Source organism: Pseudophryne corroboree, unplaced genomic scaffold (genome assembly GCF_028390025.1).
Source record: "Pseudophryne corroboree isolate aPseCor3 unplaced genomic scaffold, aPseCor3.hap2 scaffold_740, whole genome shotgun sequence".
NCBI lineage: Eukaryota > Metazoa > Chordata > Amphibia > Anura > Myobatrachidae > Pseudophryne > Pseudophryne corroboree.
Window position 1 is genome coordinate 147,712 of NW_026970321.1, and position 144,179 is coordinate 291,890.

At 49.2% G+C, this 144,179-nt stretch overlaps 1 long non-coding RNA gene across 1 annotated transcript; it reads right to left on the bottom strand.

Moving 5' to 3' along the window:
- Positions 1-7,261: 7,261 nt before the first annotated feature.
- On the bottom strand, positions 7,262-111,108 carry LOC135040511 (uncharacterized). The gene is made up of 3 exons (XR_010234406.1): positions 111,032-111,108; positions 63,642-63,907; positions 7,262-7,446 (listed from the first exon to the last, which is right to left on the bottom strand). It is a non-coding gene; the product is annotated as an uncharacterized LOC135040511 (long non-coding RNA).
- Between the last annotated feature and the right edge of the window lie 33,071 nt (positions 111,109-144,179).

Below are 144,179 nucleotides of genomic sequence, written 5' to 3' on the forward strand. Positions count from 1 at the left end.
AAACAATAGCCAAACACTCCTTTTCAATTGTGGCATAACCCACCTCCCGCGGTAGCAGCTTTCTGCTCAAATAGGCCACAGGGTGCTCCTGCCCATATGGCTCCTCCTGGCTCAGTACTACTCCCAGTCCGTGCAGTGGCGCAGTAGTTCGTAAAACACAGTCCTGGTCAAGAATGTGCACCATCAGCACTGGAGCGGGTACCAGAGCCTCCTTCAATGACTGGAATGCCAACTCGCAAGCGGGTGCAAAGTCCACTGACTTGGGAATGTCCTTCCTAGCCATCTCTGTACAGGGGTTCACTACGGGACTAAAGTCAAGGACAACGTGTCCGTAGGGCCTTACAGGTTCTAAGGTCAGTACCTGTCTGGGTGATGTGGGTCGGGGACAGCCTCTGGTGGCCTCTGCTTTGGGCCTACCCCTGTCTCCTCCCACATGGTGCCCCAGGCACTGCACCTCCGTCATTTCTATCTGGCAACTGTCTGCCCTCCAATCCTCCTCTGTCGACCTATGACTCGGGAAACCTGCCCTGTCACCTAGGGCTACTCCTTCCTCCTCGTCCGCTACCTGTGAAACAGTGATGGCGGCCAGACCACCAGCCTCTGGATCCTGTGTGGCATCCACTACAGGGAGGCTGCGTGTCTTCCTCGATCTACGGCACACAGGCAGGGGACCTGCTATGTCCACAGCAACTTGCTGCAAGGGTTCCCCTATGGGCAGAGGCCCAGAGACAACACAACCGCTGGAGTGCCCCGGCTGCCAACGCATGGCACCAGCCTTACAGTTGGTCTGGGCGTCATCCGACATTCCAGACCAGGGTAAGCACTGTGTCAGGCACTTCAGGGTACGGTCTATCTCAGGGTTACTGCCCATAGGGGTTTCGCTGGCAACCGACACCGGTTGCGCAGGAAAGTTCCCTGGGGGGACCAGTTGGACACATTCCCTATCTGGTCTATCCCTTCCCACTTTCCTGTCTACCCTGTACCTTAACCCTTCCCGCCAGGTCAAACTTCTTGCCCCAACCCTGTCAAGGCCGCTGCCAGAGTGGCGCCTCATGCCTTTCGGGGATGGGTCAGAGAGTTAAGCCTCCCTAAACTCCTGCCTGTGGCCCTCAATCTCTCCTAAATTGGGACACTCTACAGGGGGATCTAGGTGGGGACTACTAGTGTCAGTCTGGTAGGGGTCAGTCATGGAAAAGTCAGTGTGGTTTCTCATACTCACCGCCGGAGTTGGCAAACCATTTGGGTCAGGATCATCATTGGGCACCCCCACAGGATCAAACGAGCTGGAACCGACATCCTTTGCGTTGCTAGGGGACGTAGGCATACCAGAGGCAAAAGTCACGCGGGGTCGATGTGCCGATCTAGCCGCTGTAATCTTTCCTCTGGGCTGGTTGATGCTGTGGTTGGCTGTGCTGGCAGTTGTCTAGCAGCTGTAGTCTTTTCCTCTGGGCTGGGCTGTGCTGGAGTAGCTGATGTCAACGGTGGTTGTGGAACTTGACTCCGGGGAATGGCGCCAGGAAACGTGGTGACGATCCCACCACCCAGGTCATTTCCTAGGACCACATCAGTTGGGAGACCATCCATGACGGCAACTTCTCGCAACTCTGGTCCAGCTCCCCAGTCCAGGTAGACTCTTGCCATGGGAACCTCTTTCTCTGTTCCATCTGCCAGGGTGACCTTGGCAGTGCGACCCTGCAATACTGCAGCAGGATCTATAAGATGGGGGCTCACCACAGTGATTGAGGCCCCAAAGTCTCTTAGGCCTTCCCCCTGCAGGGATCCCACGTGGACCGGCTGCAGGTGCCTCCACATATTATGTAGGGGCTGTTTGGCCATGCAGGTGACTCTCTCCGCAGAGTGCACCTGTCTCTCGCCACACTCCATCGGACTGAATGGAGGGGGAACAGTCTCTGTAGGCTCGTCTCCACTCGTCAAACAAGCAAGCCGGGCTCCAGCACTCGGATTTGGGGCACGAGTCTGGGGTGCTTGGGATGCAGGACAGTTCATCCTCAGATGTCCGATTTTCCCACAGCCGTAGCACTTCTTCTCCAGTCGTGGCACCGATGATCTCTGATCAGTTGCAGAGACGCTGCGGTGCGGTTGCTGGCCAAGAGCACCCGGGTTGGAAGATGCTTGCTTTGGGGGGCGATGAGCTGAAGAGGGGTGTCCCCCTGATGGTACAGTCTTTTGGAGCTGGCTGCTGGCGGGGCGCTTCTGCCCCTGTGGCCGAATTGCCACATACTTGTCTGCTAACTGGGCAGCCATCTTTAAGCTGGGTGGCTCCCGCTCTAGCACCCACTCCTTCACTTCTGGGGCGCACCTGCGGTAGAACTGCTCCCTGCAGATCTGGTCGATCAGTGCGTCCCATGTAGTGGCTTCTGAATCCTACACCCACTTCACCACGTATTGCCGCAGCTGGGTGGCGAACTGCTCATGGGTGCTGCTAAGATTCTTGGGCAAGTATCTGAACTTCTTCCTGTAAGACTCTGGAGTGATGAAGAATCACTGGAGGAGGGCCTTCGCGACTTCGTCGTAGTTCCCACAGTCCTCCGTCACCACTCCTCGATAGGCCTCTCCATGCAGAGTGGGCACAAGGTGTCTCACCCACTCCGACTTGGGTAAATCGTGTAGTTTACAAGTCCTTTCAAAAACTTGTAAATGTCCATCAATGTCCCCCCCACTGTCTGCAAACTTGGCAAACTGAATACGTCCCGATCTGTGTACAACAGCTGACAACGGCTCCTGGGGTACCACGGCCTGTGGTGCCCGCTCCGCATGCCACATCCGGATGACAAGCATGCGTTCTTGCTCCGTTGCCCTTTCCCCCAATTCCGATCTGCTAGGGTATCCGGGCTGCCCCCCCTGGAACGTTGGGATCCTGGTCCTGCTAGGGATTGCTGGGAAACATTGCTGCTGTGAGAGAGGGCGGGGCTTGTGGGTCTCACCGATTCCTTAGGAAGGTCCACTGTTGGGCCGTCCTCTGCGATGCTGACGCCGTCAGTGCTTTCCACCTCCGCCCGATGGGACTCCTCCACGCTCATGAGCGCCGCCTTCATGACGCTTCTGGACGCGTTGGAAGGGATATCCACACCCTTCTCCTGGCACACGATCTCCAGATCATCCTTGGACATTCCGCTGAATTCCGCCATCTTGTGCGTTCTCCTGCGCTGCAGTTACTCCTCTCCTGAGTAACTCGGCTTCTCCAATCGGGTGATGAAAAGCCGCCTGGGATTATCCCACCGCTATGCCACCAATTTCTGTGACAGGACGGTTCCGTACGAAAGCACTCGCCGCTTTCGCGTCCCGTTGACTGCGCACAGAATGGAGGGTCAGGTCACACGAGGCCTGACCACATAGGGGATTCCCGCTTACCATCAGTAACCGCCTGTTACTGACTCCACCCACAGCGTTGTGGGCGGGTTTATGGTGCCACCACCAAACTCCTAACCTGCCGTGGCGTTTGGAACCACGGTTCTGCTCTGTATGTGCCGACGCACTGCCTTACCACACCTGTGTGGTGTTGACGAATCCCCACTAGCCACTTGCTAGGCCTCTACCGGTAGCTGGCGGAAGGCGGAACTTGGAGACGTTAGGTGCTTCCCTGGACAGCCGGAGGACGGGGCTATGTTTGGCATAACCCTGTAGGTCACCAGATGAAGCAATCTTCTTGAGGCAGATGAGATGTTTATTTGCTCAATAATAGCCTTAAAAAAGACTCTTCCCTATTGCTAGGGGCAACAGCATACAGCAAGATGTTCCAGCAGAATAAAGATGGTACAACTACAATACCAATCTGGAGGCACGCAGGCCTCCTTTTTATGTCAATTTTCCACACAGTACCACAGGGGGGTAAGCCCTCCCTGTCTTCTCCAACCAATCAGGTTATCGCACAAAATATAAATAAATTACATTTTACAAGGATGTCAGTAAGTGCAAAAAACAATATCCTCCTTCCTGTCACCCAGACAATGTTTGTTATCAGATTAACATTCACTATTGATAAATTTATCACATAGCTTCAAAATACAAATGTTTCTGGTCATTCACATCTTCAGGCAAACCCAGTGTTTGGGATTACAACAGGAAAGGCTATACAACACATCAAACAGTCTTCCTTCCTGTATCTGCCATTCAGGGTTCGTATATCAATTAAATCATTACATGAAACAGGTTTCAAGCCCAGAACTACTTTACATATGGGATAAGGAGATTCCCCGTCAGTAACATCCCTCTCTAAGGAACTTACACATCAAAAGGTTTTGTCATTCACATCTCTCTGCTAGGACAGGGCCAATAGCATGCCACTTCCTACTGACAGGAGATGATTATTCAGACATCTATAGTAAGTGAATTTTTCCTTTAAAATACAGGTGACCACATCTTAAATATAAATACATTTAAACATGCTGTGACAGGACGGTTCCGTACGAAAGCACTCGCCGCTTTCGCGTCCCGTTGACTGCGCACAGAATGGAGGGTCAGGTCACGCAAGACCTAACCACATAGGGGATTCCCGCTTACCGCCAGTAACCGCCTGTTACTGACTCCACCCACTGCGCTGTGGGCGGGTTTATGCTGCCACCACCAAACTCCTAACCTGCCGTGGCGCTTGGAACCACGGTTTTGCTCTGTATGTGCCGACGCACTGCCTTACCACACCTGTGTGGTGTTGACGAATCCCCACTAGCCACTTGCTAGGCCTCTACCGGTAGCTGGCGGAAGGCGGAACTTGGAGACGTTAGGTGCTTCCCTGGACAGCCGGAGGACGGAGCTATGTTTGGCATAACCCTGTAGGTCACAAGATGAAGCAATCTTCTTGAGGAAGATGATGTTTATTTGCTCAATAATAGCCTTTAAAAAGACCCTTCCTTATTGCTAGGGGCAACAGCATACAGCAAGATGTTCCAGCAGAATAAAGATGGTACAATACCATTTCCATGGGGCAACTGCCCTCCTTTTATCCTACTCCAATACACATTACCACAGGGGGTAAGCCCGCCCTGTGGTGTACAACCAATCAATGTTTACCCATGGGCTGTGCATGCCTTGGTCACATGCACAGCTAACATTGTTCCCTATGGACAGTGGGGAGTGGTCGTTCTCCTTTGACTGTCCCATCCTGGAGGATCAGGATACGCCCCGGTGCCGTTCAGTCTAGGCTGTGGGAAGTTTTCCCTCCTAAACTGACTTCTAGAAACCTGCCCGGGACCTAGCCCACTGCCTGCAGCCTGGATTTGGGCTCCAGAACTGGGCAGCCTAGATCCCCGGTCAAGGTTTCCTGGCCACTACGGGTGATCTCCATGGAGCTCCAGAAAAGCACTCAGCTTGTTTCAAAGCTGAGCTTCTCCTCTATCTTCCAAGCCAACTTTCAAGTGTGAGGCTGGAAGGGAAAGGATTCCGTTTTTGGGGAAAAGGTCTGGGAGAATCCATCAGCCTGCACAGCCATGGATTCCCCCCTCCTGGGACACACAACCAAGTAAGTGCATTTTACCTTTAAATACATCACATTTAAAATACACTGTACATTCTCCTCTAAATATACACTGAGCCTGTGCCCTGCACAGGCTCCACATGCCTAGGCACTGCAGTGCCTTACAACACCCTGTATATGTTATTACATTTAAAACAATGTCTTTGTTTTTCTACATACTGTCCCCTAGTCCTGCAGCCTGGCTGCTAGGGCTCTGTCTGTGCTGAAGGTATGGGGCTGGTTTCCCCCATCCTCCAGCCTGCCTGTAACGCCCGCCACTGGGGTCCAGGGAGCTGGCTCTCCCTGTCCCCCCAGTGTGGCACTCACTCAGTGGCCTCGCCGCACAGTGCGGCGCACCCCCCTGATCCGAAGCCCGGCGGCCCGGGACACTTGTCCCGGCCGCCGTGGCTCTGTGTCCTTTCTAGCGCTGAGGTGCCGGGAGCGTAGCTCCCAGACCCCAGCACTCACTGCCTAATCATCCCCCCGCCGCTAGGGAGCCGGCTAGCCCGGTCCCCCATGAGCGGCACACTCTGGTGGCCTCGCCGCGCAGGGGGCCGGCTAGCACGGTCCCCTTTATGCGGCGCTGAGATCCGGTGCCCTCGCCGCAGCGTCCGGCGGGGAGCCGGGCTGCGGCGCACCCCCCCTTTCCGCTCAACAGCCCGGGACGTTCGTCCCGGCTGCCGCGGCTGGCCACCTCCGATGGGCTGAGGCGCCGGGAGCAGAGCTCCCAGCCCCCCAGGAGAGGCAACCACAGAGCGCGCTGCAGCGGGAGCTGAGCTCCCACCCGCAGCGGCTCACCCTTCTCCCCTGGCGCACACACAGCTCAGTGCGCCGGGTCTGTGCTCACCGCTGCCGGGAGCGGAGCTCCCGGACTCCGGCGGCGCACACCCGATGGCTGCAGCGGGAGCTGATCTCCCGGCTGCAGCGGTTCCCCTCTCCCCCGGCGCGCACACTCTGCCCTCACTGCCGCGGTCGCTGGAGAGGTCCGGGACCGCGGCACTTTGTTAAAATACATTTTTAGGCATTTGTACAAACACGGCACCTAGCACCCACAATATTTTAAATATGGCGCCAAGCGCCCATTGTCCCGATAATGGCGCCGGGCACTAGGGGTTAACCCCTTCAGTGCCGCGGCGGCCATTTTCCACGTGGGCTGGGGGCCTCTCCGGCCACACATGCATTCCTGCAATTGTACACAGAGCACTACATATGACATGTTAAGACACATCATTAAACATATTTTTAAACAGTCTGCGCCCAGCGCCGTAAGTACATTTAACAGTGACGCCAGGCGCCTATTGTCCGCAACATGGCGCCGGGCACTAGGGGTTAACCCCTTCAGTGCTGCAGCGCCCATTGTCCACGTGGGCTGGGGGTCTCTCCAGCCACAGACCCACATAATGCATCATTCAAAACAAAGACATGGCCACTAAATATCCTGTACTTATATTCTGTATATAGGCATGACCCTTGTATAATTGCAGCTGTATCTGCATCTGAAATGCCATGTCACAGTGTTTTCTCGTATTTTGTGTGTGACTGTGTGTATTTTGTATGTCAGTCACACAGTCACACACAGAATATAGGCATGCTGCATATCATTGTAATCAGCAGCATCTGCCTGTGCGTCCTATTGCTTTACGTTGTGTCTAAGACGCTCACCGGTAGAGAGTCACCCGGCACTCATATATGTAACGTGACTTATAGCGCACAGATGTACGAGGACAGTCCTGTCTTACAGCTAAGGCTTCTATCAGCAGTGACCTATGTTCAGCGAGTACTCACACTTTGTATAGCAGATGACACAATTTCATGGATCTCAGAGGACACTCGGGAGCTGCTCATTGCAGAGACAGGGAAAGATGATTACTAAGAGTGAGGCAGTGGATCCAAAATATGGCGTCAGGATAACATCAGCCTTGTCAGCCCTTCTCCTTATCGCGCTCTCGCCGTGGGAGACGTTGGCGCATCATACCCTAGGACACCAAAACACAAACAGAACATTGTGTAATGCTTTCATTATTGTAGATCAACACATGCAATAAACACAACAATTATTATTATCCTATAGTTATATGGCGCCACAAGGGATCCACAGCGCCCAGTTACAGAGTACATAAAGAAATAAGCAAAACAGGAAAACAGTGACTTACAGTACAAGACGATATAGGACAAGTGTAGGGTATCATCAGCAGACAACACGGAAATAAGAATCAGGGTGGCAGATAACCGGGGGATTTGGTGCCGTCGAATGGAATATGTAGTAGAAGATGGTTTAAGTAAGAGAAGGAAATGCACATGAGGGAAGAGGGCCCTGCTCATAAGAGCTTACATTCTAAAGGGGAGGGGCCAACAAACAGTGGTGACACAGATGGGTTAGACAGTGAGAGTTGAACAGTAGATGAGGATGAAAGTTGGATGGGTTTGGTGAAGAAGTGGGACTTGAGAGCCCGTTTGAAGTTCTGTAGAGAGGTGGAGAGTCTGAAGGGGAGAGGTAGGGAATTCCAGAGAAAGGGAGCAGCACAGGAGAAATCTTGGAGGTAGGAGTGGGAGGAAGTAATCAGTAGGCAGGAGAGTCAGAGTGCATCAGCAGAGGGAAGAGGACGGGTGGGAGAGTAAAGGGAGATAAGATCAGAGATGTAGATGGGAGAGGAGTGGGTGAGGGCTTTGTAAGTGAATGTGAGAAGCTTGAAATGGATTCTGAAAGGGAAGGGGAGCCAATGAAGGTCTTGTAGGAGAGGAGAGGTGGACGTAGTGCGTTTGGTGAGGAAGATGAGCCAGGCTGCAGCTTTGAGGATAGATTGGAGTGGAGAGAAGTGTATGTCAGGGAGGCCAGTCAGGAGAAGATTACAGTAGTCCAGTCTGGAGATGACCAGTGAGTGGACATCCAAGTAGAGATAGCAGAGAGACAGCTGTAGATAGGAGTGAGGGAGAGGTCCGGGGAGGAAAGGTAAATTTGAGTATTATCAGCATAGAGATGATATTGTAAGTCAGAAGAGCTAATGAGCTCACCTAATGAGGATGTATAGAGAGAGAAAAGGAGAGGACCAAGAACAGAGCCTTGGGGGAAGTGCTAAAGTACGTAACTTAGAGCTGGTCATTATAATTAATCTGCTATGTATGTTGGTTCATTTTGTTCAATAATATTTTTTATATAAAATACATTTTGCTAAATATTTTACATATTTTTTTATTTCCTTTTTTTTACAGTGTTAAAATCATTAGTAATAATCATAACTTTTTCAAAATGAAGAAAATATCCGAATATTCACTTGAATTGCGTGGCAACATTCAAACGCTTTCTGAAGAAGACTATACAAATTGCTAAAAGATTATAAATTCCACGGTCTAGTTAACATCAGTGATCGCGCTGATCCAAAAAAAAAGTGGGTCCCAGGGACCCCTCACTTTCAAAAATTGGGGTCCTACCGGTCCTTTTCTGGGTCCCATCGAAATGAAGGTTCTTATTAATCTTAATCTTGTTTGGACACTACAAAAGTGTTGCAAGGTGGGGGGATGGGGTGACAGTGCTGCTGGGCTGTGTAGCATGCAGGACACCCTGCACCAGACCTGTATCTAGACATTTTGGTGCCCTTAGGCAGAAAGTGAATTGGTGTTCCACCTTAATAGATCGCAAAGTATAGGCAGTGCGCGCCAAAGGCGCGCCGCAAAATTTGAGGGGCGTGGCTTCATGGGGAAGGGGCGTGACCACATAATAGTGCCAATTCACATTACACCACACAGTAGTGCCACTTATACAGATTGCACCAGGTAGAACCTCCTATACACACTGCGCCAGGTAGAGCACGTTATACACACTGCGCCAGGTAGAGCACGTTATACACACTGCGCCAGGTAGAGAACGTTATACACACTGCGCCAGGTAGAGCACGTTATACATATTGCACCAGGTAGAGCACATTATACATATTGCACCAGGTACAGCATGTTATACACTTTGCTCCAGGTACAGCTCGCTATACACTTTGCTCCAAGTAGAGCACATTATACACATTGCACCAGGTAGAGCACTTTATACACATTGCTCCAGGCAGAGCACGTTATACACATTACGCCAGGTAGAGCACTTTATACACATTGCGCCCGTTAGAGCGCATTATTATACACATTGCGCCCAGTAGAGCACGTTATATACATTGCACCAGGTAGAGCACGTTATATACATTGCACCAGGTAGAGCACATATAAACATTGCACCAGGTAGAACACTTAAGACACATTGCACCAGGTAAATCAAATATAAACATTGCACCAGGTAGAGCACGTTATACACAATGCGACCGGTAGAGCACGTTATACACACTGCACCAGGTAGAGCACGTTATACACAATGCGACCGGTAGAGCACGTTATACACAATGCACCAGGTAGAGCACGTTATACACATTGCACCAGGTAGAGCACGTTACACACATTGCAGCAGGCAGAGCACGTTACACACATTGCGCCAGGCAGAGCACGTTACACACATTGCGCCAGGCAGAGCACGTTACACACATTGCGCCAGGTAGAGCACGTTACACACATTGCGCCAGGTAGAGCACGTTACACACATTGCGCCAGGCAGAGCACGTTACACACATTGCGCCAGGTAGAGCACGTTATACACATTGCGCCAGGTAGAGCACGTTACACACATTGCGCCAGGTAGAGCACGTTACACACATTGCGCCAGGCAGAGCACGTTACACACATTGCGCCAGGTAGAGCACGTTACACACATTGCGCCAGGTAGAGCACGTTATACACAATGCACCAGGCAGAGCACGTTACACACATTGCGCCAGGTAGAGCACGTTATACACAATGCACCAGGCAGAGCAAGTTATACACATTGCGCCAGGTAGAGCGCCGAGACACATTGCACCAGGTAGAGCACCGAGACACATTGCATCATACCCCGGGCACACACACAGCAGCTACCCACCACACACCCTGGACGCGCGCACACACACACACACAGCATCTGCCCACCTTATACTCCGGACGCACACACACACAGCATCTGCCCACCTTATACCCCGGACGCACACACAGCATCTGCCCACCTTATACTCCGGACGCACACACAGCATCTGCCCACCTTATACTCCGGACGCACACACAGCATCTGCCCACCTTATACCCCGGACGCACACACAGCATCTGCCCACCTTATACCCCGGGCACACTCACAGCATCTGCCCACCTTATACCCCGGGCACACTCACAGCATCTGCCCACCTTATACCCCGGGCACACACAGCATCTGCCCACCTTATACCCCGGACGCACACACAGCATCTGCCCACCTTATACCCCGGGCACACTCACAGCATCTGCCCACCTTATACCCCGGACACACTCACAGCATCTGCCCACCTTATACCCCGGACGCACACACAGCATCTGCCCACCTTATACCCCGGGCACACACAGCATCTGCCCACCTTATACCCCGGGCACACACAGCATCTGCCCACCTTATACCCCGTGCACACACACAGCATCTGCCCACCTTATACCCCGGGCACACACAGCATCTGCCCACCTTATACCCCGGGCACACACACAGCATCTGCCCACCTTATACCCCGTGCACACACACAGCATCTGCCCACCTCATACCCCGGGCACACTCAGCAGCTGACCACCTCGTATCCGGGGCACACTCAGCAGCTGCCCACCTCATACTCCAGGCACACACACACACACATCTGCCCACCTCATAATCACCCCCCTCTTATACCCCGTGTACACACCCAGTAATTGCCCCCCAACCCCCATACAACCAGGACACACAAGCAGTAATTTAACCTTCTCTCCTTATACCCCAGGCACACACCCAGCAATTGCCCCCCCCTCCCAAACAACTCGGACACACAAGCAGTAACTGACCATCTCCCCTTGTACCCCAGGCACACACACACTAACTGGCCCCCTCCACTTACACACCACAACAGTGCAAGCACCTCCTCGCTGGCAGAGCCCATATGGCAGGCACGGCGAGAGCCGGCAGCCAGAAGTCCGTTTACAGCAGCGCGGAGACCGGGATGGCGGGAGATGTACACCGCACACACACACACACACACACACACACACTGGCCGGCGCTCAGAGCGGCTGTCAGGAGCGGTGGGGAAACTGACCTGGGGAGAGGCGGTGCGCTCAGTCCATGAGCACGGGCGCCGGAGCGGAGGGTTCAGGCAACAGCAAGTCTGTGATGAATCGGCGCCTCCGCGGTGCTCACCTTCTCCCGCCATAGTCACAGGCATCAATCACTGACTTAACAGGAAGTGATTGGCTGCTGCAACAGAGCGCGTCCCCGGGGACTCGCCCATTTCAGAAAAGTGAGTCACCTTCCCTCAAAATCGGGTAAAATACGCGCTATAGCGTGTTTTTGCGATCACTGAACATATACATAAGCTCCTCCATACATACACGTACAAACGTGACTAAAAAACATTCTGGATGACCCAGGTATACATAAAAAAAGGAAGATAAACATATTATTGTAATGAGTAAGCGAAACCAAAGACTCCTGGGAGCTGCAATCAAAGAAGAACTCAAGAAAAATAGACAAACTCCAGTTTCAGCTGATACAGTTACTAGACGTCTGCGTAATGTAGGTCTAAATGGCCGCATAGCGCACAGAAAACCATTCCGGAGGTCTGTGCGTAAAAATGCCTTTGATGGTCCAAAGAACACCGGTATTGGACGCTGGATCAGTGGGAAAAAGTGTTTTAGACTAATAAATCCAAATTGTAACTTTTTGGAACCAGAAGATGTCAGTATGTTGGAGGAATGGTTGGAGAACGTGTGTTGGATAATATGTCATACCGTTACACATGGCGGTGGTCGTGTTATGATTTGAGTGGTGTTGGTGGAGGAAAGGTTGGAGATTTAGTTCAGATAACATCAGCTATGGATAAGATACAATACCACAGTATTTTAGTACATCACACTGTACCGAGTAAAATATTGGAAAGGGGTTAATCATGCAACCAGATAGCAACCCCAAGCACACATCTAATCTGTGTATCAATCATGTGAAAAATAAAGACAAGCAGAAGGTTCTACAAGCTATGACATGGCTAGTGTTCATTCTAGCACCCTGCACCTTTCAAAATCCGTGCAGTTCCTCTATCCTGCCTGGGGTGTCACTCTCTGCTCTGGTGCTTCTCAGCACACACAGGTCTGTATCACAGCACTGAGTAACAGTTCAGAGTGTGCTGAGAAGCACCACAGCAGAGAGCGACACCCCAGGCAGGAAAGAGGAACTGCACGGATTTTGAAAGGTGCAGGGTGCTAGAAAGAACACCACAAGGCCCCTCAGTCACCGGATCTCAGTCCCACTGAGAAACCCTGGGAAGAATTAGACAGAAAAGTTTGTGTAATGGCTTCAACAAAAAGTAAGGACTTATGGGAATGTCTGAACGAGGCCTGGAAGCCATAACTTCTGAAACTTTAGAAAAGTTGATGTCTCGAGTGCCCAAATTATATGAAGCAGTGATACGCGCCAAAGGAGGATACATTGGGGAAAGGCAAATGTAATCTAAAATGTATATTATACTATAAAATAAGTAATTTGGATAATGTTTAGATACAATATCATGTGAAGCATTACTATGAATATATTTCACTATATTTTGTCTTTTAGTAATGTGACCGGACGGTCCCGTACAACAGCCCTCACCGCTTTCGCGTCTCGGCCCCAGTACACAGAATGGATGCTTAGGTCACATCGGATCTGGCCACATAGGGGATTCCCACTTACCGCCAGTAACCGCCTGTTACTGACTCCACCCACTGCGTAGTGGGTGGGTTTACACTGCCACCACCAAACTCCTAACCTGCCATGGCGTTTGGAACCACAGTTCTTCTCTGTATGCGTCGACACGCCGCCTTACCACACCTGTGTAGTGCTGACGAATCCCCACTAGTCATGACGAATCCCCACTAGTCACTTGACTAGGCCTCTGCCGGTAGCGGTCGTCTTGAGGCAGATGATGTTTATTTGCCAACAAATAGTTCTGAAAAGAACTCAGCAATACAGCAAGATGTTACAGCAGAAAGTAGTTGGTAGAATACACTTTTCATGGGGCAGCTGCCCTCCTTTTATCCTACTCCAATACACAATACCACAGGGGGTAAGTCCGCCCTGTGGTTTACAACCAATCAATGTTTACCCATGTGCTGTGCATGCCTTGGTCACATGCACAGCTACCATTGTCTTCTATGGACAGTGGGGAGTGGTCACTCTCCTTTGACTGTCCCATCCTGGAGGATCAGGATACGCCTTTGTGCCGTTCAGTCTAGGTTGGGGGAAGTTTTTCCCGCCTAAACTTACTTCCAGAAACCTGCCCGGGACCTAGCCCACTATCTGCAGCCTGGGTTCGGGCTCCACAGCTGGGCAGCCTAGATCCCCGGTCAGGGTCTCCTGCTCATCAAAGGCAATCTCTGTGGAGCTCCAGAAAAACACTCTGCTTGTTTTAAAGCTGAGCTTTTCCTCTCTCTTCCAATGCCACTTTTAAGTTTGAGGCTAGAAGAGAAAGCATTCAATTTTTGGGGAATCTAACAGCCCGCACAGCCATGGATTCCCCCCTCCTGGGACACACAACCAAGTAAGTGCATTTTACCGGCTGAACCAGTCCCCTGTGTGCGGCGCTGAACTCTGGGCTCGCCGCAGTGTCCGGCGGTGATCCGGGCTGCGGCGCACACCACCCTTCTGAAGCCCGGCAGCTCGGGATGCTCATCCCACCCGATGTGGCTCTGTGCCTCCTTGTAGTGCTGAAGCGCCAGGAGCACAGCTCCCGTCCCCCAGCGGCGGCACACCCTAAGCGCTGCAATGGGGGCTGATCTCCCGGCTGCAGCGGCTCCCCCTTCTCCGTAGCGCTGAGGTGCCAGGAGCGTAGCACAGCACACACACATCGGCTCTCCCTTCTCCCCCAGCAGGCACACACAGGTCAGCATGCCTGGGGGCTGTACTCACTGCCGCAGTTGCCGGAGAGGTCCGGGACCGCGGCGCAACAATAGGTTCTAAAAATAATTTTTTTCATACACGGCGCCCAGCACCCAATACATTTTAAAGGTGGCACCTAGCGCCAGTGCACAGTTTAAAAAGTGGCACCAAGCCTAATGGCGCCGGGTACCAGGGGTTAACCCCTTCAGTGCCACGGCCGCCACTGTCCATGTGGCCACCAGGGGCTGTCCGGCCACAAGAAACAATTATTTTCCATGGGCAACGACTATTGCACACTAGCATACATTATATATATGGGATGTAGTTAAAATGCCACCGGACGGGATCCCGGCAGCCGGAGTACCGACGCCAGAATCCGGACTGGTGGCATAATTCCGTCATCAAAGTCCCAACGGTGCTCGGGTTCCCAGCATCAAAATACCGACATATGCATACATATACATACACGCACAATGTAGACAACAGTGATTGGACATCCCCACACAAGCAATGGTGAGCTGCTGCACAGACATATGTTCATGAAGGTATACAACGGGAAGAGCGGCATGGATCAGATCACTTGCTAATGACATGGCTTGCCAGAAGGAGCTGACCGAGTAACGGGATCATCACAGGCTGCTGGATCGGAGGTATGAGAGTGACAAGGAGGGTTCCTAGATCCACTGTGTCTGGTGTCATTAGTGCGTGACAGAAGAACGGCCATTGCAGGAATGGCCCTCACCCTAGAAGACCCCCAAACTGCAGCCCAGGGACCGGAGAGTGCTGACCAGGGATCGGAGCAGGGTGCGCCCCATGTATATCATTGTACACTCTAGTGCCGCTTTCCACAGGAACACTTGGTAGGGACGCCCGTGCACTTGGGTGTTATGGGCGAGCAGCTGTGAACCTGGAATCACAAAGAAGAACGCAGGCCAGCGCTTACCATGGTGTAATGAGCGCAGAACCTGCACAGGGGAACAATGGCGGTGAGTGTTATGGAGTGACGGATCAGATGGACGTGTTTGGTGATTGCCAGGAGAATGACTGATGCCAGGGTGTGCAGTACAGCGTGGAGGTGGTGGCGTTATGCTGTGCCATGGGGGCACTATGTGTAACTCTGCTCCCTGCATTGTGGCAGTTCTGCGGAAACAACAGATGGTTTTATCAGGATGACAATGCCACCTGTCATGGTTCCCGGGCGACGCTGGAATGGTATACAGAGAGTTCAGTAACCTGGATGAAGTCCAGATCTTTACCCCACTGAGAACATCTGGGATGAACTGAAGAGGCGGGTGTGTTCCAGGGCGACTTGATCTTCAGTGTCACAGTACGTGAGGTGGAATAGCAAATCATAGCGCCTGCTGGCGTCCAGGAACTTGTGAGAGAGTCTGCAGTAATCAGTGCACGTGGTGCACCTACACAGTACTGACGTCATCTCACTGATCTATTGCTGGCAGTGTCCAATCACTTCTGTCCAGTGTATACTGATTATACTCATACTAGATAAATACACAGTATACAGTGTTACACACCATATATATTTATATATCTCTATATATACACACACACACACACATTGTGTATGTGTGTGTATATACAGTATATATTGTAACACTGTAGGGGTGCAAGGTGCCTTTTCCCGGGGAATATGGCAGCCCGCAGCAGCTGAGGAACAACACAAGTCCAGTTTCTGGTACAACTGACCCCGGCCAGTTTTATTGAAACAGAAAATAAAACAAACCCCAAAATAAAAATACCTTGCCTGTCCGGCACTAACTAAACATAAGATGTTCCTAACTGTCACTAAACAAAACACAGAGTTCTTCAGTACATACTGTATAGCTTACTTGCATCAGAAAGCGTGTCTCTCACACACAGATCCTGCAGCCTTCCCAGGCAGTCTGCCCATACTAATCAGGTTAGAAGCACTATATCACTCTTACACAGCTGAAACCCTGATTAGCCCTCTGTGAGGCCAAAGACCCGAACTGGGCCCAATGTCTAGAACTCGCCTTATCTCTCTCTCAGAGCCTTTTCCCAGCTTTTACAGCAAACTGAAAAGGTTCAGACAAAACAAAAAGCATTTTTCCTAGAAGTTAACATTTTCTAAAACATGTAAGACAAGAACCTGGGACAAATATACCTGCCCTCAAACACTATCCCAGTGTTCTTGTCACATATCCCCCTCCCCTGTTTCGACCTAGGGGCCGGAACACTTGTAGCCCCCAAACAGAAGATGCGAGACAATGCATCTGCGTTGGCCAATTGTGTTCCCGGTCTATGTTCGACAGTAAACTTAAAGTCCTGCAACGCTAGAAACCATCTAGTTACACGAGCATTCTTGCCTCTATTTACATACATCCATTTTAAAGGGGCATGGTCTGTCACTAGTCTGAATTGTCTACCCAAGAGGTAATATCTGAAGGGATCTAGTGCCCACTTAATGGCCAAAGCCTCCTTTTCCACAATGGCATACCTTTTTTCATGCTCATTGAGTTTCCTACTCAAATAAATGATAGGGTGTTCGTCCCCATCTCTGGTTTGGGACAGCACAGCACCTATCCCAACCTCTGAGGCATCTGTCTGTACCACAAATTCTTTTGAAAAATCTGGTGTTATCAACACCGGTTGTGAACACAAAGCCACTTTTAATGCTTGGACCACATTTGACTGCTTCCCTTTGGTAAGGTCTGACAACGGCACCGCTGTGGTCGCAAAATTAGGAATAAACCGTCTATAGTACCCAGTAATTCCCAAAAAAGCCCTTACCTGTTTTTTATTCACTGGACGAGGCCAGTTTTGAATAGCATCAACTTTATTCAATTGGGGCCTAATCAGACCTCTGCCTATGGTGAAGCCCAAGTATTTGACCTCCTCCATTGCGAGGCAGCACTTCTTTGGGTTAGCAGTTAACCCTGCCTCTCTGATTGAGTCCAGTACTGCTTGTACTTTAACCAAATGGGACCCCCAGTCTGTACTGTGAATTACCACATCATCCAAATAGGCAGCTGCATATTTTCTATGGGGCCTCAAAATTTTATCCATCGCCCGTTGAAAGGTTGCTGGAGCCCCATGCAACCCAAAGGGTAACATCTTATACTGGTACAGCCCCTCCGGAACCGAAAAGGCTGTTTTTTCTTTGGCGCTATCAGATAAAGGTATTTGCCAGTAACCTTTGGTCAGGTCCAATGTGGTGAGAAACCTGGCTGTTCCCAGCCTTTCTACAAGCTCATCCACAAGGGGCATGGGGTATGCGTCAAACTTGGACACCTCATTTAACTTACGAAAGTCATTACAGAAGCGTATGCTACCGTCGGGCTTCGGGATGAGCACTATGGGACTGGACCACTCACTGTTAGACTCCTCTATGACTCCAAGTTCTAACATGGTTTTAACTTCCTTAGAAATAGCTTCTCGCTGAGCTTCAGGAATCCTATATGGCTTTAAATGAACCCTGACCCCTGGTTCTGTGACAATGTCATGTTTTATTATGGTCGTTCGGCCAGGCAGCTCTGAAAATACCTCCCTATTTTGGATGAGAAATTCTTTAACCTGATTGTTCTGATCAGCTGATAATGTCTCTGACACCTTCACTGCGGGAAGCAACCGGGGTGAAGACACCGAAGGGCAAGGCTCCGCTGACAGAGACAACCTATCTTTCCAGGGTTTGATTAAGTTAACATGGTAGATCTGTTCGGGTTTTCTCTTTCCCGGCTGGTATACTTTGTAATTAACCTCATTCACTTTTTCCCTAATCTCAAATGGACCCTGCCATTTAGCTAGGAATTTGCTTTCCACAGTGGGTACCAAAACAAGAACTCTATCTCCAGGAGCAAATTCCCGTATCTTGGCACTCCGGTTATAGACCCTCTGTTGAGCACTTTGGGCCTGTTCCATGTGCTCTCTGACAACAGGTACCACGGCTGCAATCCTATCCTGCATTTGTGTTACATGCTCAATAACGCTTCTATAAGAAGTGGGCTGTCCTTCCCACGTCTCTTTGGCAATATCCAACAGCCCTCTGGGGTGTCTACCATACAACAAATCAAATGGAGAAAACCCCGTAGAGGACTGAGGGACTTCTCTGATGGCCATTAACAAGTAGGGCAACAAACAATCCCAGTTTTTCCCATCTCTCTCAACAACCTTTTTTAACATACTTTTTAATGTTTTATTAAACCTTTCCACCAACCCGTCAGTTTGGGGATGGTAGATGGACGTCCTGAGGTGAGTGACCTTAAATAACTTGCACAATTCTTTCATGATCCTTGACATAAATGGAGTACCTTGGTCAGTAAAAATTTCTTTTGGTATTCCCACTCTACTAAATACCTGCACCAGCTCCCTAGCTATCGCCTTGGTTGTGATAGTGCGTAAAGGGACAGCCTCAGGATATCGAGTGGCATAGTCCATAATTACCAGGATATACTGATGGCCCCGAGCAGACTTTAACAAGGGCCCCACGAGATCCATGGCTATTCTGTCAAACGGGACCTCTATAATAGGCATGGGAACTAGTGGGCTCCTGAAATGGGGTCTAGGGGCATGATACTGGCATTCAGGACAGGAAGAACAATATTCAGACACTTCTTTATAAACCCCTGGCCAAAAGAACCTTTGTAAAACTCTTTCAGTGGTTTTTTCTGCCCCTAAATGTCCTGCGGTAACGTGACTATGAGCTAAATCTAGTACCGTTCTCCGATAAGGCTGGGGAACTACCAGCTGTTCCACCACATCCTCACCCCTTTTGACAATGTGGTACAAGAGCTCATTACAGATGGCCATGTGGGGATACGTAACCCTGTCACCTGGTACCACAGGTTCCCCATTAACAATCTTAACATTCTCTCTAGCCTTTATCAAGGTAGGATCCTTTAACTGTTCAGACGCAAACAGATCCTTCTTTACCTCCAGGTCAGGCACGCTTTCAGTTCTAACTACTATGTCTCTGGTCCCGGCAAGAGGGTCCTCACTGGACTCCCCATCTGTCACTTCCCCAGCCAAACTAGCAAAAGGCAAAGGGCCAGAAAGTTCCGAAGACCCACGTACATCCATAAAATCACCGGTATTATCAACTGGCTTTTTACTTCTCACATCTGTTGATAACCGTGATTCCCACAGTTTCCAAAAATGAGGAAAATCCCTCCCTATTATGGCCTCATGCACCAAGGTAGGGACCAGTCCCACTTTAACCATTGCTGACCCACAACAAGTTTCTATATTCACCTCAGCAGTGGCATAATGTTGGGTATCCCCATGTATGCAAGTTACCCCAATAGGTATTTGCTGGACCTTTAAGGGGTTCACTAACCCAGCTTTCACGAGGGTAACTAAACTTCCTGAATCTAGCAAGGCCTCTACCCGGTTACCTTCTAAGAACACATCACACATTTGTTTTTCCAGCTCAGGTGAAGGTACCACAGTACAAGCTAACCTAGCAAAGAAAGACATTCTGCGACATTCAAAGGCAGCATCACATTGCATGGGTTCTTGCGTGACTGGGCAATTGGCAATAACATGACCTGGCATACCACACCTAAAACATTTAACCACACGATTATCAACCCATTTGGGCAGCATAGACCGTTCTAGCCCCATTGGCCTGTTTCCAGGGCCAGTGTTTACAGTCTCTCCAGCCTTGCGTTCTCTTAACCGCCCAGCAACGTTTTCCCACGGAACAGTCTTACCAGTCTTTACTGAAGGGCGCTGTCGAGGACCTATGGGTTGCTGGGTGGTCATCAGTAGTTCCTCTGCTGCCAAATACCTCTCTACCATGTCCACTAATTGGTCAGCAGTACCCGGGTTTCCATGGCTCACCCACTTGCGCAGGACCATGGGCAAAGATCTCAAGTAGCGGTCCATGACGACTCTTTCCACCATCTGGGGACCAGTTAATGTCTCTGGCTGCAGCCATTTTTTTGTTAGCTGAATAAGGTCGTGCATCTGGGAGCGCGGAGGCTTCTCCATGGCGTACAGCCAACGGTGCACCCGTTGTGCTCGTACTGACAGCGTGACTCCCAGGCGGGTCAGGATCTCAGTCTTTAGTTTATCATAGTCCCGAGCCTCAGCAGGGCTTAAATCAAAGTAAGCTTTTTGGGGCTCACCTGACAGGAAAGGTGCCAGCAGACTGGCCCACTGTGCTTTCGGCCAGTTCTCACGCTCGGCAGTCCTTTCAAACGTGGTCAGATAGGCCTCCACATCATCAGCCTCTGTCATTTTCTGCAGGAAGTGACTGGCTCGTATAGAACTAGAGCTGGTTGGAGCACTGACGGCCACATCTCCAACCCGAGCTGCAAGTCTCTGCACCACTTCTGTTAAGGCCTCTCTATCCTGACGCTGTTGCCTGTAAAGTTCATCAACAACTGCCTGCTGTTGTCTCTTATTTTCCTCCATTGCCACCTGCTGTAGTCTCCAATTTTCCTCCATTGCCACCTGCTGCTGTCGGTTGGCCTCCTGCTGAGCCGCTGTAGCTTGCAGCAAGGCTTTAAGCAGATCCTCCATGTCAACAGATTTTTCAGGCGGCTTTGCAGCTGCTTTCACCCAGGACATATATCAAACCCTCAGGGGTGAGTCTCAGTAACTTCACACTGGGCTGTATCTGCATAAACCACCGTTTTCTGCAGGCCTCACAAAGCTGCTGCTTTCACTTATGCGCAGAACGGCCTGCTCGCATTCTCCACCAAGTTGTAACACTGTAGGGGTGCAAGGTGCCTTTTCCCGGGGAATATGGCAGCCCGCAGCAGCTGAGGAACAACACAAGTCCAGTTTCTGGTACAACTGACCCCGGCCAGTTTTATTGAAACAGAAAATAAAACAAACCCCAAAATAAAAATACCTTGCCTGTCCGGCACTAACTAAACATAAGATGTTCCTAACTGTCACTAAACAAAACACAGAGTTCTTCAGTACATACTGTATAGCTTACTTGCATCAGAAAGCGTGTCTCTCACACACAGATCCTGCAGCCTTCCCAGGCAGTCTGCCCATACTAATCAGGTTAGAAGCACTATATCACTCTTACACAGCTGAAACCCTGATTAGCCCTCTGTGAGGCCAAAGACCCGAACTGGGCCCAATGTCTAGAACTCGCCTTATCTCTCTCTCAGAGCCTTTTCCCAGCTTTTACAGCAAACTGAAAAGGTTCAGACAAAACAAAAAGCATTTTTCCTAGAAGTTAACATTTTCTAAAACATGTAAGACAAGAACCTGGGACAAATATACCTGCCCTCAAACACTATCCCAGTGTTCTTGTCACAATATATATATATATATATATATATATACACACACACACACACACACACACACACACACACACACACACACACACACACACACTTTATGGACAAAAGTATTCGGACGCCTGGCCATTACACCAGCAGGGACTGTAATGACATTGTATATAAATACATATACTGTAATATGGAGCTGGTCCCCGTTTTGCAGCTATAACAGCTTCCACTCTTCTCGGAGGATTTCCACAAGGTTTTGGCGTGTTTCTGTGGGATTTGGGCCCATTCATCCTGTAGAGCATTTATGAGGTCATGCTCTGATGTTGGACGAGATGACCTGGCTCCGCAATCTCCACTCCAGTTCATCCCAAAGGTGCTCGATGGGGTTGAGGTCAGGGCTCTGTGCGGCCAGTCAGGTTCTTCCACAACATACTCATCAAACCAGGGGCCAAATGTAATAGAGTGAGAGTGGCAGAAAGTGAGAGACTTGGTAGAGGGATTTGCATTTTTTTTTTTTTTTAAAGTGGCAATCATTTACACAGCAAGATCACCCTGGTTTTGCAGAGTAAATTATTGCCACTTTAAAAAAAAAACTGCAAAACCACTTACCAAGTCTCTCTATTACATTTGGCCCCTAGTCTTTATAGTCCCTGCTTTGTGCACTGAGCACAGTCATGTTGGGAGAGAAAAGGATCTTCCCCAAACTGTTACCAGCTGGAAGCCAAGCATTGTCCAAAATGTGTCTGTATGCTGAAGCAGTAAGATTGTCCTTCACTGGAGGTAAGGGGCCCAAACCCTGAGACACAGCCCCATTACCCCATACCATTACCCCTCCTCCACCAAACCTCACAGCTGGCACAACGCAGTCAGGCCGGTGATGTTCTCCCGGCATCTGCAAAACCCAGACTCAAACAGAGAAGCGTGATGCGTCACTCCACAGAACACGTGTCCACTGCTCCACAGTCCAGTGTCAGTGTGCTTTACACCACTCCACAGACCACGTGTCCACTGCTCCACAGTCCAATGTCTGTGTGCTTTACACCACTCCACAGAACACGTGTCCACTGCTCCACAGTCCAGTGTCAGTGTGCTTTACACCACTTCACAGAACACGTGCCTACTGCTCCACAGTCCAGTGTCCGTATGCTTTACACTACTCAACAGAACACGTGCCCACTGCTCCACAGTCCAGTGTCCGTATGCTTTACACTACTCAACAGAACACGTGCCCACTGCTCCACAGTCCAGTGTCTGTGTGCTTTACACCACTCCACAGAACACGTGTCCACTGCTCCACAGTCCAGTGTCGGTGTGCTTTACACCACTCCACAGAACACGTGCCTACTGCTCCACAGTCCAGTGTCAGTATGCTTTACACTACTCAACAGAACACGTGCCTACTGCTCCACAGTCCAGTGTCTGTGTGCTTTACACCACTCCACAGACCACGTGTCCACTGCTCCACAGTCCAGTGTCTGCGTGCTTTACACCACTCCACAGACCACGTGTCCACTGCTCCACAGTCCAGTGTTGGTGTGCTTTACACCTCTCCACAGAACACGTGTCCACTACTCCACAGTCCAGTGTCTGTGTGCTTTACACCACTCCACAGAACACGTGTCCACTGCTCCACAGTCCAGTGTCTGTGTGCTTTACACCACTCCACAGAACACGTGTCCTCTGCTCCACAGTCCAGTGTCTGTGTGCTTTACACCTCTCCACAGACCACGTGTCCACTGCTCCACAGTCCAGTGTCGGCGTGCTTTACACCACTCCACAGAACACGTGTCCACTGCTCCACAGTCCAGTGTCAGTGTGCTTTACACCTCTCCACAGAACACGTGTCCACTGCTCCACAGTCCAGTGTCGGTGTGCTTTACACCTCTCCACAGACCACGTGTCCACTGCTCCACAGTCCAGTGTCTGCGTGCTTTACACCACTCCACAGACCACGTGTCCACTGCTCCACAGTCCAGTGTCGGCGTGCTTTACACCACTCTACAGAACACGTGTCCACTGCTCCACAGTCCAGTGTCGGTGTGTTTTACACCACTCCACAGAACACGTGTCCACTGCTCCACAGTCCAGTGTCTGTGTGCTTTACACCACTCCACAGAACACGTGTCCACTGCTCCACAGTCCAGTGTCTGTGTGCTTTACACCACTCCACAGAACACGTGCCTACTGCTCCACAGTCCAGTGTCGGCGTGCTTTACACCACTCCACAGAACACGTGTCCACTGCTCCACAGTCCAGTGTCAGTGTGCTTTACACCACTCCACAGAACACGTGTCCACTGCTCCAGAGTCCAGTGTCAGTGTGCTTTACACCACTCCACAGAACACGTGTCCACTGCTCCACAGTCCAGTGTCGGTGTGCTTTACACCACTCCACAGAACACGTGTCCACTGCTCCACAGTCCAGTGTCTGTGTGCTTTACACCACTCCACAGAACACGTGTCCACTGCTCCACAGTCCAGTGTCGGTGTGCTTTACACCACTCCACAGAACACGTGCCTACTGCTCCACAGTCCAGTGTCTGTGTGCTTTACACTACTCCACAGAACACGTGTCCACTGCTCCACAGTCCAGTGTCGGCGTGCTTTACACCGCTCCATCCGACGCTTGGCATGGACTTGGTGATGTGAGGCTTGCATGACATTCCTTTAAGCTCCCGCAGCACAGTGTTTGTGGTTACATTAATGCCAGTGGAAGTCCGGAACTCTTCAGCTATGGAATCAGCGGAGCGTTGGCCACTTTTATGCACCATGTGCCTTAGCAGTCGCTGACCCCGCTCTGTGATGTTACGTGGTCTTCCGCTTCGTGGCTGAGTTGCTGCTGTTACTAAACGCTTCCACTGTCTAATAATATCACAGGTGACCGTGGAATATCCAGCAGAGATGAAATATCAGGAACCGTCTTATTGAGGGTGGCGTTCTGTCACTGAGCTCTTCACAATCACCCATTTTATATCACAACTGTGTGCAAATGGAGAGTGTGTGGCTCGGTGCTCGGTTTTATACACCTGTGCAACAGGTCTGACTGAACACCTACAGGAGTGGCCAAAAGCTTTTGTCCATATAGTATTTCATGTAAACACACGGTACTGTGCAAAAGTTTTAGGCAGGTATGGAAAAAATGCTGCAAAAGTAAGAATGTTTTCCGTTCCGTCCTGCACACGTGCGTCCGCTGAATGCGAACGGTTTGCAATGGGTGCAAACGCTTCTGCCTGATTAACAGGCAGAGTCATTCACAAGGTGGGCGGGGACGGACTGTTGCGGCAGTGGCATTGGGAAAACAGGGGCGGGTCGGTGGCAATTTCGGGGTAAAAAATGGTGGGGGCATTTCTAATTCTGCGTGAGCGATGAGATTGCATTTGTTTTATGATCGCATCTCTGGGCCCACCGATTATCATGCAGGGCGGCCTTGCACTGCAATGGGCGGATCCCAGCATACTACAGAAGGGACTGCAGATTCTGCAGTCCATACTGAATAACCCCCCAACTCCATTTGCTGAAATACAGCGCCAAACTTGCAAGGTACCTCCACCATGCATCACTGGTGCCTGCAGACTCTCATTGTACCGCTCTCCAGTCCTCCGGGGAACACACTGCCTCTGTTACACCAGATACTTCACATTGTGACTCATCAGTCCAGAGCGCCTGCCGCCATTTCTCCGCACCCCAATTCTTGTGTTTTCCTGCAGAGTTCAGTCACTTGGCCTTGTTTCCACGTCAAAGGTATGGCCAGTTCTTCCAAGGATAGACAGTGGGCAAAAATCCATAACTTTGACATGGACACATACCAAGCGCCTCAACTATGTGGCAGGCTTTCGAGCCCGTATTATGGTTTTCACAACGGATTGTGAGAAACCCCTGGTTCTCAAGGTCCTGGATGCAAGTACCATGCCGTCAAAGCCAAGTGAGGCAAAATCAGGGTGACGGCAAAGACCCTGTAGCTACAGATATGGACGCAGAGGCAGACATGTTCCGAAGGATTGCGTACCAATGACGGCACAGCCAGTCCGGAGCCGCCAGAAGGATTGGCCATACCAATAATCAAATCATCTGAAGTATCCTTGGTAACATTACCAAAGGGGAAAAGATGTACCCCAACTGGAACACCTAAGGTGCTGTCATGGCAACCACCAGGATGACTGGGGATCCCGGGACCAAGTTGGAAGTTTCCTGATGAGACAGAAGCCAATAGATCTATGTCTGGACACTATTTCCACAAACACTTCCTGGGGTAATTCCCATTCTCCTGGATGCACTCTGTGGCAACTTAAGAAGTCCACCTCCCAGTTGTCCACCCCTGGAATGTAGACTGCTGAAATTTTCTGCCCAATGAACAATGTGAGAAACCTCCCTCATTGCTCGCCAGCTACGTGTGCCATCCTGACTGTTAGGCTGGCATCTGTGGTGACAATGATCCATTACATAACAAATAACCGCCAACCTCTGTTCAGATTTACATCTTGAATCCACCATAGGAGTGACTGACAGGTCTGGCGAGGTAATCTGAACATCAGACTTTACCCATCGATGAAGCAACTGGTTTTGCAGTGGACAGGCATTAAATCTGGAAAAATGGACGCTTCAAAAGAAGCCACCATTTCCCCCAGTAACTGCATAGCTCTGAGGACTGAGATATGAGTCACCTGTAACATACTTTTTATTCTGGATTGAAGATCCTGCGGCAGAAATACTCTGACACTGGGTGTCTTAGAGAAGACTCAAAAATATTATTTTTGGAGAAGGATATAAATTTGATTTGGGAAAATTGATCATCCAGCGAATATCTGGAGCATGTCTATGGTAATCTGAAGATGTTGTTGCAATAGGGTTATTGAAGGAGCCCTTACTAAAAATTCATCTAGATAGGCCAACAGCAGAGAGATCATGTGTGCCATAACCTTTGTGAAAACTCTGGGAGTGGTGGACAAACCGAATAGCAGAGCCTGGAACTGAAAATGTTGGCACCCCACAAACCGCAGAAGATGCTGATGACCCCTCCATATAGGAATATGGAGGTAGGCATCCTTGATATCTATGGAGGCTGGAAATTCCCATTCCTCCATAGAACAAATGACTGTCCTTACTGACTCCATTTTGAATTTTCCAAAATGAAGGTAAGGATTAAAATACTTGAGGTTTAGAATGGGCCGAAACGACCCATCTGGTTTGTCTAAGAAAAGACGAGTAAAACCCCCGCCCTTGCTGCAGTACCGGAACCGGAATAATCACTCATCGGAAAGAGCAGAAATCGCCTGCATGAGAGCCATATTTCTGCAACCATCCACTGGAAGAACCGGACGCTCCAGGTCTAGCATGTTACCCCTGGTTACCGGTCCACTTTGCCAAAGTTCCTTGCTGTATTGCTTCCAAATTTCCCAGAACCTGAGCAATCGAGTTCTCACCAGAACCCCACACCCCCTGAAAACCTCATGCCCCCTGAAATGACCTGAAATCTCCCCCTGCCTTGGGACGGAAAGGAACTATACCTACAGTAGGAGGTCTCGGTATTAATGTTGATACGGAGAACTTCCTTCAAACAGTAATGCTTCTACCGCATGTTCAGGCTCTATGTCTGCCGTCCATGTTTTCAGCCGAAGGGAACTGTGACAGGACGGTCCCGTACGAAAGCACTCGCCGCTTTCGCGTCCCGTTGGCTGCGCACAGAATGGAAGGTCAAGTCACTTGAGGCCTGACCACATAGGGGATTCCCGCTTACCGTCAGTAACCACCTGAACCTGACTCCACCCACTGCGTTGTGGGCGGGATTTTGCTGCCACCACCAAATTCCTAACCTGCCGTGGCGTTTGGAACCACGGTTCTGCTCTGTATGTGCCGACGCACTGCCTTACCACACCTTACCACACCTGTGGTGTTGACGAATCCCCACTAGCGACTTGCTAGGCCTCTAGCTGGCGGAAGGCAGAACTTGGAGACGTTAGGTGCTTCCCTGGACAGCCGGAGGACGGGGTTTGGCATAACCCTGTAGGTCACAAGATGACGCGGTCTTCTTGAGGCAAATGGTATTTATTTACTCAATAGTTCTAAAGAGAACTCTTCCCTATTGCTAGGGGCAACAGCATACAGCAAGATGTTCCAGCAGAATAAGATGGTACAACTACAATACACATTACCACAGGGGGTAAGCCCGCCCTGTGGTGTACAACCAATCAATGTTTACCCATGAGCTGTGCATGCCTTGGTCACATGCACAGCTAACATTGTTCTCTATGGACAGTGGGGAGTGGTCACTCTCCTATGACTGTCCCATCCTGGAGGATCAGGATACGCCCCGGTGCCGTTCAGTCTAGGCTGGGGGAAGTTTTCCCTCCTAAAACTGACTTCCAGAAACCTTTCTGGGACCTAGCCTACTGCCTGCAGCCTGGATTTGGGCTCCAGAGCTGGGCAGCCTAGCTCCCCGGCCCAGGTTTCCAGGCCACTACGGGTGATCTCCATGGAGCTCCGGAAAACCACTCAGCTTGTTTCAAAGCTGAGCTTCTTCTCTCTCTCCCAATGCCCCTTTCAAGTGTGAGGCTGGAAGGGAAAGTATTCCGTTTTTGGGGAAAAGGTCTGGGAGAATCCATCAGCCTGCACAGCCATGGATTCCCCCCTCCTGGGACATACAACCAAGTAAGTGCAATTTACCTTTAAATACATTTCATTTAAAACACACTGTACATTCCCCTTTAAATATACACTGAGCCTGTGTTCTGCACAGGCTCTACATACCCAGGCAATGTATATGTTATTACATTTAAAACAATGTCTTTGTTTTTCTACATACTGTCCCCTAGTCCTGCAGCCTGGCTGCTAGGACTCTGTCTGTGCTGGAGGTATGGGGCTGGCTTCCCCCATCCTCCAGCCTGTCTGCCTGCCACTGGGGTCCAGGGAGCTGGCTCTCCCTGTCCCCCCAGTGGGGCACTCACTTTGTGGCCTCGCCGCACGGAGCGGCGCACCCCCCTGATCCGAAGCCCGGCGGCCCGGGACACTTGTCCCGGCCGCTGTGGCTCTGTCTCTGTTGCAGCACTGAGGTGTCGGGAGCGTAGCTCCCGGACCCCAGCACTTACCAACCTAATCATCCACCCGCCGCTAGGGAGCCGGCTAGCCCGGTCCCCCATGAGCGGCGCACTCTGGTGGCCTCGCCGCGCAGGGGGCCGGCTAGCCCGGTCCCCTTATGCGGCGCTGAGATCTGGTGCCCTCGCCGCAGCGTCCGGCAGGGAGCCGGGCTGCGACGCACCCCCCTTGCCGCCCAGCAGCCCGGGACGTTCGTCCCGGCTGCCGCGGCTGGCCGCCTCCAGTGTGCTGAGGCGCCGGGAGCAGAGCTCCCACCCCCCAGCACAGGCAACCCCCCCCGAGCTCCCAGCCGCAGCGGCTCACCCTTGTCCCCCCGGCGCACACACAGCTCAGTGCGCCGGGGGGCTGTGCTCACCGCTGCCAGGAGCGGAGCTCCCCGGACTCCGGCGGCGCACACCCGATGGCTGCAGCGGGAGCTGATCTCCCGGCTGCAGCGGTTCCCCTCTCCCCCGGAGCGCACAGTCTGCTCAGCGCGCCGGGGGCTGCCCTCACTGCCGTGGTCTCCGGAGAGGTCCGGGACCACAGCACACATTTAAAATTACATTTTTAAGCAGTAATAAACACCTGGCGCCTAGCGCCCTATACATTTTGAATATGGCGCCAAGCGCCCATTGTCCTGTTAATGGCGCCGGGCACTAGGGGTTAACCCCTTCAGTGCCGCGGCAGCCATTTTCCACGTGGCTGGGGCCTCTCCGGCCACAGGAACGTCTGGTGGAAATGTCCAAAACAGAAATATGAGTCTGCATCTGTATAGTGTCTACTACAGCATCACCTATATAGATCAGCGCCTCGGAAATCTGCTCAGTCAAAGAACGTTTCAGACAAGAAGTCATCTGGGCCAGCCAGGAATAGCGTTTATTACCAAGGCGCTGGCCGAAACAGACCACAGCGAGACTCCTGACAAAGTGTATACAGCCTCACTTCTATCCATAGGATCTGTACGTGTTACAGACTGTGTGTGGAATAACTGGATTCCTGTTCAACCCACCAGTGGGAACGTGCACCGTGGGTGCAATTTCCCACAGCCTGGTATCCTGTTCTGAAAAAAAAGGATAACGGGGGCAATTCAGACCTGATCGCAGCAGCAAATTTGTTAGCTGTTGAGCAAAACCATGTGCACTGCAGATGGGGCAGATGTAACATGTGCAGTGCAGGGGGGGCAGATGTAACATGTGCAGAGAGAGTTAGATTTGGGTGGGGTGTGTTCAAAATGAAATGTAAATTGCAGTGTAATAATGAAGCAGCCAGTATTTACCCTGCACAGAAACACTATAACCCACCCAAATCTAACTCTCTCTGCACATGTTACATTTTTTTTACTTTTTCATACTTTACGATCCACGTGGACTACATTTTTGAATAGTAACCTGTGGCGAGCACAGCGGGCACCTTTCACGAAGCATGGCGAGCAAAGCGAGTGATGAGAGGGGACGCGGTGCACTAACTGGCGTTCCCCGTCACTTTACAAAGAAAAACAACACTAAAAAAAGTACAAAAACTCAAGTCGACCTTTTTTCATGTTGCCCCTGTTCATGTCGACCTAAGTGTGGTGGAGCCAATGACTCGTAACCAGCTGTGCGTGCCGCCAGCGTTACTCGGCGTGACGCAGACACTATCAACATAACAAAATTAAACGAAGAACTATTTTACAGGAACAGAATGTGAGGTGAGTGCGTGCTCCACGTCATCACCGCGCACTCAGCCCCGCCAATGGAATCTACCTGTACACACTTATAAGTCCTGTCTAAATCACTATTGCTTTTTCTGCCCACTCACATCCTCTCATTTCTTCTTCAGGGTCTATAGGCTCCACAGGAATACCATGGGGTTTAGGTGATTTGGAACAAAATGGGCACCAAAACAAAGTGTTAAATCTTTTCGATCCCAGAAGCATATGCTAGCTATCACTTTTCCGGGCCCAGGACCGTTGCCGGTCAATGGGGGAAGGTAAGTGGTGGTTCAAGGCCTCCAAAGATGCAGCATAGGAGAGGTAGGTTCTCCCCATTAGCCCCTCCTCCAGCCCAGGGTGTGAGTTTTTGAGAGTTTCCCGCTTTTTCTGGGCTGTAAATACTGCCCTCCTCCACCCCCAGTGAGACACTCAGTGCTAGCTTCAGAGGTCTCAGGAGGTCGGGTCCAGTCTCCGTATATACCTTTCCCTGGGTTATACAGCACTTATCCTGCTGCCCTCCTCCTCCCCCAGTGAGACGCTCAGTGCTAGCTTCAGAGGTCTCAGGAGGTCGGGTCCAGTCTCCGTATATACCTTTCCCTGGGTTATACAGCACTTATCCTGCTGCCCTCCTCCTCCCCCAGTGAGACGCTCAGTGCTGGCTTCAGAGGTCTCAGGAGGTCGGGTCCAGTCTCTGTATATACCTTTCCCTGGGTTATACAGCACTTATCCTGCCGCCCTCCTCCTCCCCCAGTGAGAAACTCTGTGCTAGCTTCAGAGGTCTCAGGAGGTCGGGTCCAGTCTCCGTATATACGTTTCCCTGGGTTATACAGCACTTATCCTGCCATCCTCCTCCTCCCCCAGTGAGACACTCAGTGCTAGCTTCAGAGGTCTCAGGAGGTCGGGTCCAGTCTCCGTATATACCTTTCCCTGGGTTATACAGCACTTATCCTGCCTTCCTCCTCCTCCCCCAGTGAGACACTCAGTGCTAGCTTCAGAGGTCTCAGGAGGTCGGGTCCAGTCTCCGTATATACCTTTCCCTGGGTTATACAGCACTTATCCTGCTGCCCTCCTCCTCCCCCAGTGAGACTCTCAGTGCTGGCTTCAGAGGTCTCAGGAGGTCGGGTCCAGTCTCTGTATATACCTTTCCCTGGGTTATACAGCACTTATCCTGCCATCCTCCTCCTCCCCCAGTGAGACACTCAGTGCTGGCTTCAGAGGTCTCAGGAGGTCGGGTCCAGTCTCCGTATATACCTTTCCCTGGGTTATACAGCACTTATCCTGCTGCCCTCCTCCTCCCCCAGTGAGACACTCAGTGCTAGCTTCAGAGGTCTCAGGAGGTCGGGTCCAGTCTCCGTATATACCTTTCCCTGGGTTATACAGCACTTATCCTGCCATCCTCCTCCTCCCCCAGTGAGACACTCAGTGCTGGCTTCAGAGGTCTCAGGAGGTCGGGTCCAGTCTCCGTATATACCTTTCCCTGGGTTATACAGCACTTATCCTGCCATCCTCCTCCACCAGTGAGACACTCAGTGCTAGCTTCAGAGGTCTCAGGAGGTCGGGTCCAGTCTCCGTATATACCTTTCCCTGGGTTATACAGCACTTATCCTGCCATCCTCCTCCTCCCCCAGTGAGACACTCAGTGCTAGCTTCAGAGGTCTCAGGAGGTCGGGTCCAGTCTCCGTATATACCTTTCCCTGGGTTATACAGCACTTATCCTGCCATCCTCCTCCACCAGTGAGACACTCAGTGCTAGCTTCAGAGGTCTCAGGAGGTCGGGTCCAGTCTCCGTATATACGTTTCCCTGGGTTATACAGCACTTATCCTGCCATCCTCCTCCACCATTGAGACACTCAGTGCTGGCTTCAGAGGTCTCAGGACGTCGGGTCAAGTCTCCGTATATACCTTTCCCTGGGTTATACAGCACTTATCCTGCCATCCTCCTCCCCCAGTGAGACGCTCAGTGCTAGCTTCAGAGGTCTCAGGAGGTCGGGTCCAGTCTCCGCATATACCTTTCCCTGGGTTATACAGCACTTATCCTGCCATCCTCCTCCACCAGTGAGACACTCAGTGCTGGCTTCAGAGGTCTCAGGAGGTCGGGTCCAGTCTCCGTATATACCTTTCCCTGGGTTATACAGCACTTATCCTTCCATCCTCCTCCCCCAGTGAGACGCTCAGTGCTAGCTTCAGAGGTCTCGGGAGGTCGGGTCCAGTCTCCGTATATACCTTTCCCTGGGTTATACAGCACTTATCCTGCCATCCTCCTCCTCCCCCAGTGAGACACTCAGTGCTGGCTTCAGAGGTCTCAGGAGGTCGGGTCCAATCTCCATATATACCTTTCCCTGGGTTATACAGCACTTATCCTGCCATCATCCTCCCCCAGTGAGACACTCAGTGCTATCTTCAGAGGTCTCAGGAGGTCGGGTCCAGTCTCCGCATATACCTTTCCCTGGGTTATACAGCACTTATCCTGCCATCCTCCTCCTCCCCCAGTGAGACACTCAGTGCTGGCTTCAGAGGTCTCAGGAGGTCGGGTCCAGTCTCCGTATATACCTTTCCCTGGGTTATACAGCACTTATCCTGCCATCCTCCTCCTCCCCCAGTGAGACACTCAGTGCTAGCTTCAGAGGTCTCAGGAGGTCGGGTCCAGTCTCCGTATATACCTTTCCCTGGGTTATACAGCACTTATCCTGCCGCCCTCCTTCTCCCCCAGTGAGACTCTCAGTGCTAGCTTCAGAGGTCTCAGGAGGTCGGGTCCAGTCTCCGTATATACCTTTCCCTGGGTTATACAGCACTTATCCTGCCATCCTCCTCCTCCCCCAGTGAGACACTCAGTGCTAGCTTCAGAGGTCTCAGGAGGTCGGGTCCAATCTCCATATATACCTTTCCCTAGGTTATACAGCACTTATCCTGCCATCCCCCTCCTCCCTCAGTGAGACACTCAGTGCTGGCTTCAGAGGTCTCAGGAGGTCGGGTCCAGTCTCTGTATATACCTTTCCCTGGGTTATACAGCACTTATCCTGCCGCCCTCCTCCTCCCACAGTGAGACACTCAGTGCTGGCTTCAGAGGTCTCAATACCTTTCCCTGGGTTATACAGCACTTATCCTGCCATCCTCCTCCTCCCACAGTGAGACACTCAGTGCTAGCTTCAGAGGTCTCAGGAGGTCGGGTCCAGTCTCCATATATACCTTTCCCTGGGTTATACAGCACTTAACCTACCATCATCCTCCTCCCCCAGTGAGACACTCAGTGCTGGCTTCAGAGGTCTCAGGAGGTCGGGTCCAGTCTCCATATATACCTTTCCCTGGGTTATACAGCACTTATCCTGCCATCCTCCTCCCCCAGTGAGACACTCAGTGCTAGCTTCAGAGGTCTCAGGAGGTCGGGTCCAGTCTCTGTATATACCTTTCCCTGGGTTATACAGCACTTATCCTGCCGCCCTCCTCCTCCCCCAGTGAGACTCTCAGTGCTGGCTTCAGAGGTCTCAGGAGGTCGGGTCCAGTCTCCGTATATACCTTTCTCTGGGTTATACATAGAAATGTGCACCGGACATTTTCGGGTTTTGTGTTTTGCTTTTGGATTCGGTTCCGCTGTCGTGTTTTGGATTCGGACGCGTTTTGGCAAAACCTCCCTTAAGAATTTTTGTCGGATTCGGGTGTGTTTTGAATTCGGGTGTTTTTTTTCAAAAAACCCTCAAAAACAGATTACATTTTGGGGGTAATTTTTATCCTATAGTATTATTAACCTCAATAACCACAATTTCCACTCATTTCCAGTCTATTCTGAACACCTCACACTTCACAATATTAGTTTTAGTCCTAAAATTTGCACCGAGGTCGCTGGATGACTAAGCTAAGCCACCCAAGTGGGCGGTACAAACACCTGACCCATCTAGGAGTGGCACTGCAGTTTCAGACAGGATGGCACTTAAAAAATTAGTCTCCAAACAGCACACGATGCAAAGATAAATAATAAAAAAACGAGGTGCAAGATGGAATTGTCCTTGGGCCCTCCCACCCACCCTTATGTTGTATAAACAGGACATGCACACTTTAACAAACCCATTATTTCAGCAACAGGGTCTGCCACACGACTGTGACTGAAATGACTGGTTGGTTTGGGCCCCCACCAAAATAGAAGCAATCAAGCTCTCCTTGCACAAACTGGCTCTACAGAGGCAAGATGTCCACCTCATCATCATCCTCCGATTCCTCACCCCTTTCACCGTGTACATCCCCCTCCTCACAGATTATTAATTTGTCCCCACTGGAATCCACCATCACAGGTCCCTGTGTACTTTCTGGAGGCAATTGCTGGTAAATGTCTCCACGGAGGAATTGATTATAATTCATTTTGATGAACATCATCTTCTACACATTTTCTGGAAGTAACCTCCTACGCCGATCGCTGACAAGGTGACCGGCTGCACTAAACACTCTTTCGGAGTACACACTGGAGGGGGAGCAACTTAGGTAAAATAAAGCCAGTTTGTGCAAGGGCCTCCAAATTGCCTCTTTTTCCTGCCAGTATACATACGTACTGTCTGACATGCCTACTTGGATGCTGTCACTCATATAATCCTCCACCATTCTTTCAATGGTGACAGAATCATATGCAGTGACAGTAGACATGTCAGTAATCGTTGGCAGGTCCTTCAGCCGGACCAGATGTCAGCTATCGCTCCTGACTGCCCTGCATCACCGCCAGCGGGTGGTTTTGGAAATTTAATCATTTTCCTGGCAGCTCCAGTGGCGTGAGAAAAAGAAGGAGGAGCTGTTGGCGGGTCACGTTCCGCTTGACTTGACAATTGTCTCACCAGCAGGTCTTTGAACATCTGCAGACTTGTGTCTGCCGGAAAGTGAGATACAACGTAGGCTTTAAACCTAGGATCGAGCACGGTGGCCAAAATGTAGTGTTCTGATTTCAACAGATTGACCACCCAAGAATCCTGGTTAAGCGAATTAAGGGCTCCATCCACAAGTCCCACATGCCTAGCGGAATCGCTCCGTTTTAGCTCCTCCTTCAATCTCTCCAGCTGCTTCTGCAAAAGCCTGATGAGGGGAATGACTTGACTTAGGCTGGCAGTGTCTGAACTGACTTCACGTGTGGCAAGTTCAAAGGGTTGCAGAACCTTGCACAACGTTGAAATCATTCTCCACTGCGCTTGAGTCAGGTGCATCCCCCTCCTTTGCCTATATCGTAGGCTGATGTATAGGCTTAAATGGCCTTTTCTGCTCCTCCATCCTCTGAAACATATAGAGGGTTGAATTCCACCTCGTTACCACCTCTTGCTTCAACTGATGGCAGGGCAGGTTCAGGAGCGTTTGCTGGTGCTCCAGTCTTCGGCACGCGGTGGCTGAATGCCGGAAATGGCCCGCAATTCTTCGGGCCACCGACAGCATCTCTTGTACACCCCTGTCATTCTTTTAAAAATTCTGCACCACCAAATTCATTGTATGTGCAAAACATGGGACGTGCTGGAATTTGCCGACATGTAATGCACGCACAATATTGGTAGCGTTGTCCGATGTCACAAATCCCCAGGAGAGTCCAATTGGGGTAAGCCATTCTGCGATGATGTTCCTCAGTTTCCGTAAGAGGTTGTCAGCTGTGTGCCTCTTATGGAAAGCGGTGATACAAAGCATAGCCTACCTAGGAACGAGTTGGTGTTTACGAGATGCTGCTACTGGTGCCGCCGCTGCTGTTGTTGCTACGGGAGGCAATACATCTACCCAGTGGGCTGTCACAGTCATATAGTCCTTAGTCTGCCCTGCTCCACTTGTCCACATGTCCGTGGTTAAGTGGACAGTGGGTACAACTGCATTTTTTAGGACACTGGTGACTCTTTTTCTGACGTCTGTGTACATTCTCGGTATCGCCTGCCTAGAGAAGTGGAACCTAGATGGTATTTGGTACCGTGGATACACTACCTCAAGAAATTCTCTAATTGCCTGTGAACTAACGGCGGATACCGGACACACGTCTAACACCAACACAGCTGCCAAGGCCTGAGTTATCCGCTTTGCAACAGGATGACTGCTGTGATATTTCATCTTCCTCGCAAAGGACTGTTGGACAGTCAATTGCTTACTGGAAGTAGTACAAGTGGTCTTCCGACATCCCCTCTGGGATGACGATCGACTCCCAGCAGCAACAACAGCAGCGCCAGCAGCAGTAGGCGTTACACTCAAGGATCCATCGGAGGAATCCCAGTTAGGAGAGGACTCGTCAGACTTGCCAGTGACATGGCCTGCAGGACTATTGGCGTTCCTGTCTAAGGAGGAAATTGACATTGAGGGAGTTGGTGGTGTGGTTTGCAGGAGCTTGGGTACAAGAGGAAGAAGGGATTTAGTGGACGTATAAGGGAGGAAGTTCCTAGGTGGTTAACGTCCTTACGCCTACTTACTACAGCTTGACAAAGGCAACACACGGCTTGACACCAGTTGTCCGCATTTCTGTTGAAATAATTCCACACCGAAGAGGTGATTTTTTTTGTATTTTGACCAGGCATGTCAATGGCCTTATTCATCCCACGGACAACAGGTGTCTCCAAGGGGGCCTGACTTAAACAAACCACCTCTCCATCAGAATCCTCCTGGTCAATTTCCTCCTCAGCACCAGCAACACCCATAGCCTCCTCATGGTGTACTTCAACAGTGACATCTTTAATTTGACTATCAGGAACTGGACTGTGGGTGCTCCGTCCAGCACTTGCAGGGGGCGTGCAAATGGTGGAAGGAGCCACCTCTTCCCGTCCAGTGTTGGGAAGGTCAGGCATCGCAACCGACACAATTGGACTCTCCTTGGGGATTTGTGATTTAGAAGAACGCACAGTTCTTTGCTGTGCTTTTGCCAGCTTAACTCTTTTCATTTTTCTAGCGGGAGGATGAGTGCTTCCATCCTCATGTGAAGCTGACCCACTAGTCATGAGGAACATAGGAGGGGGCCTCAGCCGTTCCTTGCCACTCCGTGTCGTAAATGGCATATTGGCAAGTATACGCTTCTCCTCAGATGCTTTTAATTTAGGTTTTTGGGTCATTTTACTGAACTTTTGTTTTTTGGATTTTACATGCTCTCTACTATGACATTGGGCATCGGCCTTGGCAGACGACGTTGATGGCATTTCATCGTCTCGGCCATGACTAGTGGCAGCAGCTTCAGCACGAGGTGGAAGTGGATCTTGATCTTTCCCTATTTTACCCTCCACATTTTTGTTCTCCATTTTTTAATGTGTGGAATTAAATGCCAGTAATATACCTGGAATTAGACGGCAGTAATGTCTGGAATTAGATACCACTAGATAGATACCAGATACCACTGTGACTGGAATGATGATGACCTATGCACAGTGACAGGACACTACCACAGCACCCTACAGCAGCAAGATGCAGCACAAGACACTGGACTTTTAGTCACCAAAATGCAGCACAAGACAATGAGCAGTGATACTGAGCACTGATGAGTATACTAGAACTGACACTGAGCAGCTAGATGCAGCAATGGACTACTGTACTTAGTATTATATACTGGTCACCACAATGCAGCACTGATACTGAGCACAGATATTGAGCACTGATGAGGATACTAGAACTGACACGGAGCAGCTAGATGCAGCAATGGACTACTGTACTTAGTATTATATACTGGTCACCACAATGCAGCACTGATACTGAGCACATATATTGAGCACTGATGAGGATACTAGAACTGACACGGAGCAGCAAGATGCAGCAATGGACTACTGTACTGTAGTATTATATACTGGTCACCACAATGCAGCACTGATACTGAGCACAGATACTGAGCACTGATGAGGATAATACTAGAACTGACACGGAGCAGCAAGATACAGCAATGGACTGCTGTACTGTACTACTATATACTGGTCACCACAATGCAGCACTGATACTGAGCACAGATATTGAACACTGATGAGGATACTAGAACTGACACGGAGCAGCAAGATACAGCAATGGACTAATGTACTGTACTACTATATACTGGTCACCACAATGCAGCACTGATACTGAGCACAGATATTGAGCAATGATGAGGATACTAGAACTGACACGGAGCAGCAAGATACAGCAATGGACTAATGTACTGTACTACTATATACTGGTCACCACAATGCAGCACTGATACTGAGCACAGATATTGAGCAATGATGAGGATACTAGAACTGACACGGAGCAGCAAGATACAGCAATGGACTACTGTACTGTACTACTATATACTGGTCACCACAATGCAGCACTGATACCGAGAACAGATATTGAGCACTGATGAGGATACTAGAACTGATACGGAGCAGCAAGATACAGCAATGGACTATTGTACTAGTATTATATACTGTTCACCACAATGCAGCACTGATACTGAGCACAGATATTGAGCACTGATGAGGGTACTAGAACTGACACGGAGCAGCAAGATACAGCAATGGACTATTGTACTGTACTACTATATACTGGTCACCACAATGCAGCAATGATACCGAGCATAGATATTGAGCACTGATGAGGATACTAGAACTGACACGGAGCAGCAAGATACAGCAATGGACTATTGTACTAGTATTATATACTGGTCACCACAATGCAGCACTGATACTGAGCACAGATATTGAGCACTGATGAGGATACTAGAGCTGACACGGAGCAGCAAGATGCAGCAATGGACTACTGTACTGTACTACTATATACTGGTCACCACAATGCAGCACTGATACTGAGCACAGATATTGAGCACTGATGAGGATACTAGAGCTGACACGGAGCAGAAAGATACAGCAATGGACTACTGTACTGTACTACTATACACTGGTCACCACAATGCAGCACTGATACTAAGCACAGATATTGAGCACTGATGAGGGTACTAGAACTGACACGGAGCAGCAAGATACAGCTATGGACTATTGTACTGTAGAATTATATACTGGTCACCACAATGCAGCACTGATACCGAGAACAGATATTGAGCACTGATGAGGGTACTAGAGCGGACACGGAGCAGCAAGATACAGCAATGGACTATTGTACTGTAGTATTATATACTGGTCACCACAATGCAGCACTGATACTGAGCACAGATATTGAGCACTGATGAGGATACTAGAACTGACACGGAGCAGCAAAATACAGCAATAGACTACTGTACTGTACTACTATATACTGGTCACCACAATGCAGCACTGATACTGAGCACAGATATTGAGCACTGATGAGGATACTAGAGCTGACACGGAGCAGAAAGATACAGCAATGGACTACTGTACTGTACTACTATACACTGGTCACCACAATGCAGCACTGATACTAAGCACAGATATTGAGCACTGATGAGGGTACTAGAACTGACACGGAGCAGCAAGATACAGCAATGGACTATTGTACTGTAGTATTATATACTGGTCACCACAATGCAGCACTGATACCGAGAACAGATATTGAGCACTGATGAGTATACTAGAACTGACACGGAGCAGCAAGATACAGCAATGGACTATTGTACTGTAGTTTTATATACTGGTCACCACAATGCAGCACTGATACTGAGCACAGATATTGAGCACTGATGAGGATACTAGAACTGACACGGAGCAGCAAGATACAGCAATGGACTATTGTACTGTAGAAGTATTATATAATGGTCACCACAATGCAGCACTGATACTGAGCACAGATATTGAGCACTGATGAGGATACTAGAACTGAAACGGAGCAGCAAGATACAGCAATGGACTATTGTACTGTAGTATTATATACTGGTCACCACAATGCAGCACTGATACTGAGCACAGATATTGAGCACTGATGAGGATACTAGAACTGACACGGAGCAGCAAGATACAGCAATGGACTACTGTACTGTACTACTATATACTGGTCACCACAATGCAGCACTGATACTGAGCACAGATATTGAGCACTGATAATTATACTAGAACTGACACGGAGCAGCAAGATACAGCAATGGACTACTGTACTGTACTACTATATACTGGTCACCACAATGCAGCAATGATACCGAGCACAGATATTGAGCACTGATGAGGATACTAGAACTGACACGGAGCAGCAAGATACAACAATGGACTACTGTACTACTATATACTGGTCACCACAATGCAGCACTGATACTGAGCACAGATATTGAGCACTGATGAAGATACTAGAACTGACACGGAGCAGCAGGATACAGCAATGGACTACTGTACTGTACTACTATATACTGGTCACCACAATGCAGCACTGATACTGAGCACAGATATTGAGCACTGATGAAGATACTAGAACTGACACGGAGCCTCAAGATACAGCAATGGACTATTGTACTAGTATTATATACTGGTTACCACAATGCAGCAATGATACCGAGCACAGATATTGAGCACTGATGAGGATACTAGAGCTGACACAGAGCAGCAAGATACAGCAATGGACTACTGTACTGTACTACTATATACTGGTCACCGCAATGCAGTACTGATACTGAGCACAGATATTGAGCACTGATGAGGATACTAGAACAGACACGGAGCAGCAAGATACAGCAATGGACTACTGTATTGTACTACTAAATACTGGTCACCACAATGCAGTACTGATACTGAGCAAAGATACGGAGCACTGATGAGGATACTAGAACTGACACGGAGCAGCAAGATGCAGCAATGGACTATTGTACTAACTGGTCACCACAATGCAGCACTGATACTGAGCACAGATATTGAGCACTGATGAGGATACTAGAGCTGACACGGAGCAGCAAGATGCAGCAATGGACTACTGTACTGTACTACTATATACTGGTCACCACAATGCAGCACTGATACTGAGCACAGATATTGAGCACTGATAAGGAAACTAGAACTGAAACGGAGCAGCAAGATACAGCAATGGACTATTGTACTGTAGTATTATATACTGGTCACCACAATGCAGCACTGATACTGAGCACAGATATTGAGCACTGATGAGGATACTAGAGCTGACACGGAGCAGCAAGATGCAGCAATGGACTACTGTACTGTACTACTATATACTGGTCACCACAATGCAGCACTGATACTGAGCACAGATATTGAGCACTGATGAGGATACTAGAACTGACACGGAGCAGCAAGATACAGCAATGGACTATTGTACTGTAGTATTATATACTGGTCACCACAATGCAGCACTGATACTGAGCACAGATATTGAGCACTGATGAGGATACTAGAGCTGACACGGAGCAGCAAGATGCAGCAATGGACTACTGTACTGTACTAATATATACTGGTCACCACAATGCAGCACTGATACTGAACACAGATATTGAGCACTGATGAGGATACTAGAACTGACACGGAGCAGCAAGATACAGCAATGGACTATTGTACTGTACTACTATATACTGGTCACCACAATGCAGCACTGATACTGAGCACAGATATTGAGCACTGATGAGGATACTAGAACTGACACGGAGCAGCACGATACAGCAATGGACTACTGTACTGTACTACTATACACTGGTCACCACAATGCAGCACTGATACTGAGCACATATATTGAGCACTGATGAGGATACTAGAACTGACACGGAGCAGCAAGATACAGCAATGGATTATTGTACTGTAGTATTATATATACTGGTCACCACAATGCAGCACTGATACTGAGCACAGATATTGAGCACTGATGAGGATACTAGAACTGACACGGAGCAGCAAGGTACAGCAATGGACTACTGTACTGTACTACTATACACTGGTCACCACAATGCAGCACTGATACTGAGCACAGATATTGAGCACTGATGAGGATACTAGAACTGACACGGAGCAGCAAGACACAGCAATGGATTATTGTACTGTAGTATTGTATACTGGTCACCACAATGCAGCACAGATATTGAGCACTGATGATGATACTAGAACTGACACGGAGCAGCAAGATACAGCAATGGACTACTGTACTGTACTACTATATACTGGTCACCACAATGCAGCACTGATACCGAGCACAGATATTGAGCACTGATGAGGGTACTAGAACTGACACGGAGCAGAAAGATACAGCAATGGACTACTGTACTGTACTACTATATACTGGTCACCACAATGCAGCACTGATACCGAGCACAGATATTGAACACTGATGAGGATACTAGAACTGACACGGAGCAGCAAGATACAGCAATGGACTATTGTACTAGTATTATATACTGGTCACCACAATGCAGCACTGATACTGAGCACAGATATTGAGCACTGATGAGGATACTAGAACTGACACGGAGCAGAAAGATACAGCAATAGACTACTGTACTGTACTACTATATACTGGTCACCACAATGCAGCACTGATACTGAGCACTAATGAGGGTACTAGAACTGACAAGAAGCATCAAGATACAGCAATGGACTACTGTACTGTACTACTATATACTGGTCACCACAATGCAGCACTGATACTGAGCACAGATATTGAGCACTGATGAGGATACTAGAACTGACACGGAGCAGCAAGATACAGCAATGGACTACTGTACTGTACTACTATATACTGGTCACCACAATGCAGCACTGATACTGAGCACAGATATTGAGCACTGATGAGGGTACTAGAACTGACACGGAGCAGCAAGATACAGCAATGGACTACTTTACTGTACTACTATATACTGGTCACCACAATGCAGCACTGATACTGAGCACAGATATTGAGCACTGATGAGGGTACTAGAACTGACACGGAGCAGCAAGATACAACAATGGACTACTGTACTATACTACTATATACTGGTCACCACAATGCGGCACTGATACTGAGCACAGATATTGAGCACTGATGACGATACTAGAGCTGACACGGAACAGCAAGATACAGCAATGGACTACTGTACTGTACTACTATATACTGGTCACCACAATGCAGCAATGATACCGAGCACAGATATTGAGCACTGATGAGGATACTAGAACTGACACGGAGCAGCAAGATACAGCAATGGACTATTGTACTGCAGTACTATATACTGGTCACCACAATGCAGCACTGATACTGAGCACAGATATTGAGCACTGATGAGTATACTAGAACTGACACGGAGCAGCAAGATGCAGCAATGAACTATTGTACTGCAGTATTATATATACTGGTCACCACAATGCAGCACTGATACTGAGCACAGATATTGAGCACTGATGAGGGTACTAGAACTGACACGGAGCAGCAAGATACAGCAATGGACTACTGTACTGTACTACTATATACTGATCACCACAATGCAGCACTGATACCGAGAACAGATATTGAGCACTGATGAGGGTACTAGAACTGACACGGAGCAGCAAGATACAGCAATGGACTATTGTACTGTAGTATTATATACTGGTCACCACAATGCAGCACTGATACTGAGCACATATATTGAGCACTGATGAGGATACTAGAACTGACACGGAGCAGCAAGATACAGCAATGGACTACTGTACTGTACTACTATATACTGGTCACCACAATGCAGCACTAATACTGAGCACAGATAATGAGCACTGTTGAGGATACTAGAACTGACACGGAGCAGCAAGATACAGCAATGGACTACTGTACTGTACTACTAAATACTGGTCACCGCAATGCAACACTGATACTGAGCACAGATATTGAGCACTGATGAGGATACTAGAACTGACACGGAGCAGCAAGATGCAGCAATGGACTATTGTACTAGTATTATATACTGGTCACCACAATGCAGCAATGATACCGAGCACAGATATTGAGCACTGATGAGGATACTAGAGCTGACACGGAGCAGCAAGATACAGCAATGGACTACTGTACTGTACTACTATATACTGGTCACCACAATGCAGCACTGACACTGAGCACAGATATTTAGCTGATATTGGGCTATTCAGGCAGAGAACGTAGCCACGTCCTCTCCGCTCAATCTACAATGCACGAGTGAGAAAATGGCGGCGACGCGCGGCTCTTTATATGGAATCCCATTCTCGCGAGAATCCGACAGCGGGATGATGACGTTTTGCCTCGTTCGGGTTTTGCGAGTAAGGCGGGAAGAACTGAGGCTGCCTCGGACCCGTGTAAACCACGTGAAGTTCGGGGGGTTCGGATCTCGACGAACCAAACCCGCTCATCTCTAGTTATACAGCACTTGTCCTGCCATCCTCCTCCTCCCCCAGCGAGACACTCAGTGTGGGCTTCAGAGGTCTCAGGAGGTCGGGTCCAGTCTCTGTATATACCTTTCCCTGGGTTATACAGCACTTATCCTGCCATCCTTCTTCCCCAGTAAGACACTCAGTGCTGGCTTCAGAGGTCTCAAAAGGTCGGGTCCAGTCTCTGTATATACCTTTCCCTGGGTTATACAGCACTTATCCTGCCATCCTGCTCCTCCCCCAGTGAGATGCTCAGTGCTGGCTTCAGAGGTCTCAGGAGGTCGGGTCCAGTCTCCGTATATACCTTTCCCTGGGTGTGGCCGGAGAGACCAACCAGCCACACGTGCGGCACTGAAGGGGTTAACCCCTAGTGCCCGGCGCCCTTAACAGGACAATGGGCGCTTGGCGCCACTTTAAAACTGTGCACTGGTGCTAAGCGCCATCTTTAAATATAGTGTGGGTGCTAGGCACCGGGTATTTAAGAATATATTTAATACTGTGTTTTCACCAATGTTATATTTAAGGCAATAGGCACAGTTGTAAGATTGCACATTTACATTGCAGCAAATGCCAGCACTTAGAAGGAATGTGTAAGCTGTGTTGGTTTTAAAATGCATTTACGTTTGAGGACAAATGGCTTGGAAGCTTCTCACCTAGGAATTGAGATGCTGATGACCCTGGCACCTGGAAAGGGGTGTATAGACAAGCCATTTCTTTGAGATTGAGATGTGTCTCTGTGTAACGTTATAGACACATGCAGGTGACAGGATTTGTTGCTGTCTTCTCTGAATATTGAGTGAACTGGGTTAGAGAGACAGGAACATGTTAATCAGATTGTGTTTTACAAATGCAAACTAGTGGGTTTCGTGTAACAACAGTTTGATGTAACATTTCTTAGGCTGCATTATGTGTGATGCAGATTATGTTTAATTTACAGTATAAGAACGTTGTCTATGTGTGAGAGGGTGAATGCAATTGAAATGCAAGTTACATTTACATTTGTGAAAGAGACAGGAAGATGGTAATCAGATTGTGTCTGGGAAAGCCACTGGTTTGGTTATATATGAAGAGGAGCAGAACATTGCTTTATCTAATTCTTAACTTTTGAAATGTAACTTGTATTTCTTTATATTTTCTGCGATAACCTGATTGGTTGGAGAAGACAGGGAGGGCTTACCCCCCTGTGGTACTGTGTGTAGAACTGAGATAAAAAGAGGATGCCTGTGAGCCTCCAAGTGGATTGTAACATCTTCTTCTGCTGAAAAGATCTTGATTGTATGCCGTTGCCCCTAGCAATAGGGAGGAGCCTTTTTAAAGGTTATTTGAGCAATAAACACCTTTGCCTCAAGAAGACTGCTTCATCTTGTGACCAACAGGGTTAGGCCAAACCTAGCCCCGTTCTCCGGCTGTCCAGGGAAGCACCTGACGTCTCCAAGCTCCGCCTTCCGCCAGCTACCGGTAGAGGCCTAGCAAGTGGCTAGTGGGGATTCGTCGACACCACACAGGTGTGGTAAAGCAGTGCGTCGGCACATACAGAGCAGAACCGTGGTTCCAAACGCCACGGCAGGTTAGGAGTTTGGTGGTGGCAGCGAGAACCCGCCCACAGCGCAGTGGGTGGAGTCAGTAACAGGCGGTTACTGACGGTAAGCGGGAATCCCCTATGTGGTCAGGCCTCGTGCGGCTTGACCTTCCATTCTGTGCGCAGTCAACGGGACGCGGAAGCTGCGAGTGCTTTCGTACGGTATCGTCCTGTCACAGAAATTGGTGGCAGCGGTGGGATATTCCCAGGCGGCTTTTCATCACCCGATTGGAGAAGCCGAGTTACTCAGGAGAGGAGTAACTGCAGCGCAGGAGAACGCACAAGATGGCGGAATTCAGCGGAATGTCCAAGGATGATCTGGAGATCGTATGCCAGGAGAAGGGTGTGGATATCCCTTTCCATGCGTCCAAGAGCGTCATGCAGGCGGCGCTCAGGAGCTGGGAGGAGTCTCATCGGGCGGAGGTGGAAAGCACTGACGGCGTCAGCATCGCAGTGGACGGCCCAACAGTGGACCTTCGTACGGAACCGGTGAGAACCACAAGCCCCGCCCTCTCTCACAGCAGCAATGTTTCCCAGCAATCCCTAGCAGGGCCAGGATCCCAACGTCCCAGGGGGGGCGGCCCGGATACCCTAGCAGATCGGCTAGCGGAATTGGGGGAAAGGGCAACGGAGCAAGAGCGCTTGATCATCATCCAGATGTGGCGTGATGAGCGGGCACCACAGGCTGTGGTACCCCGGGAGCCGTTGTCAGCTGTTGTACACAGATCAGGACGAGTTCAGTTTGCCAAGTTTGCAGACAGTGATGGGGACATTGATGGACATTTGCAAGTCTTTGAGAGGACTTGTAAACTACACGATCTACCCAAGTCGGAGTGGGTGAGACACCTTGTGCCCACTCTGCATGGAGAGGCCTTGGAGGCCTATCGAGGAGTGGCGACGGAGGACTGTGGGAACTACGACGAAGTCGCGAAGGCCCTCCTCCAGCGATTCTTCATCACTCCAGAGTCTTACAGGAAGAAGTTCAGAGACTTGCCCAAGAATCCTAGCAGCACCCATGAGCAGTTCGCCACCCAGCTGCGGCAGTACGTGGTGAAGTGGGTGAAGGATTCAGAAGCCACTACATGGGACGCACTGATCGACCTGATCTGCAGGGAGCAGTTCTACCGCCGGTGCGCCCAAGAAGTGAAGGAGTGGGTGCTAGATCGGGAGCCACCCAGCTTAAAGATGGCTGCCCAATTAGCCGACAAGTATGTGGCAATTCGGCCACAGGGGCAGAAGCGCCCAGCCAGCAGCCAGCTCCAAAAGACTGTACCACCAAGGGGACCCCCCTCTTCAGCTCATCACCCCCAAAGACAAGCATCTTCCAACCCGGGTGCTCTTGGCCAGCAACCGCACCGCAGCGTCCCTGCAACTGATCAGAGATCATCGGTGCCACGACTGGAGAAGAAGTGCTACGGCTGTGGGAAAATCGGACATCTGAGGATGAACTGTCCTGCATCCCAAGCACCCCAGACTCGTGCCCCAAATCCGAGTGCTGGAGCCCGGATCGCTTGTTTGACGAGAGGAGATGAGCCTACAGAGACTGTTCCCCCTCCAGTCAGTCCGATGGAGTGTGGCGAGAGACAGGTGCACTCTGCGGAGAGAGTCACCTGCATTGCCAAACAGCCCCTACACAACATGTGGAGGCACCTGCAGCCGGTCCACGTGGGACCCCTGCAGGGGGAAGGCCTAAGAGACTCTGGGGCCTCAATCACTGTGGTGAGCCCCCACCTTATAGATCCTGCTGCAGTATTGCAGGGTCGCACTGCCACGATCACCCTGGCAGAAGGAACAGAAAAAGCGGTTCCCATGGCAAGAGTCTACCTGGACTGGGGAGCTGGACCAGAGTTGCGAGAAGTTGCCGTCATGGATGGTCTCCCAACTGATGTGGTCCTAGGAAATGATCTGGGTGGTGGGATCGTCACTATGTTTGTTGGCGCCATTCCCCGGAGTCAAGTTCCAAAACCACCGTTGACATCAGCTACTCCAGCACAGCCCAGCCCAGAGGAAAAGACTACAGCTGCTAGACAACTGCCAGCACAGCCAACCACAGCATCAACCAGCCCAGAGGAAAAGATCACAGCGGCTAGATCAGTACATCGACCCCGCATGCCTTTTGCCTCTGGTATGCCTACGTCCCCTAGCTACGCAGAGGATGTCGGTTCCAGCTCGTGTGATCCTGTGGGGGTGCCCAATGATGCTCCTGACCCAAGTGGTTTGCCAACTCCGGCGGTGAGTATGAGAAACCACTCTGACTTTTCCATGACTGACCCCTACCAGACTGACCCCAGTAGTCCCCACCTAGATCCCCCTGTAGTGTGTCCCAATTTAGGAGAGATTGAGGGCCACAGGCAGGAGTTTAGGGAGGCTCAACTCTCTGACCCATCCCCGAAAGGCATGAGGCGCCACTCTGGCAGCGGCCTTGACAGGGTTGGGGCGGGGAGGTTGACCTGGCGGGAAGGGTTAAGGTACAGGGTAGCCAGGAAAGTGGGAGGGGATAGACCAGATAGGGAATGTGTCCAACTGGTCCCCTCAGGGAACGTTCCTGCGCAACCGGTGTCGGTTGCCAGCGAAACCCCTTTGGACAGTAACCCGGAGACAGACCGTACCCTGAAGTGCCTGACACAGAGCTTACCCTGGTCTGGAATGTCGGATGACGCCCAGACCACATGTAAGGCTGGTGCCATGCGTTGGCAGCCGGGGCACTCCAGCGGTTGTGTTGTCTCTGGGCCTCTGCCCATAGGAGAACCCTTGCAGCAAGTTGCTGTGGACATAGCAGGTCCCCTGCCTGTGCACAGTAGATCGGGGAAGACACGCAGCCTCCCTGTAGTGGATGCCACACAGGATCCAGAGGCTGGTGGTCTGGCCGCCATCACTGTGGCACAGGTAGCGGACGAGGAGGGAAGAGTAGGCCTAGGTGACAGGGTAGGTTTCCCGAGTCATAGGTCGACAGAAGAGGATTGGAGGGCAGGTCTGACAGTTAGGGCAGACAGTTGCCAGATAGGTATGACGGAGGTGCAGTGCCTGGGGCACCATGTGGGAGGAGACAGGGGTAGGCCCAACCCAGAGGGGGTGGAGGCAACCAGAGGCTGTCCCCGACCCACATCCCCCAGACCGGTACTGACCTTAGAACCTGTAAGGCCCTACGGACATGTTGTCATTAACTTTAGTCCTGTAGTGAACCCCTTGACAGAGATGGCTAGGAAGGGCATTCCCAAGTCAGTGGACTTTGCACCCGCTTGCGAGTTGGCATTCCAGTCATTGAAGGAGGCTCGGGTACCCGCTCCAGTGCTGATGGCGCACATTCTTGACCAGGACTGTGCGTTACGAACTACTGCGCCACTGCACGGACTGGGAGCAGTACCGAGCCAGAAAGAGCCATATGGGCAGGAGCACCCTGTGGCCTGTTTGAGCAGAAAACTGCTATGGTGGGAGGTGGGGTATGCCACAATAGGGACACCTTGGGTGGCACTTGTTTGTAACCAGCCCCCCGCCGTGGTGACTTACCACCCACCTGTTAGGTGGCTGCAACCTACCTTGGGGAAATTTGACAGACTTTTGTGGTGGAGCCTTGAACTTGGACTTCAGGTGGACTATTTGAACATTGTGCACCCACGAAGAGAGGCCCACTACACTATGGATGAACTGTCTAGGCCAGAGCCTACACATCCCAGGTAGCGTCCCCTTCACCCCAACGGACTGCGGGACCAGGACCCAAATCGTTGGGACATGGGTCCTGGTTGACCCGCTTGAATGGGGGGGGAGGAGTGTGGCCGGAGAGACCAACCAGCCACACGTGCGGCACTGAAGGGGTTAACCCCTAGCGCCCGGCGCCCTTAACAGGACAATGGGCGCTTGGCGCCACTTTAAAACTGTGCACTGGTGCTAAGCGCCATCTTTAAATATAGTGTGGGTGCTAGGCACCGGGTATTTAAGAATATATTTAATACTGTGTTTTCACCAATGTTATATTTAAGGCAATAGGCACAGTTGTAAGATTGCACATTTACATTGCAGCAAATGCCAGCACTTAGAAGGAATGTGTAAGCTGTGTTGGTTTTAAAATGCATTTACGTTTGAGGACAAATGGCTTGGAAGCTTCTCACCTAGGAATTGAGATGCTGATGACCCTGGCACCTGGAAAGGGGTGTATAGACAAGCCATTTCTTTGAGATTGAGATGTGTCTCTGTGTAACGTTATAGACACATGCAGGTGACAGGATTTGTTGCTGTCTTCTCTGAATATTGAGTGAACTGGGTTAGAGAGACAGGAACATGTTAATCAGATTGTGTTTTACAAATGCAAACTAGTGGGTTTCGTGTAACAACAGTTTGATGTAACATTTCTTAGGCTGCATTATGTGTGATGCAGATTATGTTTAATTTACAGTATAAGAACGTTGTCTATGTGTGAGAGGGTGAATGCAATTGAAATGCAAGTTACATTTACATTTGTGAAAGAGACAGGAAGATGGTAATCAGATTGTGTCTGGGAAAGCCACTGGTTTGGTTATATATGAAGAGGAGCAGAACATTGCTTTATCTAATTCTTAACTTTTGAAATGTAACTTGTATTTCTTTATATTTTCTGCGATAACCTGATTGGTTGGAGAAGACAGGGAGGGCTTACCCCCCTGTGGTACTGTGTGTAGAACTGAGATAAAAAGAGGATGCCTGTGAGCCTCCAAGTGGATTGTAACATCTTCTTCTGCTGAAAAGATCTTGATTGTATGCCGTTGCCCCTAGCAATAGGGAGGAGCCTTTTTAAAGGTTATTTGAGCAATAAACACCTTTGCCTCAAGAAGACTGCTTCATCTTGTGACCAACAGGGTTAGGCCAAACCTAGCCCCGTTCTCCGGCTGTCCAGGGAAGCACCTGACGTCTCCAAGCTCCGCCTTCCGCCAGCTACCGGTAGAGGCCTAGCAAGTGGCTAGTGGGGATTCGTCGACACCACACAGGTGTGGTAAAGCAGTGCGTCGGCACATACAGAGCAGAACCGTGGTTCCAAACGCCACGGCAGGTTAGGAGTTTGGTGGTGGCAGCGAGAACCCGCCCACAGCGCAGTGGGTGGAGTCAGTAACAGGCGGTTACTGACGGTAAGCGGGAATCCCCTATGTGGTCAGGCCTCGTGCGGCTTGACCTTCCATTCTGTGCGCAGTCAACGGGACGCGGAAGCTGCGAGTGCTTTCGTACGGTATCGTCCTGTCACACTGGGTTATACAGCACTTATCCTGCCATCCTCCTCCACCAGTGAGACACTCAGTGCTGGCTTCAGAGGTCTCAGGAGGTCGGGTCCAGTCTCCGTATATACCTTTCCCTGGGTTATACAGCACTTATCCTGCCATCCTCCTCCTCCCCCAGTGAGACACTCAGTGCTAGCTTCAGAGGTCTCAGGAGGTCGGGTCCAGTCTCCGTATATACCTTTCCCTGGGTTATACAGCACTTATCCTGCCATCCTCCACCCCCAGTGAGACGCTCAGTGCTGGCTTCAGAGGTCTCAGGACGTCGGGTCAAGTCTCCGTATATACCTTTCCTTGGGTTATACAGCACTTATTATTTATTTTTATTTTATTAACAGTTTCTTATATAGCGCAGCAAATTCCGTTGCGCTTTACAATTTGAAATAACAATTACAAACTGGGTGATAACAGTCATAGAGGTAGGAAGGCCCTGCTCGCAAGCTTACAATCTATAGGCATATGTACATAAGGAAAGGTGCTATCTATTGCATAGAATGAGAAGACATGTGAGGATATGTGTGGACTGTACAGAGTGGATGTAATTTGATAGCAAGGTTTATGAAAGTTATGTGGGCGGTTCAGGAATTTGATACGCTTGCCTAAAGAGGTGAGTTTTGAGGGAACGCTTGAAGGTTTGGAGACTAGAGGAGAGTCTTATTGTGTGTGGTAGGGCATTCCACAGAGTGGGTGCAGCCCGATGAAAGTCCTGCAGTCGTGAGTGGGAGCGAGTAATGAGTGTGGATGAGAGACGCAGGTCTTGTGAAGAGCGCAGAGGTCGGGTTGGGAGATATTTTGTGATAAGCGAAGTGATGTACGTTGGTGTAGTTTGGTTGATGGCCTTGTGTGTGAGTAAAAGTATTTTATATTGAATGCGGTAGAATACAGGTAACCAATGGAGGGACTGACAGAGTGGATCTGCAGACGATGAACGTCTAGCGAGGAAGATAAGCCTCGCCGCTGCATTCAGAATGGATTGTAGTGGTGAGAGTCTCGTTTTGGGAAGACCAGTTAGGAGACTATTGCAATAATCAATGCGGGAGATAATGAGAGCGTGGATTAGAGTTTTAGCAGTGTCTTGTGTAAGGTATGGTCGTATTTTGGATATGTTTTTTAGATGCATGTAACATGATCTTGAGACAGATTGAATGTGGGGAACAAAGGACAGATCAGAGTCAAGGATGACACCAAGGCAGCGAGCTTGTGGGGTAGGGTAGATAGTCGAGTTTTCAACAGTGATAGAGATATCAGGTTGGTGCCTACTATTGGCCGGTGGAAATATAATTAACTCTGTCTTTGAAATATTAAGTTTGAGGTGGCGAGATGTCATCCAGGATGAGATGGCAGAAAGGCATTCAGTGACACGGTCCAGTACAGATAGGGACAAGTCAGGGGAGGATAGGTAGATTTGAGTATCATCTGCGTACAGATGATACTGAAAACCAAAAGAGCTGATTAGTTTACCAAGAGATGAGGTATAGATAGAGAAAAGCAGAGGACCCAAGACTGAACCTTGCGGTACTCCAACTGAAAGAGGTAGCGAAGAGGAGGTAGATTCAGAGAAGCGAACACTGAAGGAGCGATTAGATAGGTACGAGAGGAACCAAGAAAGGGCTGTGTCTTTAAGACCTAGGGATTGTAGTGTCTGTATGAGAAGAGAGTGGTCTACAGTGTCAAATGCAGCAGATAGATCTAGAAGAATAAGTAGTGAGTAGTGGCCTTTAGACTTCGTAGTGACCAAATCATTAACCACTTTAGTCAGTGCCGTCTCTGTGGAATGTTGGGAACGGAAGCCTGACTGAAGTGGGTCCAACAGAGTGTATGAGTTAAGAAAGTGTGTGAGTCGAGTGTAGGCAAGTCTCTCAAGTAGCTTCGAGAGACAAGGGAGCTGAGAGATAGGGCGGTAGTTTGAGAGAGCATTAGGGTCAGAATTTTGTTTTTTTAAAATGGGAGTAATAACTGCATGCTTGAAGAGTGAAGGAAAAATACCAGTAGAGAGAGAGAGATTACAGATGTTAGTTAAGGTAGGGATGAGCACCAGAGACAGAGCTTTACTTATTTGTGAGGGTAAAGGATCAAGAGGAGAGGTAGTAGAGAAGCAGGATGAGAAGAGTGATGATACTTCATCTTCATTTGTGGGATCAAATGAAGAAAGAGTGCCAGAGGGTTCAGGTAAAGAACGGAGCAGGTCACTGGCTGCCGAAGAGCATACCATTTCATCTCGGATCTTATCAATCTTCTCCTTGAAGTAGGAAGCAAGATCCTGTGCCTTGATAGTGGCTGGTGGGGTAGGTGCGGGAGGATTCAGAAGTGATTTAAATGTATTAAAGAGTCGTTTGGGGTTAGAGGCTTGAGCAGAGATAAGAGTTTGGAAATATGTTTGTTTGGCAATGTCCAGGGCATTTTTATAAGAATGGTAGACTGTCTTATATGTGAGGAAGTCACTTGAAATACGAGATTTACGCCACTGACGTTCAAGTTTTCGTGTGAGTTTTTGTAGTTGTCTTGTTAATTTGGAGTGCCATGGTTGACATCTAGGCCTACGTGGAGTGTGATGGGTAGCTGGAGCCACTTCATCAAGGGCTAGTTCTAGAGTCTTATTAAGGTGTGATACAGCCATCTCAGGAGAGGTGAATGCAGAAATAGGTGAAAGCAGTTGTTGGAGTGAAGTGGAAAGTTCTTGAAGATTAATTGTGCTAATATTTCTGCGAGTTTGAGGAAGATTGGAGAACTTCCGCAACACAGGGTTTGAATTAACAGAGGAAAGCATGCAGGTGATAAGGTTGTGATCTGATAGGGGGAAAGGAGTGTTAGTGAGTTCAGAGATGGAGCATAGTCTGGTGAATATTAGATCAAGGCAGTGGCCCGCCTGATGAGTAGAGGAGTCAGTCCATTGGGAGAGGCCAAGAGAGGAGGTTAGAGAGAGTAGTTTGGAGGCATGCGCAGCAGATTTTGGACAATCAATAGCAATATTGAAATCACCCATGATAATGGTGGAGATGTCAGAGGATAGAAAGTGAGGGAGCCAGGCAGAAAAATCTTCCAAAAATTGTTTTGGATGCCCAGGTGGGCGGTAGATAGCTGCAACACGCAGAGAGAAAGGAGAGTAAACCCTAATGGAATGTACTTCAAATGATGTAAATGTGAGTGATGGAACCTGTGGTAGAACAGTATATGCAAAAGATTGTGAAAGTAAAAGTCCAACTCCTCCTCCTTTATGGTTATCGGGTCTGGAGGTGTGTGTAAAGTGGAGACCACCATGTGCCAGTGCTGCAGGGGAGGCTGTGTCAGATTGTGTGAGCCAGGTTTCTGTTATAGTCAGCAGATTGATGTTGTTAGATATGAAGAGGTCATGGATAGATGTTAATTTGTTACAAACAGAGCGTGCATTCCATAAGGCACATTTTAGTGATCTGGAGGGTGATGGAAGACATGTGATGTTTATGAGGTTAGCTGGATTTCTATGTTGCTGTGAATCAGGTGAATGCGAGTGATGCAAGTGGCTGGGTCCTGGATTTGGTGAAATGTCACCAGCTATCAGAAGCAGAAGAGAGAGATAAATGTGGGTGTCAGAGGTTTGTGAAAGTTTTTTATGGTGAGAGGTTGTAGAGGTTATTGTCAATGAGTATAGGGAAGTAAAAAGCTCATGAGTGCTAATAAGAGGGGAGTGTAGAATTGAGGGGGCAATATGTACAGAGGGCTGAGTTGCTGGGAGACTGAATGATGCAATGGCCTTTATGAATACTCCATGAAGAGCAATGCAGAAAATCAATTTGTGGAACATAGTTAGTTTGAGATGAAACCAGTGTTTTCTAGGCTGAGAGTGTAGGGTTTTACCTGTTCAAGTTAAAAGTGCAGGTGCCTATTTACTGGTGGTGTTCTGCTGTATGTTAACTGTGCATTATAGAGCAAAGTGACAAACAGGTATGTACAATCACATGTAAATCACAATGTATATAGTTGTCTACCAAATTGGTTGCATTTTGTTCTTAGAGGTCATGAGGTTTTTAGTTGATAAAATTTTACATACGCTGAAATACACAGATGATTGGGAATGAAAGGATAGGATGATGTTTTCTGTTTTGTCGGTGGGTTGTTTCCGTCTGTTTTCGTCCTGGTAAGTCCTGGGTCCTGCCATCCTCCTCCCCCAGTGAGACGCTCAGTGCTAGCTTCAGAGGTCTCAGGAGGTCGGGTCCAGTCTCCGCATATACCTTTCCCTGGGTTATACAGCACTTATCCTGCCATCCCCCTCCTCCCCCAGTGAGACACTCAGTGCTAGCTTCAGAGGTCGGGTCCAGTCTCTGTATATACCTTTCCATGGGTTATACAGCACTTATCCTGCCATCCTCCTCCTCCCCCAGTGAGACACTCAGTGTGGGCTTCAGAAGTCTCAGGAGGTCAGGTCCAGTCTCCGTATATACGTTTCCCTGGGTTATACAGCACTTATCCTGCCATCCTCCTCCGCCAGTGAGACACTCAGTGTGGGCTTCAGAGGTCTCAGGAGGTCGGGTCCAGTCTCCGTATATACCTTTCCCTGGGTTATACAGCACTTATCCTGCCATCCTCCTCCTCCCCCAGTGAGACACTCAGTGCTGGCTTCAGAGGTCTCAGGAGGTCGGGTCCAGTCTCTGTATATACCTTTCCCTGGGTTATACAGCACTTATCCTGCCATCCTCCTCCTCCCCCAGTGAGACACTCAGTGCTAGCGTCAGAGGTCTCAGGAGGTCGGGTCCAGTCTCCGCATATACCTTTCCCTGGGTTATACAGCACTTATCCTGCCGCCCTCCTCCTCCCCCAGTGAGACACTCAGTGCTAGCTTCAGAGGTCTCAGGAGGTCGGGTCCAGTCTCCGTATATACCTTTCCCTGGGTTATACAGCACTTATCCTGCCATCCTCCTCCTCCCCCAGTGAGACGCTCAGTGCTAGCTTCAGAGGTCTCAGGAGGTCGGGTCCAGTCTCCGTATATACCTTTCCCTGGGTTATACAGCACTTATCCTGCCATCCTCCTCCTCCCCCAGTGATACACTCAGTGCTGGCTTCAGAGGTCTCAGGAGGTCGGGTCCAGTCTCTGTATATACCTTTCCCTGGGTTATACAGCACTTATCCTGCCGCCCTCCTCCGCCAGTGAGACACTCAGTGTGGGCTTCAGAGGTCTCAGGAGGTCGGGTCCAGTCTCCGTATATACCTTTCCCTGGGTTATACAGCACTTATCCTGCCATCCTCCTCCTCCCCCAGTGAGACACTCAGTGCTAGCTTCAGAGGTCTCAGGAGGACGGGTCCAGTCTCCGTATATACCTTTCCCTGGGTTATACAGCACTTATCGTGCCGCCCTCCTCCTCCCCCAGTGAGACGCTCAGTGCTTGCTTCAGAGGTCTCAGAAGGTCGGGTCCAGTCTCTGTATATACCTTTCCCTGGGTTATACAGCACTTATCCTGCCATCCCCCTCCTCCCCCAGTGAGACACTCAGTGCTAGCTTCAGAGGTCTCAGGAGGTCGGGTCCAGTCTCTGTATATACCTTTCCCTGGGTTATACAGCACTTATCCTGCCATCCTCCTCCCCCAGTGAGACACTCAGTGCTGGCTTCAGAGGTCTCAGGAGGACGGGTCCAGTCTCCGTATATACCTTTCCCTGGGTTATACAGCACTTATCCTGCCATCCTCTGAGGTTGCGTAGTTGAGTCAGTGCCCAGTGTTATACGCATTGTGTGTGACATGTTGCTATCTACTGCTGTTTGCGTTCAGACTCTGCTGTATTTATTATACCTCCTATTCCAAGGTGTTAAGGGTTATGTTGTACCTGGCATTTTACTTGTGATTTGTGAGTGATGTCACATTTCAATATTATTATGCATGTGTGTTTAACTATGTCCAAAGGCAAGGCCTCTAAGGACAAGTTGGAATCTGGTTTCTTGCATGACCCAATCAGTCAAGTTAGACTCCCAGGACTTTGTGCAAGATGGTCTCTGAGGTGTTATGCTGCACTGTCACTCAATGCGGTGACTCTGCCACCTGTCCTAGAACCACCATGGGTGGCTACTTTGTCTCAGGTTATGTCTCAGTTAGTAGAATACTTCCCCATGCCTACTCTGACTCTACAACATGGGTTTCCTCAACAGTCTCAGGAAAATAGAGATTTTCCTCAGAACCAGTTTTCTCAGGCAGATGCTATTACTCATCCAGCCATGGCTACTGCTCAGGTAGCAAAAGCCATTGAGGGCTGGGTAGAACACTGGAAGGCAGTCTCTCTGCGCAGGCTACCCGGGAACAGCTCTTATATATTTCTTTTATCAAAGAGGCAGCCTCATATATTGGGGAAGCAGCCTTGGATACAGGAATATTTACTTCCAAGGTATCAGCAACTTCTATAGCTGCTAGAAGGGTGCTCTGGTTTTCACTCTTGGAAGGCGGACACCAATTCCAAGAAAGCATTGGAATCACTGCCTCTTACAGGAGAGATTTTGTTTGGCTCTGGGCTAGACAAAATGGTAGCCACTGTAGCAGCTTCCAAAACAGCCTTCCTGCCTATGGCTGCGGCTTCTAAGACCAAGGCATCATCCTTTATGTCCTTTCGGCCATAGGGAAAGGCCAAGAGGCAGACTTTTTCCAATCAGTTCAGTTCCTATAACGGTAAGCCAAGAACAAAGCAATCTTTGGCTGCCAGACGTCCGGCTTCAAAACCGGATGACAAACCCTCTGCCTAACGGAACGGGCCTCCTTCTGGGAGGCGACTTCTTCACTTTGCAGAGGCCTGGCGTCAGACTAACACAGACACCTGGGTGCAGGAAGTGGTCTCTCACGGATACGTTCTCACCTTTCAGAGACGTCCTTCGCAGCACTTTTGTTGTACGGCCCCTCCAGCAGATCCTCTCAGGTCATTGGCTCTGCAACAGGCCATTCATGCCCTTCTACAGTCAGGAATTAGAATACCATTTCCATCACTTCAACAACAGACAGAGTTTTACTCCACACTGTTCCTGGTGTGCAAACCAAGTGGCAATTTTCGACCCATACTCAACCTCAAGGCTCTCAACAAGTTTTTCCGAGTGCTCAAGTTTTGCATGGAAACCCTCCGTTCCATTGTCCTGGCACTGGAACCTGGTGATTTTATGGCTTCCCTGGACATTCAGGACATATACATATACAAGCATGTACCTATCAATGCCATCCATCAGCATTACCACAGGTTTGCCATTCTTCATAAGCATTATCAGTTTTGACCACTGCCCTTTGGACTCTGTATGACTCTCAGGTTTTTACGAAGATGATAGCAGTCATGGCTGCACATCTCAGACAACAGGGAATCCAGATTTTCCACTACCTAGATGACCTACTGATTCTGGCTCGGTCTCCGGAGAGTCTGCAACAGCATTTGTGTGACCACTGCCTGTCTGCAGATGGGCAGTTGGATTATCAACTGGAGGAAATCCGCCCTGGCTGCGTCTCAAAGAATATTACATCTGGGAGCCATCCTAGATTATCAGGCTCAGGATTTGTCTGCCGGCAGACCAGATACTCCACTCTCTGTGCAGTTTTCTTCAACGCTGGTGTCCATACACTCAGTCATGCAAGTCCTGGGATCCATGGTCTCCACCTTCAACATAGTGGAATAAGCCCAATTTCACCCCAGACCTCTGCAGCACCTGATTTTGTCATGATCATCTTCTCAGAGCCAAGACAAAGATGATCACACCACAACCACAAACTACCAGGACACGGGTCCAGGACCAGGGATCCCTCAGCTGCCTTTGTAGATGCTCTGACAGTATGGGGGGATTTCAAGCTGGTATACAGTGCATCCAGAAAGTATTCACAGCGCTTCACTTTTTCCACATTTTGTTATGTTACAACCTTATTCCACAATGGAATAAATTAATTTTTTCACTCAAAATTCTACACGTAATACGCCATAATGATAACGTGAAAAAAGTTATTGTGATTTTTGCAAATTTATTAAAAATAAAAAAACTAAGAAATCACATGTACATAAGTATTCACAGCCTTTGCCATTATGCTCAAAATTGAGCTCAGGTGCATCCTGTTTCCACTGATCATCCTTGAGATGTTCCTACAGCTTAACTGGAGTCCACCTGTGGTAAATTCAGTTGACTGGACATGATTTGGAAAGGCACACACCTGTCTATATAAGGTTCCACACTTGACAGTACATGTCTGAGCACAAATCAAGCATGAAGTCAAAGGAATTGTCTGTAGACCTCCGAGACACGATTGTCTCAAGGCACAAATCTGGGGAATGGTACAGAAAAATATCTGCTGCTTTGAAGGTCCCATTGACCACAGTGGCCTCCATCATCCGTAAATGGAAGAAGTTCGGAACCACCAGGAATCTTCCTAGAGCTGGCTGGCCGTCTAAACTGAGCAATCATGGGAGAAGGGCCCTAGTCAGGGAGGTGACCAAGAACCCGATGGTCACTCTGTCATAGCTACAGCATTCCTCTGTGGAGAGAGTAGAAACCTTCCAGAAGGACAACCATCTCTGCAGCAATCCATCCATCAGGCCTGTATGGTAGAGTGGCCAGGTGGAAGCCACTCCTTAGTAAAAAGCACATGGCAGCCCGCCTGGAGTTTGCCAAAATGCACCTGAAGGACTCTCAGACCATGAGAAACAAAATTCTATGGTCTGATGAGACAAAGATTGAACTCTTTGGTGTGAATGCCAGGCGTCATGTTTGGAGGAAAACAGGCACCGCTCACCACCAGGCCAGTACCATCCCTACAGTGAAGCATGGTGGTGGCAGCATCATGCTGTGAGGATGTTTTTCAGCGGCAGGAACTGGGAAACTAGTCAGGAAAGAGGGAAAGATGAATGCAGCAATGTACAGAGACATCCTGGATGAAAACCTGCTCCAGAGCGCTCTTGACCTCAGACTGGGGCGACGGTTCATCTGTCAGCAGGACAACGACCCTAAGCACACAGCCAAGATATCAAAGGAGTGGCTTCAGGACAACTCTGAATGTCCTTGAGTGGCCCAGCCAGAGCCCAGACATGAATCCGATTGAACATCTCTGGAGAGATCTGAAAATGGCTGTGCACCGACGCTTCCCATCCAACCTGATGGAGCTTGAGAGGTGCTGCAAAGAGGAATAGGCGAAACTGCCCAAAGATAAGTGTGCCAAGCTTGTGGCATCAGATTCAAAAATACTTGAGACTGTAATTGCTGCCAAAGGTGCATCAACAAAGTATTGAGCAAAGGCTGTGAATACTTGTGTACATGTGATTTCTTAGTTTTTATTTTTAATAAATTTGCAAAAATCTCAAAACAATCTTTTTTCACATTGTCATTATGGGGTATTGTGTGTAGAATTTTGAGGGGGAAAATTAATTTATTCCATTTTGGAATAAGGCTGTAACATAACAAAATGTGGAAAAAGTGAATCTCTGTGAATAGTTACCGGATGCACTGTACATCTTCCCTCCAGTTTCACTTCTTTCGAGGCTGCCCTGGTTTGCAGACCTGCAGGGTCTGTCAATCAACGCTCCTCTCAGATTGCCTTTAAGGCAGGATCTTTTAACACAGGGTCCGTGTCTACACAAGGACCTGGCTCAGCTGTCTTTGAGAGCGTGGCTCTTGAAACATCCCTTTTAAAATCTAAGGGCTTCTCGATCTTGGTTGTCCAGATAATGCTTAAATCATGCAAGCCTGTCTCAGCAAGGATTTATTACAGGATTTGGCACACTTATTTCCAGTGGTGTTTGCCAAGGAACTACAATCCTACTTTCAGAGTGGCAAGAGTACTTGCTTTCCTTTAAGCAGGATTGGACTTAGGTCTTCGACTAGTGTCCCTCAAGCAGGCCCGGCGCTACCCGCTCAGCGAAGGGATGCAGTGCAGGGAGGCGCTGGGACGGAGAGGCGCTCCCCCTGCTCTGCATCCCTTCCCTGCTGCGCCGTCCTGGCCCCCCTGCTGCTGCTGTGTCTGTCACTGTATGACTGTGACAGTCACTGGCAGCGGAGCCTGCAGCGTGAAAAGCCTCCTCCCTCCCTCCCCTCACCTGTGTGGCAGCGGCTGTGTACGGGACGGAAGGGGGCGGAGCTAAACGGGACGGAAGGAGGCGGAGCTAAATGGGCCAGAAGGGGGCGGGGCTACACGGACCAGGCTGTTGTACCGAGGGAGACTGGCTTAGGTAAGTAGAGGGTGAGAGAGAAGTGTGTGTTTGTATATATGGTGTGTGTGTGTGTGTGTGTATATGGTGTGTGTGTGTGTGTGTGTGTGTGTGTGTGTGCATACGGTGTGTGTGTGTGTGTGCATACGGTGTGTGTGTGTATATGGTGGGTGTGTATGTGTGTGTATATATGTGTGTGTGTGAGGTATGTCTGTGTACGCGCACTTTATGGATGGTAGTACTGGGGGGCATTACATATAATGACGCTATTACTGGGGGGGGGGGCATTACATGTAAGGACGCTTCTACTACTGGGGGGGCATTTTGTGAAACAACGCTACTACTGGAGGGGCCATTACGTATAAGGACGATACTACTACTAGGGGGGAATTACGTATAAGGACGATACTACTACTAGGGGGGAATTACGTATAAGGACGCTTCTACTACTGGGGGTGCACTACATATAAGGACGCTTCTACTACTGGGGGTGCACTACATATAAGGACGCTTCTACTACTGTGGGTGCACTACATATAAGGACGCTTCTACTACTGGGGGTGCACTACATATAAGGACGCTTCTACTACTGGGGGTGCACTACATATAAGGACGCTTCTACTACTGGGGGTGCACTACATATAAGGACGCTTCTACTACTGTGGGTGCACTACATATAAGGACGCTTCTACTACTGGGGGTGCACTACATATAAGGACGCTTCTACTACTGGGGGTGCACTACGTATAAGGACGCTACTACTACTGGGGGTGCACTACGTATAAGGACGCTACTACTACTGGGGGTGCACTACGTATAAGGACGCTACTACTACTGGGGGTGCACTACGTATAAGGACGCTACTACTACTGGGGGTGCACTACGTATAAGGACGCTACTACTACAGGGGGGCATTACGCGGAATGACGCTACTACTACTGGGGGGGGCATTACGTATAAGGACGATACTACTACTAGAGGGGAATTACGTATAAGGACGCTTCTACTACTGGGTGTGCACTACGTATAAGGATGCTACTACTACTGGGGGGGCATTATGTATAAGGATACTACTACTACTGGGGTGCATTACATATGACGCTACTACTACGGGTGGGGCATTATGTATAAGAGGAATAAGATTGTGCTACATTGTGGCGTAATTTTAAATGGGGGTACTATTGTGTGGTCATGCCCCTTACTTGTGAGCCCACACCCCTTTTCCCGGAGCGAATATGGGAGGGCGCAAATTTATAGTTTGCAGGGGGGCGCCGAACACCCTAGCACCGGCCCTGCCCTCAAGGTATAGGTATCTGCCCTGTCCGTGTGGTTCCAGAGAAAAATTGCTTCTCTTTCACATATCAAAACTCTCTTTCAGGGGATTCTTCGTATTCAGCCTCCATTTGTCCCTCCGGTGACTCAGTGGGAATTGTCTTTGGTTCTACAGGCGTGACAAGCAGCTCTGTTTGAACCATTGGACTGACTGTAAATAATCTCTTCCTCCTGGCTATTGTCTCTGCTCGCAGAGTGTCTGATTTAGAGGAACTTTCATGTCACTCTCCTTTTTTGATATTTCATCCAGACAGAGCTGTCCTCAGGACCAGGTCTGGAGGGTGTAGTATGTGTTGCGAGCGGTCGGGCTCCCGGCGACCAGCATACCAGCGCCAGAATCCGGACCACCGGCATACCGACAGCTTGGCGAGCGAAAAGGAGCCCCTTGCGGGTATGCGCAGGCCCTCCAGGGGGGTCGTGGACCCCCAAGAGGGAGAAAAGTTGTCGGTACGCCGGCGCCGGTATGGTGGTCGTCGGGAGCCCGGCGCTGGCAACCTGAAGACCACCCGGTCTGGATACCTTCCTAAGGTGGTCTCCAAATTTCATATTAATGAAGAAATTGTGGTTTCAGCCTTTCAATCTCCAAACCCTTCTACAAGTGATATATTGCTGAATGTGGTGCAAGCACTTCAGATTTATGTGGAGCGAACGAAGTCTATCCGTAAATCTGATGCTCTTTTTGTTTTGTATGGTTTTCACAAAAGATGTTGGCCTGCTAACAAGCAGACCTTGGCTAGATGGCTTCAAATGACTATTGCTCAAGCATATATGGAAGCGGATTTACCTGTTCCTGTGGTGCTCAAGGATCATTCCACTCAGTCTGTGGGGCCTTCATGGGTGCCTAGTCGTGGAGCATCTGCCGAACAGTTGTGCAGAGCAGCCACGTGGTCTTCAGTCCATACTTTCATCCATTTCTATTCATTCAATACCTTTACCTCCCAGGATGCTGTATTTGGGCGACTGGTTCTCCTTCCTGCTCAGGAGTGTCCCCTCTCTTACGGGATACTGCTTTAGGACATCCCCATGGTATTCCTGTTGAGCCTATGAACCCTGAAGAAGAAAATAAGAGTTATCGTAGACTTACCATGGTAAACTCTATTTCTTTGAGTTCCATAGGCTCCACAGAGCTCCCACCCTGACGCACCTGGCTTGTGGGTATTACTATTATTAATCGGTCACTAGTTCTCTTCTAATATGAGTGTGTTTCCTGAGTGTTCCATTCTTCCTTCTCATCTCTCCTACTCCTGTCTTGGGCTTGTTTGCTAAACTGAATGGCCTGGGGCTGGGGAGGGATTATAGGCGAGGGGACCCAGTGCATTCTGGGACCGAAAAGCTTTAACTGTTTGGTGCATGGTTCGTTCCAAAGTACCTCAACCACATGGTATTCCTGTGGAGTCTATGGACATTCGAAGAAATGGAGTTAACCATGGTAAGTCTACCAGAACTCTTATTTTCTTACACAGTCAAAATAATTTCCTACACCCATATTATCTACGCTTCTATTTCACTCCTATTTGCATTTACTGCTGATGAGCTTACTGTTACCAACACTGCACTCATCTGCATTTCTGCAAACCTACTTCAGTTTCTCTTACAGCCTCCACTCCTAGTTCCAGTTTTCCTCCCTTATTTACCTACTCCACACTATGTCCAGGTTTTTTTTTTTTTTACTTCCCCCACCACTCAATGTCTACCTAATCCTGTATCTTGCCCCATTCCCACCTATGTCCTTCTCCTAGTCTCCTACACCTCCTCCTCTCTCCCTCCTGTGTCTCCCCTCCACTTCCCTTCCTCTACTGTTAATCTACTTTCATTCACCTCTGCCCTACCATGGTCCTACTACAACACCCCTCAGCCCAGCTCCCTCCCTTCCCTCCCTGTCATCTCATGACACCTCCATCTACATCACACTGAACTCCTTCCCTGCCCAACACCTGCAGTTTCCCTTCCTAGCTGAAGCACCCGCATCATCACTACTCTCTCATCATCCCTGTCCTCCAAGTTATCCTAACCTCAACGCAACAGCAACTCTGATAATCTCATTCACCCATTCACGTCTCTCCCACAAACTCTCTCCATCTCTCCTGTGCCCCCTGGAATGCCAGATCTGTCTATAACAAAATAGTCCTCACCCATGACATTTTCATCTCAAACTCCCTGAATTTCCCAGCCATTACTGAAACCTGGGTTTCCCCCTCTGACACCACTTCTGCTGCTATTTCTGCTGGGGGCCTCACATTCACACACACCCCAGCCCGGTGGTTGATGTGGTGGTGTTGGGGTCCTTCTACCGTCTGGTTACTCCTACCAATTTATAGCACCAAAACCTTCCCTTACATTTTCTACATTTGAGGACCATGTTATATGCCTCCTCCAACCTGTTCACCTTCGATTAGCTGTCATTTACCACCCCCCTGGCATTCCCACCAAATTTCCTAATCACTTTGCTTTCTGGCTCACAATCACTTACTTCAGACATTCCCTCCATTATCTTAGGTGATTTCAATATCCCAATAGATATCCTCACAGAATCCTCTGCCTCTAAACTCCTTAACCCAGAGATTGTCAACCTTTTACAACTCACGGCACACTAAACAAGATTTAAATATTGCCAAGGCACACTTAAATATAATGGTGATGCATGGTGCAGTTGCGTGTCCTAGGATGTCATGTCGCAGCTTCTCCATAGGTAACGCCTGAGCCACATCTGAGAAAGCCAGAAGAGCCCAACACTGCCCAGGCCCAAAATTAGAACTGGCTCTGCAAACACTAAACCCACCAGTATTGATCGTTTCAGGGCCTCAGTAGCAGCAAAACACCGACAGGCCTGGCTCTGCTTGTATGGCGGCACACCTGGAGACTGCTCAGGGCACACTAGTGTGCCACGGCACAGTGGTTGAAAAACACTGCCTTAACCTTACACCTTCATTGGTCTCTCACAGTGAACCTCCTCACCCTCCCATGTAAATGTGTGCTCACTTGATCTGGTCTTCACCCACCGTTGTATTTGTGACTTCTCCAACTCCCCATTCCCCGTCTCTGACCATCACCTGCTCTCTTTTAACTGATCCCTCTTTGCTTCTCCACCTCTGCCTAAGGGACCCATCATTAAGCAAAACATTAAGGCCATCAGCACCATTTCCTTTTCCACCCTGCTCGACTCACTTCTCTCTCCTATTTTCTTTCTCTTTTGCCCTGAACAAACCACTTTCCTATGCATGCCTCCCTTATTTCTGCTCTGTACTCAGTTACTCCAGCAACCACTATTCATCCTCACAGATCAACACCTCATCCCAGGCATTCCAAAATCATTAGATAGCTGCAAAAATGCTCACAGTGGAGGAAGTCACGCTCTAAGGCAGACTTCCTCCATTTCAAACTCATGTTCTTATCCTACAGTGCTGTCCTTTCTGAATCTAAACAGGCATACTTCAACCCAATCTTCTAATCCCTGATGTCTCCTTGCTACTGTCAACTCCCTCCTCTGCCCACCCCACCTTGACTAGCTTCTTCACTCTCTGTCCTTGACTTTTCCACCTACAGTACTTCACATCCAAAACTGACTCCATACGTCAGGACGTCACTTCCCAACAGGCCCCTTAACAGCCTGTTCCCTCTTTTCCCTGACCACCCATCTCACCAAATTGGACTTCTTTTTTTCCCTGTGACTGGAAATCAATGGCCTTCATAAGATCCACCTCCCTACTTGACCATATCCCCTCCTGACTGTTCCCATCTTGCCCACCTTAAACTCTTCCTCTCATGAAGCATTGCCCCCTCTGCCTTCAAGCATGACCTTGTCTGCTCTACTCTTAAAAACCTACCTTTGATCCACTCTCTCCAACTATCGACCCACCTCTCTCCTCCCTTTTGCCTCCAAACTACTCGAGAAAATTGTATACAACCGCCTTACTGCGCTCATTTTCTCCCACTCCCTGATTGACCCATATTGGTCTGGCTTCCATCCTCTTCATTGAAACTGCCCTCACAAAAGTCTGCATGTGCTGAAGGGGGCCTGACATGCGGGGTGACTAGCCCTGTGCTGGGGGGGGGGGGGGGCTGACATGTGGGGAGGACTAGCCCTGTGCTGAGGGGGGGGGGGGGGGGGCTGACATGTGGGGAGGACTAGAGGACTAGCCCTGTGCTGGGGGGGGGGGGGGGCCTGACATGCGGGGAGGACTAGCCCTGTGCTGGGGGGGGGGGGGCTGACATGCGGGGAGGACTAGCTCTGTGCTGGGGGGGGGGGGGGGCTGACATGTGGGGAGGACTAGCTCTGTGCTGGGGGGGGGGGGGGCTGACATGCGGGGTGACTAGCTCTGTGCTGGGGGGGGGGGGGGGGCTGACATGCGGGGAGGACTAGCCCTGTGCTGGGGGGGGGCTGACATGCGGGGTGACCAGCTCTGTGCTGGGGGGGTGGGGGGGAGGCTGACATGCGGGGTGACTAGTCCTGTGCTGGGGGGGGGGGGGGAGGACTGACATGCGGGGTGACTAGCCCTGTGCTGGGGAGGGGGGAGGACTGACATGCGGGGTGACTAGCCCTGTGCTGGGGAGGGGCTGACATGCGGGGTGACTAGCCCTGTGCTGGGGGGGGGGCTGACATGCGGGGTGACTAGCCCTGTGCTGGGGGGGGCTGACATGAGGGGTGACTAGCTCTGTGCTGGGGGGGGGCTGACATGCGGGGTGACTAGTCCTGTGCTGGGGAGGGGGGAGGACTGACATGTGGGGTGACTAGCCCTGTGCTGGGGGAGGACTGACATGCGGGGTGACTAGCCCTGTGCTGGGGAGGGGGGAGGACTGACATGCGGGGTGACTAGCCCTGTGCTGGGGAGGGGCTGACATGCGGGGTGACTAGCCCTGTGCTGGGGGGGGGGCTGACATGCGGGGTGACTAGCCCTGTGCTGGGGGGGGGCTGACATGAGGGGTGACTAGCTCTGTGCTGGGGGGGGGGCTGACATGCGGGGTGACTAGTCCTGTGCTGGGCGTCCCTCCGCATGTCTGTGTAAATTTAGCACATCTACGATCAGGTCTGAATTAGGCTTCATAGTGGTCATTCCGAGTTGATCGCTCGCTAGCTGATTTTAGCAGCATTGCACACGCTAGGCCGCCGCCCTCTGGGAGTGTATCTTAGCTTAGCAAAATTGCTACTAAATAATTCCTTGCAGTTTCTGAGTAGCTCCAGATCTACTCACAGATTGCGATCACTTCAGTCCGTTTAGTTCCTGGTTTGACGTCACGAACACGCCCTGCATTCGGCCAGCCACTCCCCCATTTGCCCAGCCACTCCTGCGTTTTAGCCTGACACGCCTGCGTTTTTTAGCACACACCCATAAAACGGCCAGTTTCCGCCCAGAAACACCCACTTCCTGTCAATCATACTACGATCACTCGAGCGATGAAAAAACGTCGCTCGAGCTTGTGCAAATCTCCAAAGTTTTGTGTTAAATTACTGAACGCATGCGCGCTGCGTACCATGCGCATTTTCCACCTAATCGCTCCGTTGCGAAAAATGGCAACAAGCGAACAACTCGGAATGACCATCCATGTCATTACAAAACATATCCTAATGGGAAATTGTAAGTGCTGAATTCAGCGGCAGAAGGTGGCCCTAAGCGAAAGAGGGGGCAATGGGAGATGCCAGTTAGTTTCATGGGGTACAGAGTGCTGATGGAACTAATACCATTTGGCAGCGCCAATCTTACAGCTCCTGGCTGGCTGCTCAGGAAGCTGATAGGAGCAACCAGTCAGCAGGAGAGGTGGCATGTATTGCGGAGCGGAGAGGAGATAAGGTCAGAGATGTAACTGGGAGAGGAGTGGGTGGTCTTCAGGTTGCTGACTGTCGGGATCCCGGCGCACAGTATACCAGCGCCGGAATCCCGACAGCCGGCATAACGACAGTTTTTCACCCTTGTGGGGGTCCACGACCCCCCTGGAGGGAGAATAAACAACGTGGCACGCGTAGTGCGCCACCGTGCCAGCAGCGTGGCAAGCGCAGCAAGCCCGCAAGGGGCTCATTTGCGCTCGCCACGCTGTCGGTATGCCGGCAGTCGGGCTTCCGGCGCCGGTATGCTGGTCACCAGGAGCCCAGCCGCCGGCATACCATACCACACCCGGTGAGGGCTTTGAAAGTGAGTGTGAGAAGCTTGAATTGGAGGGTGAAGGGAAGCCAGTGAAGGGCTTGTAGGAGAGGGGAGGTTGGTGTAGTATGTTTGGTGAAGAAGATGAGCCGGGCAGCAGCATTGAGGATAGAATGGAGTGGAGAGAGGTAATTGGCAAGGAGGCCAGTCTGGAGATGACCAGTGAGTGGATGAGGGTCTTGGTGGCTTCCTGGGTGACAAAGGGTCTGATCCTGGAGATATTTCTAAGATGGAAGCTGCAGGACTGTGAAAGGTGATGAATGTGAGGTGTGAAGGAGAGGGAGTAGTCAAGATTACTCCAAGACAGCGCACTTGGGGGCTAGAGGAGATAGTTGTGTCATCAATGGATAATGAGCTTGTGGGAGGGAGGGAAGATGATCAGCTCGGTCTTAGACATGTTGAGTGTAAGAAAGCGCTGGGACATCCAGGAAGAGAGACAGTTGGAGGTACGAGTGAGGAGAGCAGGGGAGAGATCAGGGGAGGAGAGGTAGATTTGAGTATCATCAGCATAGAGATGATATTGGAAGTTAAAAGAACTAATGAGTTTACCTAAAGAGGACGTATAGAGAGAGAAAAGGAGAGGACCAAGAACAGAGCCTTGGGGAACACCTACAGTTAGTGGAAGTGGGGGGGGGGGGGTAGCATCATGAGAGGAGACAGAGAAGGAACGGTCACAGAGGTAGAAGGACAGCCAGGAGAGGGCAGTATCATGCAGGGTATCTGGATAATAGGTTGACAGTTAAAAAGGTCAACACCAAATGGTTAACATCGATCAAAAGGTTCAAATGATCTACATGACAATGACCAAGTTTTTTTCATTCCCTTTTATTTTTTCATAATTTACCATCCACGTGGACTATGATTAGGAATAGTAACCTGTGCAGAGCTCTGTGGTAGAGTAGCGATGCACCTTGGCCGACGCATGGCGACTGAAACATGCTGCAAGGTAAGATCTGACAACAACAAAAACATGAAAATCTCATGTCAAACTTTACAGACGTCGACCATTTCCATGTCGACTTTAGAACCTGACAACGTTTTGACTGTCGACCTATAATATTATAACCATCACGCAGATCAAGGGAGTGAAGCCATTGCAGGAGGAGAGGAAGGTCCACACTGGTAAAAGCAGCAGAGAGACGCGGCCCTTGTATCTGGCAACATGGAGGTCATTGCAGACTTTCGTAATGGCGGTGTCATTGGAGTGGAGAGGACGGAAGCCAGACTGGAATGGGTCCAGCAGTGAGTGGGAGGAAAGGAACGCAGTAAGGCGGTGGTATATAATACGATCAAGAGGCAAAAGGGAGACGAGAGATGGGTCAGTAGTTGAGAGTGTGTGGATCAAGGGTAGGACTTCATAGAATAGGAGAGAGGAGAGTATGCTTGAAGGCAGAGGGGACAGAGGGAGAGAGTGAGGAGGTGGGCAAGATGGAAATAGGCAGAGGGAGAGAGGAAGCAGAGCAGGTCAAGTGGGGAGGTGGGGAAGAGATGAGTCTGTATGCGGAGCACAGTGTGACTAGGACGCACCACGAGACTGCGCTGAGTAATGTGATATATGACACCTGTATACTGTGTGTGACTGAGGCTGTATACGGAGCACAATGTGACTAGGACGCACCAGGAGACTGCGCTGAGTAATGTGACATATGACACCTGTATACTGTGTGTGACTGAGGCTGTATACGGAGCACAATGTGACTAGGACGCACCAGTAGACTGCGCGGAGTAATGTGATATATGACGCCTGTATACTGTGTGTGACTGAGGCTGTATACAGAGCACAATGTGACTAGGACGCACCAGGAGACTGCGCTGAGTAATGTGATATGACACCTGTATATTGTGTGTGACTGAGGCTGTATACGGAGCACAATGTGACTAGGACGCACCAGGAAACTGCGCTGAGTAATGTGATATATAACACCTGTATACTGTGTGTGACTGAGGCTGTATACGGAGCACAATGTGACTAGGACGCACCAGGATACTGTGCTGAGTAATGTGATATATGACACCTATATACTGTGTGTGACTGAGGCTGTATACGGAGCACAATCTGACTAGGACGCACCAGGAGACTGCGCTGAGTTATGTGATATATGACACCTGTATACTGTGTGTGACTGAGGCTGTATACGGAGCACAATGTGACTAGAACGCACCAGGAGACTGCGCTGAGTTATGTAATATATGACACCTGTATACTGTGTGTGACTGAGGCTGTATACGGAGCACAATGTGACTAGGACGCACCAGGAGACTGCGCTGAGTAATGTGATATATGACACCTGTAAACTGTGTGTGACTGAGGCTGTATACGGAGCACAATGTGACTAGTACGCACCAGGAGACTGCGCCGAGTTATGTGATATATGACACCTGTATACTGTGTGTGACTGAGGCTGTATACGGAGCACAATGTGACTAGGACGCACCAGGAGACTGCGCTAAGTAATGTGATATGTGACACCTGTATACTGTGTGTAACTGAGGCTGTATACGGAGCACAATGTGACTAGGATGCACCAGGAGACTGCGCCGAGTTATGTGATATATGACACCTGTATACTGTGTGTGACTGAGGCTGTACACGGAGCACAATGTGACTAGGACACACCAGGAGACTGCGCTGAGTAATGTGATATGTGACACCTGTATACTGTGTGTGACTGAGGCTGTATACAGACCACAATGTGACTAGGACGCACCAGGAGACTGCGCTGAGTAATGTGATATATGACACCTGTATACTGTGTGACTGAGGCTGTATACGGAGCACAATGTGACTAGGACGCACCAGGAGACTGCGCTGAGTAATGTGATATAGGACACCTGTATACTGTGTGTGTGACTGAGGCTGTATACGGAGCACAATGTGACTAGGACGCACCAGGAGACTGCACTGAGTAATGTGATATATGACACCTGTATACTGTGTGTGACTGAGGCTGTATACGGAGCACAATGTGACTAGGACGCACCAGGAGACTACGCCGAGTAATGTGATATATGACACCTGTATACTGTGTGTGACTGAGGCTGTATACGGAGCACAATGTGACTAGGACGCACCAGGAGACTGCGCTGAGTAATGTGATATGTGACACCTGTATACTGTGTGTGACTGAGGCTGTATACGGAGCACAATGTGACTAGGACGCACCAGGAAACTGCGCTGAGTAATGTGATATATAACACCTGTATACTGTGTGTGACTGAGGCTGTATACGGAGCACAATGTGACTAGGACGCACCAGGAGACTGCGCTGAGTAATGTGATATATGACACCTGTATACTGTGCGTGACTGAGGCTGTATACGGAGCACAATGTGACTAGAACGCACCAGGAGACTGCGCTGAGTTATGTGATATATGACACCTGTATACTGTGTGTGACTGAGGCTGTATACGGAGCACAATGTGACTAGGATGCACCAGGAGACTGCGCTGAGTAATGTGATATATGACACCTGTATACTGTGTGTGACTGAGGCTGTATACGGAGCACAATGTGACTAGGACGCACCAGGAGACTGCGCTGAGTAATGTGATATATGACACCTGTATACTGTGTGTGACTGAGGCTGTATACGGAGCACAATGTGACTAGAACGCACCAGGAGACTGCGCTGAGTTATGTGATATATGACACCTGTATACTGTGTGTGACTGAGGCTGTATACGGAGCACAATGTGACTAGGATGCACCAGGAGACTGCGCTGAGTAATGTGATATATGACACCTGTATACTGTGTGTGACTGAGGCTGTATACGGAGCACAATGTGACTAGGACGCACCAGGAGACTGCGCTGAGTAATGTGATATATGACACCTGTATACTGTGTGTGACTGAGGCTGTATACGGAGTACAATGTGACTAGGACGCACCAGGAGACTGCACTGAGTAATGTGATGTGTGACACATGTATACTGTGTGTGACTGAGGCTGTATACTGAGCACAATGTGACTAGGACGCACCAGGAGACTGCGCTGAGTAATGTGATATATGACACCTGCATACTGTGTGTGACTGAGGCTGTATACGGAGCACAATGTGACTAGGACGCACCAGGAGACTGCGCTCAGTAATGTGATATATGACACCTGTATACTGTGTGTGACTGAGGCTGTATACGGAGCACAATGTGACTAGGACGCACCAGTAGACTGCGCGGAGTAATGTGATATATGACGCCTGTATACTGTGTGTGACTCAGGCTGTATACAGAGCACAATGTGACTAGGACGCACCAGGAGACTGCGCTAAGTAATGTGATATGACACCTGTATACTGTGTGTGACTGAGGCTGTATACGGAGCACAATGTGACTAGGACGCACCAGGATACTGTGCTGAGTAATGTGATATATGACACCTATATACTGTGTGTGACTGAGGCTGTATACGGAGCACAATCTGACTAGGACGCACCAGGAGACTGCGCTGACTTATGTGATATATGACACCTGTATACTGTGTGTAACTGAGGCTGTATACGGAGCACAATGTGACTAGGACGCACCAGGAGACTGCGCTGAGTAATGTGATATATGACACCTGTATACTGTGTGTGACTGAGGCTGTATACGGAGCACAATGTGACTAGGACGCACCAGGAGACTGCGCTGAGTAATGTGATATAGGATACCTGTATACTGTGTGTGACTGAGGCTGTATACGGAGCACAATGTGACTAGAACGCACCAGGAGACTGCGCTGAGTTATGTAATATATGACACCTGTATACTGTGTGTGACTGAGGCTGTATACGGAGCACAATGTGACTAGGACGCACCAGGAGACTGCGCTGAGTTATGTAATATATGACACCTGTATACTGTGTGTGACTGAGGCTGTATACGGAGCACAATGTGACTAGTACGCACCAGGAGACTGCGCCGAGTTATGTGATATATGACACCTGTATACTGTGTGTGACTGAGGCTGTATACGGAGCACAATGTGAATAGGACGCACCAGGAGACTGCGCTAAGTAATGTGATATGTGACACCTGTATACTGTGTGTGACTGAGGCTGTATACGGAGCACAATGTGACTAGGACGCACCAGTAGACTGCGCGGAGTAATGTGATATATGACGCCTGTATACTGTGTGTGACTGAGGCTGTATACAGAGCACAATGTGACTAGGACGCACCAGGAGACTGCGCTGAGTAATGTGATATGACACCTGTATATTGTGTGTGACTGAGGCTGTATACGGAGCACAATGTGACTAGGACGCACCAGGAAACTGCGCTGAGTAATGTGATATATAACACCTGTATACTGTGTGTGACTGAGGCTGTATACGGAGCACAATGTGACTAGGACGCACCAGGATACTGTGCTGAGTAATGTGATATATGACACCTATATACTGTGTGTGACTGAGGCTGTATATGGAGCACAATCTGACTAGGACGCACCAGGAGACTGCGCTGAGTTATGTGATATATGACACCTGTATACTGTGTGTGACTGAGGCTGTATACGGAGCACAATGTGACTAGAACGCACCAGGAGACTGCGCTGAGTTATGTAATATATGACACCTGTATACTGTGTGTGACTGAGGCTGTATACGGAGCACAATGTGACTAGGACGCACCAGGAGACTGCGCTGAGTAATGTGATATATGACACCTGTAAACTGTGTGTGACTGAGGTTGTATACGGAGCACAATGTGACTAGTACGCACCAGGAGACTGCGCCGAGTTATGTGATATATGACACCTGTATACTGTGTGTGACTGAGGCTGTATACGGAGCACAATGTGACTAGGACGCACCAGGAGACTGCGCTAAGTAATGTGATATGTGACACCTGTATACTGTGTGTGACTGAGGCTGTATACGGAGCACAATGTGACTAGTACGCACCAGGAGACTGCGCCGAGTTATGTGATATATGACACCTGTATACTGTGTGTGACTGAGGCTGTACACGGAGCACAATGTGACTAGGACACACCAGGAGACTGCGCTGAGTAATGTGATATGTGACACCTGTATACTGTGTGTGACTGAGGCTGTATACAGACCACAATGTGACTAGGACGCACCAGGAGACTGCGCTGAGTAATGTGATATATGACACCTGTATACTGTGTGACTGAGGCTGTATACGGAGCACAATGTGACTAGGACGCACCAGGAGACTGCGCTGAGTAATGTGATATAGGACACCTGTATACTGTGTGTGTGACTGAGGCTGTATACGGAGCACAATGTGACTAGGACGCACCAGGAGACTGCACTGAGTAATGTGATATATGACACCTGTATACTGTGTGTGACTGAGGCTGTATACGGAGCACAATGTGACTAGGACGCACCAGGAGACTACGCCGAGTAATGTGATATATGACACCTGTATACTGTGTGTGACTGAGGCTGTATACGGAGCACAATGTGACTAGGACGCACCAGGAGACTGCGCTGAGTAATGTGATATGTGACACCTGTATACTGTGTGTGACTGAGGCTGTATACGGAGCACAATGTGACTAGGACGCACCAGGAAACTGCGCTGAGTAATGTGATATATAACACCTGTATACTGTGTGTGACTGAGGCTGTATACGGAGCACAATGTGACTAGGACGCACCAGGAGACTGCGCTGAGTAATGTGATATATGACACCTGTATACTGTGCGTGACTGAGGCTGTATACGGAGCACAATGTGACTAGAACGCACCAGGAGACTGCGCTGAGTTATGTGATATATGACACCTGTATACTGTGTGTGACTGAGGCTGTATACGGAGCACAATGTGACTAGGATGCACCAGGAGACTGCGCTGAGTAATGTGATATATGACACCTGTATACTGTGTGTGACTGAGGCTGTATACGGAGCACAATGTGACTAGGACGCACCAGGAGACTGCGCTGAGAAATGTGATATATGACACCTGTATACTGTGTGTGACTGAGGCTGTATACGGAGCACAATGTGACTAGAACGCACCAGGAGACTGCGCTGAGTTATGTGATATATGACACCTGTATACTGTGTGTGACTGAGGCTGTATACGGAGCACAATGTGACTAGGATGCACCAGGAGACTGCGCTGAGTAATGTGATATATGACACCTGTATACTGTGTGTGACTGAGGCTGTATACGGAGCACAATGTGACTAGGACGCACCAGGAGACTGCGCTGAGTAATGTGATATATGACACCTGTATACTGTGTGTGACTGAGGCTGTATACGGAGTACAATGTGACTAGGACGCACCAGGAGACTGCACTGAGTAATGTGATGTGTGACACATGTATACTGTGTGTGACTGAGGCTGTATACTGAGCACAATGTGACTAGGACGCACCAGGAGACTGCGCTGAGTAATGTGATATATGACACCTGTATACTGTGTGTGACTGAGGCTGTATACGGAGCACAATGTGACTAGGACGCACCAGGAGACTGCGCTGAGTAATGTGATATATGACACCTGTATACTGTGTGTGACTGAGGCTGTATACGGAGTACAATGTGACTAGGACGCACCAGGAGACTGCACTGAGTAATGTGATGTGTGACACATGTATACTGTGTGTGACTGAGGCTGTATACTGAGCACAATGTGACTAGGACGCACCAGGAGACTGCGCTGAGTAATGTGATATATGACACCTGTATACTGTGTGTGACTGAGGCTGTATACGGAGCACAATGTGACTAGGACGCACCAGGAGACTGCGCTCAGTAATGTGATATATGACACCTGTATACTGTGTGTGACTGAGGCTGTATACGGAGCACAATGTGACTAGGACGCACCAGTAGACTGCGCGGAGTAATGTGATATATGACGCCTGTATACTGTGTGTGACTCAGGCTGTATACAGAGCACAATGTGACTAGGACGCACCAGGAGACTGCGCTAAGTAATGTGATATGACACCTGTATACTGTGTGTGACTGAGGCTGTATACGGAGCACAATGTGACTAGGACGCACCAGGATACTGTGCTGAGTAATGTGATATATGACACCTATATACTGTGTGTGACTGAGGCTGTATACGGAGCACAATCTGACTAGGACGCACCAGGAGACTGCGCTGACTTATGTGATATATGACACCTGTATACTGTGTGTAACTGAGGCTGTATACGGAGCACAATGTGACTAGGACGCACCAGGAGACTGCGCTGAGTAATGTGATATATGACACCTGTATACTGTGTGTGACTGAGGCTGTATACGGAGCACAATGTGACTAGGACGCACCAGGAGACTGCGCTGAGTAATGTGATATAGGATACCTGTATACTGTGTGTGACTGAGGCTGTATACGGAGCACAATGTGACTAGAACGCACCAGGAGACTGCGCTGAGTTATGTAATATATGACACCTGTATACTGTGTGTGACTGAGGCTGTATACGGAGCACAATGTGACTAGGACGCACCAGGAGACTGCGCTGAGTTATGTAATATATGACACCTGTATACTGTGTGTGACTGAGGCTGTATACGGAGCACAATGTGACTAGTACGCACCAGGAGACTGCGCCGAGTTATGTGATATATGACACCTGTATACTGTGTGTGACTGAGGCTGTATACGGAGCACAATGTGAATAGGACGCACCAGGAGACTGCGCTAAGTAATGTGATATGTGACACCTGTATACTGTGTGTGACTGAGGCTGTATACGGAGCACAATGTGACTAGTACGCACCAGGAGACTGCGCCGAGTTATGTGATATATGACACCTGTATACTGTGTGTGACTGAGGCTGTACACGGAGCACAATGTGACTAGGACGTACCAGGAGACTGCGCTGAGTAATGTGATATATGACACCTGTATACTGTGTGTGACTGAGGCTGTATACGGAGCACAATGTGACTAGGACGCACCAGGAAACTGCGCTGAGTAATGTGATATATGACACCTGTATACTGTGTGTGACTGAGGCTGTATACGGAGCACAATGTGACTAGGACGCACCAGGAGACTGCGCTGAGTAATGTGATATGTGACACCTGTATACTGTGTGTGACTGAGGCTGTATACGGAGCACAATGTGACTAGGACGCACCAGGAAACTGCGCTGAGTAATGTGATATATAACACCTGTATACTGTGTGTGACTGAGGCTGTATACGGAGCACAATGTGACTAGAACGCACCAGGAGACTGCGCTGAGTTATGTGATATATGACACCTGTATACTGTGTGTGACTGAGGCTGTATACGGAGCACAATGTGACTAGGACGCACCAGGAGACTGCGCTGAGTAATGTGATATATGACACCTGTATACTGTGTGTGACTGAGGCTGTATACGGAGTACAATGTGACTAGGACGCACCAGGAGACTGCACTGAGTAATGTGATGTGTGACACATGTATACTGTGTGTGACTGAGGCTGTATACTGAGCACAATGTGACTAGGACGCACCAGGAGACTGCGCTGAGTAATGTGATATATGACACCTGTATACTGTGTGTGACTGAGGCTGTATACGGAGCACAATGTGACTAGGACGCACCAGGAGACTGCGCTGAGTAATGTGATATATGACACCTGTATACTGTGTGTGACTGAGGCTGTATACGGAGCACAATGTGACTAGGACGCACCAGTAGACTGCGCGGAGTAATGTGATATATGACGCCTGTATACTGTGTGTGACTGAGGCTGTATACAGAGCACAATGTGACTAGGACGCACCAGGAGACTGCGCTAAGTAATGTGATATGACACCTGTATACTGTGTGTGACTGAGGCTGTATACGGAGCACAATGTGACTAGGACGCACCAGGAAACTGCGCTGAGTAATGTGATATATAACACCTGTATACTGTGTGTGACTGAGGCTGTATACGGAGCACAATGTGACTAGGACGCACCAGGATACTGTGCTGAGTAATGTGATATATGACACCTATATACTGTGTGTGACTGAGGCTGTATACGGAGCACAATCTGACTAGGACGCACCAGGAGACTGCGCTGACTTAAGTGATATATGACACCTGTATACTGTGTTTAACTGAGGCTGTATACGGAGCACAATGTGACTAGGACGCACCAGGAGACTGCGCTGAGTAATGTGATATATGACACCTGTATACTGTGTGTGACTGAGGCTGTATACGGAGCACAATGTGACTAGGACGCACCAGGAGACTGCGCTGAGTAATGTGATATAGGATACCTGTATTCTGTGTGTGACTGAGGCTGTATACGGAGCACAATGTGACTAGAACGCACCAGGAGACTGCGCTGAGTTATGTAATATATGACACCTGTATACTGTGTGTGACTGAGGCTGTATACGGAGCACAATGTGACTAGGACGCACCAGGAGACTGCGCTGAGTTATGTAATATATGACACCTGTATACTGTGTGTGACTGAGGCTGTATACGGAGCACAATGTGACTAGTACGCACCAGGAGACTGCGCCGAGTTATGTGATATATGACACCTGTATACTGTGTGTGACTGAGGCTGTATACGGAGCACAATGTGAATAGGACGCACCAGGAGACTGCGCTAAGTAATGTGATATGTGACACCTGTATACTGTGTGTGACTGAGGCTGTATACGGAGCACAATGTGACTAGTACGCACCAGGAGACTGCGCCGAGTTATGTGATATATGACACCTGTATACTGTGTGTGACTGAGGCTGTACACGGAGCACAATGTGACTAGGACGTACCAGGAGACTGCGCTGAGTAATGTGATATATGACACCTGTATACTGTGTGTGACTGAGGCTGTATACGGAGCACAATGTGACTAGGACGCACCAGGAAACTGCGCTGAGTAATGTGATATATGACACCTGTATACTGTGTGTGACTGAGGCTGTATACGGAGCACAATGTGACTAGGACGCACCAGGAGACTGCGCTGAGTAATGTGATATAGGACACCTGTATACTGTGTGTGACTGAGGCTGTATACGGAGCACAATGTGACTAGGACGCACCAGGAGACTGCACTGAGTAATGTGATATATGACACCTGTATACTGTGTGTGACTGAGGCTGTATACGGAGCACAATGTGACTAGGACGCACCAGGAGACTGCGCTGAGTAATGTGATATATGACACCTGTATACTGTGTGTGACTGAGGCTGTATACGGAGCACAATGTGACTAGGACGCACCAGGAGACTGCGCTGAGTAATGTGATATATAACACCTGTATACTGTGTATGACTGAGGCTGTATACGGAGCACAATGTGACTAGGACGCACCAGGAGACTGCGCTGAGTAATGTGATATATAACACCTGTATACTGTGTGTGACTGAGGCTGTATACGGAGCACAATGTGACTAGGACGCACCAGGAGACTGCGCTGAGTAATGTGATATGTGACACCTGTATACTGTGTGTGACTGAGGCTGTATACGGAGCACAATGTGACTAGGACGCACCAGGAGACTGCGCCGAGTAATGTGATATATGACACCTGTATACTGTGTGTGACTGAGGCTGTATACGGAGCACAATGTGACTAGGACGCACCAGGAGACTGCGCTGAGTAATGTGATATGTGACACCTGTATACTGTGTGTGACTGAGGCTGTATACGGAGCACAATGTGACTAGGACGCACCAGGAAACTGCGCTGAGTAATGTGATATATAACACCTGTATACTGTGTGTGACTGAGGCTGTATACGGAGCACAATGTGACTAGGACGCACCAGGAGACTGCGCTGAGTAATGTGATATATGACACCTGTATACTGTGTGTGACTGAGGCTGTATACGGAGCACAATGTGACTAGTACGCACCAGGAGACTGCGCTGAGTTATGTGATATATGACACCTGTATACTGTGTGTGACTGAGGCTGTATACGGAGCACAATGTGACTAGGATGCACCAGGAGACTGCGCTGAGTAATGTGATATATGACACCTGTATACTGTGTGTGACTGAGGCTGTATACGGAGCACAATGTGACCAGGACGCACCAGGAGACTGCGCTGAGTAATGTGATATATGACACCTGTATACTGTGTGTGACTGAGGCTGTATACGGAGCACAATGTGACTAGGACGCACCAGGAGACTGCGCTGTGTAATGTGATATATGACACCTGTATACTGTGTGAGACTGAGGCTGTATACGGAGCACAATGTGAATAGGACGCACCAGGAGACTGCGCTAAGTAATGTGATATGTGACACCTGTATACTGTGTGTGACTGAGGCTGTATACGGAGCACAATGTGACTAGTACGCACCAGGAGACTGTGCTGAGTAATGTGATATATGACACCTGTATACTGTGTGTGACTGAGGCTGTGCACGGAGCACAATGTGACTAGGACGTACCAGGAGACTGCGCTGAGTAATGTGATATATGACACCTGTATACTGTGTGTGACTGAGGCTGTATACGGAGCACAATGTGACTAGGACGCACCAGGAAACTGCGCTGAGTAATGTGATATATGACACCTGTATACTGTGTGTGACTGAGGCTGTATACGGAGCACAATGTGACTAGGAAGCACCAGGAGACTGCGCTGAGTAATGTGATATAGGACACCTGTATACTGTGTGTGACTGAGGCTGTATACGGAGCACAATGTGACTAGGACGCACCAGGAGACTGCACTGAGTAATGTGATATATGACACCTGTATACTGTGTGTGACTGAGGCTGTATACGGAGCACAATGTGACTAGGACGCACCAGGAGACTGCGCTGAGTAATGTGATATATGACACCTGTATACTGTGTGTGACTGAGGCTGTATACGGAGCACAATGTGACTAGGACGCACCAGGAGACTGCGCTGAGTAATGTGATATATAACACCTGTATACTGTGTATGACTGAGGCTGTATACGGAGCACAATGTGACTAGGACGCACCAGGAGACTGCGCTGAGTAATGTGATATATAACACCTGTATACTGTGTGTGACTGAGGCTGTATACGGAGCACAATGTGACTAGGACGCACCAGGAGACTGCGCTGAGTAATGTGATATGTGACACCTGTATACTGTGTGACTGAGGCTGTATACGGAGCACAATGTGACTAGGACGCACCAGGAGACTGCGCCGAGTAATGTGATATATGACACCTGTATACTGTGTGTGACTGAGGCTGTATACGGAGCACAATGTGACTAGGACGCACCAGGAGACTGCGCTGAGTAATGTGATATGTGACACCTGTATACTGTGTGTGACTGAGGCTGTATACGGAGCACAATGTGACTAGGACGCACCAGGAAACTGCGCTGAGTAATGTGATATATGACACCTGTATACTGTGTGTGACTGAGGCTGTATACGGAGCACAATGTGACTAGGACGCACCAGGAGACTACGCTGAGTAATGTGATATATGACACCTGTATACTGTGTGTGTGACTGAGGCTGTATACGGAGCACAATGTGACTAGGACGCACCAGGAGACTGTGCTGAGTAATGTGATATAGGACACCTGTATACTGTGTGTGTGACTGAGGCTGTATACGGAGCACAATGTGACTAGGACGCACCAGGAGACTGTGCTGAGTAATGTGATATATGACAACTGTATACTGTGTGTGACTGAGGCTGTATACGGAGCACAATGTGACTAGGACGCACCAGGAGACTGCGCTGAGTAATGTGATATATGACACCTGTATACTGTGTGTGACTGAGGCTGTATACGGAGCACAATGTGACTAGTACGCACCAGGAGACTGCGCTGAGTAATGTGATATGTGACACCTGTATACTGTGTGTGACTGAGGCTGTATACGGAGCACAATGTGACTAGGACGCACCAGGAGACTGCGCTGAGTAATGTGATATATGACACCTGTATACTGTGTGTGACTGAGGCTGTATACGGAGCACAATGTGACTAGGACGCACCAGGAGACTACGCTGAGTAATGTGATATATGACACCTGTATACTGTGTGTGACTGAGGCTGTATACGGAGCACAATGTGACTAGGACGCACCAGGAGACTGCGCTGAGTAATGTGATATATGACAACTGTATACTGTGTGTTACTGAGGCTGTATACGGAGCACAATGTGACTAGGACGCACCAGGAGACTGCGCTGAGTAATGTGATATATGACAACTGTATACTGTGTGTTACTGAGGCTGTATACGGAGCACAATGTGACTAGGACGCACCAGGAGACGGCGCAGAGTAATGTGATATATGACACCTGTATACTGTGTGTGACTGAGGCTGTATACAGAGCACAATGTGACTAGGACGCACCAGGAGACGGCGCAGAGTAATGTGATATATGACACCTATATACTGTGTGTGACTGAGGCTGTATACGGAGCACAATGTGACTAGGACGCACCAGGAGACTGTGCTGAGTAATGTGATATATGATACCTGTATACTGTGTGTGACTGAGGCTGTATACGGAGCACAATGTGACTAGGACGCACCAGGAGACTGCGCTGAGTAATGTGATATATGACACCTGTATACTGTGTGTGACTGAGGCTGTATACGGAGCACAATGTGACTAGGACGCACCAGGAGACTGCGCTGAGTAATGTGATATATGACACCTGTATACTGTGTGTGACTGAGGCTGTATACGGAGCACAATGTGACTAGGACGCACCAGGAGACTGTGCTGAGTAATGTGATATATGACACCTGTATACTGTGTGTGACTGAGGCTGTATACGGAGCACAATGTGACTAGGACACACAAGGAGACTGCGCTGAGTAATGTAATATATGACACCTGTATACTGTGTGTAACTGAGGCTGTATATGGAGCACAGTGTGACTAGGACGCACCAGGAGACTGCGCTGAGTAATGTGATATATGACACCTGTATACTGTGTGTGACTGAGGCTGTATACGGAGCACAATGTGACTAGGACGCACCAGGAGACTGCACTGAGTAATGTGATATATGACACCTGTATACTGTGTGTGACTGAGGCTGTACGCGGAGCACAATGTGACTAGGACGCACCAGGAGACTGCGCTGAGTAATGTGATATATGACACCTGTATACTGTGTGTGACTGAGGCTGTATACGGAGCACAATGTGACTAGGACGCACCAGGAGACTACGCTGAGTAATGTGATATGACACCTGTATACTGTGTGTGACTGAGGCTGTATACAGAGCACAATGTGACTAGGACGCACCAGGAGACTGCGCTGAGTAATGTGATATATGACACCTGTATACTGTGTGTGACTGAGGCTGTATACGGAGCACAATGTGACTAGGACGCACCAGGAGACTGCGCTGAGTAATGTGATATATGACACCTGTATACTGTGTGTGACTGAGGCTGTATACGGAGCACAATGTGACTAGGACACACAAGGAGACTGCGCTGAGTAATGTGATATATGACACCTGTATACTGTGTGTGACTGAGGCTGTATACGGAGCACAATGTGACTAGGACGCACCAGGAGACTGCGCTGAGTAATGTGATATATGACACCTGTATACTGTGTGTGACTGAGGCTGTATACAGAGCACAATGTGACTAGAACGCACCAGGAGACTGCGCTGAGTAATGTGATATATGACACCTGTATACTGTGTGTGTGACTGAGGCTGTATACGGAGCACAATGTGACTAGGACGCACCAGGAGACTGCGCTGAGTTATGTGATATATGACACCTGTATACTGTGTGTGACTGAGGCTGTATACGGAGCACAATGTGACTAGGATGCACCAGGAGACTGCGCTGAGTAATGTGATATATGACACCTGTATACTGTGTGTGACTGAGGCTGTATACGGAGCACAATGTGACCAGGACGCACCAGGAGACTGCGCTGAGTAATGTGATATATGACACCTGTATACTGTGTGTGACTGAGGCTGTATACGGAGCACAATGTGACTAGGACGCACCAGGAGACTGCGCTGTGTAATGTGATATATGACACCTGTATACTGTGTGAGACTGAGGCTGTATACGGAGCACAATGTGAATAGGACGCACCAGGAGACTGCGCTAAGTAATGTGATATGTGACACCTGTATACTGTGTGTGACTGAGGCTGTATACGGAGCACAATGTGACTAGTACGCACCAGGAGACTGTGCTGAGTAATGTGATATATGACACCTGTATACTGTGTGTGACTGAGGCTGTGCACGGAGCACAATGTGACTAGGACGTACCAGGAGACTGCGCTGAGTAATGTGATATATGACACCTGTATACTGTGTGTGACTGAGGCTGTATACGGAGCACAATGTGACTAGGACGCACCAGGAAACTGCGCTGAGTAATGTGATATATGACACCTGTATACTGTGTGTGACTGAGGCTGTATACGGAGCACAATGTGACTAGGAAGCACCAGGAGACTGCGCTGAGTAATGTGATATAGGACACCTGTATACTGTGTGTGACTGAGGCTGTATACGGAGCACAATGTGACTAGGACGCACCAGGAGACTGCACTGAGTAATGTGATATATGACACCTGTATACTGTGTGTGACTGAGGCTGTATACGGAGCACAATGTGACTAGGACGCACCAGGAGACTGCGCTGAGTAATGTGATATATGACACCTGTATACTGTGTGTGACTGAGGCTGTATACGGAGCACAATGTGACTAGGACGCACCAGGAGACTGCGCTGAGTAATGTGATATATAACACCTGTATACTGTGTATGACTGAGGCTGTATACGGAGCACAATGTGACTAGGACGCACCAGGAGACTGCGCTGAGTAATGTGATATATAACACCTGTATACTGTGTGTGACTGAGGCTGTATACGGAGCACAATGTGACTAGGACGCACCAGGAGACTGCGCTGAGTAATGTGATATGTGACACCTGTATACTGTGTGACTGAGGCTGTATACGGAGCACAATGTGACTAGGACGCACCAGGAGACTGCGCCGAGTAATGTGATATATGACACCTGTATACTGTGTGTGACTGAGGCTGTATACGGAGCACAATGTGACTAGGACGCACCAGGAGACTGCGCTGAGTAATGTGATATGTGACACCTGTATACTGTGTGTGACTGAGGCTGTATACGGAGCACAATGTGACTAGGACGCACCAGGAAACTGCGCTGAGTAATGTGATATATGACACCTGTATACTGTGTGTGACTGAGGCTGTATACGGAGCACAATGTGACTAGGACGCACCAGGAGACTACGCTGAGTAATGTGATATATGACACCTGTATACTGTGTGTGTGACTGAGGCTGTATACGGAGCACAATGTGACTAGGACGCACCAGGAGACTGTGCTGAGTAATGTGATATAGGACACCTGTATACTGTGTGTGTGACTGAGGCTGTATACGGAGCACAATGTGACTAGGACGCACCAGGAGACTGTGCTGAGTAATGTGATATATGACAACTGTATACTGTGTGTGACTGAGGCTGTATACGGAGCACAATGTGACTAGGACGCACCAGGAGACTGCGCTGAGTAATGTGATATATGACACCTGTATACTGTGTGTGACTGAGGCTGTATACGGAGCACAATGTGACTAGTACGCACCAGGAGACTGCGCTGAGTAATGTGATATGTGACACCTGTATACTGTGTGTGACTGAGGCTGTATACGGAGCACAATGTGACTAGGACGCACCAGGAGACTGCGCTGAGTAATGTGATATATGACACCTGTATACTGTGTGTGACTGAGGCTGTATACGGAGCACAATGTGACTAGGACGCACCAGGAGACTACGCTGAGTAATGTGATATATGACACCTGTATACTGTGTGTGACTGAGGCTGTATACGGAGCACAATGTGACTAGGACGCACCAGGAGACTGCGCTGAGTAATGTGATATATGACAACTGTATACTGTGTGTTACTGAGGCTGTATACGGAGCACAATGTGACTAGGACGCACCAGGAGACTGCGCTGAGTAATGTGATATATGACAACTGTATACTGTGTGTTACTGAGGCTGTATACGGAGCACAATGTGACTAGGACGCACCAGGAGACGGCGCAGAGTAATGTGATATATGACACCTGTATACTGTGTGTGACTGAGGCTGTATACAGAGCACAATGTGACTAGGACGCACCAGGAGACTGCGCTGAGTAATGTGATATATAACACCTGTATACTGTGTATGACTGAGGCTGTATACGGAGCACAATGTGACTAGGACGCACCAGGAGACTGCGCTGAGTAATGTGATATATAACACCTGTATACTGTGTGTGACTGAGGCTGTATACGGAGCACAATGTGACTAGGACGCACCAGGAGACTGCGCTGAGTAATGTGATATGTGACACCTGTATACTGTGTGACTGAGGCTGTATACGGAGCACAATGTGACTAGGACGCACCAGGAGACTGCGCCGAGTAATGTGATATATGACACCTGTATACTGTGTGTGACTGAGGCTGTATACGGAGCACAATGTGACTAGGACGCACCAGGAGACTGCGCTGAGTAATGTGATATGTGACACCTGTATACTGTGTGTGACTGAGGCTGTATACGGAGCACAATGTGACTAGGACGCACCAGGAAACTGCGCTGAGTAATGTGATATATGACACCTGTATACTGTGTGTGACTGAGGCTGTATACGGAGCACAATGTGACTAGGACGCACCAGGAGACTACGCTGAGTAATGTGATATATGACACCTGTATACTGTGTGTGTGACTGAGGCTGTATACGGAGCACAATGTGACTAGGACGCACCAGGAGACTGTGCTGAGTAATGTGATATAGGACACCTGTATACTGTGTGTGTGACTGAGGCTGTATACGGAGCACAATGTGACTAGGACGCACCAGGAGACTGTGCTGAGTAATGTGATATATGACAACTGTATACTGTGTGTGACTGAGGCTGTATACGGAGCACAATGTGACTAGGACGCACCAGGAGACTGCGCTGAGTAATGTGATATATGACACCTGTATACTGTGTGTGACTGAGGCTGTATACGGAGCACAATGTGACTAGTACGCACCAGGAGACTGCGCTGAGTAATGTGATATGTGACACCTGTATACTGTGTGTGACTGAGGCTGTATACGGAGCACAATGTGACTAGGACGCACCAGGAGACTGCGCTGAGTAATGTGATATATGACACCTGTATACTGTGTGTGACTGAGGCTGTATACGGAGCACAATGTGACTAGGACGCACCAGGAGACTACGCTGAGTAATGTGATATATGACACCTGTATACTGTGTGTGACTGAGGCTGTATACGGAGCACAATGTGACTAGGACGCACCAGGAGACTGCGCTGAGTAATGTGATATATGACAACTGTATACTGTGTGTTACTGAGGCTGTATACGGAGCACAATGTGACTAGGACGCACCAGGAGACTGCGCTGAGTAATGTGATATATGACAACTGTATACTGTGTGTTACTGAGGCTGTATACGGAGCACAATGTGACTAGGACGCACCAGGAGACGGCGCAGAGTAATGTGATATATGACACCTGTATACTGTGTGTGACTGAGGCTGTATACAGAGCACAATGTGACTAGGACGCACCAGGAGACGGCGCAGAGTAATGTGATATATGACACCTATATACTGTGTGTGACTGAGGCTGTATACGGAGCACAATGTGACTAGGACGCACCAGGAGACTGTGCTGAGTAATGTGATATATGATACCTGTATACTGTGTGTGACTGAGGCTGTATACGGAGCACAATGTGACTAGGACGCACCAGGAGACTGCGCTGAGTAATGTGATATATGACACCTGTATACTGTGTGTGACTGAGGCTGTATACGGAGCACAATGTGACTAGGACGCACCAGGAGACTGCGCTGAGTAATGTGATATATGACACCTGTATACTGTGTGTGACTGAGGCTGTATACGGAGCACAATGTGACTAGGACGCACCAGGAGACTGTGCTGAGTAATGTGATATATGACACCTGTATACTGTGTGTGACTGAGGCTGTATACGGAGCACAATGTGACTAGGACACACAAGGAGACTGCGCTGAGTAATGTAATATATGACACCTGTATACTGTGTGTAACTGAGGCTGTATATGGAGCACAGTGTGACTAGGACGCACCAGGAGACTGCGCTGAGTAATGTGATATATGACACCTGTATACTGTGTGTGACTGAGGCTGTATACGGAGCACAATGTGACTAGGACGCACCAGGAGACTGCACTGAGTAATGTGATATATGACACCTGTATACTGTGTGTGACTGAGGCTGTACACGGAGCACAATGTGACTAGGACGCACCAGGAGACTGCGCTGAGTAATGTGATATATGACACCTGTATACTGTGTGTGACTGAGGCTGTATACGGAGCACAATGTGACTAGGACGCACCAGGAGACTACGCTGAGTAATGTGATATGACACCTGTATACTGTGTGTGACTGAGGCTGTATACAGAGCACAATGTGACTAGGACGCACCAGGAGACTGCGCTGAGTAATGTGATATATGACACCTGTATACTGTGTGTGACTGAGGCTGTATACGGAGCACAATGTGACTAGGACGCACCAGGAGACTGCGCTGAGTAATGTGATATATGACACCTGTATACTGTGTGTGACTGAGGCTGTATACGGAGCACAATGTGACTAGGACACACAAGGAGACTGCGCTGAGTAATGTGATATATGACACCTGTATACTGTGTGTGACTGAGGCTGTATACGGAGCACAATGTGACTAGGACGCACCAGGAGACTGCGCTGAGTAATGTGATATATGACACCTGTATACTGTGTGTGACTGAGGCTGTATACAGAGCACAATGTGACTAGAACGCACCAGGAGACTGCGCTGAGTAATGTGATATATGACACCTGTATACTGTGCGTGTGACTGAGGCTGTATACGGAGCACAATGTGACTAGGACGCACCAGGAGACTGCGCTGAGTTATGTGATATATGACACCTGTATACTGTGTGTGACTGAGGCTGTATACGGAGCACAATGTGACTAGGACGCACCAGGAGACTGCGCTGAGTAATGTGATATATGACACCTGTATACTGTGTGTGTGACTGAGGCTGTATACGGAGCACAATGTGACTAGGACGCACCAGGAGACTGCGCTGAGTAATGTGATATATGACACCTGTATACTGTGTGTGACTGAGGCTGTATACAGAGCACAATGTGACTAGGACGCACCAGGAGACTGCGCTGAGTAATGTGATATAGGACACCTGTATACTGTGTGTGACTGAGGCTGTATACGGAGCACAATGTGACTAGGACGCACCAGGAGACTGCGCTGAGTAATGTGATATAGGACACCTGTATACTGTGTGTGACTGAGGCTGTATACGGAGCACAATGTGACTAGGATGCACCAGGAGACTGCGCTGAGTAATGTGATATAGGACACCTGTATACTGTGTGTGACTGAGGCTGTATACAGAGCACAATGTGACTAGGACGCACCAGGAGACTACGCTGAGTAATGTGATATAGGACACCTGTATACTGTGCGTGACTGAGGCTGTATACAGAGCACAATGTGACTAGGACGCACCAGGAGACTGCGCTGAGTAATGTGATATAGGACACCTGTATACTGTGTGTGACTGAGGCTGTATACGGAGCACAATGTGACTAGGACGCACCAGGAGACTGCGCTGAGTAATGTGATATAGGACACCTGTATACTGTGTGTGACTGAGGCTGTATACGGAGCACAATGTGACTAGGATGCACCAGGAGACTGCGCTGAGTAATGTGATATATGACACCTGTATACTGTGTGTGACTGAGGCTGTATACGGAGCACAATGTGACTAGGACGCACCAGGAGACTGCGCTGTGTTATGTGATATGTGACACCTGTATACTGTGTGTGACTGAGGCTGTATACGGAGCACAATGTGACTAGGATGCACCAGGAGACTGCGCTGAGTAATGTGATATAGGACACCAGTATACTGTGTGTGACTGAGGCTGTATACGGAGCACAATGTGACTAGGACGCACCAGGAGACTGCGCTGAGTAATGTGATATAGGACACCTGTATACTGTGTGTGACTGAGGCTGTATACGGAGCACAATGTGACTAGGATGCACCAGGAGACTGCGCTGAGTAATGTGATATAGGACACCTGTATACTGTGTGTGACTGAGGCTGTATACGGAGCACAATGTGACTAGTACGCACCAGGAGACTGCGCTGAGTTATGTGATATATGACACCTGTATACTGTGTGTGACTGAGGCTGTATACGGAGCACAATGTGACTAGGACGCACCAGGAGACTGCGCTGAGTAATGTGATATGTGACACCTGTATACTGTGTGACTGAGGCTGTATACGGAGCACAATGTGACTAGGACGCACCAGGAGACTGCGCTGAGTAATGTGATATAGGACACCTGTATACTGTGTGTGTGACTGAGGCTGTTTACGGAGCACAATGTGACTAGGACGCACCAGGAGACTGCACTGAGTAATGTGATATATGACACCTGTATACTGTGTGTGACTGAGGCTGTATACGGAGCACAATGTGACTAGGACGCACCAGGAGACTGCACTGAGTAATGTGATATATGACACCTGTATACTGTGTGTGACTGAGGCTGTATACGGAGCACAATGTGACTAGGACGCACCAGGAAACTGCGCTGAGTAATGTGATATATGACACCTGTATACTGTGTGACTGAGGCTGTATACGGAGCACAATGTGACTAGGACGCACCAGGAGACTGCGCTGAGTAATGTGATATAGGACACCTGTATACTGTGTGTGTGACTGAGGCTGTATACGGAGCACAATGTGACTAGGACGCACCAGGAGACTGCACTGAGTAATGTGATATATGACACCTGTATACTGTGTGTGACTGAGGCTGTATACGGAGCACAATGTGACTAGGACGCACCAGGAGACTGCGCTGAGTAATGTGATATATGACACCTGTATACTGTGTGTGACTGAGGCTGTATACGGAGCACAATGTGACTAGGACGCACCAGGAGACTGCGCTGAGTTATGTGATATATGACACCTGTATACTGTGTGTGACTGAGGCTGTATACTGAGCACAATGTGACTAGGACGCACCAGGAGACTGCGCTGAGTAATGTGATATATGACACCTATATACTGTGTGTGACTGAGGCTGTATACAGAGCACAATGTGACTAGAACGCACCAGGAGACTGCGCTGAGTAATGTGATGTGTGACACCTGTATACTGTGTGTGACTGAGGCTGTATACGGAGCACAATGTGACTAGGACGCACCAGGAGACTGCGCTGAGTAATGTGATGTATGACACCTGTATACTGTGTGTGACTGAGGCTGTATACAGAGCACAATGTGACTAGGACGCACCAGGAGACTGCGCTGAGTAATGTGATGTGTGACACCTGTATACTGTGTGTGACTGAGGCTGTATACGGAGCACAATGTTACTAGGATGCACCAGGAGACTGCGCTGAGTAATGTGATATATGACACCTGTATACTGTGTGTGACTGAGGCTGTATACGGAGCACAATGTGACTAGGACGCACCAGGAGACTGCGCTGTGTTATGTGATATGTGACACCTGTATACTGTGTGTGACTGAGGCTGTATACGGAGCACAATGTGACTAGGACGCACCAGGAGACTGCGCTGAGTAATGTGATGTATGACACCTGTATACTGTGTGTGACTGAGGCTGTATACGGAGCACAATGTGACTAGGACGCACCAGGAGACTACGCGGAGTAATGTGATATATGACACCTATATACTGTGTGTGACTGAGGCTGTATACGGAGCACAATGTGACTAGGACGCATCAGGAGACTGCGCTGAGTAATGTGATATATGACACCTGTATACTGTGTGTGACTGAGGCTGTATACAGAGCACAATGTGACTAGGACGCACCAGGAGACTGCGCTAAGTAATGTGATATATGACACCTATATACTGTGTGTGACTGAGGCTGTATACGGAGCACAATGTGACTAGGACGCATCAGGAGACTGCGCTGAGTAATGTGATATATGACACCTGTATACTGTGTGTGACTGAGGTTGTATACGGAGCACAATGTGACTAGGACGCACCAGGAGACTGCGCTGAGTAATGTGATATATGACACCTGTATACTGTGTGTGACTGAGGTTGTATACAGAGCACAATGTGACTAGGACGCACCAGGAGACTGCGCTGAGTAATGTAATATATGACACCTGTATACTGTGTGTGACTGAGGCTGTATACAGAGCACAATGTGACTAGGACGCACCAGGAGACTGCGCTGAGTAATGTGATATATGACACCTGTATACTGTGTGTGACTGAGGCTGTATACGGAGCACAATGTGACTAGGACGCACCAGGAGACTGCGCTGAGTAATGTGATATATGACACCTGTATACTGTGTGTGACTGAGGCTGTATACGGAGCACAATGTGACTAGGACGCATCAGGAGACTGCGCTGAATAATGTGATATAGGACACCTGTATACTGTGTGTGACTGAGGCTGTATACGGAGCACAATGTGAGTAGGAGGCACCAGGAGACTGCGCTGAGTAATGTGATATATGACACCTGTATACTGTGTGTGACTGAGGCTGTATACGGAGCACAATGTGAGTAGGAGGCACCAGGAGACTGCGCTGAGTAATGTGATATATGACACCTGTATACTGTGTGTGACTGAGGCTGTATACAGAGCACAATGTGACTAGGACGCACCAGGAGACTGCGCTGAGTAATGTGATATATGACACCTGTATACTGTGTGTGACTGAGGCTGTATACGGAGCACAATGTGACTAGGACGCACCAGGAGACTGCGCTGAGTAATGTGATATATGACACCTGTATACTGTGTGTGACTGAGGCTGTATACAGAGCACAATGTGACTAGGACGCACCAGGAGACTGCGCTGAGTAATGTGATATAGGACACCTGTATACTGTGTGTGACTGAGGCTGTATATAGAGCACAATGTGACTAGGACGCACCAGGAGACTGCGCAGACTAATGTGATATATGACACCTGTATACTGTGTGTGACTGAGGCTGTATACAGAGCACAATGTGACTAGTACGCACCAGGAGACTGTGCTGAGTAATGTGATATATGACACCTGTATACTGTGTGTGACTGAGGCTGTATACGGAGCACAATGTGACTAGGACACACCAGGAGACTGCGCTGAGTAATGTGATATATGACACCTGTATACTGTGTGTGACTGAGGCTGTATACAGAGCACAATGTGACTAGGATGCACCAGGAGACTGCGCTGAGTAATGTGATATAGGACACCTGTATACTGTGTGTGACTGAGGCTGTATACGGAGCACAATGTGACTAGGATGCACCAGGAGACTGCGCTGAGTAATGTGATATAGGACACCTGTATACTGTGTGTGACTGAGGCTGTATACGGAGCACAATGTGACTAGGACGCACCAGGAGACTGCGCTGAGTAATGTGATACATGACACCTGTATACTGTGTGTGACTGAGGCTGTATACGGAGCACAATGTGACTAGAACGCACCAGGAGACTGCGCTGAGTAATGTGATATATGACACCTGTATACTGTGTGTGACTGAGGCTGTATACGGAGCACAATGTGACTAGAACGCACCAGGAGACTGCGCTGAGTAATGTGATGTGTGACACCTGTATACTGTGTGTGACTGAGGCTGTATACGGAGCACAATGTGACTAGGATGCACCAGGAGACTGCGCTGAGTAATGTGATATAGGACACCTGTATACTGTGTGTGACTGAGGCTGTATACGGAGCACAATGTGACTAGGACGCACCAGGAGACTGCGCTGAGTAATGTGATACATGACACCTGTATACTGTGTGTGACTGAGGCTGTATACGGAGCACAATGTGACTAGGACGCACCAGGAGACTGCGCTGAGTAATGTGATATATGACACCTGTATACTGTGTGTGACTGAGGCTGTATACGGAGCACAATGTGACTAGGATGCACCAGGAGACTGCGCTGAGTAATGTGATATAGGACACCTGTATACTGTGTGTGACTGAGGCTGTATACGGAGCACAATGTGACTAGGACGCACCAGGAGACTGCGCTGAGTAATGTGATACATGACACCTGTATACTGTGTGTGACTGAGGCTGTATACGGAGCACAATGTGACTAGAACGCACCAGGAGACTGCGCTGAGTAATGTGATATATGACACCTGTATACTGTGTGTGACTGAGGCTGTATACGGAGCACAATGTGACTAGAACGCACCAGGAGACTGCGCTGAGTAATGTGATATATGACACCTGTATACTGTGTGTGACTGAGGCTGTATACGGAGCACAATGTGACTAGAACGCACCAGGAGACTGCGCTGAGTAATGTGATGTGTGACACCTGTATACTGTGTGACTGAGGCTGTATACGGAGCACAATGTGACTAGGACGCACCAGGAGACTACGCTGAGTAATGTGATATATGACACCTATATACTGTGTGTGACTGAGGCTGTATACGGAGCACAATGTGACTAGAACGCACCAGGAGACTGCGCTGAGTAATGTGATATATGACACCTGTATACTGTGTGACTGAGGCTGTATACGGAGCACAATGTGACTAGGACGCACCAGGAGACTACGCTGAGTAATGTGATATATGACACCTATATACTGTGTGTGACTGAGGCTGTATATGGAGCACAATGTGAGTAGGAGGCACCAGGAGACTGCGCTGAGTAATGTGATATATGACACCTGTATACTGTGTGTGACTGAGGCTGTATACAGAGCACAATGTGACTAGGACGCACCAGGAGACTGCACTGAGTAATGTGATATATGACACCTGTATACTGTGTGTGACTGAGGCTGTATACGGAGCACAATGTGACTAGGATGCACCAGGAGACTGCGCTGAGTAATGTGATATAGGACACCTGTATACTGTGTGTGACTGAGGCTGTATACGGAGCACAATGTGACTAGGACGCACCAGGAGACTGCGCTGAGTAATGTGATATAGGACACCTGTATACTGTGTGTGACTGAGGCTGTATACGGAGCACAATGTGACTAGGATGCACCAGGAGACTGCGCTGAGTAATGTGATATAGGACACCTGTATACTGTGTGTGACTGAGGCTGTATACGGAGCACAATGTGACTAGGACGCACCAGGAGACTGCGCTGAGTAATGTGATACATGACACCTGTATACTGTGTGTGACTGAGGCTGTATACGGAGCACAATGTGACTAGAACGCACCAGGAGACTGCGCTGAGTAATGTGATATATGACACCTGTATACTGTGTGTGACTGAGGCTGTATACGGAGCACAATGTGACTAGAACGCACCAGGAGACTGCGCTGAGTAATGTGATATATGACACCTGTATACTGTGTGTGACTGAGGCTGTATACGGAGCACAATGTGACTAGAACGCACCAGGAGACTGCGCTGAGTAATGTGATGTGTGACACCTGTATACTGTGTGTGACTGAGGCTGTATACGGAGCACAATGTGACTAGAACGCACCAGGAGACTGCGCTGAGTAATGTGATATATGACACCTGTATACTGTGTGACTGAGGCTGTATACGGAGCACAATGTGACTAGGACGCACCAGGAGACTACGCTGAGTAATGTGATATATGACACCTATATACTGTGTGTGACTGAGGCTGTATACGGAGCACAATGTGAGTAGGAGGCACCAGGAGACTGCGCTGAGTAATGTGATATATGACACCTGTATACTGTGTGTGACTGAGGCTGTATACAGAGCACAATGTGACTAGGACGCACCAGGAGACTGCACTGAGTAATGTGATATATGACACCTGTATACTGTGTGTGACTGAGGCTGTATACAGAGCACAATGTGACTAGGACGCACCAGGAGACTGCGCTGAGTAATGTGATATATGACACCTGTATACTGTGTGTGACTGAGGCTGTATACGGAGCACAATGTGACTAGGACGCCCCAGGAGACTGCGCTGAGTAATGTGATATAGGACACCTGTATACTGTGTGTGACTGAGGCTGTTTACGGAGCACAATGTGACTAGGACGCACCAGGAGACTGCGCTGAGTAATGTGATATATGACACCTGTATACTGTGTGTGACTGAGGCTGTATATGTAGTACAATGTGACTAGGACGCACCAGGAGACTGCGCTGAGTAATGTGATATAGGACACCTGTATACTGTGTGTGACTGAGGCTGTATACGGAGCACAATGTGACTAGGACGCATCAGGAGACTGCGCTGAGTAATGTGATATATGACACCTGTATACTGTGTGTGACTGAGGCTGTATACGGAGCACAATGTGACTAGGACGCACCAGGAGACTGCGCTGAGTAATGTGATATATGACACCTGTATACTGTGTGTGACTGAGGCTGTATACGGAGCACAATGTGACTAGGACGCACCAGGAGACTGCGCTGAGTAATGTGCTATATGACACCTGTATACTGTGTGTGACTGAGGCTGTATACGGAGCACAATGTGACTAGGACGCACCAGGAGACTGCGCTGAGTAATGTGATATAGGACACCTGTATACGGTGTGTGACTGAGGCTGTATACGGAGCACAATGTGACTAGGATGCACCAGGAGACTGCGCTGAGTAATGTGATATATGATACCTGTATACTGTGTGTGACTGAGGCTGTATACGGAGCACAATGTGACTAGGACGCACCAGGAGACTGTGCTGAGTAATGTGATATATGACACCTGTATACTGTGTGAGACTGAGGCTGTATACGGAGCACAATGTGACTAGGATGCACCAGGAGACTGCGCTGAGTAATGTGATATGTGACACCTGTATACTGTGTGTGACTGAGGCTGTATACGGAGCACAATGTGACTAGGACGCACCAGGAGACTGCGCTGAGTAATGTGATATATGACACCTGTATACTGTGTGTGACTGAGGCTGTATACGGAGCACAATGTGACTAGGACGCACCAGGAGACTACGCTGAGTAATGTGATATGTGACACCTGTATACTGTGTGTGACTGAGGCTGTATACAGAGCACAATGTGACTAGGACACACCAGGAGACTGCGCTGAGTAATGTGATATATGACACCTGTATACTGTGTGTGACTGAGGCTGTATACGGAGCACAATGTGACTAGGACGCACCAGGAGACTGCGCTGAGTAATGTGATATATGACACCTGTATACTGTGTGTGACTGAGGCTGTATACGGAGCACAATGTGACTAGGACGCACCAGGAGACTGCGCTGAGTAATGTGATATATGACACCTGTATACTGTGTGTGACTGAGGCTGTATACGGAGCACAATGTGACTAGGACGCACCAGGAGACTGCGCTGAGTAATGTGATATATGACACCTGTATACTGTGTGTGACTGAGGCTGTATACGGAGCACAATGTGACTAGGACGCACCAGGAGACTACGCTGAGTAATGTGATATGTGACACCTGTATACTGTGTGTGACTGAGGCTGTATACAGAGCACAATGTGACTAGGACGCACCAGGAGACTGCGCTGAGTAATGTGATATATGACACCTGTATACTGTGTGTGACTGAGGCTGTATACGGAGCACAATGTGACTAGGACACACCAGGAGACTGCGCTGAGTAATGTGATATATGACACCTGTATACTGTGTGTGACTGAGGCTGTATACGGAGCACAATGTGACTAGGACGCACCAGGAGACTGCGCTGAGTAATGTGATATATGACACCTGTATACTGTGTGACTGAGGCTGTATACGGAGCACAATGTGACTAGGACGCACCAGGAGACTGCGCTGAGTAATGTGATATATGACACCTGTATACTGTGTGACTGAGGCTGTATACGGAGCACAATGTGACTAGGACGCACCAGGAGACTGCGCTGAGTAATGTGATATGTGACACCTGTATACTGTGTGTGACTGAGGCTGTATACAGAGCACAATGTGACTAGGACGCACCAGGAGACTGCGCTGAGTAATGTGATATATGACACCTGTATACTGTGTGACTGAGGCTGTATACGGAGCACAATGTGACTAGGACGCACCAGGAGACTGCGCTGAGTAATGTGATATATGACACCTGTATACTGTGTGTGACTGAGGCTGTATACGGAGCACAATGTGACTAGGACGCACCAGGAGACTGCGCTGAGTAATGTGATATGTGACACCTGTATACTGTGTGTGACTGAGGCTGTATACGGAGCACAATGTGACTAGGACGCACCAGGAGACTGCGCTGAGTAATGTGATATATGACACCTGTATACTGTGTGACTGAGGCTGTATACGGAGCACAATGTGACTAGGACGCACCAGGAGACTGTGCTGAGTAATGTGATATATGACACCTGTATACTGTGTGTGACTGAGGCTGTATATGGAGCACAATGTGACTAGGACGCACCAGGAGACTGCGCTGAGTAATGTGATATGACACCTGTATACTGTGTGTGACTGAGGCTGTATACGGAGCACAATGTGACTAGGACGCACCAGGAGACTACGCTGAGTAATGTGATATATGACACCTATATACTGTGTGTGACTGAGGCTGTATACGGAGCACAATGTGACTAGGACACACAAGGAGACTGCGCTGAGTAATGTGATATATGACACCTGTATACTGTGTGTGACTGAGGCTGTATACAGAGCACAATGTGACTAGGACGCACCAGGAGACTGCGCTAAGTAATGTGATATATGACACCTATATACTGTGTGTGACTGAGGCTGTATACGGAGCACAATGTGACTAGGACGCACCAGGAGACTGCGCTGAGTAATGTGATATATGACACCTGTATACTGTGTGACTGAGGCTGTATACGGAGCACAATGTGACTAGGACGCACCAGGAGACTACGCTGAGTAATGTGATATATGACACCTGTATACTGTGTGTGACTGAGGCTGTATACGGAGCACAATGTGACTAGGATGCACCAGGAGACTGCGCTGAGTAATGTGATATGTGACACCTGTATACTGTGTGTGACTGAGGCTGTATACGGAGCACAATGTGACTAGGACGCACCAGGAGACTGCGCTGAGTTATGTGATATATGACACCTATATACTGTGTGTGACTGAGGCTGTATACGGAGCACAATGTGACTAGGACGCACCAGGAGACTGCGCTGAGTAATGTGATATATGACACCTGTATACTGTGTGTGACTGAGGCTGTATACGGAGCACAATGTGACTAGGACGCATCAGGAGACTGCGCTGAGTAATGTGATATATGACACCTGTATACTGTGTGTGACTGAGGCTGTATACGGAGCACAATGTGACTAGGACGCACCAGGAGACTGCGCTGAGTAATGTGATATATGACACCTGTATACTGTGTGTGTGACTGAGGCTGTATACGGACCACAATGTGACTAGGACGCACCAGGAGACTGCGCTGAGTAATGTGATATATGACACCTGTATACTGTGTGTGTGACTGAGGCTGTATACGGACCACAATGTGACTAGGACGCACCAGGAGACTGCGCTGAGTAATGAGATATATGACACCTGTATACTGTGTGTGACTGAGGCTGTATACGGAGCACAATGTGACTAGGACGCACCAGGAGACTGCGCTGAGTAATGTGATATATGACACCTGTATACTGTGTGTGACTGAGGCTGTATACGGAGCACAATGTGACTAGGACGCACCAGGAGACTGCGCTGAGTAATGTGATATATGACACCTGTATACTGTGTGTGTGACTGAGGCTGTATACGGAGCACAATGTGACTAGGACGCACCAGGAGACTGCGCTAAGTAATGTGATATATGACACCTGTATACTGTGTGTGACTGAGGCTGTATACGGAGCACAAAGTGACTAGGACGCACCAGGAGACTGCGCTGAGTAATGTGATATGTGACACCTGTATACTGTGTGTGACTGAGGCTGTATACGGAGCACAATGTGACTAGGACGCACCAGGAGACTGCGCTGAGTAATGTGATATATGACACCTGTATACTGTGTGTGACTGAGGTTGTATACAGAGCACAATGTGACTAGGACGCACCAGGAGACTGCGCTGAGTAATGTAATATATGACACCTGTATACTGTGTGTGACTGAGGCTGTATACAGAGCACAATGTGACTAGGACGCACCAGGAGACTGCGCTGAGTAATGTGATATATGACACCTGTATACTGTGTGTGACTGAGGCTGTATACGGAGCACAATGTGACTAGGACGCACCAGGAGACTGCGCTGAGTAATGTGATATATGACACCTGTATACTGTGTGTGACTGAGGCTGTATACGGAGCACAATGTGACTAGGACGCATCAGAAGACTGCGCTGAATAATGTGATATAGGACACCTGTATAATGTGTGTGACTGAGGCTGTATACGGAGCACAATGTGAGTAGGAGGCACCAGGAGACTGCGCTGAGTAATGTGATATATGACACCTGTATACTGTGTGTGACTGAGGCTGTATACGGAGCACAATGTGAGTAGGAGGCACCAGGAGACTGCGCTGAGTAATGTGATATATGACACCTGTATACTGTGTGTGACTGAGGCTGTATACAGAGCACAATGTGACTAGGACGCACCAGGAGACTGCGCTGAGTAATGTGATATATGACACCTGTATACTGTGTGTGACTGAGGCTGTATACGGAGCACAATGTGACTAGGACGCACCAGGAGACTGCGCTGAGTAATGTGATATATGACACCTGTATACTGTGTGTGACTGAGGCTGTATACAGAGCACAATGTGACTAGGACGCACCAGGAGACTGCGCTGAGTAATGTGATATATGACACCTGTATACTGTGTGTGTGACTGAGGCTGTATACGGAGCACAATGTGACTAGGACGCACCAGGAGACTGCGCTGAGTAATGTGATATATGACACCTGTATACTGTGTGTGACTGAGGCTGTATACGGAGCACAATGTGACTAGGACGCACCAGGAGACTGCGCTGAGTAATGTGATATATGACACATGTATACTGTGTGTGACTGAGGCTGTATACGGAGCACAATGTGACTAGGACGCACCAGGAGACTGCGCTGAGTAATGTGATATATGACACCTGTATACTGTGTGTGACTGAGGCTGTATACGGAGCACAATGTGACTAGGACGCATCAGGAGACTGCGCTGAATAATGTGATATATGACACCTGTATACTGTGTGTGACTGAGGCTGTATACGGAGCACAATGTGACTAGGACGCACCAGGAGACTGCGCTGAGTAATGTGATATATGACACCTGTATACTGTGTGTGACTGAGTGTGTATACGGAGCACAATGTGACTAGGACGCACCAGTAGAGACTGCGCTGAGTAATGTGATATATGACAACTGTATACTGTGTGTGACTGAGGCTGTATACGGAGCACAATGTGACTAGGACGCACCAGGAGACTGCGCTGAGTAATGTGATATATGACACCTGTATACTGTGTGTGTGACTGAGGCTGTATACAGAGCACAATGTGACTAGGACGCACCAGGAGACTGCGCTGAGTAATGTGATATATGACACCTGTATTCTGTGTGTGACTGAGGCTGTATACGGAGCACAATGTGACTAGGACGCACCAGGAGACTGCGCTGAGTAATGTGATATATGACACCTGTATACTGTGTGTGACTGAGGCTGTATACAGAGCACAATGTGACTAGGACGCACCAGGAGACTGCGCTGAGTAATGTGATATAGGACACCTGTATACTGTGTGTGACTGAGGCTGTATATAGAGCACAATGTGACTAGGACGCACCAGGAGACTGCGCAGACTAATGTGATATATGACACCTGTATACTGTGTGTGACTGAGGCTGTATACAGAGCACAATGTGACTAGTACGCACCAGGAGACTGTGCTGAGTAATGTGATATATGACACCTGTATACTGTGTGTGACTGAGGCTGTATACGGAGCACAATGTGACTAGGACACACCAGGAGACTGCGCTGAGTAATGTGATATATGACACCTGTATACTGTGTGTGACTGAGGCTGTATACAGAGCACAATGTGACTAGGATGCACCAGGAGACTGCGCTGAGTAATGTGATATAGGACACCTGTATACTGTGTGTGACTGAGGCTGTATACGGAGCACAATGTGACTAGGATGCACCAGGAGACTGCGCTGAGTAATGTGATATAGGACACCTGTATACTGTGTGTGACTGAGGCTGTATACGGAGCACAATGTGACTAGGACGCACCAGGAGACTGCGCTGAGTAATGTGATACATGACACCTGTATACTGTGTGTGACTGAGGCTGTATACGGAGCACAATGTGACTAGAACGCACCAGGAGACTGCGCTGAGTAATGTGATATATGACACCTGTATACTGTGTGTGACTGAGGCTGTATACGGAGCACAATGTGACTAGAACGCACCAGGAGACTGCGCTGAGTAATGTGATGTGTGACACCTGTATACTGTGTGTGACTGAGGCTGTATACGGAGCACAATGTGACTAGGATGCACCAGGAGACTGCGCTGAGTAATGTGATATAGGACACCTGTATACTGTGTGTGACTGAGGCTGTATACGGAGCACAATGTGACTAGGACGCACCAGGAGACTGCGCTGAGTAATGTGATACATGACACCTGTATACTGTGTGTGACTGAGGCTGTATACGGAGCACAATGTGACTAGAACGCACCAGGAGACTGCGCTGAGTAATGTGATATATGACACCTGTATACTGTGTGTGACTGAGGCTGTATACGGAGCACAATGTGACTAGGACGCACCAGGAAACTGCGCTGAGTAATGTGATATATGACACCTGTATACTGTGTGTGACTGAGGCTGTATACGGAGCACAATGTGACTAGAACGCACCAGGAGACTGCGCTGAGTAATGTGATATATGACACCTGTATACTGTGTGTGACTGAGGCTGTATACGGAGCACAATGTGACTAGAACGCACCAGGAGACTGCGCTGAGTAATGTGATGTGTGACACCTGTATACTGTGTGTGACTGAGGCTGTATACGGAGCACAATGTGACTAGAACGCACCAGGAGACTGCGCTGAGTAATGTGATATATGACACCTGTATACTGTGTGACTGAGGCTGTATACGGAGCACAATGTGACTAGGACGCACCAGGAGACTACGCTGAGTAATGTGATATATGACACCTATATACTGTGTGTGACTGAGGCTGTATACGGAGCACAATGTGAGTAGGAGGCACCAGGAGACTGCGCTGAGTAATGTGATATATGACACCTGTATACTGTGTGTGACTGAGGCTGTATACAGAGCACAATGTGACTAGGACGCACCAGGAGACTGCACTGAGTAATGTGATATATGACACCTGTATACTGTGTGTGACTGAGGCTGTATACGGAGCACAATGTGACTAGGATGCACCAGGAGACTGCGCTGAGTAATGTGATATAGGACACCTGTATACTGTGTGTGACTGAGGCTGTATACGGAGCACAATGTGACTAGGACGCACCAGGAGACTGCGCTGAGTAATGTGATATAGGACACCTGTATACTGTGTGTGACTGAGGCTGTATACGGAGCACAATGTGACTAGGATGCACCAGGAGACTGCGCTGAGTAATGTGATATAGGACACCTGTATACTGTGTGTGACTGAGGCTGTATACGGAGCACAATGTGACTAGGACGCACCAGGAGACTGCGCTGAGTAATGTGATACATGACACCTGTATACTGTGTGTGACTGAGGCTGTATACGGAGCACAATGTGACTAGAACGCACCAGGAGACTGCGCTGAGTAATGTGATATATGACACCTGTATACTGTGTGTGACTGAGGCTGTATACGGAGCACAATGTGACTAGAACGCACCAGGAGACTGCGCTGAGTAATGTGATATATGACACCTGTATACTGTGTGTGACTGAGGCTGTATACGGAGCACAATGTGACTAGAACGCACCAGGAGACTGCGCTGAGTAATGTGATGTGTGACACCTGTATACTGTGTGTGACTGAGGCTGTATACGGAGCACAATGTGACTAGAACGCACCAGGAGACTGCGCTGAGTAATGTGATATATGACACCTGTATACTGTGTGACTGAGGCTGTATACGGAGCACAATGTGACTAGGACGCACCAGGAGACTACGCTGAGTAATGTGATATATGACACCTATATACTGTGTGTGACTGAGGCTGTATACGGAGCACAATGTGAGTAGGAGGCACCAGGAGACTGCGCTGAGTAATGTGATATATGACACCTGTATACTGTGTGTGACTGAGGCTGTATACAGAGCACAATGTGACTAGGACGCACCAGGAGACTGCACTGAGTAATGTGATATATGACACCTGTATACTGTGTGTGACTGAGGCTGTATACAGAGCACAATGTGACTAGGACGCACCAGGAGACTGCGCTGAGTAATGTGATATATGACACCTGTATACTGTGTGTGACTGAGGCTGTATACGGAGCACAATGTGACTAGGACGCCCCAGGAGACTGCGCTGAGTAATGTGACATATGACACCTGTATACTGTGTGTGACTGAGGCTGTTTACGGAGCACAATGTGACTAGGACGCACCAGGAGACTGCGCTGAGTAATGTGATATATGACACCTGTATACTGTGTGTGACTGAGGCTGTATATGTAGTACAATGTGACTAGGACGCACCAGGAGACTGCGCTGAGTAATGTGATATAGGACACCTGTATACGGTGTGTGACTGAGGCTGTATACGGAGCACAATGTGACTAGGATGCACCAGGAGACTGCGCTGAGTAATGTGATATATGACACCTGTATACTGTGTGTGACTGAGGCTGTATACGGAGCACAATGTGACTAGGATGCACCAGGAGACTGCGCTGAGTAATGTGATATATGACACCTGTATACTGTGTGTGACTGAGGCTGTATACGGAGCACAATGTGACTAGGACGCATCAGGAGACTGCGCTGAGTAATGTGATATATGACACCTGTATACTGTGTGTGACTGAGGCTGTATACGGAGCACAATGTGACTAGGACGCACCAGGAGACTGCGCTGAGTAATGTGCTATATGACACCTGTATACTGTGTGTGACTGAGGCTGTATACGGAGCACAATGTGACTAGGACGCACCAGGAGACTGCGCTGAGTAATGTGATATAGGACACCTGTATACGGTGTGTGACTGAGGCTGTATACGGAGCACAATGTGACTAGGACGCACCAGGAGACTGCGCTGAGTAATGTGATATATGACACCTGTATACTGTGTGTGACTGAGGCTGTATACGGAGCACAATGTGACTAGGACGCACCAGGAGACTGCGCTGAGTAATGTGATATATGACACCTGTATACTGTGTGAGACTGAGGCTGTATACGGAGCACAATGTGACTAGGACGCACCAGGAGACTGCGCTGAGTAATGTGATATGTGACACCTGTATACTGTGTGTGACTGAGGCTGTATACGGAGCACAATGTGACTAGGACGCACCAGGAGACTGCGCTGAGTAATGTGATATATGACACCTGTATACTGTGTGTGACTGAGGCTGTATACGGAGCACAATGTGACTAGGACGCACCAGGAGACTACGCTGAGTAATGTGATATGTGACACCTGTATACTGTGTGTGACTGAGGCTGTATACAGAGCACAATGTGACTAGGACACACCAGGAGACTGCGCTGAGTAATGTGATATATGACACCTGTATACTGTGTGTGACTGAGGCTGTATACGGAGCACAATGTGACTAGGACGCACCAGGAGACTGCGCTGAGTAATGTGATATATGACACCTGTATACTGTGTGTGACTGAGGCTGTATACGGAGCACAATGTGACTAGGACGCACCAGGAGACTGCGCTGAGTAATGTGATATATGACACCTGTATACTGTGTGTGACTGAGGCTGTATACGGAGCACAATGTGACTAGGACGCACCAGGAGACTGCGCTGAGTAATGTGATATATGACACCTGTATACTGTGTGTGACTGAGGCTGTATACGGAGCACAATGTGACTAGGACGCACCAGGAGACTACGCTGAGTAATGTGATATGTGACACCTGTATACTGTGTGTGACTGAGGCTGTATACAGAGCACAATGTGACTAGGACGCACCAGGAGACTGCGCTGAGTAATGTGATATATGACACCTGTATACTGTGTGTGACTGAGGCTGTATACGGAGCACAATGTGACTAGGACACACCAGGAGACTGCGCTGAGTAATGTGATATATGACACCTGTATACTGTGTGTGACTGAGGCTGTATACGGAGCACAATGTGACTAGGACGCACCAGGAGACTGCGCTGAGTAATGTGATATATGACACCTGTATACTGTGTGACTGAGGCTGTATACGGAGCACAATGTGACTAGGACGCACCAGGAGACTGCGCTGAGTAATGTGATATATGACACCTGTATACTGTGTGACTGAGGCTGTATACGGAGCACAATGTGACTAGGACGCACCAGGAGACTGCGCTGAGTAATGTGATATGTGACACCTGTATACTGTGTGTGACTGAGGCTGTATACAGAGCACAATGTGACTAGGACGCACCAGGAGACTGCGCTGAGTAATGTGATATATGACACCTGTATACTGTGTGACTGAGGCTGTATACGGAGCACAATGTGACTAGGACGCACCAGGAGACTGCGCTGAGTAATGTGATATATGACACCTGTATACTGTGTGTGACTGAGGCTGTATACGGAGCACAATGTGACTAGGACGCACCAGGAGACTGCGCTGAGTAATGTGATATGTGACACCTGTATACTGTGTGTGACTGAGGCTGTATACGGAGCACAATGTGACTAGGACGCACCAGGAGACTGCGCTGAGTAATGTGATATATGACACCTGTATACTGTGTGACTGAGGCTGTATACGGAGCACAATGTGACTAGGACGCACCAGGAGACTGTGCTGAGTAATGTGATATATGACACCTGTATACTGTGTGTGACTGAGGCTGTATACGGACCACAATGTGACTAGGACGCACCAGGAGACTGCGCTGAGTAATGTGATATATGACACCTGTATACTGTGTGTGACTGAGGCTGTATACGGAGCACAATGTGACTAGGACGCACCAGGAGACTGCGCTGAGTTATGTGATATATGACACCTGTATACTGTGTGTGACTGAGGCTGTATACGGAGCACAATGTGACTAGGATGCACCAGGAGACTGCGCTGAGTAATGTGATATATGACACCTGTATACTGTGTGTGACTGAGGCTGTATACGGAGCACAATGTGACTAGGACGCACCAGGAGACTGCGCTGAGTAATGTGATATATGACACCTGTATACTGTGTGTGACTGAGGCTGTATACGGAGCACAATGTGACTAGGACACACAAGGAGACTGCGCTGAGTAATGTGATATATGACACCTGTATACTGTGTGTGACTGAGGCTGTATACGGAGCACAATGTGACTAGGACACACAAGGAGACTGCGCTGAGTAATGTGATATATGACACCTGTATACTGTGTGTGACTGAGGCTGTATACGGAGCACAATGTGACTAGGACACACAAGGAGACTGCGCTGAGTAATGTGATATATGACACCTGTATACTGTGTGTGACTGAGGCTGTATACGGAGCACAATGTGACTAGGATGCACCAGGAGACTGCGCTGAGTAATGTGATATATGACACCTGTATACTGTGTGTGACTGAGGCTGTATACGGAGCACAATGTGACTAGGACACACAAGGAGACTGCGCTGAGTAATGTGATATATGACACCTGTATACTGTGTGTGACTGAGGCTGTATACGGAGCACAATGTGACTAGGACGCACCAGGAGACTGCGCTGAGTAATGTGATATATGACACCTGTATACTGTGTGACTGAGGCTGTATACGGAGCACAATGTGACTAGGACACACCAGGAGACTGTGCTGAGTAATGTGATATATGACACCTGTATACTGTGTGTGACTGAGGCTGTATACGGAGCACAATGTGACTAGGACACACAAGGAGACTGCGCTGAGTAATGTGATATATGACACCTGTATACTGTGTGTGACTGAGGCTGTATACGGAGCACAATGTGACTAGGATGCACCAGGAGACTGTGCTGAGTAATGTGATATATGACACCTGTATACTGTGTGACTGAGGCTGTATACGGAGTATAACAGAACTGTAGCATTTTGTGTACAGACTCACACACAGATGACATAGTGTCACAGTACACACTCCTCTCTGGCCGTTGTGTTGCTCCTCTTTGGATCACTGTTGGTAGGTATAAACCACCCGCTGGGAACACAGCACAAGGCGTGCCGCTCTAGACTAGCGCTGACCCAGAGGTCTCGCAATCACAGACGCTCAGATCCTTACACTCCGCCCCCCCCCCCCCTTCCCCCGTGACACGTGCAATCAGCGGCGTTACTATAATGGCTGACCCTCCTCGCTGCAGCCCTGACCCGGAACCGGGTGATTTCCATCTCTCAGGACCACTGAAGAAGAAGCGCCTGGGTGGACGGCGATTCGCAACTGTTGGTGAAGTTCAGCAAGCCGCCATGTCCTGACACCGGGATAGATGCGGCGCTGTACCGCTGGAACACATGTTTAGTGTGGGTGGTGTGTACCCAGGCATGCCACTGCTCCTCCTACTGCGCTGCGACGTGTGCGGTCACCGTGTGCTGAATGTGCGCCAGGCCACCACTATTCCTACAGGTATTAATGAAGCCATCACACGCCGCAGCGCAGTACGAGGAGCGCGGCTACAGCTGTACACACTTACACAATGACAGCTCTGGTTACCTTATTTATTGTGTGTGTGTATACACTGGCAGGGGAGTGTGTGTGTATATACACTGGCAGGGGAGTGTGTGTGTGTGTGTGTGTGTGTGAGTGTGTGTGTATATACACTGGCAGGGGAGTGTGTGTGTGTGTGTGTATATACACTGGCAGGGGAGTGTGTGTGTATATACACTGGCAGGGGAGTGTGTGTGTATATACACTGGCAGGGGAGTGTGTGTGTGTATATACACTGGCAGGGGAGTGTGTGTGTATATACACTGGCAGGGGAGTGTGTGTGTATATACATTGGCAGGGGAGTGTGTGTGTGTGTGTGTATACACTGGCAGGGGAGTGTGTGTGTGTATACACTGGCAGGGGAGTGTGTGTGTGTATACACTGGCAGGGGAGTGTGTGTGTATATACACTGGCAGGGGAGTGTGTGTGTGTATACACTGGCAGGGGAGTGTGTGTGTATATACACTGGCAGGGGAGTGTGTGTGTGTATACACTGGCAGGGGAGTGTGTGTGTGTGTGTGTGTGTGTGTGTGTGTGTGTGTGTGTGTGTGTGTGTGTGTGTGTATATACACTGGCAGGGGAGTGTGTGTGTATATACACTGGCAGGGGAGTGTGTGTGTATATACACTGGCAGGGGAGTGTGTGTGTGTGTGTGTATATACACTGGCAGGGGAGTGTGTGTGTGTGTGTGTATATACACTGGCAGGGGAGTGTGTGTGTATATACACTGGCAGGGGAGTGTGTGTGTATATACACTGGCAGGGGAGTGTGTGTGTGTGTGTATATACACTGGCAGGGGAGTGTGTGTGTATATACACTGGCAGGGGAGTGTGTGTGTATATACACTGGCAGGGGAGTGTGTGTGTATATACACTGGCAGGGGAGTGTGTGTGTGTATATACACTGGCAGGGGAGTGTGTGTGGAGAAAATGTATAAGACCATACACAACACACACATATACAGAGCACACACACTAGAAGCTGCTGCGGGCTCCCCCCGGTGGCCGCCGCTGGTACTGCGCCCTCTGCACTGTGTCCGGGGAACACGGAGCCGCAGCAGCCGCCGCACACCAGGATAACCCCCCTCGGTCTCTGGATGCAGCCGGGCGGCGGAGGTGGGCAGGGTACACCCCGGGGGGGATGGGGTGGGCGCCGAGGGTCTCACCTCTCATCCGCGGGCAGCGGCCGCCGGCTCAGTCGGTGCAGGACAGGAGCAGTCATGTGATCAGCCGGCCACATGACCAGCACCGGGAGAGACCACATGACCAGACCCCTCAGTTCTGCCCGCACGGCACGCTGGGTAATAGCAGGGAGACCCCTGTACACAGGTAATGATCCCCAGTGCCGGTGTGTCCTGTATATATACCCCCTGCCAGTGTATATACCCCTACTACCCCAATATATACCCCCTGTCACTGTATATACCACTACCTCCACAATATATACCCCCTGTCACTGTATATACCACTACCTCCCCAATATATACCCCCTGTCACTGTATATACCACTAGACCCCCAATATATACCCCCTGTCACTGTATATACCACTGCCCCCCAATATATACCTCCTGTCACTGTATATACCACTACCTCCCCAATATATACCCCCTGTCACTGTATATACCACTAGACCCCCAATATTTACCCCCCTGTCACTGTATATACCACTAAACCCCCAATATATACCCCCTGCCAGTGTATATACCACTACTACCCCAATATATACCCCCTGTCACTGTATATACCACTACACCCCCAATATATACCCCCTGTCACTGTATATACCACTACCTCCCAATATATACCCCCCTGTCACTGTATATACCACTACACCCCCAATATTTACCCCGTCACAGTATATACCACTACCTCCCCAATATATACCCCCTGTCACTGTATATACCACTACACCCCCAATATATACCCCATGTCACTGTATATACCACTACCCCCCAATATATACCCCCCTGTCACTGTATATACCACTACACCCCCAATATATACCCCCCTGTCACTGTATATACCACTATCCCCCAATATATACCCCCCTGTCACTGTATATACCACTACACCCCCAATATATACCCCCTGTCACTGTATATACCACTAAACCCCCAATATATACCCCGTCACTGTATATACCACTACCTCCCAATATATACCCCCCTGTCACTGTATATACCACTACCTCCCCAATATATACCCCCTGTCACTGTATATACCACTAAACCCCCAATATATACCCCCTGCCAGTGTATATACCACTACCCCCCAATATATACCCCCTGTCACTGTATATACCACTACCTCCCCAATATATACCCCCTGTCACTGTATATACCACTAAACCCCCAATATATACCCCCTGCCAGTGTATATACCACTACTACCCCAATATATACCCCCTGTCACTGTATATACCACTACCTCCCCAATATATCCCCCTGTCACTGTATATACCACTAAACCCCCAATATATACCTCCTGTCACTGTATATACCACTACCTCCCAATATATACCCCCCTGTCACTGTATATACCACTACCTCCCCAATATATACCCCCATGCCAGTGTATATACCCCTACTACCCCAATATATACCCCCTGTCACTGTATATACCACTACCTCCCCAATATATACCCCCTGTCACTGTATATACCACTAAACCCCCAATATATACCCACTGCCAGTGTATATACCACTACCCCCCCAATATATACCCCCTGTCACTGTATATACCACTGCCCCCCCATTATATACTCCCTGCCAGTGTATATACCACTACTACCCCATACCTCCCAACATGACCCTCTCCAGGAGGGACACAATGCTCTACTTCTGGACTTTTCTCCTAATTTATGATTGCCGGCATCTGTGTTGAATGGGTTAATAGATGAGAAAGGTGTTTCAGCACAGGTGATGGCAATCATAAATTAAGAGAGAAGTCCAGGAACAGAGCATTCTGTCCCTCCTGGAGAGGGTCATGTTGGGAGGTATGCTACCCCAATATATACCCCCCTGCCAGTGTATATACCCCTACTACCCCAATATATACCCCCCTGCCAGTGTATATACCCCTACTACCCCAATATATACCCCCTGTCACTGTATATACCACTACCTCCCCAATATATACCCCCTGTCACTGTATATACCACTACACCCCCAATATATACCCCCTGTCACTGTATATACCACTACACCCCCAATATATACCCCCTGTCACTGTATATACCACTACACCCCCAATATATACCCCCTGTCACTTTATATACCACTACCTCCCAATATATACCCCCCCTGTCACTGTATATACCACTACACCCCCAATATATACCCCCTGTCACTGTATATACCACTACACCCCCAATATATACCCCCTGTCACTGTATATACCACTACACCCCCAATATATACCCCCCTGTCACTGTATATACCACTACACCCCCAATATATACCCCCCTGTCACTGTATATACCACTACCTCCCCAATATATACCCCGTCACTGTATATACCACTACACCCCCAATATATACCCCCCTTTCACTGTATATACCACTACACCCCCAATATATACCCCCTGTCACTGTATATACCACTACACCCCCAATATATACCCCCTGTCACTTTATATACCACTACCTCCCAATATATACCACCCTGTCACTGTATATAACACTACACCCCCAATATATACTCCCCTGCCAGTGTATATACCACTACTACCCAAATATATACCCCCTGTCACTGTATATACCACTACTCCCTGCCAGTGTATATACCACTGCCCCCCAATATATACCCCCCTGCCAGTGTATATACCACTACTGCCCCAATATATACCTCCTGTCACTGTATATACCACTACTCCCTGCCAGTGTATATACCACTACTACCCCAATATATACCCCCTGTCACTGTATATACCACTACTCCCTGCCAGTGTATATACCACTGCTCCCCAATATATACCCCCCTGCCAGTGTATATACCACTACTACCCCAATATACAGAGCTGGATTAAGGCCTCGGGGGGCCCGGGGTACTTAAGACAGGGGGGCCCTAAGATCTAATATATCATATCAACTCCTGTCGCTGGTGCTATCACTGTGTAAAATCAATAATGTCCCATAGGTGCGGCACTCATGCTTATTTTTTCTGACGACAATTTGAATAATAAATTGAAACGTTGAAGAAGCATACAGGACAGCTGTCCTTTTCTTACATGAGACAAGCATGAGTGCCGCACCTATGGGACATTTTATATATATATAAAATATATATAGATAGACACACACACACACATACACCCAAATGCTTGTTCCGGTATAAAAACCATGAAATGTCAATCATAACCTGTGGATTACAGTGTTATTTGCAAGATGCCGTTGAGTGCCACCTCAGAAGCAAATATATATATATATATATATATATATATATATATACCGTATATACTCAAGTATAAGTCGACCCGAATATAAGCCGAGGCACCTAATTTTACCACAAAAACCTGGGAAAACGTATTGACTCGAGTATAAGCCTAGGGTGGGAAATGCAGCTCTAGCCGTACACAGCCCTCAGTGCCAGATATGCCCCCACAGTGCCAGATGTGCCCCACAGTGCCAGATATGCCCCCACAGTGCCAGATGTGCCCCACAATGCCAGATATGCCCTCATACTGCCAGATATGCCCCCACAGTGCCAGATATGCCCTCATACTGCCAGATATGCCCCCACAGTGCCAGATATGCCCCCACAGTGCCAGATATGCCCTCATACTGCCAGATATGCCCCCACAGTGCCAGATATGCCCCCACAGTGCCAGATATGCCCTCATACTGCCAGATATGCCCCACAGTGCCAGATATGCCCTCATACTGCCAGATATGCCCCCACAGTGCCAGATATGCCCTCATACTGCCAGATATGCCCCACAGTGCCAGATATGCCCTCATACTGCCAGATATGCCCCCACAGTGCCAGATATGCCCTCATGCTGCCAGATATGCCCTCATACTGCCAGATATGCCCCCACAGTGCCAGATGTGCCCCACAGTGCCAGATATGCCCTCATACTGCCAGATATGCCCCCTCATGCTGCCAGATGTGCCCCACAGTGCCAGATGTGCCCCACAGTGCCAGATGTGCCCCACAGTGCCAGATATGCCCCACAGTGCCAGATGTGCCCCACAGTGCCAGATGTGCCCTCATGCTGCCAGATATGCCCCACAATGCCAGATGTGCCCCACAGTGCCAGATATGCCCCACAGTGCCAGTTTGTTACTTACCCTCTGTCGCTCCCACGCTGTCTTCTGTAGGAGGGACACGGAGGGCACAGCGCGCGGCTCTCCTGTGTCCCTCCGGCGGCAGCGGCGTGTGTGTGTTAAAGGAAGTGCCGGTTCGTGCAGTTCCTTTAACACACATACGCCGCTGCCGCCGGAGACGCAGGAGGGACACAGGAGAGCCGCGCGCTGTGCTCTCCGTGTCCCTCCTAAATACTCACTCGAGTATAAGCCGAAGTGGCTTTTTCAGCACAAAAAAAAGGTGCTGAAAAAGTCGGCTTATACTCGAGTATATACGATTTTATATATATATATATATATATACACGGTTATCATTCAGGGAGCTGGAGGAAACAAATGCCTTTTTTTCTTGCTTAGAAATACCCCTCCCTTTCGAGCACCTGAATGATATCACTAAGCTAATTGAGCATCTACCAATAAATATATATATATATATATATATATATATATAGTCCAAGAATAGGCACTCTCCAGAATTCAATGTGCTTTAAGGTATATTTAATCCGATACTCACAGAGAAAATTTCAAAGCATACATAGATGCATGGCAGGCAGGTAAGCAACGTTTCGGTCCAACAGGACCTTTGTCAAGCATTTCATCATTTCTATGCCCATAACAAACAAACAATAAGCAGAGCTAATCGCAGCGGAAGTACATACCTGTCACCGGCTACTCCTTATATACCCTTGTGCCTATTACCTCGATCCCGGCGTGCGTTCCAGCACTCTCGTGGAACGCAACCGGGGGTGCCCAATATTTCCGGTTCCGGTTATACGCTATGAACGTGTCAGCGCCGGCGTGGAACGCACTCCAGAGCATCCACAATACCCATTACGTCATCCATTTATATATATATCAATATTTTAATAATTGTAGAGCACACTCACAATAGCTAACACCTGTATATCGGTTCACCTTATATTTAAACGATCTAATCAATTTTTCAACGATATTCTCGGGCACCCACTTCATATTCAGACAGCGCCACCTATGGCCCCAAGTATATTAGATCCACATTCAGCATTCAGGCAACAAGGAGTAGAACAGTGAAGTTAAGCATATTCCAATTTTCAAAAATCAACATATAGAAGACAGACACACGAACAACACTTAATAAAAATTAGTGTGGTGGAGCATATATATACTACTGATACACCAGTATAGGAAAAAAATTTTTAAAGAACTATGGTACCAATAAAGCATTAGAAGTCCATTGGCATAATAAGCAAAAAAAAAAATTATATCAAGAAATTCTTTAAATTTAATTGTTCATTCAGGCCCCTCGGGGCAATCGTGTCCAGCCTAAATATCCATTCGGATTCACGCTTATGTAGATCCAAGATCCTATTGCCCCCACGTATCGACGGCGGAATCCAATCAATAATGCGACACCGGAGCATTGGAATCTGGTGACTAGCCTCCACCCAATGTCTTGCTACCGGTTTGTCAGATTGACCAGTCTCAAGTGCCTGTCTGATAGAATACCGGTGGTTGGCCATCCGTTATCTAAATCGACGTTGCGTCAAGCCGACATATACCAACCCACAGGGGCATATAATCAGATAAATGACATGGTCCATAAGGCAGTGGAGGCGATGTTTAATATGTATGGACACCCCAGTGTGTGGATGGGGGAACGAAGCACCCGGGATTATGGACCAGTTGATTAGATCGTTTAAATATAAGGTGAACCGATATACAGGTGTTAGCTATTGTGAGTGTGCTCTACAATTATTAAAATATTGATATATATATAAATGGATGACGTAATGGGTATTGTGGATGCTGTGGAGTGCGTTCCACGCCGGCGCTGACACGTTCATAGCGTATAACCGGAACCGGGAATATTGGGCACCCCCGGTTGCGTTCCACGAGAGTGCTGGAACGCACGCCGGGATCGAGGTAATAGGCACAAGGGTATATAAGGAGTAGCCGGTGACAGGTATGTACTTCCGCTGCGATTAGCTCTGCTTATTGTTTGTTTGTTATGGGCATAGAAATGATGAAAAGCTTGACAAAGGTCCTGTTGGACCGAAACGTTGCTGACCTGCCTGCCATGCATCTATGTATGCTTTGAAATTTTCTCTGTGAGTATCGGATTAAATATACCTTAAAGCACATTGAATTCTGGAGAGTGCCTATTCTTGGACTATATAACGGAGATCACCCAGGAGTTTGGGGATTTTTTGTGTAGTGCACCCCGCAGATGTTTTTCATGATGAGAGTGCTGGACTGTTCTAAAGTGTGTATATATATATATATATATATATACACAAACAAATCTAGAAAACCACAGCACTCGCCACCCCAGAAGCGGGTTGCAATGTCTGCACTCACCACTCATAGGGTGGGGTGCATGCAGCCCATGGCCACCAACCCAAATATATACAGACAGAAAGTTCAGCACACACCATTTATTTATTGATGTTGTGAGGATAAGTGAGCTTGCTATGGTGAGTGCTGAACTTTCTGTCTGTGTATATATATATATATATATATACACACACACATACATACGCATATACACATACACATACATACATATATGCACATAATATATATATATATATATATATATATATATATATATGAAAAAAAGGGGATAAGGTGATTTTAAGCGACCTGTGGTGTCTAATATTAATAGGAGACTCAAAATTAAAAAAAAATGTATTTTAATAAATCTGGTAGGCACCAATAAAAACAAATAGAAAATAGCTCTATTACAAAGAGCCAGAAATATTACTAAGACTGTGTATAAGACATAAGTTATTATATAACTATATATAACTATAAAAATAGAATTCTTAGCTTTTAGAGAGGGTATGTATCATAGCACATACCCTCTCAAAAAGCTAAGAATTCTATTTTTATACTTTTTATGCTGATTTTATGTCCAATTTTCTACTTTTAGGACGTGTTTTTCTCTTGTCTAATTTTTAATTTATATTACTAATCTTATAATAACTTATGTCTTATACACAGTCTTAGTAATATTTCTGGCTCTTTGTAATAGAGCTATTTTCTATTTGTTTTTATTGGTGCCTACCAGATTTATTAAAATACATTTTTTTTTAATTTTGAGTCTCCTATTAATATTAGACACCACAGGTCGCTTAAAATCACCTTATCCCCTTTTTTTCGTTTACATTGTACATGAAGCACCTTACCAATGCTTCTTTCTTTAAGGTGTAGCTGACGCCCAAATAATACTAAGGGAGTGTCTAGAAAAAGGAGACTTATTTGTGTTTAAACAACCTGGACTACATTCTAGTATAAATTGGTATCGCAGTTAAGCGCCGATAAGCTTTCCCCCACCAATATATATATATATATATGTACATACACACACACACACACACACACACGCATACATATAGATATATATAATATAATTACCAAGAACCTGAACTTTGAATACTGTGCAGCCAAGCCTTACCTCTTATACCCCTTTTACACTCGCAGAAAAATCCCGGGATATTGCACGTGAACGCACATCATCCCGGGATTTTTCTCAGTGTGAATGGGTACAGGGACAATTTCCCGGGATTTCAACCCAGGTCTCGACCAGGGTTGAACCCGGGACCGTCCCGGGAAGCTGGCAGTGTAAACGGGTATACCGGGTCAAGGCAGCCCGGCACCCGTTCTCTTCATAGGAGGAGGCGGTGCTTGGAGAAGATTATCTCCAAGCACCGCCTCTGGGAGACTCAGCGGTGACGTCACTGACACGGCAATATGCCGGATCAGCCCGCTAATGTGAAAGGGTCATTCCTGCGAGTGTAAAAGGGGTATTACTCTGCTGGCAGGCTGCACACATGTAATAGGAGAGCATGAGTACCTCGCTGTCCATCCCCTCCAGGAATCAAAACACCTAAGCTGGGATGGGTGGAAGCTGGCTCCACAAGCCGCGTCTTCCTTGTTCTCATCGCAGGCGGCGGCGGGAGCCAGGTGAGCCGCCAGCTGCCCCTGCGTGTGGCGCCGCCGGCGGTGTTTGCCAGCACAGTGGGGAGCTGGGACCGTGCGCAGCCAGTACAGTGGGGAGCCGGAACCTATCTGTGGAGGTGGTGCCGGCGGGGGGCCCTTTTAAAAAAGGGGGCCCGGGGTACTTAATCCGGCTCTGCCAATATATACCCCCTGTCACTGTATATACCACTACCCCCCCCCCCCAATATATATTCCCTGCCAGTGTATATACCACTGCCCCCAATATATACCCCCCTGTCACTGTATATACCACTACCTCCCCCCCAATATATACCCCCCTGTCACTGTATATACCACTACCTCCCCCCCAATATATATATACCCCCCTGTCACTGTATATACCACTACCCCCACATATATATCCCCCCTGCCAGTGTATATACCACTACCGCCCAATATATACCTCCTGTCACTGTATATACCACTACCCCCCAAAATATACCCCCTGCCAGTGTATTTTCCACTATCCCCCAATATATACCCCCTGCCAGTGTATATACCCCTACCCCCAATATATACCCCCCTGCCAGTGTATATACCACTACCTCCGCCCCCTCAATATATACCCCCGTCACTGTATATAACACTACCTCCCCCCCAATATATACCCCCCTGTCACTGTATATACCACTACCCCCACATAAATATCCCCCTGCCAGTGTATATACCACTACCGCCCAATATATACCTCCTGTCACTGTATATACCACTACCCCCAAAATATACCCCCTGCCAGTGTATATACCACTATCCCCCAATATATACCCCCTGCCAGTGTATATACCCCTACCCCCAATATATACCCCCCTGCCAGTGTATATACCACTACCTCCGCCCCCTCAATATATACCCCCGTCACTGTATATACCACTACCTCCCCCCCAATATATACCCCCCTGTCACTGTATATACCACTACCTCCCCCCCAATATATACCCCCCTGTCAGTGTATATACCACTACCCCCCAATATATACTCCCCTGTCACTGTATATACCACTACCCCCCTATATATACCCCCTGTCACTGTATATACCCCTACCCCCCAATATATACCCCCTGTCACTGTATATACCCCTACCCCCCAATATAGAAACATAGAATTTGACGGCAGATAAGAACCACTTGGCTCATCTAGTCTGCCCATTTTTTTTATCCTTTAGGTAACCGCAACCCTTTTTGAACCTTAATTCTTTGTATACCCCCTGTCACTTTATATACCACTACCCCCCAATATATACCTCCTGTCACTGTATATACCACTACCCACCAATATATACCTCCTGTCACTGTATATACCACTACCCCCCAAAATATACCCCCTGCCAGTGTATATACCACTATCCCCCAATATATACCCCCTGCCAGTGTATATACCACTACACCCCCCCAGTATATACCCCCCTGTCACTGTATATACCACTACCCCCCAATATATACCTCCTGTCACTGTATATACCACTACCCCCCAAAATATACCCCCTGCCAGTGTATATACCACTATCCCCCAATATATACCCCCTGTCACTGTATATACCACTGCCCCCCCAATATATACCTCCTGTCACTGTATATACCACTATCCCCCCAATATATACCCTCTGTCACTGTATATACCACTACCCCCCAACCCTGTCACTGTATATATCACTATCCCCCAATATATACCTTGTGTCACTGTATATACCACTACCCCCAATATATACCTCCTGTCACTTTATATACCACTATCCCCCCAATATATACCCCCTGCCAGTGTATATACCCCTACCCCACTATATACCCCCTGTCACTGTATATACCACTACCCCCCAATATATACCCCCCTGTCACTGTATATACCACTGCCCCCCCCAATATATACCTCCTGTCACTGTATATACCACCATCCCCCCAATATATACCCCCTGCCAGTGTATATACCACTACCCCCACAATATATACCCCCTGCAAGTGTATATACCCCTACCCCCCAATATATACCCCCTGTCACTGTATATACCACTTCCCCCCAATATATACCTCCTGTCACTGTATATACCACTACCCCCCAATATATAGCTCCTGTCACTGTATATACCACTATCCCCCCCAATATATACCCCTTGCCAGTGTATATTCCCCTACCCCACTATATACCCCCTGTCACTGTATATACCACTACCCCCCAATATATACCCCCTGTCACTGTATATACCACTACCCCCCCCCCAATATATACCTCCTGTCACTGTGTATACCACTACCCCCCCCCCATTTATACCCCATGCCAGTGTATATACCACTACCCCCACAATATATACCCCCTGTCACTGTATATACCACTACCCCCCAATATATACCCCTTGCCAGTGTATATACCACTACCCCCCCAATATATACCCCCCTGTCACTGTATATACCACTACGTCCCCAATATATACCCCCTGTCACTGTATATATTACTACCCTCCCCAGTATATACCCCCTGTCACTGTATATACCACTACCTCCCCAATATATACCCCCTGTCACTGTATATACCACTACCCTCCCCAGTATATACCTCCCTGTCACTGTATATACCACTACCTCCCCAATATATACCCCCTGTCACTGTATATACCAAATCCCTCCCCAGTATATACCCCCCTGTCACTGTATATACCACTACCCCCCAATATATACCCTGTCACTGTATATACCCCCCTGTCACTGTATGTACCACTACCCCCCCAATATATACCCCCTGTCACTGTATATACCACTGCCCTCCAATATATACCCCCCTGTCACTGCATATACCACTACACCCCCAATATATACCCCCCTGTCACTGTATATACCAATACCCCCCAATATATACCCCCCTGTCACTGTATATACCACTACCCCCCCAATATATACCCCCCTGTCACTGTATGTACCACTACCCCTCAATATATACCCCCTGTCACTATATATACTACTACCCCCCAATATATACCCCCTGCCACTGTATATACCCTTCCCCAGTATATACCCCCCTGTCACTGTATATACTACTACCCCCCAATATATCCCCCCCATTCACTGTATTTACCACTACACCCCCCAATATATACCCCTTTGTCACTGTATATACCACTACCCCCCAATATATACCCCCCTGTCACTGTATATACCAATACCCCCAATATATAACCCCTGTCACTGTATATACCACTACCCCCCGATATATACCCCAGTGCCACTGTATATACCACTGCTCCCCCAATATATACCCATTGCCAGTGTATATACCACTACCCCACCAATATATACCCCCCTGTCACTTTATATACCACTACCCCCCAATATATACCCCCCTGTCACTGTATATATCACTATCCCCCAATATATACCTCGTGTCACTGTATATACCACTACCCCCAATATATACCTCCTGTCACTTTATATACCACTATCCCCCCAATATATACCCCCTGCCAGTGTATATACCCCTACCCCACTATATACCCCCTGTCACTGTATATACCACTACCCCCCAATATATACCCCCCTGTCACTGTATATACCACTGCCCCCCCCAATATATACCTCCTGTCACTGTATATACCACCATCCCCCCAATATATACCCCCTGCCAGTGTATATACCACTACCCCCACAATATATACCCCCTGCAAGTGTATATACCCCTACCCCCCAATATATACCCCCTGTCACTGTATATACCACTACCCCCCAATATATACCTCCTGTCACTGTATATACCACTACCCCCCAATATATACCTCCTGTCACTGTATATACCACTATCCCCCCCAATATATACCCCTTGCCAGTGTATATTCCCCTACCCCACTATATACCCCCTGTCACTGTATATACCACTACCCCCCAATATATACCCCCTGTCACTGTATATACCACTACCCCCCCAATATATACCTCCTGTCACTGTATATACCACTACCCCCCCCATTTATACCCCCTGCCAGTGTATATACCACTACCCCCACAATATATACCCCCTGTCACTGTATATACCACTACCCCCCAATATATACCCCTTGCCACTGTATATACCACTACCCCCCCAATATATACCTCCCTGTCACTGTATATACCACTACGTCCCCAATATATACCCCCTGTCACTGTATATATTACTACCCTCCCCAGTATATACCCCCTGTCACTGTATATACCACTACCTCCCCAATATATACCCCCTGTCACTGTATATACCACTACCCTCCCCAGTATATACCCCCCTGTCACTGTATATACCACTACCTCCCCAATATATACCCCCTGTCACTGTATATACCAAATCCCTCCCCAGTATATACCCCCTGTCACTGTATATACCACTACCCCCCAATATATACCCTGTCACTGTATATACCCCCCTGTCACTGTATGTACCACTACCCCCCAATATATACCCCCTGTCACTGTATATACCACTGCCCCCCCAATATATACCCCCCTGTCACTGCATATACCACTACACCCCCCAATATATACCCCCCTGTCACTGTATATACCAATACCCCCCAATATATACCCCCCTGTCACTGTATATACCACTACCCCCCCAATATATACCCCCCTGTCACTGTATGTACCACTACCCCTCAATATATACCCCCTGTCACTGTATATACTACTACCCCCCAATATATACCCCCTGCCACTGTATATACCCTTCCCCAGTATATACCCCCCTGTCACTGTATATACCACTACCCCCCAATATATCCCCCCCATTCACTGTATTTACCACTACACCCCCCAATATATACCCCCCTGTCACTGTATATACCACTACCCCCAATATATACCCCCCTGTCACTGTATATACCAATACCCCCAATATATAACCCCTGTCACTGTATATACCACTACCCCCCGATATATACCCCCTGCCACTGTATATACCACTGCTCCCCCAATATATACCCATTGCCAGTGTATATACCACTACCCCACCAATATATACCCCCCTGTCACTTTATATACCACTACCCCCCAATATATACCCCCTGTCACTGTATATATCACTACCCCCCCAATATATACCCCCCTGTCACTGTATGTACCACTACGCCCCAATATATACCCCCTGTCACTGTTTATACCACTACCCCCCCAATATATACCCTCTGTCACTGTATATATCACTACCCACCAATATATACCCCCTACCGGTGTATAAACCACTACCCCCCAATATATACCCCCCTGTCACTGTATATACCACTAACCCCCAAATATATACCCCCTGTCACTGAATATACCACTACCCCCCCAATATATACTCCCCTGCCAGTGTATATACCACTACCCCCCAAATATATACCCCCTGTCTCTATATATACCACTACCCTCCAATATATACTCCCCTTCCAGTATATATACCACTACCCCCAAATATATACCCCCTGTCACTGTATATACCACTACCCCCAATATATACCCCCTACCAGTGTATATACCACTCCCCCCCAATATATACCCCCTACCAGTGTATATGCCACTACCCCCCCAATATATACCCCCCTGTCACTGTATATACCACTACCCCCCAATATATACCCCCTGTGACTGTATATACCACTACCCCCCAATATATACCCCCTGTGACTGTACTTACCACTGCTCCCCCAATATATACCCATTGCCAGTGTATATACCACTACCCCACCAATATATACCCCCCTGTCACTTTATATACCACTACCCCCCAATATATACCCCCCTGTCACTGTATATACCACTACCCCCCCAATATATACCCCCCTGTCACTGTATGTACCACTACGCCCCAATATATACCCCCTGTCACTGTATATACCACTACCCCCCCAATATATACCCCCTGTCACTGTATATACCACTACCCCCCAATATATACCCCCTACCAGTGTATAAACCACTACCCCCCAATATATACCCCCCTGTCACTGTATATACCACTAACCCCCAAATATATACCCCCTGTCACTGAATATACCACTACCCCCCAATATATACTCCCCTGCCAGTGTATATACCACTACCCCCCAAATATATACCCCCTGTCACTATATATACCACTACCCTCCAATATATACTCCCCTACCAGTATATATACCACTACCCCCAAATATATACCCCCTGTCACTGTATATACCACTACCCCCAATATATACCCCCTACCAGTGTATATACCACTCCCCCCCCCAATATATACCCCCTACCAGTGTATTTGCCACTACCCCCCAATATATACCCCCCTGTCACTGTATATACCACTACCCCCCAATATATACTCCCTGTGACTGCATATACCACTACCCCCCAATATATACCCCCTGTGACTGTATTTACCACTACCCCCCCAATATATACCCCCCTGCCACTGTATATACCACTGCCCCCAATATATACAAAGGAACAGTAAACTTTTATACACATACACATATAAACGTGATGTCAAAGGAAGACTACAGCACACGCATTTATATGTGTATGTGTATATATATTCAGGTGCAAAAATTAACTAATTAAAACTTTAAACACCCTGGTTGATGTACTGGTCACAATTATATAAACAAATGCTGCCACCAATTTGCAGTCTGAAATATACTACAGCAGCAGCTGTCATGCTCCAGTAGCGGCAGCCGCCGCGCTTACCCCTGCAGGTGCACTGGGTCTCCTGGCAGTCTCCCCCTTCGGTGGGCTCCGGGTCCCGGCGTCCTGTTGATGCTACTCCCGGCGGACTCCCGGTGCGTGGGCGCCACCATTGCCCCCGGCGTCCACGTGGGAACGGTGGGCAGGTGACGTCACCAGCTCCTTCTGCCAATCAGTGGAAGGCGGGAGGTTCAAAAGCAGGCACCGGGCAGAGCTCTGGCGCCTGGGTATCGTCTCTGCACAGCAACCCCCCTACCCCCTCGTCCCAGGCTCACGCTGCAGTACAGGAAAGGAGTGTTCCCAGCTCTCTGTGTTCCAGAGTCTCCAGCATTCTGTGTCTCTCAGTTAATCAGTCTCCACCATTCCCAACGTTCTGTGTGTCTCACAGCTCACAGACTCCAGTGCTTCCAGCATTCAGTGTGGCTCACAGACTCCTGAGTTCTTCAGCATCATTTGCAGATCATCTCTCCCTCTGTGTTCTTCAGCATCGCTCACAAGTCACCTTTCAGTCTGTGTTCATCAGCATCGCTCACAAGTCATCAGTCATTCTGTGTTCATCAGCATCGCTCACAAGTCATCAGTCATTCTGTGTTCTTCAGCATCATTCACAAGTCATCTGTCATTCTGTATTAATCAGCATCGCTCACAAGTCACCTTTCATTCTGTGTTCATCAGCATCGCTCACAAGTCATCTTTATTTCTGTGTTCATCAGCATCGCTCACAAGTCATCTGTCATTCTGTTTTCTTGCATCGCTCTCAAGTCATCTGTCATTCTGTGTTCTTCAGCATCGTTCGCAGATCATCTCTCACTCCTGTGTTCTTCAGCATCGCTCACAAGTCACCTTTCATTCTGTGTTCATCAGCATCGCTCAAAAGTCATCTCTCATTATGTGTTCTTCAGCATCGCTCTCAAGTCATCTTTCATTCTGTGTTCATCAGTGTCGCTCACAAGTTATGTCATTCTGTGTTCTTCAGCATCGTTCGCAGATCATCTCACTCCTGTGTTCTTCAGCATCGCTCACAAGTCACCTTTCATTCTGTGTTCATCAGCATCGCTCACAAGTCATCTGTCATGTGTTCTTTAGCATCGTTCGGAGATCATGTCTCACTGTGTTCTTCAGCATCGCTCACAAGTAACCTTTCATTCTGTGTTCATCAGCATCGCTCAGAAGTCACCTTTCATTCTGTGTTCATCAGCATCGCTCAGAAGTCATCTTTCATTCTGTGTTCATCAGCATCGCTCACAAGTCATCTGTCATTCTGTGTTCTTCAGCATCGTTCGCAGATCATCTCTCCTGTGTTCTTCAGCATCGCTCACAAGTCACATTTCATTCTGTGTTCATCAGCATTGCTCAAAAGTCATCTGTCATTCTGTGTTCTTCAGCATCGCTCTCAAGTCATCTTTCATTCAGTGCACTCGGCATCGAACTTTAGTTGTCTCGTAATCCTGCAAGAGGAAGACCTATATTCTCCCGTCTCTACTTCGACTCAGCTACGGTTCCTCTTCCCGACCATCGGAAGAACCCTCGAGTTCCCAACACTCTCAACCCAGGTCCGTGACAGCAGCCATAGATACATATATAAGACGGCGTGTGAATATTTATTACACAATCCAAAAGTTATAAATACAATTAATATTGGTGAATATGCACTATAGCTGGATAACACATCCGGTTTGATAGGAAATAATCTATTGATCCAGAGTTATTGGTGCGTTCACATACAGATATAAATATAGCCACAGATTGGATAGCTGTATTGCTCTTACCCAACCTTCGTCCTACCTCCTATGCATAAGCCGCTATATTGATTATCATTATAAAGGCCGTCACCTGAATTGTGGTTTTAAAGTCTGTATTCAGCAGTACCTTAGTACCCTGTCCGTGCACACACCGTGGGTAGAGGCAGCGCCCATGTATTCAGCAGTACCTTAGTACCCTGTCCGTGCACACACCGTGGGTAGAGGCAGTGCCCATGTATTCAGCAGTACCTTAGTACCCTGTCCGTGCACACACTGTGGGTAGAGGCAGTGCCCATGTATTCAGCAGTACCTTAGTACCCTGTCCGTGCACACACCGTGGGTAGAGGCAGTGCCCATGTATTCAGCAGTACCTTAGTACCCTGTCCGTGCACACACCGTGGGTAGAGGCAGCGCCCATGTATTCAGCAGTACCTTAATACCCTGTCCGTGGACACACCGTGGGTAGAGGCAGTGCCCATGTATTCAGCAGTACCTTAGTACCCTGTCCGTGCACACACCGTGGGTAGAGGCAGCGCCCATGTATTCAGCAGTACCTTAATACCCTGTCCGTGCACACACTGTGGGTAGAGGCAGCGCCCATGTATTCAGCAGTACCTTAATACCCTGTCCGTGCATACACCGTGGGTAGAGGCAGCGCCCATGTATTCAGCAGTACCTTAGTACCCTGTCCGTGCACACACCGTGGGTAGAGGCAGCGCCCATGTATTCAGCAGTACCTTAGTACCCTGTCCGTGCACACACCGTGGGTAGAGGCAGTGCCCATGTATTCAGCAGTACCTTAGTACCCTGTCCGTGCACACACTGTGGGTAGAGGCAGTGCCCATGTATTCAGCAGTACATTAGTACCCTGTCCGTGCACACACCGTGGGTAGAGGCAGTGCCCATGTATTCAGCAGTACCTTAGTACCCTGTCCGTGCACACACCGTGGGTAGAGGCAGCGCCCATGTATTCAGCAGTACCTTAATACCCTGTCCGTGCACACACTGTGGGTAGAGGCAGCGCCCATGTATTCAGCAGTACCTTAATACCCTGTCCGTGCACACACCGTGGGTAGAGGCAGCGCCCATGTATTCAGCAGTACCTTAGTACCCTGTCCGTGCACACACCGTGGGTAGAGGCAGCGCCCATGTATTCAGCAGTACCTTAGTACTCTGTCCGTGCACACACTGTGGGTAGAGGCAGCGCCCATGTATTCAGCAGTACCTTAATACCCTGTCCGTGCACACACCGTGGGTAGAGGCAGCGCCCATGTATTCAGCAGTACCTTAGTACTCTGTCCGTGCACACACCGTGGGTAGAGGCAGCGCCCATGTATTCAGCAGTACCTTAGTACCCTGTCCGTGCACACACCGTGGGTAGAGGCAGCGCCCATGTATTCAGCAGTACCTTAGTACCCTGTCCGTGCACACAACGTGGGTAGAGGCAGCGCCCATGTATTCAGCAGTACCTTAGTACCCTGTCCGTGCACACACCGTGGGTAGAGGCAGCGCCCATGTATTCAGCAGTACCTTAATACCCTGTCCGTGCACACACCGTGGGTAGAGGCAGCGCCCATGTATTCAGCAGTACCTTAGTTCCCTGTCCGTGCACACACCGTGGGTAGAGGCAGCGCCCATGTATTCAGCAGTACCTTAGTACCCTGTCCGTGCACACACCGCGGGTAGAGGCAGCGCCCATGTATTCAGCAGTACCTTAATACCCTGTCCGTGCACACACCGTGGGTATAGGCAGCACCCATGTATTCAGCAGTACCTTAGTACCCTGTCCGTGCACACACCGTGGGTAGAGGCAGCGCCCATGTATTCAGCAGTACCTTAGTACCCTGTCCGTGCACACACCGTGGGTAGTGGCAGTGCCCATGTATTCAGCAGTACCTTAGTACCCTGTCCGTGCACACACCGTGGGTAGAGGCAGCGCCCATGTATTCAGCAGTACCTTAGTACCCTGTCCGTGCACACACCGTGGGTAGAGGCAGCGCCCATGTATTCAGCAGTACCTTAATACCCTGTCCGTGCACACACCGTGGGTAGAGGCAGCGCCCATGTTTTCAGCAGTACCTTAATACCCTGTCCGTGCACACACCGTGGGTAGAGGCAGCGCCCATGTATTCAGAGTACCTTAATCCCTGTCCGTGCACACACCGTGGGTAGAGGCAGCGCCCATGTATTCAGCAGTACCTTAGTACCCTGTCCGTGCACACACCGTGGGTAGAGGCAGCGCCCATGTATTCAGCAGTACCTTAGTACCCTGTCCGTGCACACACCGTGGGTAGTGGCAGTGCCCATGTATTCAGCAGTACCTTAGTACCCTGTCCGTGCACACACCGTGGGTAGAGGCAGCGCCCATGTATTCAGCAGTACCTTAGTACCCTGTCCGTGCACACACCGTGGGTAGAGGCAGCGCCCATGTATTCAGCAGTACCTTAATACCCTGTCCGTGCACACACCGTGGGTAGAGGCAGCGCCCATGTTTTCAGCAGTACCTTAATACCCTGTCCGTGCACACACCGTGGGTAGAGGCAGCGCCCATGTATTCAGAGTACCTTAATCCCTGTCCGTGCACACACCGTGGGTAGAGGCAGCGCCCATGTATTCAGCAGTACCTTAGTACCCTGTCCGTGAACACAACGTGGGTAGAGGCAGCGCCCATGTATTCAGCAGTACCTTAATACCCTGTCCGTGCACACACCGTGGGTAGAGGCAGCGCCCATGTATTCAACAGTACCTTAATACCCTGTCCGTGCACACACCGTGGGTAGAGGCAGCGCCCATGTATTCAGCAGTACCTTAGTTCCCTGTCCGTGCACACACCGTGGGTAGAGGCAGCGCCCATGTATTCAGCAGTACCTTAGTACCCTGTCCGTGCACACACCGCGGGTAGAGGCAGCGCCCATGTATTCAGCAGTACCTTAATACCCTGTCCGTGCACACACCGTGGGTATAGGCAGCACCCATGTATTCAGCAGTACCTTAGTACCCTGTCCGTGCACACACCGTGGGTAGAGGCAGCGCCCATGTATTCAGCAGTACCTTAGTACCCTGTCCGTGCACACACCGTGGGTAGTGGCAGTGCCCATGTATTCAGCAGTACCTTAGTACCCTGTCCGTGCACACACCGTGGGTAGAGGCAGCGCCCATGTATTCAGCAGTACCTTAGTACCCTGTCCGTGCACACACCGTGGGTAGAGGCAGCGCCCATGTATTCAGCAGTACCTTAATACCCTGTCCGTGCACACACCGTGGGTAGAGGCAGCGCCCATGTTTTCAGCAGTACCTTAATACCCTGTCCGTGCACACACCGTGGGTAGAGGCAGCGCCCATGTATTCAGAGTACCTTAATCCCTGTCCGTGCACACACCGTGGGTAGAGGCAGCGCCCATGTATTCAGCAGTACCTTAGTACCCTGTCCGTGCACACACCGTGGGTAGAGGCAGCGCCCATGTTTTCAGCAGTACCTTAATACCCTGTCCGTGCACACACCGTGGGTAGAGGCAGCGCCCATGTATTCAGAGTACCTTAATCCCTGTCCGTGCACACACCGTGGGTAGAGGCAGCGCCCATGTATTCAGCAGTACCTTAGTACCCTGTCCGTGCACACACCATGGGTAGAGGCAGCGCCCATGTATTCAGCAGTACCTTAGTACCCTGTCCGTGCACACACCGTGGATAGAGGCAGCGCCCATGTATTCAGCAGTACCTTAGTACCCTGTCCTTGCACAGACCGTGGGTAGAGGCAGTGCCCATGTATTCAGCAGTACCTTAGTACCCTGTCTGTGCACACACCGTGGGTAGAGGCAGTGCCCATGTATTCAGCAGTACCTTAGTACCCTGTCCGTGCACACACCCTGGGTAGAGGCAGCGCCCATGTATTCAGCAGTACCTTAATACCCTGTCGTGCACACAACGTGGGTAGAGGCAGCGCCCATGTATTCAGCAGTACCTTAATACCCTGTCCGTGCACACACCGTGGGTAGAGGCAGCGCCCATGTATTCAGCAGTACCTTAATACCCTGTCCGTGCACACACCGTGGGTAGAGGCAGCGCCCATGTATTCAGCAGTACCTTAATACCCTGTCTGTGCACACACCGTGGGTAGAGGCAGCGCCCATGTATTCAGCAGTACCTTAGTACCCTATCCGTGCACACACCGTTGGTAGAGGTAGCGCCCATGTATTCAGCAGTACCTTAATCCCTGTCCGTGCACACACCGTGGGTAGAGGCAGCGCCCATGTATTCAGCAGTACCTTAATACCCTGTCCGTGCACACACCGTTGGTAGAGGTAGCGCCCATGTATTCAGCAGTACCTTAATACCCTGTCCGTGCACAGACCGTGGGTAGAGGCAGCGACCATGTATTCAGCAGTACCTTAGTACCCTGTCCGTGCACACACCGTGGGTAGAGGCAGCGCCCATGTATTCAGCAGTACCTTAATACCCTGTCCGTGCACACACCGTGGGTAGAGGCAGCGACCATGTATTCAGCAGTACCTTAATACCCTGTCCGTGCACACACCGTGGGTAGAGGCAGCGACCATGTATTCAGCAGTACCTTAATACCCTGTCCGTGCACACACCGTGGGTAGAGGCAGCGCCCATGTATTCAGCAGTACCTTAGTACCCTGTCCGTGCACACACCGTGGGTAGAGGCAGCGCCCATGTATTCAGCAGTACCTTAATCCCTGTCCGTGCACAGACCGTGGGTAGAGGCAGCGCCCATGTATTCAGCAGTACCTTAATACCCTGTCCGTGCACAGACCGTGGGTAGAGGCAGTGCCCATGTATTCAGCAGTACCTTAATACCCTGTCCGTGCACACACCGTGGGTAGAGGCAGCGCCCATGTATTCAGCAGTACCTTAATACCCTGTCCGTGCACACACCGTGGGTAGAGGCAGCGCCCATGTATTCAGCAGTACCTTAGTACTCTGTCCGTGCACACACCGTGGGTAGAGGCAGCGCCCATGTATTCAGCAGTACCTTAGTACCCTGTCCGTGCACACACCGTGGGTAGAGGCAGCGCCCATGTATTCAGCAGTACCTTAATACCCTGTCCGTGCACAGACCGTGGGTAGAGGCAGGGCCCATGTATTCAGCAGTACCTTAATACCCTGTCCGTGCACACACCATGGGTAGAGGCAGCGCCCATGTATTCAGCAGTACCTTAATACCCTGTCCGTGCACACACCGTGGGTAGAGGCAGCGCCCATGTTTTCAGCAGTACCTTAATACCCTGTCCGTGCACAGACCGTGGGTAGAGGCAGCGCCCATGTATTCAGCAGTACCTTAATACCCTGTCCGTGCACACACCGTGGGTAGAGGCAGCGCCCATGTATTCAGCAGTACCTCAATATCCTGTCCGTGCACAGACCGTGGGTAGAGGCAGCGCCCATGTATTCAGCAGTACCTTAGTACCCTGTCCGTGCACACGCCGTGGGTATAGGCAGCGCCCATGTATTCAGCGGTACCTTAGTACCCTGTCCGTGCACAGACCATGGGTAGAGGCAGCGCCCATGTATTCAGCAGTACCTTAATACCCTGTCCGTGCACACACTGTGGGTAGAGGCAGCGCCCATGTATTCAGCAGTACCTTAGTACCCTGTCCGTGCACACACCGTGGGTAGAGGAAGCGGCCATGTATTCAGCAGTACCTTAGAACCCTGTCCGTGCACACACCGTGGGTAGAGGCAGCGCCCATGTATTCAGCAGTACCTTAATACCCTGTCCGTGCACACACCGTGGGTAGAGGCAGCGCCCATGTATTCAGCAGTACCTTAATACCCTGTCCGTGCACACACCGTTGGTAGAGGCAGCGCCCATGTATTCAGCAGTACCTTAAATATCCTGTCCGTGCACACACCGTGGGTAGAGGAAGCGGCCATGTATTCAGCAGTACCTTAGAACCCTGTCCGTGCACACACCGTGGGTAGAGGCAGCGCCCATGTATTCAGCAGTACCTTAATACCCTGTCCGTGCACACACCGTGGGTAGAGGCAGCGCCCATGTATTCAGCAGTACCTTAATACCCTGTCCGTGCACACACCGTTGGTAGAGGTAGCGCCCATGTATTCAGCAGTACCTTAATCCCTGTCCGTGCACACACCGTGGGTAGAGGCAGCGCCCATGTATTCAGCAGTACTTTAATACCCTGTCCGTGCACACACCGTTGGTAGAGGCAGCGCCCATGTATTCAGCAGTACCTTAATACCCTGTCCGTGCACACACCGTGGGTAGAGGCAGCGCCCATGTATTCAGCAGTACCTTAATACCCTGTCCGTGCACACACCGTGGGTAGAGGCAGCGCCCATGTATTCAGCAGTACCTTAATACCCTGTCCGTGCACACACCGTGGGTAGAGGCAGCGCCCATGTATTCAGCAGTACTTTAATACCCTGTCCGTGCACACACCGTGGGTAGAGGCAGCGCCCATGTATTCAGCAGTACTTTAATACCCTGTCCGTGCACACACCGTGGGTAGAGGCAGCGACCATGTATTCAGCAGTACCTTAGTACCCTGTCCGTGCACACACCGTGGGTAGAGGTAGCGCCCATGTATTCAGCAGTACCTTAGTACCCTGTCCGTGCATACACCGTGGGTAGAGGCAGCGCCCATGTATTCAGCAGTACCTTAGTACCCTGTCGGTGCACACACCGTGGGTAGAGGCAGCGCCCATGTATTCATCAGTACCTTAGTACCCTGTCCGTGCACACACCGTGGGTAGAGGCAGCGCCCATGTATTCAGCAGTACCTCAATATCCTGTCCGTGCACAGACCGTGGGTAGAGGCAGCGCCCATGTATTCAGCAGTACCTTAGTACCCTGTCCGTGCACACGCCGTGGGTATAGGCAGCGCCCATGTATTCAGCGGTACCTTAGTACCCTGTCCGTGCACAGACCATGGGTAGAGGCAGCGCCCATGTATTCAGCAGTACCTTAATACCCTGTCCGTGCACACACTGTGGGTAGAGGCAGCGCCCATGTATTCAGCAGTACCTTAGTACCCTGTCCGTGCACACACCGTGGGTAGAGGAAGCGGCCATGTATTCAGCAGTACCTTAGAACCCTGTCCGTGCACACACCGTGGGTAGAGGCAGCGCCCATGTATTCAGCAGTACCTTAATACCCTGTCCGTGCACACACCGTGGGTAGAGGCAGCGCCCATGTATTCAGCAGTACCTTAATACCCTGTCCGTGCACACACCGTTGGTAGAGGCAGCGCCCATGTATTCAGCAGTACCTTAAATATCCTGTCCGTGCACACACCGTGGGTAGAGGAAGCGGCCATGTATTCAGCAGTACCTTAGAACCCTGTCCGTGCACACACCGTGGGTAGAGGCAGCGCCCATGTATTCAGCAGTACCTTAATACCCTGTCCGTGCACACACCGTGGGTAGAGGCAGCGCCCATGTATTCAGCAGTACCTTAATACCCTGTCCGTGCACACACCGTTGGTAGAGGTAGCGCCCATGTATTCAGCAGTACCTTAATCCCTGTCCGTGCACACACCGTGGGTAGAGGCAGCGCCCATGTATTCAGCAGTACTTTAATACCCTGTCCGTGCACACACCGTTGGTAGAGGCAGCGCCCATGTATTCAGCAGTACCTTAATACCCTGTCCGTGCACACACCGTGGGTAGAGGCAGCGCCCATGTATTCAGCAGTACCTTAATACCCTGTCCGTGCACACACCGTGGGTAGAGGCAGCGCCCATGTATTCAGCAGTACCTTAATACCCTGTCCGTGCACACACCGTGGGTAGAGGCAGCGCCCATGTATTCAGCAGTACTTTAATACCCTGTCCGTGCACACACCGTGGGTAGAGGCAGCGCCCATGTATTCAGCAGTACTTTAATACCCTGTCCGTGCACACACCGTGGGTAGAGGCAGCGACCATGTATTCAGCAGTACCTTAGTACCCTGTCCGTGCACACACCGTGGGTAGAGGTAGCGCCCATGTATTCAGCAGTACCTTAGTACCCTGTCCGTGCATACACCGTGGGTAGAGGCAGCGCCCATGTATTCAGCAGTACCTTAGTACCCTGTCGGTGCACACACCGTGGGTAGAGGCAGCGCCCATGTATTCATCAGTACCTTAGTACCCTGTCCGTGCACACACCGTGGGTAGAGGCAGCGCCCATGTATTCAGCAGTACCTTAGTACCCTGTCCGTGCACACACCGTGGGTAGAGGCAGCGCCCATGTATTCAGCAGTACCTTAGTACCCTGTCGGTGCACACACCGTGGGTAGAGGCAGCGCCCATGTATTCATCAGTACCTTAGTACCCTGTCCGTGCACAGACCGTGTGTAGAGGCAGCGCCCATGTATTCAGCAGTACCTTAATACCCTGTCCGTGCACAGACCGTGGGTAGAGGCAGCGCCCATGTATTCAGCAGTACCTTAGTACCCTGTCCGTGCACACACCGTGGGTAGAGGCAGCGCCCATGTATTCATCAGTACCTTAATACCCTGTCCGTGCACACACCGTTGGTAGAGGTAGCGCCCATGTATTCAGCAGTACCTTAATACCCTGTCCGTGCACACACCGTGGGTAGAGGCAGCGCCCATGTATTCAGCATTACCTTAGTACCCTGTCCATGCACACACCGTGGGTAGAGGCAGCGCCCATGTATTCAGCAGTACCTTAGTACCCTGTCCGTGCACACACCGTTGGTAGAGGTAGCGCCCATGTATTCAGCAGTACCTTAGTACCCTGTCCGTGCACACACCGTTGGTAGAGGTAGCGCCCATGTATTCAGCAGTACCTTAGTACCCTGTCCGTGCACACACTGTGGGTAGAGGCAGTGCCCATGTATTCAGCAGTACCTTAGTACCCTGTCCGTGCACACACTGTGGGTAGAGGCAGCGCCCATGTATTCAGCAGTACCTTAGTACCCTGTCTGTGCACACACCGTGGGTAGAGGCAGCGCCCATGTATTCAGCAGTACCTTAGTACCCTGTCTGTGCACACACCGTGGGTAGAGGCAGCGCCCATGTATTCAGCAGTACCTTAGTACCCTGTCTGTGCACACACCGTTGGTAGAGGTAGCGCCCATGTATTCAGCAGTACCTTAGTACCCTGTCCGTGCACACACCGTTGGTAGAGGTAGCGCCCATGTATTCAGCAGTACCTTAGTACCCTGTCCGAGAACACACTTTGGGTAGAGGCAGCGCCCATGTATTCAGCAGTACCTTAGTACCCTGTCCGTGCACACACTGTGGGTAGAGGCAGCGCCCATGTATTCAGCAGTACCTTAGTACCCTGTCTGTGCACACACCGTGGGTAGAGGCAGCGCCCATGTATTCAGCAGTACCTTAGTACTCTGTCCGTGCACACACTGTGGGTAGAGGCAGCGCCCATGTATTCAGCAGTACCTTAGTACTCTGTCCGTGCACACACTGTGGGTAGAGGCAGCGCCCATGTATTCAGCAGTACCTTAGTACCCTGTCTGTGCACACACCGTGGGTAGAGGCAGCGCCCATGTATTCAGCAGTACCTTAGTACTCTGTCCGTGCACACACTGTGGGTAGAGGCAGCGCCCATGTATTCAGCAGTACCTTAATACCCTGTCCGTGCACACACCGTGGGTAGAGGCAGCGCCCATGTATTCAGCAGTACCTTAGTACTCTGTCCGTGCACACACCATGGGTAGAGGCAGCGCCCATGTATTCAGCAGTACCTTAGTACTCTGTCCATGCACACACCATGGGTAGAGGCAGCGCCCATGTATTCAGCAGTACCTTAGTACCCTGTCCATGCACACACTGTGGGTAGAGGCAGTGCCCATGTATTCAGCAGTACCTTAATACCCTGTCCGTGCACAGACCATGGGAAGAGGCAGCGCCCACGTATTCATCAGTACCTTAGTACCCTGTCCGTGCACAGACCTTGGGTAGAGGCAGCGCCCATGTATTCAGCAGTACCTTAGTACCCTGTCCGTGCACAGACCGTGGGTAGAGGCAGCGCCCATGTATTCAGCAGTACCTTAGTACCCTGTCCGTGCACAGACCTTGGGTAGAGGCAGCGCCCATGTATTCAGCAGTACCTTAATACCCTGTCCGTGCACACACCGTGGGAAGAGGCAGCGCCCACGTATTCATCAGTACCTTAGTACCCTGTCCGTGCACAGACCTTGGGTAGAGGCAGCGCCCATGTATTCAGCAGTACCTTAGTACCCTGTCCGTGCACAGACCGTGGGTAGAGGCAGCGCCCATGTATTCAGCAGTACCTTAGTACCCTGTCCGTGCACAGACCTTGGGTAGAGGCAGCGCCCATGTATTCAGCAGTACCTTAGTACCCTGTCCGTGCACACACAGTGGGTAGAGGCAGCGCCCATGTATTCAGCAGTACCTTAATACCCTGTCCGTGCACACACAGTGGGTAGAGGCAGCGCCCATGTATTCAGCAGTACCTTAGTACCCTGTCCGTGCACAGACCGTGGGTAGAGGCAGCGCCCATGTATTCAGCAGTACCTTAGTACCCTGTCCGTGCACAGACCTTGGGTAGAGGCAGCGCCCATGTATTCAGCAGTACCTTAGTACCCTGTCCGTGCACACACAGTGGGTAGAGGCAGCGCCCATGTATTCAGCAGTACCTTAATACCCTGTCCGTGCACACACCGTGGGTAGAGGCAGCGCCCATGTATTCAGCAGTACCTTAGTACCCTGTCCGTGCACAGACCGTGGGTAGAGGCAGCGCCCATGTATTCAGCAGTACCTTAGTACCCTGTCCGTGCACACACTGTGGGTAGAGGCAGTGCCCATGTATTCAGCAGTACCTTAATACCCTGTCCGTGCACACACTGTGGGTAGAGGCAGTGCCCATGTATTCAGCAGTACCTTAGTACCCTGTCCGTGCACAGACCGTGGGTAGAGGCAGCGCCCATGTATTCAGCAGTACCTTAGTACCCTGTCCGTGCACACACCGTGGGTAGAGGCAGCGCCCATGTATTCAGCAGTACCTTAGTACCCTGTCCGTGCACACACCGTGGGTAGAGGCAGCGCCCATGTATTCAGCAGTACCTTAGTACCCTGTCCGTGCACACACCGTGGGTAGAGGCAGCGCCCATGTATTCAGCAGTACCTTAGTACCCTGTCCGTGCACAGACCGTGGGTAGAGGCAGCGCCCATGTATTCAGCAGTACCTTAGTACCCTGTCCGTGCACAGACCGTGGGTAGAGGCAGCGCCCATGTATTCAGCAGTTCCTTAATACCCTGTCCGTGCACACACCGTGGGTAGAGGCAGTGCCCATGTATTCAGCAGTACCTTAGTACCCTGTCCGTGCACACACCGTGGGTAGAGGCAGTGCCCATGTATTCAGCAGTACCTTAAATATCCTGTCCGTGCACACACTGTGGGTAGAGGCAGCGCCCATGTATTCAGCAGTACCTTAGTACCCTGTCCGTGCACACACCGTGGGTAGAGGCAGCGCCCATGTATTCAGCAGTACCTTAGTACCCTGTCCGTGCACACACCGTGGGTAGAGGCAGCGCCCATGTATTCAGCGGTACCTTAATACCCTGTCTGTGCACAGACCGTGGGTAGAGGCAGCGCCCATGTATTCAGCAGTACCTTAGTACCCTGTCCGTGCACACACCGTGGGTAGAGGCAGTGCCCATGTATTCAGCAGTACCTTAATACCCTGTCCGTGCACAGACCATGGGTAGAGGCAGCGCCCATGTATTCAGCAGTACCTTAGTACCCTGTCCGTGCACACACCGTGGGTAGAGGCAGCGTCCATGTATTCAGCAGTACCTTAGTACCCTATCCGTGCACACACCGTGGGTAGAGGCAGCGTCCATGTATTCAGCAGTACCTTAGTACCCTGTCCGTGCACACACCGTGGGTAGAGGTAGCGCCCATGTATTCAGCAGTACCTTAATACCCTGTCCGTGCACACACTGTGGGTAGAGGCAGCGCCCATGTATTCAGCAGTACCTTAGTACCCTGTCCGTGCACACACCGTGGGTAGAGGCAGCGCCCATGTATTCAGCAGTACCTTAATACCCTGTCTGTGCACACACCGTGGGTAGAGGCAGCGCCCATGTATTCAGCAGTACCTTAGTACCCTGTCCGTGCACACACCGTGGGTAGAGGTAGCGCCCATGTTTTCAGCAGTACCTTAATACCCTGTCTGTGCACACACCGTGGGTAGAGGCAGCGCCCATGTATTCAGCAGTACCTTAATCCCTGTCCGTGCACACACCATTGGTAGAGGCAGCGCCCATGTATTCAGCAGTACCTTAGTACCCTGTCCGTGCACACACCGTGGGTAGAGGCAGCGCCCATGTATTCAGCAGTACCTTAATACCCTGTCCGTGCACACACCGTGGGTAGAGGCAGCGCCCATGTATTCAGCAGTACCTTAGTTCCCTGTCCGTGCACACACCGTGGGTAGAGGCAGCGCCCATGTATTCAGCAGTACTTTAATACCCTGTCCGTGCACACACCGTTGGTAGAGGCAGCGCCCATGTATTCAGCAGTACCTTAGTACCCTGTCCGTGCACACACCATGGGTAGAGGCAGCGCCCATGTTTTCAGCAGTACCTTAATACCCTGTCCGTGCACACACCGTGGGTAGAGGCAGCGCCCATGTTTTCAGCAGTACCTTAATACCCTGTCTGTGCACACACCGTGGGTAGAGGCAGCGCCCATGTATTCAGAGTACCTTAATCCCTGTCCGTGCACACACCGTGGGTAGAGGCAGCGCCCATGTATTCAGCAGTACCTTAGTACCCTGTCCGTGCACACACCATGGGTAGAGGCAGCGCCCATGTATTCAGCAGTACCTTAGTACCCTGTCCGTGCACACACCGTGGGTAGAGGCAGCGCCCATGTATTCAGCAGTACCTTAGTACCCTGTCCTTGCACAGACCGTGGGTAGAGGCAGTGCCCATGTATTCAGCAGTACCTTAGTACCCTGTCCGTGCACACACCGTGGGTAGAGGCAGCGCCCATGTATTCAGCAGTACCTTAATACCCTGTCTGTGCACACACCGTGGGTAGAGGCAGCGCCCATGTATTCAGCAGTACCTTAATACCCTGTCTGTGCACACACCGTGGGTAGAGGCAGCGCCCATGTATTCAGCAGTACCTTAGTACCTCCTCTATTATCACATGAAGAGTATAATACACGATACAGAGGAAACATCTCGTTATTCTCCTGTGCCCCCTCTGTTATCACATGAAGAGTATAATACACGATACAGAGGAAACATCTCGTTATTCTCCTGTGCCCCCTCTGTTATCACATGAAGAGTATAATACACGATACAGAGGAAACATCTCATTATTCTCCTGTGCCCCCTCTGTTATCACATGAAGAGTATAATACACGATACAGAGGAAACATCTCGTTATTCTCCTGTGCCCCCTCTGTTATCACATGAAGAGTATTATACACGATACAGAGGAAACATCTCGTTATTCTCCTGTGCCCCCTCTGTTATCACATGAAGAGTATAATACACAATACAGAGGAAACATCTCGTTATTCTCCTGTGCCCCCTCTGTTATCACATGAAGAGTATAATGCACAATACAGAGGAAACATCTCGTTATTCTCCTGTGCCCCCTCTGTTATCACATGAAGAGTATAATGCACAATACAGCGGAAACATCTCGCTATTCTCCTGTGCCCCCTCTATTATCACATGAAGAGTATAATACACAATACAGAGGAAACATCTCGTTATTCTCCTGTGCCCCCTCTGTTATCACATGAAGAGTATAATGCACAATACAGAGGAAACATCTCGTTATTCTCCTGTGCCCCCTCTGTTATCACATGAAGCGTATAATGCACAATACAGAGGAAACATCTCGTTATTCTCCTGTGCCCCCTCTGTTATCACATGAAGCGTATAATGCACAATACAGAGGAAACATCTCGTTATTCTCCTGTGCCCCCTCTGTTATCACATGAAGAGTATAATGCACGATACAGAGGAAACATCTCGTTATTCTCCTGTGCCCCCTCTGTTATCACATGAAGAGTATAATGCACAATACAGAGGAAACATCTCGTTATTCTCCTGTGCCCCCTCTGTTATCACATGAAGCGTATAATGCACAATACAGAGGAAACATCTCGTTATTCTCCTGTGCCCCCTCTGTTATCACATGAAGAGTATAATGCACGATACAGAGGAAATATCTCGTTATTCTCCTGTGCCCCCTCTGTTATCACATGAAGAGTATAATGCACGATACAGAGGAAACATCTCGTTATTCTCCTGTGCCCCCTCTGTTATCACATGAAGCGTATAATGCACAATACAGAGGAAACATCTCGTTATTCTCCTGTGCCTCCTCTGTTATCACATGAAGAGTATAATACACGATACAGAGGAAACATCTCGTTATTCTCCTGTGCCCCCTCTGTTATCACATGAAGAGTATAATACACAATACAGAGGAATCATCTCGTTATTCTCCTGTGCCCCCTCTGTTATCACATGAAGAGTATAATGCACGATACAGAGGAAACATCTCGTTATTCTCCTGTGCCCCCTCTGTTATCACATGAAGAGTATAATACACAATACAGCGGAAACATCTCGTTATTCTCCTGTGCCCCCTCTGTTATCACATGAAGAGTATAATACACGATACAGAGGAAACATCTCGTTATTCTCCTGTGCCCCCTCTGTTATCACATGAAGAGTATAATACACAATACAGCGGAAACATCTCGTTATTCTCCTGTGCCCCCTCTGTTATCACATGAAGAGTATAATACACAATACAGCGGAAACATCTCGTTATTCTCCTGTGCCCCCTCTGTTATCACATGAAGAGTATAATACACGATACAGAGGAAACATCTCGTTATTCTCCTGTGCCCCCTCTGTTATCACATGAAGAGTATAATGCACGATACAGAGGAAACATCTCGTTATTCTCCTGTGCCCCCTCTGTTATCACATGAAGAGTATAATACACAATACAGAGGAATCATCTCGTTATTCTCCTGTGCCCCCTCTGTTATCACATGAAGAGTATAATGCACGATACAGAGGAAACATCTAGTTATTCTCCTGTGCCCCCTCTGTTATCACATGAAGAGTATAATGCACAATACAGAGGAAACATCTCGTTATTCTCCTGTGCCCCCTCTGTTATCACATGAAGAGTATAATACACAATACAGAGGAAACATCTCGTTATTCTCCTGTGCCCCCTCTGTTATCACATGAAGAGTATAATACATGATACAGAGGAAACATCTCGTTATTCTCCTGTGCCCCCTCTGTTATCACATGAAGAGTATAATACACGATACAGAGGAAACATCTCGTTATTCTCCTGTGCCCCCTCTGTTATCACATGAAGAGTATAATACACAATACAGCGGAAACATCTCGTTATTCTCCTGTGCCCCCTCTGTTATCACATGAAGAGTATAATACACAATACAGCGGAAACATCTCGTTATTCTCCTGTGCCCCCTCTGTTATCACATGAAGAGTATAATACACGATACAGAGGAAACATCTCGTTATTCTCCTGTGCCCCCTCTGTTATCACATGAAGAGTATAATGCACGATACAGAGGAAACATCTCGTTATTCTCCTGTGCCCCCTCTGTTATCACATGAAGAGTATAATGCACGATACAGAGGAAACATCTCGTTATTCTCCTGTGCCCCCTCTGTTATCACATGAAGAGTATAATACACAATACAGCGGAATCATCTCGTTATTCTCCTGTGCCTCCTCTGTTATCACATGAAGAGTATAATACACGATACAGAGGAAACATCTCGTTATTCTCCTGTGCCCCCTCTGTTATCACATGAAGCGTATAATGCACAATACAGAGGAAACATCTCGTTATTCTCCTGTGCCCCCTCTGTTATCACATGAAGAGTATAATGCACAATACAGAGGAAACATCTCGTTATTCTCCTGTGCCCCCTCTGTTATCACATGAAGCGTATAATGCACAATACAGAGGAAACATCTCGTTATTCTCCTGTGCCCCCTCTGTTATCACATGAAGAGTATAATGCACAATACAGAGGAAACATCTCGTTATTCTCCTGTGCCCCCTCTGTTATCACATGAAGAGTATAATACACGATACAGAGGAAACATCTCGTTATTCTCCTGTGCCCCCTCTGTTATCACATGAAGAGTATAATACACGATACAGAGGAAACATCTCGTTATTCTCCTGTGCCCCCTCTGTTATCACATGAAGAGTATAATACACGATACAGAGGAAACATCTCGTTATTCTCCTGTGCCCCCTCTGTTATCACATGAAGAGTATAATACACAATACAGAGGAAACATCTCGTTATTCTCCTGTGCCCCCTCTGTTATCACATGAAGCGTATAATGCACAATACAGAGGAAACATCTCGTTATTCTCCTGTGCCCCCTCTGTTATCACATGAAGAGTATAATGCACAATACAGAGGAAACATCTCGTTATTCTCCTGTGCCCCCTCTGTTATCACATGAAGCGTATAATGCACAATACAGAGGAAACATCTCGTTATTCTCCTGTGCCCCCTCTGTTATCACATGAAGAGTATAATGCACAATACAGAGGAAACATCTCGTTATTCTCCTGTGCCCCCTCTGTTATCACATGAAGAGTATAATACACGATACAGAGGA